We start from the raw sequence: 136,435 nt of genomic DNA on the forward strand, positions 1-136,435 counted from the left end.
GTCACCAAGAGCAAAAACCATTTTCAAAAAACTGTTCCCTAATTATTCCATTAGATATCAAGTTCAGGGTTCAGAACTTCCAAAGACCTAAAACACCAAGAAAACTTGACAAAATTCAGGCATTTAGGGGGGGGAGTTGCACTTCCACAACCTCGGTTTCTCAATTTGAAATTCATGCATAAAGCATGTTTCACACAGTAACTATACTTGCAACAAAGAGACTGATAGTATAAAAACACAGTCATTGCTTAAATAATATACAAACACAGTCATTACAAGCAAGTTTCATGCTAAAAGCAGTGCCGGAGGTGTTAATTTCTCAGACATAAAATGCAATGTTTACCGGATTCTAGAGATTGAATAAAACAACTAAGCCTTATCGGGCCTCCACAGTTGCCATCTTGATGCTTGAAATCCTGTGACCACAGAGATCATGAGCAGAAATGAAGTTTATCAATGAGCATGCATCATCAGAAAAAAAAAAAAAAAAAAAAAAAAAACAAACAAAACAAAAGTTGATAAAACATACAAGTAGAGGAGAAATATTTGTGATGGTTAACTCTTGTAAAGGAGACAACTGAAATGTAAACCAACTTTTGAGTTCACTAATGCGCATACCTCTGTCTAACACCAGAGACACTATCAAGAAGTTCCATCGTTTTTTGCACTTTAAAATTTCTTGATTTCTCCTGGCCGTCCACTACCAAGGTTGAGATCCTCAATATGGTGATAAGTTCTGCTTCAATTTTTTGAGTTGATGATCCAGATGTTCTAAGAAACTATTGAAAGAGGTTAATCCCTTCAAGCTACTAAGTGTCTCATCTTCATTCCAAGCTCCCCTGTTTAAAGGTTCTCGAAGGTCCTCCCCTTCTGGCTCAACAGGTAAGCTTGCTTGGCTGTCTTTAAGAAGCGGTGTTTCTTCTTTCAGATCATTTGAGACAAATTCTTTGCCCACCTCCAAATTTTCTGCAACTTCAGCTGTTGGTGATACAATTCGAACTGGAGTAAAAGCATCTTCTCTGACAACTTCAAGATCCAAAGAAACATTCCCGATTAGCTGCCCTTCTTTCAGAGAAATTGCCTGAAACCACATTAGTCTTCTTCCGATCATATTACCGCTGAAAGGTAAAGATCTTCAATAAGTTACAGTAAGGGAACAAAGATTGGAATAAGAACATTAAGAAAAAGTATATCTTACTAGTGGTTACTATTTTTTTTATCAGTTGTGACATTTCGAGGAAGGAGGTTATGAATTTGGGACCTCCGTTTTAAAGATGTGTGGCTACCAACTGAGCCTTAACCTGACCTCCTTTCTAAAGGCCCGACTGAGCTAAGATAGCGTATAATATCTTCTCTATGCAATCATGATTAAGTTTTGATAACAATTTTGCAGACAAATCTGGAAAAGTTGAAAACATGGCAGCTTCAAACATCATGAACCAGTTACAGACCTATAAATGTCCTTTTCAAAACAACGATTAATTTTGGTGATAGTCGATTTTTGTCAATGGAACCACATACTGGATTAGTGGACTTCCAACTTCGACTGAATTACTAAAAACAATGATCTTATCCAGTATTCCTCCGCTTACACTGGAAATCTCTTCCATAATTCTTAACAGTTTATTTTACCTCATTAAGCTTGTGGAAAGCTCGTCAAGAAATTCTATGCGGTGCTTTGACTTCTCAATGCTTCCATGACCTTTTTCTTCTGAAAGAGCAGCTCCCTTGCATCGTCTTCCTTCCCAGCTTGGACATTAACAGCTGCTTGCCGTTTCACAGCTTCTCGGCTGCTGCTCGACAGCCGCAAAAGCCTCAATCTGGCATTGTTTGCTATGCCAACAACCATGAAATGTTGTTAAATTCTGTCAATTATCTGTTCTAAGTTCTAACTCAAATCACCAAAATATTGGATTGAAAGCTCCTTAATTAGTTATAACATCAACTAAAAGCAACTAGTGATTAACATATCAAAATTTCTCCACTAACAAGTGCAGATAATCTAATCATCATATTAAAAATTGTGTAATTTTGTAAAAGAAAGAAGCTTTCATACAAATTATTCAGCAAAAAAGTTATAACAACAAAAGAAAACTAACAAGGCGGGAACTTGCAATGAAATGAGCATAAAAATGTAGTTTTTCATTGAAAAAGGCAAATGGGTATTTCCCCAATTTATATAAAATATTATGAAAGAGAGGAAAGCAATATATAAATATATACATGTATGTATATGTTTATGTATATACCTTTGGCTCTGGCGGTCTCAGCCTCAGAGTGGAGCTGACCGAGCTGGGCACGTAGCTGCTCTCTGTGTTGACGTTGGAAGCCAAGCACATGGGCGTCCTCCATGAAGGTCTTCCGCGGAACAACCCAGCTGTTCCACCACCACTCCAGGGTATCATCCCTCGCTCTTCTCTCTCTCTCGTCCGTTTGGAATCTGGATGAATGGGGGTTCCCCATGATGAGGTCCATAGCTTCAGCCTTATGGCTTAGAAGCGTGAAGCCCACTTTCGCATGACCCGAAGAAGACCTCTCTTTGAAATGGGCTTCGAGGTTGTCATTGTATATTTGCTTTTAGGCCTCGTTTGCTTTGGATTGAGAGTCATGGTATACATAGAGCATTACTTCCTTTTTGGAGGAAATTCAAACTTTGCTTTTTCTTTCTCTTTGTCGTCGAGCCTGATCAATCGCCAGATTGTTGAATGGGGAAACAGATCCTAACTTTACAGTTTGTAAAAGCTGAAGATAGAAAATACATTAGCCACATGAAACTTATTCTTCAGAATCCGTCATTTTATGGGAGTTGAAAACTGTAAATTTCATTCACGATCAATTCATTTTTACTTTTAATTTAAACAAATATATGGTTAGCGTTATATTGTATCCTAAACAGTTGTTTAGACACAAAACGTGGCTAGGGGGATATTCTAAACTTAATTCCATTTACGTGTGTCACTTTTCTTTCTTTTGCCAATCACTCGTTTCACATCAGCATATTGATTTGTATCCTACTTGAATGCATAAGAGGTTAGGGGAAACTTGTGTTTCCTTATTAAGTCGCATCCATTTTCCTTTCATTTTTTTTGGACAAGCATCCATTTGGGACCATTTTCCTTTCAAGACGAGTACTCTTTCTCTTGGATTTGGTAGGCTAAGTCCATCAAAGTTTGGTCCACGTGAAATCGTCGTCCAAGACTACTCGAGTGCAGATAGCCCTTGATTTTGACCCAAAAAACCCTAATAATATGAATGTCATCTCATCAAGTATTGATCGATAACAACCAATCATGAATGACGAATGAATGTCATGAGTGATTCATGACACCTCCCATCAACAACGCCCACTCACGCTCAACACTCAACCTCAAAAAAGTGACATTGACAACCTCCTAATTCATCTCACTGTGAAAGAGCGAGAGAGTTCGGATAAATGTCATGTCCTATTCAATGATCTAAACTATGCAAGATTTAACAGTTGTAAGAATCAATTAGATCTTACTTTACATGAAATTTTTAACCGTTAGTTTTTGAACCATTCAACGTTCGTGAAAGAAATATCTAAGAAAGTGAGAATGAATTTGTAATTTTCTAAAGTGATTTTATATTAAAAGGAAATTCAGGTCACGCACGTGGTAGGGTTCTACTTCTAGCAGACAATGGGGCTAAGAACGTAAGACTGCAGTATATATCAAATGCCACATTTTCCCATATCATTGTATCCCTTTTTCTCTTTGTTTCTTTAACTGAATAATATGCTATATCGTGAATGTACTTGCACAAAATGTTAAGTGCATTGCATGGAATTATCCTCCTTTTAACAATTTGTAATTTGAGGTTGAACACTTAATCCGAAGAGGAGCCATGTAATTACAAAAGAAAATTGCATGGCCTCCAAACTTCTTCAGACTACCGTGGACATAGGGACTTGAGTGCTATATTACATATTACAGGATGTTCTCATGTTAGATCGTCTGACTACATAATATGTTTATATTGTATGAGAGCAAATTTTTCATAAATATTCATACTTGAACGGTGGTTTAAATTTAATTAGCATTAACTCGACAACATAATTTTGGAAACTAAGAAAATAACCCATGCATCAAATATCACATCACTCATAAAAATGTATCGTGCCATACAAAAGGATATATATGGCTTTGAAGGAGGAGAATCCAAGCTAGACACTTCAAAAATGCAAATGAGTTAACTTTTGGCAGACTACAAGTTTTATAAATGTGCTTTAATTAGATGATGACGATGATGACAACGTTAATCAAATTGTCAAACGAGGAGCTATAAATTCATAATGTGTATTTACATAAGATGCATATACGTATGAGTGCTGACATGTACAAATGTAGTCTGTGAATTATGCCGGATTTTTGGGGTTAAAAGTTTGACTTATAGATACAACTTAATTAATTTCATTACATGAAATTTGATCTGTTCTATTATAACAAAACATGACAAGCAAGATATCCATTCAAAGGCCAACCATACACCCCAACGAGAGTTGGTTGAGTTAACAATGATCGTTCTCTTTACTACACAAAAGCTTAGATTCGAGTCTCGTTGCCAGCAATCCTTCTTGAAAGACGATATGTTTTTTTAAAAAAAAAAAAAAAAAAAAAAAAAAGAGCTATGACCTCCTCTGTAAGTCCTCAAAAAAACTTGTGGTATGCTGTCTCCCTTGAGATGAGGTAGCCTTCCTCCCTTTAAACTTTTTGTTACCAAAATCAAGGCCAACCATGCATATGTTTACTTTATTAGGTATATTTTACGTACGGAAGAAACTAAATTATTTATTCACCAAAAGATCAAATCTTCTAGAGAGTTCATATATTAAAATGAAAGCCTCCAAATCTTATTCTTGTACATGTAGAATTCATGACATGTATGTCTTCAATTGAGTATATAGAGTAGCTGTTAAATAAGAGTTAATATCACGGAATTAACTTCTTAACTTTCGTTTATATTATAATAATGAAAATTCTAATTATCTTCGTAACTTAATAGGGATTTGACATAACCCTATATTAAAATACTTTGCACAAATCAATACAAGGAGTCATATTTTTACACTAATTACAATTAGAAATTAAATCCTATAACACAAATTAATAATTACGGAAATAATTTTGTATTAGTTAACTCTTATTTAACAGCAGCAGTGAGTAATTTTTCAAGAGGATGCCTTATTCATCACTTTGTTATATCATATTTTATTTTTGCGTATGTTATACTGGTATGTCCTTATATTAAGAATTGAAGGCCCTCACCACACCCGTTGCGAATTTTTCCCAGCAGCTATCAGTCATAGACGGGAAGGGAAGAGATTAGAGGTTGTGGGCTATCCTTTTTTTTTTTTTTTTTTTTTTTTTTTGTCTTTTCTTTTTCGTTTTATTCTTACGGCTTTTTATTATGGCTTCGAAGTCATTTTACAAAGAGGTTAAATATATCATTAAAAATGAGTGAAGAAATAGGACATGTGAGTGGCTTTAGCCGCACTGTAATATAAATAGGAGGGTCACAAAGATAGTAAAGCCCAACTCAAGGCCGAAGACATGATTTTGTGAAAGATTTTTTTTTTTTTTTTTCTTCTGATCTTCAATAAAATGCTACCCCTTCGCCTTAAATATGCTAGCCACTAGTGGTAGTCTGGAAGCGGAGGACGGTAAACGAAGCACATATGCTTCGTGCCACTCACAAAACATCATTAGTTTTGAAGAATTTTGTTAGGATATGCCAATACCTTTTTTTTTTTTGCCTTCTAATGTTCGATTTTATGCGCAATTGGATCTTTGATGATCAAGTTCTGAGTCTACAGATCTGTCAATTGTTGCATAGGTTCTTCATGCTAGTTGAAATGATTTTTATGGCAGCACTGGTTCGATTTTGTGGTGGTTGTCAAGGTTTAGCATTATGGCTTAAATTAGGATTGTGGTGATTGTTGGTTATATGAGCTTGACTTTGGATTATGCTCGAACTTGGAGATATATCTTTAATCTCTTGTACACATTTTTGATATAGAATTAAAGTTTATCTAATAAATAATATTATAATATATATATATATATATATATATAATGCCCTTGCGTGTAAATTATCCATATTGTACTAAGATTGCACTCAGCACTCGCCAAGATATCGGTAGATCCGATATAAGTTGTATCCGGATACGTGCATTAGTTTTTCCCAGTTGTTGTTAAACACATAGAATCCTTTTTGTATGCCTTATGTTGAGGAATTGAGACCAAACTAGAAAGGAATGGATCACAAAAAGTTGATATGAGGGATTAAGAAAAGCACTCTATGATCATTACAAGAGATATGTAGGAGAGTTTTGCAAATGACACATTCCAAGGAGGGATTTGCAAATCCCTCTCACATGTTCTTGTAGTAGTCATAGAGGGCCTTCGTAATCCCTCCTATCTAACATTTTGTGATTAGTTCCTTAATAATTTGACCTTAATTAATTCCTTGGGACTTGAAAATTCCTCAACCAAGAATAACCTTAATAAAATATCAAACCCTAATAAGGAATTGCTTACCAAGTTTCCCCTCTTTCTATATAGGGAGTGAAAGCTAATCTAGAATGATGTCACTAAATAATTATCATATTACATAATATGTATAACGCCAATTAAGTCAAAATGTTCTTCTATGTCCAAACTGATTAGTATAATAAAATGTCAAGTTGTGGAAGAAAAACAGCTACTCTCTGTTTTAATACTGCAAGGGCAGTGGATTGTAGTAAATTTTGACCTTTTGAGCATATATACCTAAATAAAGATAGACTAGTCATGAATTTGTAATAAATTATCCTTGATGATTCATGTCAATACTTGTTTAATATAAAAATGTCATTATCCTTCCCCTTCATTTCCTCTGTAAAAAATAATATCTAAGCCATTGGTGGAGCAGCTGTCATGTTAGCTTGAACATTACAGGGAAATGAGTTTTTTATGAAATTCCGGTGGAAAAGCTTAAGGTTGAATAGATTCCCTTTCAATCTAGACGCTTTAGTGGTTGGATGCAGTCAAGAATGCTTCTGACTTAATTTAAGGAAAAATCCTCCTTTCACATTTAAACTTTGACAAAACCCTAGCTAGTTTTCTCAGACTGCATGAATTTGAAGGGTGACACACACCCACGCACAGATTAATTAACTGAAAACCCTACAAACTAAAAGTAATTTATGGTTGAAAAAAGTTTAGGGGGAGGGACCATTTCAGGGTTAAGGCATACCACAAGTCTTTTGAGAAATTACAGAGGTGGTCTTAGCCTCTTTTTTATTTTTACACATTGCACACTAAGAGAGATTGCAGGCAACGGGACGCAAACCTTGGTCTTAATCAAGTGAAGAGAACGATCCTTACTAACTCAACCAAACTAATCTTTGTCGGCATGAATTTGCATTTCTCGCTAGCTAGGGTTAGTGATCTTGAATTTAGTATGACAAAAAAGGATAGTACTATAGAAATTTATTTGCCTAACTATAACCAAAAACGGTGAACTTACCACTTATATGATCCACAGTCAAACACGCTAGCTAATTACGTAGATCATATGTTCTTTTGTATATCTTCCATTTTATTTTCAAGTACATTGGTGATAAGGACTCGTATCATTTTCCTAGTTCCACAAAGTGATCAGTTTCGCTAATTTGCTTTTGGTTACAAATTGTGAAGCTGATCACATTAAGAAAATAAAATACGATAAATTCCATCTAGTTCATAATGTACCATGAACAAGTACTCTCAAAGAAAAAAAATATATTCTTTTGCATCGCTAAAAATATATCTCCTTATGCTTGCAACGCTCTATCACGTGACCAAGTTTCAACTTACATGGGAGATCCTTCCCAAGCCTAGATTAGTCGTTCATAGTTTACACCAAGAGTACAAGGGTCTGAACACTTGCGCAGCTAATTTGTTTGGCATGTTTAAATGTTCAATAATCCCAGAAGAAATCTAGTGCAAAAGACCTCCCATATATACTAATTAATTTGTAGAATTTAATTGCTCATATTCTTTAGACCTATATGTCATGCATGATTACTTGTTTCTTCACTCCAATACTAAAATTCTTGGATTATATATAATTAATCATATTAATGCAAAATCTGGTGCTGAATATTTTACCCAGAGATGATCCAATTCTAAGCATTTTTTTATTCTAAAAGAAAATACATTTCAATATTCTATATATTCTTTATGTCTATTTATTCCGTGTAGGATTACTGTCTAGACCTAACAAATAAACCTGCTCTTCATTGACCAACACTCCATGCCAATGGCAATGTCACTTGTCAGATACAGATAGTATACTCCTTTTATCATTTGCGAAAAAGGACACTAAATTGTCAACAATCTCAAGCTACTTCTTCAATTTGGTTGCGTTTACAATTATTTCTTTTAGATTGATGCTCTCCTCCCGTATAAAAAGCCTTACCACTAAAAATATTCCAACCATGTCATAGCATATGATACATTCCAACTTAATTATTACTCCCACTTTAATTCCTATTGGAAATCGATTCGAGCAAATTTCTATGTATTTTAAGATGCTGTTCTTCTTCTACCTAAACTCAAATTAGTCAGCCTTAAATATGATTACGTAGAATGTGACATAGCTTCGTAAATTATTCTAGTCAACTCTAAATTCTATAGAATAGTGCAAGAGTTATATATATGCACGGTATATACATATATGATTTCTGATTGAACATAAAACTGATGGATCGATCTAAATCATGATTTCTTTGACGCCAAAGATTAATTTCTACATCAGTCATATCAATTTGGTCACGACATTTTGTTCCACAGATAACTTAATCGTAGCAAAACATTATGTACCAAACTATTATTCGTCTTTGGATAATATATATCATTTGATCTCATTAAACAAATATGGTAGCCATGTTTTGGTCAATATAGCCATTTTTTATTAGTGGAAGGTCGTTTTGGAAATGATTATGCATGAGACGCGCAAATATTTATTTGTTTGTTTTATATATTACACACACACACAAAACCGTGTAAAAGGCATGCAGAATATATGAAGGCAAATTGAATGAAGAAACAATATATAAATAGTACTAGTCTACTTTGTATAATTTAATTCTAAAATGTTATATAAATTATTTTTTGTGAATATGATCGTTGACCATGTAAACATATCAAGATTCAAAAAATAATACTAACGCGGACTTTATATTTATTTCTGACCTTCAAGAAGCCATGTGAGATAAAAATCTCATATACAATTCTATAATAGTGATAGTAACAATGATGGTATCACATATTTTAAGTTAAATTACTTCTAATTGTCATGACAGTAATTAATGGGGAATCTGTGTGAGAAATAGAAGCACCGATGCCTATTGGTTAGGACTAAGGTCTGCAGAGTATACTATATAATGCAAGACATCAAATAACTGAACATGCACACAAAAGGAATTCAAGTACAAATTGCAGGGTATATCGACGAAAATGAAATTGTATGTGTTGAATGGATTCGAGAAGTTAGAGTAGTAGCTAAACCTGATGCAAATATACTAAAAAAGGAAAATCTCTTAGCTCAATTCTATATAGAGTGGATTCGCCCCTTAAGTTATGGCTCGTCTTTTTTTTTTTTTTTCTTTTTGTGTTTCTTTATTTTTTCAGGGCTCAAGAACCCTAAAAAATAGGGGAGAAGCAAGCCGAACCTCTAAAAGTGATCATTGTTCGCAGCTCACTAACTTATAAAGTATGTTAGCGCATGTCATGCATGCATACAAAATAGTGCACCCATCTAAACCCTCAAATCCGACACAAGCGGGAAACTTCTGTTAGTACTGAAGAACTAGAAAGTTTTCCAATTTAAAATCATTGGCCTAAGATATGAAATCATATACAACTTCATGAATGATAAGAGTTGCGGCATACCGCACGATCAATTGTGCTCCAATGCCCCTATATGCGCGTGATATTTCAATCTATCTAACAGCTAGTATCTAGGCTCAGTTAGTTGATTGCCTCCGATTATCGTCTTCATTATTATATTATTATATTATTTTGCATTGGAGAGTTTAGAAATGTAAACACAACATAGTCTTACATATCACTTTACCCGCTCTCATCACTAGACTAATCCTGTTTTCATTCTTTTTACTGAATGCATGATCTCAAGAATATCCTTTCAAGGATGATATATACTTTTATGTACGAGGTTCTTTTTACAGTTTTCTTTTTTGCTTAAACGATTACTTTATATTGAAGAAAGTTGAGGTTCTACCATAAAATTAATTGACAATACAGGGAGCAGTTCAACCTCTTATAAACTCTTACATGATTTGGTGCTAATGTAAGACTTTGTCCTCATATTCTTACACGCCCTCTGCAATTGAACAAGTATATTGTATATACAAAGATACATTTATACTAAGGATGAAGTTATCATTCACAAGATTCAAATTTATACTTTTTATTTGTAAATGAAAATAAATATCACTTGAAATACCTTTGTAAATTTTTCAAACATCTAAAAGAAAGGATTGTCATGAAGAAACCATCATTTGATCATTTAAAAAAAAATATAGTACAAGTGGTTGAACATGTATAATCAACCTTTACTTATTCATACGGACGAGCCTTAAGGCCTGCAAATTGGGATAAAGTACTTTTGGAGTCTGAACACTTAATTTTGGTTATATTTTGAGGAATAAAAAACAATCAAATTAGTTTGTCAATATGTATAATTATCAAACGAAATTGGTATTCGACCAACCTTTTTAATCTTGAGGGGATGCCCTTGACCGACTTTCAGGAAACGGGAAAAAAGCGAGCCACAAAATTCGGGGGTTTCCGTAACGGAGATGACGTGAAGGGCCAATCAACTAGACATAGGCGTGTGATGGAACAGAATGTCGCTCCCACGTGCCACCTACGGTCAAAAGACGGTGCCCAATCCCTAACACGTGTAAGCCCTTTCAGCAAACCGTTATCTTGGACATCTTGACCACCACACTACAACCCCTTAAGTGGTCCCTATCCTTACCCACAGATAATAAATACACTAACAAGCAGAAGTTACCATTCGAATCGAAAGGTCAAAAAAGTATCATGCGGTAAAGATCGTTGCATTTCAGTTTTTGATTGAGCCTCACGTGATATTTTCATATGGCTGACGTTAATCTGTCGTGGTTAGTCTTGGGGTTAGAATTGTCATAGCCTTAGCCCTGGCTGCAAAATACCAAGACTCAAAATAATAGGTGAAGAGTGTTTTGGAGTGATTTTGGCGCTAGCCATGTCTAAGGCTAATGGATGGAAGTGCTCTAAGTGGTTTCAATGTCTAATCCATGATCGATTGCAAACTCTGTGAATTAACGAGATTTCAACAACGGCAATTCTTATATCCCAGTAAAGAAATGTTAGCAACCATTTCACTTCTTCATTTCAATATTTTCATTTCTCTTCATGTCATCATACTTCACTAGCACTCAAAATTAAATTTTAATTATATAAAAATTCCCATTATTTTTCTCCCTTGTTATTGTAATTTATATTAGCATTTGCCTACACACTTTGTGCCTATGAACACATTTTTTTAGAAAATGAGAAGGAGAGAGAGAGAACGTGGGAGAAGTGGGAGGTTTTTGTTTTTGTTCTTTTTTATTTTTTATTTAATATTGGAGGTATTTTAACATCACCTGTAGGTGAGGCTTCAATAAAAAACAGTAAAATTTGGACTTATGAAATTACATTTTTGCCCATCATTTTTTTTTTTTGTGTGATAGAAGACTAAGTAATATTTTCACCCTCTTTTGGTTTACAAAGAGGGTTTCAATAATTAATAGAGATTTTGGTTTATTGACCAAAAAATAATTAAATTTTTAGTTTTGTGTACTAGTGGCATACATGTAGCAGGAATAGAAGTGAGAAAGTTAAAATGAAAAAGTAAGTACAAAGGTTACTATAGCACTCCCAATCTCAAAAAACTTCTTCAACTTTATGAAAATGTCATCTTTCTTAAGGATATTTGGGTTCATGTTATAATCATTTCACTTTTTTAGTTGTTGTGTTATTTAGAAGAGAAATATAAATGGAGAACGAGGAACGAAGAAGATGGGCTAAGAGATGTAAAATAATGTACATTTTATTTTTTTCCTCTTTACCGCTACTTTTCTTCATTTCTTTTTTTATCTTAAATACTTTTTAATATCTCAAACATAAAAAGTGAATTTTAGTAGTTATTTAGTTGGAAGGAAATTTATAAGAAAATGAAGAAAATAAACTATTGCTGTGAAACTGCCAAGTGCGCAAAGCAGCCAAAAGTAGCTAGCTAGCATCCCATCCGATCTACTCTTCTCTCTCTCTCTCTCTCTCTCTCTCTCTCTCTCCCCTTCCCACCCTCCTATTAAAAAATGGCAATGATAAAAATCAAACCTAAAGCTGATCTTCTCTGAAAATAACAAAGCAAGAATCTCATCCCCATCTCTCTCACATCTCTCAAAAGTTTCTTCTTCTTCTACCATGTCAAATGAGAGGAAAAATCCTTACCAGTACGATCCTTTCGACTACAACCCCCATGAGATCAACAAGTCAAGCTTTCCATTCTTCAACTATGGCAATTCCTCCACATGCCAAAATCAACCAGATGACCCACAAACCCTAAATGGGTTTGAATCTGATCATCCTAATCCGTTCATGAGCTTCACCGACTGCCTACACGGATCATTGGACTACAACACCCTCTCGAAAGCCTTCGACATGTCATGTTCTTCATCCGAAGTCATATCTCCACCGTTGGATCGTGATAACAACTCAAACAAGGCAGCAGGTGTAGGAGATCACTCAGTGGGGACTACTAGTACCACTGAAAACCCTTCCACACCAAATTATTCCTCAATATCTTCTTCATCTAATGAAGCTGCTGGTGCTGCTGGTGATGATCAAGTTTTAGATGACGATTCAGATCATAAGAGCATGAAAAATAAACAGCCAAAATTAGGGTCTGATGGAGATCATGAAGACAAGTCAAAGAAAGGGTAGGTTTTTTTGGTTCCTTGTGGCTAGATTCATGGTAAAGGTTAATTAGAAGTTTTAGTTGTTATTTATTACTTTCATTCATAATTTTAATTCCTCTCTTGGTGTATATGGATAAATAGGGCTCCCTAGCTTGACTGTATTTTGTCTGAAGCCGTTTCAAAGTCTTTTTTTTCCTTTTTATTTTTTATTTTTTATTATTATTATTATTATTTTTTTGAGAAATTCAAAATCATATTAACCAAATTAATTAACGAAAACTTTTTAGTGCATTTTTCTCCCCTTGTGTCATTAATTGAAGAGATATTTCTTTATTTATTCGCTTTCTCATTATCTTCCTTATATTTACCCTAAACCCTAAAAGCAAAAACTGGGATCTATATCTTGAACCCTAATCACACACACACATACATGTATACAGTAGGTCATTTTTTGGGCACAAACATATTTCAAGAAAAACTATATCTAATTTGTTCAGATCATTTTCGGAAACTGGGTGTCTTGTCTCTCTTTTTCTTTTATTTCTTTTATTAGGTAGTGCTAATTGTTGACTGAAGCTTCTGAAATTGTGAGATTCAGGAGCAAAGCAAAAAAGAAAGAGAAACCGCAGAGGGAACCACGGTTTGCCTTTCTGACTAAGAGTGAAGTGGATCACCTTGAAGATGGATACAGATGGAGGAAGTACGGACAGAAGGCAGTCAAGAATAGCCCTTATCCTAGGTTAATATATATATATTGATTTAATTTAATTCCAGTAGAAAGTACATTCCTAAAGGAAAAAAAATCCAATTGATAATGATTTGTGGATGTGAACTAATCTCCAATTTTTCAACAGCCGTTTATTTCATTTGGCCGGTCACTAGCCGTTATTTGATGATGAAATGTTTGTTACATGCAATTCAAATATCTATTAGTGGCCATTCATATATAGTTATAATTAATTTGCACTTTATGAAGTTTCTTTGATGCAACAATATTAGGAGAAGGATTTTGTTTAAGCGACTCAATGAATAAGCTATAATTAAGTAACAAATACGTTATTTATGGGAATCAAATCCAGTACCTCTAGTTAAACCATATAGGCTGCATTTGAAGTTAAAAACACTTTCTACAACGCATAAATTGCTCTAGTACACTGTCATATAAAAAACATGTTAGCCTTCAACTTAAGCCCTAATTAATCACGTATTAGTATAATGTTTTATGTACTTACTTTGGTTTGATATATAACTAGCTCTCGATCTAGTGGTTGATTTCACTCCACCTAAATATGATATTTACAAACTTTTTACATTTCTTAGTTAGAAAAGCTTATAACATGAGACATATGTAATTGATATATGTGGTGAACTCACACAAGTTTTCAATTACTACTTGCTTAAATTTTTCAGGAGTTATTACAGATGCACTACACAAAAATGCATTGTAAAGAAGCGTGTCGAGAGATCATTCCAAGATCCATCAATCGTGATCACAACATATGAAGGTCAGCACAACCACCAGTGTCCAGCAACACTTCGTGGTAATCTCAATATGAACGCTGTCGGAATGCTGTCACCTAATTCGCTTTTGGCAGCGGCACCTTTGAACGGATCAGCAAGATATTCACATGAATTCTTAGCTCAATTTCTCCCAGTGAACAACCAGGTGGAATTGCCAAATCATTACCATGATCATCCACCAAGTTCAATGTTATACTCAAACCTCATGAATCCTCATCGTCATCACCATCATCAGCAGCAGCAGCAACAGCTGCATGCTCCTGACTATGGTTTGTTGCAAGATTTAGTTCACTCGTTTAGTCACAAGCAAGAGCCATGAATATTTGTGAGTACTTTTCCAGTCGATCGGCGGGCAATTATAAGCACCAAAAGTATGATATTTGCAGTACTCTATATATACCACTGCAAGCAGTCCTACATTAATCTTTTGATCTAGCTGTCTCATTATTGCAGTACTGTCTTGTATGCACGCTATCTCTGACCCTGATCTGTCCTCTTCTCTCTTAAACTTTTGTACTCGGATTTTCTTTGATGGACTAAGAAACAGTATGGCTCTCAAGGTATAGCATTCAGTGCGTAGGGCGTACTAGCATAAATAACCTCCTCCATATAATTCTGAGGACTGCAGTGCATATTGTTCTTGTGCTCATAAATTTAGGACTAGGATTCTCTCCCCTTGCATCCCCTCCTCTCACATTCTTTATTTTTTCTTTCTTTTTCTATAAAAAAAATTAATATAAGATGTTGACGTAGCTTAACCGTGACCGTTCAAATAGAAGAGGAGGGAAAGTGAGGGAAAAAAAATAGGAGAGAGAATCCTACTCCGTAAAATTAAGGGCTAACTACATTTCACACTCTTTGAGTTTGGGATGATTTTTCAAAATGGGTTGTGAAGTTTTAATTTTCCCGTTTGCATCATAATGTATTGAAATTGGTTAATTTATGTCATTGGTCGAATTGATTGTTTGGTCCTTCATTAAATTGATGACATGGTGAGCTTGAGACTTTTATGTGGGCTACCATATATATATATATATATATATATATATATACATATGTACACTGCGTTTGTATCACATTGACAAAAAAACTCATCAATTTAATGGAGGATTAGATATTTAAAGAGACAAAAGGTGTAAATTGATACAATTTCAAAACTTCTGAAGACAATGTGAGAAAGATGGAACCTCAAAACCCATTTGGAAAATCAGTGTAAAATGTAGTTAATCTACTCGAAAGGGCTAATTACCGTACTTGAGGATATGGAGCTTTACTACAGTGCATATATGTATGTATGCAAATATGTATATATGGCTAGCATTGCAAAATGAGGGCTTAACTGTACGTGAAGAAATGGTTGATTGGAGAGCTAAGGTTAGAGCTATATAGGTTTTCTTTGCGTGTGAGCGTTCAAATAGTATATATGCATGGCTATTAATCCTACTAGAAATGATGCCCGTACGTTTAAGTTCTTCTAAAGGACATCCTCGAATAAGTAGACAAGTGTATTGCATTGTTAAGTGGTATCTTGTAAAATGAGAGGTTTTAGGTTTGAATATGTGGATGATGAATTCAGTACCATTTTATTCTTCATTTCCTAGTGTAAATATATCGTTTTATATATATGTGTATGTGTGTGTGTAACATTAATGCTAGGTAGATCAAAATTTTAAACTAAGTAATAATCCAATCATTAATAATCACGTCATATAATTACAAAATATGGTTTAAAAATTTTGATCTCTCTAGCATTACCCCCTATATATGTTGTTGTATTGTCTTATTGCTAGTGAAGATAGTTTACGGTGTAAAAGAATAAAATTTAAACTTAAGACAATTGCAAATCAATAGATATTGGATTAATTTCACAATTTATGTGTATGCGTGAAGATAAAATTAGGTGTAAAAATTGATGTGGTGTTAGAAATTTACTCAAATTTTAATACATATCGCGTATAAAGTTTATAGTGACTTAGTAGTGTTAATGCTTATACAAAACATTATATATATATATATATATATATATATATAAAATAATTTGAGTGTATGTGTAACACCTAACTAGCATGCCACTTGAGAATACCGATATACGTTGAGAACCTAATAAAAACGAGGGTTATTATACAAAATGATCCCTGAGATTTACATGATCAATAGAAATGGTCTCTGAAATTGAAAATCTATAGAAATGGTCCCTAAGATTGTCCACCATCTATGATTTTGGTCATTCCGTTAAAAATGATTTAGGGCAATTTTCAAAACTTTGTAACTCAATCGTTTCTTAACCAAATTCGACCCATAATATATCAAAATGAAGATAGGAAAGTGTAGAATAAGATTATACCTATTTGTAAGCCCAATGGTTGCCAGAGATGGCCGGAAAATAGGCTGAAAGGTGACTGGTCCGCGGGAAAACTGGAAAACTCGCCGAAAACTGGGTAAACTTTAAACGTTCATAACTTTTTCAATACTCAACGAAATCAAGCGATTCAAAAATCAAAATCATACTTCTTGACGAGACGAAGAGAATGGTATCTTTCTTTTTGCAAACTCGCAGTGGTTTGGCTGGAAAACTGCTCGAAAGTGGCTAACTCGAAAATGGTTAGCCACTTTCGAGCCGTTGTCCGACCAAATTACGTCGAGTTAGCCTTAAAAAAGGTACCATTCTCTTTGTCTCGTCAAGAAGTATTATTTTCGTTTTTGAATCACTCGATTTGGTTGAGTATTGAAGAAGTTATGAACGTTTAAAGTTTACCCAGTTTCCGGCGAGTTTTCCAGTTTTTCCGCGGACCAATCACCTTTCAGGCTATTTTCCAGTCATATCTGGCAACCATTGGACTTAAAAACAGGTATAATCATATTCTACACTTTCCTATCTTCATTTTGATATATTATGGGTCGAATTTGGTTGAGAAACGATTGAGTTACAAAGCTTTGAAAATTGCCCAAAATCGTTTTTAACGGAAGGACCAAAATTATGGATGGTGGACAATCTCATGGACCATTTCTATTGATTTTCAATCTTAGGAACCATTTCTATTGATCATGCAAATCTCAATGATCATTTTGTATAATAACCCTAAAAACAACATACTTCGGCTGTGGAACAAAACCCTAATTATTTGTTCCAATCCGTGGTACGCTATTGGTGGTTATAATTTGCCTCCGGAGTGTCCTGCATTGGCCTTTTGTTATAGAGGTTCTTTTGCCATCATCCCCATATAGTTTCTAAACTTACCCTGTATTTAGCGTGCTCAAACCTTTCCTCTTCGAGAAACTGAGAGTTGATCAGGTTGCTGAGGAATAATTAATAGGATAAATTACAGAGACTTCTATTTGTAATCATGAAAAAACTCCAGTAACTGTATTCGAGTATCATATCATATTGTTCAAATGATTTACATTAATTAAGCTTCTACTGCTGTACCTAATTAACTTGAATTTATTTTGTAAATTGCATGTTTTTCCTACTCTTCTATGACTACATACATCTTGTGTCGTGTGCATCTTTCATGTGTTATCTTCTATTCAAAGCTTCTTAATACGAACTTAGGGCACATATATATTAATAAGTAGATACACGTTATAACAAGAGTATGTTGGTAACACCGTGTAACGTTGTGACATCACACTAATGAGGGTTTGTTTTAAAACTACTTTTAAAATGGCTGAAAGAGCTTTCAAATAAAATATTTTTGGGTTTTAAAAGCACTTAAAGTGCTTCATGCAAAGCACCAGTTATGTGCTTCTTGCTTGAAGCAATAAAGTGTTTTTATTTTATTTTTATTTTTAAGAATTCACTTGCTATTTTTCTAAAGATTGGTTTTAAAAGAATTTTCACCAAAAAATGGTTTCAGCTGTTTTAAAAGTATTTCCAAATGGTGCATTTTTGCTCACCCACACTAACTATAGGGTATGCTCACCACCCATTACAATGCTTACCATGTGTAATCCACACTAACTCTAGTTAAGCCTAATTTTTATTTTTTATTTTTGCTTTAATTAATAGGAGAGAGAATCTTACTTTTACTCATTTACTTCCATATATATCTTTTCTTTTTAAATATTTTATTAAAACTTAAAACTCCCCTTTTTGAATACAAACAAGCTCAACCCTGCGCACGCATCTTCTGGGTTTTCCATCTACCATTTTTCTCCAACTAGAAAAAGGTATGCAACTCCCATTTAATTGCTTTTTAGGATTATTATAGGATGTCAATATATATGTTTTTCTTAGGATTATTATAGGGTGTCAAAATATATGCTTTCTATAATTATTATAGGGTGTCAATATATGCTTTTTAGGATTATTATAGGATGTCAATTTAATTCAATATTAAGTAATTTGATACTTATGCAGATGGAACACCAAGATGATGAGTTTCGTACTCCATCTTCCAGTGATGCCAAATAATCAGTTGATGGTATACACTTAGATTTAGATTCCGAAACCTTTGATGTCTTGGATTAAAATGAAGAAAAAGGAGAATTTACAAGCAAAGTTCGTGATATTTCACTGAGGATGACTTTTGATAATGAGGATGATGCATATAATTACTACATTGCATATGGTAGAAGGGTTGGATTTAGCGTGAGAAAGAACAAAGAGAATAAGGACAGGTCAGGTGTGCTAAAGAAAAAAAAAATTTTGTTGTTCTTGTGAAGGTTTTTATAAATAAAAAATAAAAATAAAAATAAAACTCCAAAGAAGAAAAGAGAAGAAACAAGATATGGCTACAAGGCAATGCTTGAAATCAAACTTAATTTAGAAAGGAAGTTTGTTGTGACAAATTTTGTTGCTGAACATAGTCATGTTCTTGTTCCAGCATCAAGTTCCCATTTATTGAGGTCACAAAGATTAATAGAGCCTTCTCAAGAAAAATTGATAGATCAACAAATGCATTCTGCAGGATTACAACCATCTCAAATCTTCTCATACTTTACCACAGAAGCAGGAAGGTCTCAAAACTAAATTTTATTCAATCTGATTGTAACAATTTGATAATGAGAAAGCGCATTGGGGTTCTTAAAAAGGGCAACTTAGAATGTTTGCTTGAATAATTTAAGAAAAAGCAAAATGAAGACAAGTCATTTTTCTATTCTCTTCAAACAAACGAGGAGAATGAAATAAGTGGTTGATTTTTTTTGTGATGGAAATTCGAGGCGCGATTATACTATATTTGGTGATGTTATGTGTTTTGATACGACATTCAAAACGAATAGATATAATATGGTGTGTGCCCCAATAGTTGGTATCAATATTCATGATAAAACCATACTTTTCGGATGTGGTTTGCTAGATGGAGAGACAATAGATGCATGTGAGTGGTTGTTCAAGGCCTTTTTACAAGCCATAGATGAAAAAGCACCAGGAACCATATTTACAGACCAAGCCCAATCAATCGCTGCTGCGATTAGTGAAGTATTTCCTAATTGCCACCACCGACTTTATTTGTGGCACATATATCAGAATGCTGTGTGGAACTTGAATCATGTTTTCAGTGAGTTTAAATCATTTACACAGGATTTAAAAAGATGCATATATGATCCGGAGACTGTTGAAGAATTTGAATCAAGTTGGAAAAGTTACTTGATGATTATGAATTGAGAGGTAATGATTGGCTAGAAGGGATATATCTATTATGTGAGAAATGGGCACAAGTTTATGGTCAAGACCACTTTTGTGCAGGTATTACTCTTGACTAATTCCTATTATATTATTTTTACATATTATTCACAAGTTTCTTTTTCCACTATATTGTGATCAATTTTCATTTTTTTTCTTAGGAATGACAACAACACAAAGAATTGAGAGCATGAACAAGTTTTTGAAAAAGTATTTTGCTCGAAACCTCCTTCTGCAAGAGTTCGTCGTCCAATATGATAAAGCGGTAACGAATCAAAAAGAAAAGGAAAGGCAAGCAGAAAATGCAACTAAACAGAAATGGCATAGTTTGTATTCTGATTGGAATGTGGAGATTGAAGCAACAAAGCAGTATACAGGTAAGATTTTTTATTGTTTCCAAGACAAGGTTAAGAAAGTTTTAAATTTGAGGCCACTAAAATTAGAAAGTGATGATGGACTAACACGTACATACACAGTAATGAATTCAGGAAAACGAGGAATTAATAGAACACTTATGTATGACCTTGCAAATCAAACAATATTGTGCAATTGCAAAAAGTTTGAGTTTGAGGGGATTCTTTGTGCACATGCTCTAAAGTTATACTATGATTTAGATTTGTCAAGTATACCATCCAATTATTATTTGAAAAGATGGAGTAAGGATGCTAAATGTAGTATTGGATTTGATTCTTATGGCGAACTGCCTGTGAGTAATTTAGACTCATCTTTCTTGGTTCAATGTAGCCAGCTATCTAATATAGCACAAAGAATCATAGCAAAAGTGCAAAAAATAGCCAAAAATGTAGTTTTTTGAATTCGGAGTTGTTAAAGTTGGAGAAAAAATTGGAAAAGCATGCCAATTTTGGAGAACAAGATGATGGAACAAATGATGTAAATTATGTTAAGATGTGACTGAAGTTGAGAAAAATCTTAAGATCCAAGATCCAAAAGTTCAGAAGTCCAAAGATTAGGGCAAAGGTAGAATGAAGAGTGCTTTGGAATCTAATCAACCTAAAAAGAAAGGTCCATAAAAGAGAAAAGGTTAGCACATATTTGGCTTGTTTTTATTTACTATTTGATTAACAGTTTGCATTTTTCAATGTAATTATTATTTTAATTGTTTAATAGCTTTTAAAGAATCCAATTCAAATGCATATAAGATGAGTTTTCAAATCCATCAACATCTTAGATCAAAATAAATTTGCATTTGGATATTGATGAGTTTCATCTCAAACAATTGTATTTTTTGGACTAGCTTTTTGTACAATTTTATTTTGACGAGTTTCATCTAAAACAATTGTATTTTGAATGACATCATTTGTCCTATTAGTTTTGTCACTGAAACTAGTTTTTGTTGGATATTGACGAAGTGATTTGATATGATTCGTATATCCATATAAGGTTAGAATCATATGTAGATGGAAGATCAAGCCCGCATATTTTAATTACCATAAAAAGAAAAATTTACACATATTTTGATTACCATAATCTACAACTAGTTACAGATCCTATTTATGATAAAAACTCATTACATGATCATACAATAGTAAAGATCCAAGTCATTGAAGTTTACAGAAACAACGACTATGAAGGTGTAATCGATATTGGGGTTTTAAGTTTATGTTTATGTTTTTTAAATTGGAATTAGTTGAGTCTGTTTGTATTCAAAAAGGGGAGTTTTAAGTTATAATAAAATATTTAGAAAGAAATGACATATATGGAAGTAAATGAGTAAAATTAGGATTCTCTCTCCTATAAATTGAAGCAAAAAAAAAAAAAAGGCTTAACTAGAGTTAGTGTGGATTACACATGGCAAGCACTGGAAGGGATGGTGAGCATACCCTATAGTTAATGTGGGTGAGCAAAAATGCACCCATTTCCAAATGAGCCATAATTCTCTCATTAACCCCTATGCACTCGTTCTCAATGACATTTTGGGTTCCTAATTAGAATTTAGGTTGCGTAATTAATGGTTTGTTTGTTAAACATTTTGTTTTTAAATTTTTAGTTTTCAATTTTTGTGCTTAAGATATGGAGAAAATTATATAAAAGAAATGAGGGATGAAGTGTGGTGGGAGGAAGATGAAGGAAATATAAAAACTCTAAAAGAATAATGAATGAAAACAAACTCTTAAAATTGAAAACAACTTGAAATAGTTTCTGACTTTTACTGTTTTTATTTTATTTTGTATCCTTCGTTACATTTCTTCTACATTTATCATACAATCCTTCTTCCATTCTTCATCATTATTCTTTCCTTTTATTTACATTTTTCACGTTTCAAGCCTATAAAATGAAAACAAAAAATAAAATAATTATCAAACGCCCCGAACGAGCTAAATTCCCTTAATCTTTGTAATGTTATCCAATATCCGAGCAAAACAAAAAAGGATTTGCTGCCGCCCACGTTTATCCAACCACAAAAATAGGGCTTTTGCTGAAAAATATCTACACGATGAGCGTTGGACAAAAAAGTCAAAAGCTAGACACCACTCACACTCAGAATTCAAATGTAGCAGCCTCTCTCAGGCTTCAGCTTACCCATTCCATGATTCATAAGCCTCCCTGTCTGGGAGTTCTTTGGAAACACAGGAAAAAAAAAAACCGACACAATTTACAGGTCCACAGCAAAAGCACTTGTTTGTCAGGCTGAAGAGGCTGACCAAATAATGCACTGCATTTTTCATACCACCCCATCAATGTATTGATGTCTCATTTGACTGAAATGCCAACCCAAACATCGAGAAATCAATGCAACTTCCTTGTGTTCCTTCTTATTTGCCATAAAATTTGAACTAGCTTTTGGTTGAGTAAGAATTGTGTCATGCAAATAACTTGAATTGGACCACCTTATTGATTATTTTTGGACCATACTTGTGCGTGAGAGTACATTGTGATTTTTAGAAGCTAGAGTAGGCTATTTTGAAGAGGTAGATACGTGGCTCGTTATGCGTAGACAACTCAATTGTCGTTACAAGCAATTTGACGAGTGTGCACAAACTTTTACGTATTTAATAAGTTACTTGAGAGATGGTTTTCACACAACCCTTTTAATTCCTCACTCACCACTCTTTGTTTTTTGCCATCAAATTGATTGAATATATCAAACAGAAATAATTGACATGATTAAACAAAGGTGTGTAAAAAGTAAGAGTGTGTTTATCATTTTCCAAGTTACTTATGCATACGTTGTCAACTTATTATTTACACATACAGAAAAAATAACTTATTAACGGTAAGGAGCCAGTAAGTGTCATTTTTTAGTGTTCCCTTTCTTTCTACAACTGAAAAGAAAGATTTCTGTTAAAGTATTGCTCCTGGTTGCTTAACGTACTACTTTAGGAGACAATGCATTATAGTTTATAAACTGACACCGTAATTCAAGTGCAACAAAGAGGAAGACAACACGACTGAATAAAGGGAAAAGGAGAATCATCATCATTAATCCAATGCCTTGTTTTTCTGACAGAAAATGATAATTTAAAAATAAAATTAATGAAAAAAATAAATAAAGATAATAGGTATCATTTCACTATCCGAAGAGCAGTAATCAATTACGAAACAGAACCCCCACTGGTCCCCAAGAAACATATGTACAACGAGAACCTCTCTCTCTCTCTCTCTCTCTCTCTCTCTGTGAAAATTCCCAGCTTATGGAGTTGGGAGCATCTCTCTTCCTTCTTGAAGGATCGGGATTGAATGCTTCGGGATCAAAATGCGCTATCTCCAATCCGAATCCTCTCATAATTTTAGAAATTTTGTTGAAAAGAAACTTTGAGATTGTATTGACGGGTTACTGAAAGCTACTTTGGAAGGTGACGAGCTAATATCGTTCACCAAGCTCACGCGTTTGTCAGTCCTATCCATGGCTTGTCTCGGATATTTGGCTCTCCAGATCCCCTGGCTTCTTTTCTAGATCCCCTGGCTTCTTTTCTATGTCGACAGAGGCAGAACTTTCCTTCATAGATTCCATATCCATGCTGGATGTACGACTCTTTCTGTTCCTTCGATCCTGAAAGCAAAGTAAGATTGGTAACACTCCCTTGACGATCATGGTAACGTATATGAACTTATAACTTCTGCACCAAATGTTAATCAATTCTCCGGAATATAATCTGAACAATTTGACCACTATATGGCAGGAATGAAGTATGCTAAGAAGAACGTGTCATTAGTATAGACTCTAAACACGAATCATACGAAAAATTGCACAAACTCCACATTTAGATAACTAGTCTCATGAAAGACATAGCACAAAATAAAGCAAAGAAAAGACCATCGCCAGGGTAAGAGGATGGATGATTCGTACCTCACGAAATGGGTATTCATCAGCTTCGAGCATACGCACAACCTGGCTCATTTTGGGCCTGTTCTCCGAATCATGATCAACACACCGAAGTGCAACCAAAAGGGCACGTTTTAAGGCACGTGTACTGGGTTTAACTTCAAGGTTTGGATCCACAACTTCCTCGGCTCTTCTTGCACCTACCATCAACTTTAGCCACTCAACTAGATTGACCTGCCATTAGTATTTGGTAGTGTTTAAAATTCTGTAATTAATTGATAGTAAGCAATGATAACCAGTATGAACCTTGCCTCATGAGGATGGGAAGTAGAGAAGAGAGGGACGAGTATTGAAGGATGACACTCGTGGTAATAGTACACAATATTTTTGAAAATTTTGTACCTCATTAGCTGGTCGGCCATAGTCCACAGGATCCCTTCCCGTAACTGCTTCAAGTAGGAGGACACCAAAGCTGTAGATGTCGCTCTTCTCATTTAACAAGCCAGTATTAGCATATTCTGGTGCCACATAACTGCAAATGAACCGGTTTTATGCTCCGATTAGAAGATATATGATAGATAAATTAACAAAAGTTACAATACTGTAAGAGTTTACATACCCAAAAGTCCCCATGACTCTAGTCGTGATGTGACTTTCTCCTGAACCCAAGAGTTTAGCCAGTCCAAAATCAGAAACCTTGGCATTGAACTCGTCATCAATCAAAATGTTGCTTGATTTTATATCTCTGTGGACAACTTTTGGTTCTATAGCTTCATGTAGATAAGAAAGCCTGCAATCCAATAAGTGAATCCACTGGTCAAATTGGTTTGAAATTGAGGGCTGGTTTGGTATTGCTGTGCTTTGAAAAAAAGCTGCTTCTGCTGTGCTGTGAGAATAAGCAGCTGTGAAATAAAGCAGCAGAGTGTTTGGTAAACTTTTTTGTAAAAGTGCTTTTGAAAAAAAAAAAGCAGTATTAGTGTGTTTGGTAAACTTTTATGTAAAACAGATGTGAAAAAAAGCCGATTTTTCAAAGCTGGATTTTGTAGCTTCTTGTTTTTGGCTTTTTTTCACCAAAAACTGTGAAAAAAAGCTAAAGCTGAGTGTTTACCAAACACAAAAACAGCTCCCAGCTTTTTTTGATAGCAGCTTTTTTCAGAATCACCTCAGTACCAAACCAGGTCTGAGTCTCGCCATTAATCATGTCTCAAGTGGAATTATAAGATGGAACTTATAAACAGCAGTTGAAGGAAACTATCAAAATAATGAATTCAGATTAACAATACAAAAGAAACACATTTCAGTTAAAAGATGAAAACTTACGCTTTAGCAGTACCAAGAATCACCTTCATGCGAGCCTCCCAAGTAAGGGTGCCGTGTTGGCTCATGGCCCCGTGTAGCCATTGCTCTAGATTTCCATTGTTCACATATTCATACACCAGCATCCTATGCAATAGTTAGCAACTTAGCAAGATCAATAGAGAATGGACCGAGAACACAAATTCCAAGCTATACCATAGGGCAAATGATAAGGTAAACATTACACAGAACCCCCTACTAATGTGGAATATTATGTTACTAGACAAGGTTAAGTCATCAGTAATTATACAAACAATTTCAAATCAAAATAATACCTGTGAACACCTTCTATGCAGTAACCCAAGAGCCGCACAAGATTCTTATGCCGAACATGACCAATGGCCTCCACTTCAACCCTAAATTCTTTCTCTGCCTGCCCCCTATGTACAAGATTAAAAGGTATCCATTAGAAAGTTGTTTCCCAAAGGCATCTTGATAAGAAGATGATGCATTTGGGTTTATATCCTTACAAGTTATTTAAGAGTTTTTTCACTGCCACCTCAGTTCCATTGATCAGCCTGCCCTTGTAAACAACTCCATATCCCCCCTCACCAAGCACATTTTCTGCAGAAAAACGATTTGTAGCAAATTGCAGATCCCTAAGAGTGAACCAGTGACCCCACCCAAGATGAGAAACTTCTGGCAAGCCAACTAAAGGAGAGGCTGCAACAAGTCCTCCACAAGACAATGACGACTGCTTTCGCACAGTCCCAGAGCTTCCTTCTTCCCCCGACTGTGAACTAAGTGCCCTCTCATGATGATAAATTGAGCTGCACTGACTCATGTTATTAGGATCAATCGATTTGCTAGTGCCTAATTGAACTAACATCTTCTCTGAATTCTTATCACTTGCTTTATCATGTACTGAATGAAATAAATTATCAGGGTGATCATGGGTACCCTGAGCCGCCATCTTATCAATGTTGATATCTTTAGAGACATTTGGTATTTGGGTGACTGGGAACTTGTCCACTGATCTTCGAGACTTCCTCCGAAATGAAACCCATATAGATAAGAAACATAGGATCAAAACAATAAATGCACCAACACATATACCGATTACAACCCATAGTTTCAAACCCAAAAATCCTATCTTTTTTGATAATTCCACATTCAAAGAAGTTGAACTCCCGGATGACATTCTTATCCTCCAGATGCAATATATCAAATCCGGCTTGGTGTTCTGACTTTCAGTGCCCCGAAAAAAAATTAAGACATTCCAACCTGGACATGACAAACAAATCATGTAACTCAAATCACACGAAAATGGTCACGCATATTATGTAAAACTCAAATTGCACAATAAAAAGTACTAAAATATCCTATCAATTCAATTTTATGATATTAGATTCATGGCTTAGTCTTCAACTTTTAATCATGTTAAAGAACAACCAAAGTAACCCAAAAAAGGGAGAATCTGATGCAATAACTGCTTGATTATTTTCCCAAAAAAAAATACTCAGCACCTTGACTACAATGGAATTAATTTTTCCCCAAGAAAACAGTGAATACAAGATAAAAACCAAAGTAATATTTAGGCAATACTTTCTTGACAAATGAAGCAAACTAACATTTAACATACAAACTAAATCTATCACAAAAGAGAAAAGTGAAATCTCATACAGAATCACTTATAATCCAAGCAAGAGACCAATAAAGTGAAATGTGAGTGATTCTATATAATAAAAGTGATTCCAAGAGAGAAGCACTTACCTTTGCACTTTGCAGCAATCTAAGCTAACCCCCTTGATCTTCTTCCTTGAGCAGCCAGATGAGCAGAGAAGGAGCTTCCTTTTTAATCAAGAGAGACTCAATGGGCATAAGAGGCCAATGCAGACCTGAAACATAACGCAAAAAACCCACCAAAACCCAGATGTCCAAAAAGGCAAAAAATTTCCAGAGGAGTAGTTTGCAAGTTGGGAGAGAAGGGGTTGTGGCCTTCAAGTGGGCCAAAAGAATTCAAAAAACAATAAAAATTTGAGAAAAAGATGGAATGAAAAGAGAGGAGGAGAGGGAAGGACAGACAAAAATCTAATCTTTGAAGGGAGAGAGAGAGAGAGAGAGAGAAAGAGAGAGAGAGAGAGAGAGAGAGGGAATTTATGTGTGTAGAATATGGGGTGGGATTCTAGAGGGGAAAGGAAGAAAAGGTGGGTAAAATGGTTGGTGGGTTTTTTTTTGTCTGTGTGAAGGAGAGGGGCCTCAGCAAGCTGGAAAGGAAGCTTGGTTTGCAATGGAGGAAACCAGAGAGAGAGAGAGAGAGAAACAGTAAAGGGAAAGCAAAAATAAGGTGAACAGAGATGGGGCATTTATAGCTGGTTAACAAAAAATATTTGATTAAGTTACAAAAGTAAAGTGGCAAGCATGAGGACATAGAGTCAACCCAAACACTATTAATAGGAGGGAACTGCAAATCTAGCATGCCATGATGTTTACTTACCACACTGCCCTTGTGTCTTAAAAAAATCCTGATTGAAAAGCGATACGATGTTTACAAAGATATTTTTATAAGATGATGTTAATTTGGTCGCGTTACACCGCCTGAGTATTGGCATTGCTACAAAAATGTATATTTATTTACATCAACTTAAACTTCATCCAACTATATGAGAGTGTATTAGTCTGTCATTGCATAATTAGCAACTGACAGAGACAAATTAGAGGTGGAGGTCCATAAACTCTAGGTCCAGACTATAATATAAATTTGGTTTTATTAATTTGGATTTAACTGCTTTGATTACTTTGTCAATACACTAATATCTATATTCCTTTTCCATAAAAAATAATAAATAAAAAAATAAAAAGTCTTGCATTTTCTTTTGATGGAAGCAAAAAATACACCAAATGCTTTACTGATGAAAAACATTGGTATTCTTATCTATACTGGTGGACCAATCAGTGTGATCTAGTTCTCTGTACAATGTAGCTGTGACACCTCCACATTTTCTGTAGTTCTGATCTTTATTAATTAATTAATTTGGTTTATAATTAGAAACACCTTCAAGCATTTGTCTTATTTTTGGTAAATAATCTCCAACCATTTGTCTAGGTTCACTCTTAAAACATTATGAATTATCCTTACATATATTTGCTTTTATGGATTGATGTTCCAGAATGTTCATCCCTCATGTTCAGGTAAATGATTGAAAAAAAAATTGGTGGCAAATGTGGTGGCATAAGATTGATGGTGACGATTACTTTGCGCATCAAGAGATAAAATGAGAATAATATTATTTTTAAAAATTAATGAGGGTATTATAAGAATTGAAAATATTTAATTACAGAGACAACTCTGTTTTTTATTAAAACAGCTTTTAAAAGCTATTAACATGCTACTTTTAAAAGCTGTTGTGGAGGTCATTGTGTTTTAAAAATAAGCAAGATATTTTATTTTTTTACTAACAAACACAGTTTTTAGTTAGAAAAGCAAATACCAAACGGGACTTACGTGGGCCATATTTTCTTCAGCCAGCATTCTCATGCCTATCCAACTCAGAGAAAAATTTGACATTCCATGGGCGAAAAATTTAAACCTTTCAAGAGAGTAACAAGGAATTGATTTCATTTATGGAGCAAATGCACGCACTAGGGGAAATACATTATTAATTTTTTTAATGAAGAGCAAACGTGAAGATAACTACTCTTTTAGTATTCAAATTTGCTTGTATGGATCACATTTACATAACTTTTATCATTTTATCAAAGTTAGATTTTTGTGAAAAGTTGTGTTTCGTTTTTAATTTTCAAGCTCCAACTTGACCTACTAAACTAGGATTTTGCAGAATCCTTGAAATAAATGTATTTTCAAATTTATAGATGGCCAAATCGAAGAAAATTAACATCCGTATTTCATGAATTTGATTAAGAGATGTCAAATTATAATGATATTACGCTTGTCTATCAAGAACCTGTTGTTGGTACTTTAAAAAAAAGTATCATGTCCTCAATTTTTGTCTTTCTGGAGTCGTAAGGGAGAAATTGCATTATAATTTTAGACTAACGATGACAATTTCATTTTTTATTAAGATAATCATGAATAGTTGTTATGTCACATCATGGCCCAGGCTCCCACCATATCCTGGACTCGACTCCACTGTAGCACGATATTGTCCGCTTGGGGCCTGACCATACCCTCACGGTCTTGTTTTTGGAAACTCACATGAGAACTTCCCAGTGGGTCACCCAACCTGGGAATGCTCTCGCCCTCAACTTGCTCAACTTCGAGTTCCTAAGGAACCCAAAGTCAGTGAGCTCCCAAAAAGCCTCATGCTAGGTAGAGATGAGAATATACATATAAGGCTTACAAGATCCACTCCTCTGGGCGATGTGGGATGTTACAATCCACCCCCCGTAGGGGCCCAACGTCCTCATCGGCACACTTCCGACTAGGGATTGACTCTGATACCAAATTGTCACATCCTGGCCCTGGCCCTGGCCCGGGCCCCCACCACATCTTGGGCTCGACTCCATGCTCTCGCCCCCAACTTGCTCAACTTCAGAATTCCTAAGGAACTCGAAGCTAGTGAGCTCCCAAAAGGCCTCATGATAGGTAGAGATGAGAATATACATATAAGGCTTACAGGATCCACTCCCCTTGGGCGATGTGGGATGTTATACGCTACTTATTCTTACAGTCTAAGGGTATTCTTTTTCGCTTGTAAGTAAGAGGTCTTAGGTTTGAATTTTGTCAAAGACGAATTTGAATCACATTATTATGGTTGACCTATTGTAAGATTTGACTCACTCCCCCACTCCCTTAGTGTCGTTTGTTAAACAAAAACCCTAAATGGTCAAGTTGAATAGTGACTATTTATATACACTATAAAAAATTATACGAATCAGAGCTTCGCTCAACTCTTCGTGAAACTCATGAATTTCCTGCAAGTGGATATATATATATATATATATATATATATAATTAGTTATTATTATCACAAGGAGAGAGAAGAATCGAAACTATTCAATAATTTAGAAAATGAAAGTTTCAAACTCGAAATGCGTGGATAATAGATATTGTTCTCATCTGTCTTTCTTGTCAACGACTTACTTATCGTTGCGTAATCACTAATCACTTATTGGTAGATATTTTGACAATGGTTATCTATCTTTCCTTTTTATTCGGGCATACTATTACTAGCATGAGCTTTGACTGAGCCAATAAAATTTAGAAAAACTAATTGCAACGGTTCTGAAGGGTAAATTTGTCAATACAGGTTGAACCCTGTAAACATTTACCAGAAGAAATTATAGATTATAATAAACAAAGGTGGCTTTGTTGATTATCATAACTTGAGTGTGTGTGTGTGTGGGGGAGGGGGGATATAAAAAGCCCCCAATTGGGGCAAGGGACACAGGCTTTGATTTGAAGTGTCACTTTTGATTAAAGTGTGCCCCCTCCCAGCCAAATTCTTTTTCCCTTCCTTTGAGATTTTACAAAAAATATTTATTTATCTTTAGATTTATTATGCAGATAAAATTTTAATACGACAAATATTTAAACTGTTAAATTTGATTTTCACGAATATTTAGATCTTTTATCTTAGTAATTTGTTTTTAATATCATTCAATACTATATAGTACTGAAGAAAAACTGGTATTAGAGTATCTCTAAAAGAGATATCAAAAATCTTACGTACGTTCTAAAAGAGATGCCAAAATCCACATTTGTTGGCAAATTTAAAGGCAGCGTCAAAATTTTTTTTGTTCTTTATTTTTCTTCTCTTATTCATTATTTTATTTTTAAGTTTTGTTATTATATAAATAATTAAAGAATATTTTAATTTAACATCTTCATTAAAATAGAAAATTTTATAAAACATTACTTTATCACATCAGCTATAAAAATAAAATTTAACATTTTAATTTTATATCTTTATTAAAGATGGTCTTCCGCTACCCAAAACTTCAAAGCATCCCATTTGGGAGAAATTTTTAGGTGTGCCGGGAACACCATGCCACGTGGTGTTCCCTCACACATAAAAATTCAAATTTATTTATTTATTGAAATAAATAATTGAAGTATATTCAAAATTTGAATTTTTATGTGTGAGGGAACACCACGTGGCATGGTGTTCCCGGCACACTGAAAAATTACTCCCCATTTGGGCTTGGTCTAAAAGAAATTATAAAAAACAAAAGAAGTGACCAATTAGGGTTCATCCCCTGGGGCCCCCTCGGGAGATCCGTTGGCCGAATATTGACTTGAATAGCCAATCTTATGCTTCCAATTGTTCTAAACATGTGATTTTTTTCTCAGAAAAAATATAACTCATGTGGTTTTTTACCAAAATGGTATAATTTATCACCGCACCCACCATTAAGGAGCTAAGCCTTGCACGTGCATGGCACGTGATCGTAGAACTTTCATTTCATTTTGTTTTTATTTTTAGGATTTTTACGTGATGGCATATTTATCGATTTATCACCTAAACTTGTATAGAGATGTCAATTTCCTTCTGAAATTTTACTTTTAGTCGATTACCTCCTGAACTTTTATAATTAGTCAATTTCCCTCTTAAACTTTAATTTTAGTCGATTACCCTACTGAACTTTTATAAATAGTCAATTTCCCTCCCTCGACCCTAGATTTTAAAAAATTTCATCCAATTTTTCATCCGTTACGTAGACAATGCATGATAATTGTATAAGGGCAAAAAGAATGGAAAATTATATGGATGAAAATTTTAAAATCTAACGCTAAGAAGGAAATTGGCTATTTATAAAAATTTTAAGGGGTAATTGACTAAAGTTAAAGTTCAGGGGGAAAATGACTAATTATAAAAGTTTATGGGGTTAATTGGCTAAAATTAGAGTTCAGAGGGAAAAATTGGCACCTCTATACGAGTTCAAGGGCAAATCAAAAAATACCTCTTACATGATATATGTGTTCCGATGACTGTAAATTACTCTAATTATGAGGATGACAATTCATTCTTGGGTGCAAGAGATCTAACACATTGCTTTATCTAACTAAACTCAAACAACTAAAATTCAGTTGCATGGACCAATTCAAGTATTCCCAACGTGTTAAGAACTATGATGAGGGGTTAAAAGCTTCTTGTGAGTTTTGATTTGTAGGAGAACTATTTCCCTGAGTTATGAAGAGCAATGGAAACCGCCAAATGAGGGTGTTTTGAAGTTTAATGTGGGCGACGCAGTGTTGGAGTTAGGGAATAGTGTTGAAATTATTGTGAGAAATTCATCTGATGATTTTGTTGGCGTTGGTGTAGGTGTTCGCTACGAAACTAACGCTTGACCTAATTTTTTTTTTTTTTTTTGTTAACTAACTCATATTGAACATAAATATATCGTTGTATTTAAAAATGAAGGAAAACTCATACTACTAAAAATAAATTTTATTCCATTCGTTGTTGTATTTAAAAATGAAGGAAAACTCATACTACTAAAAATAAATTTTATTCCATTCGTTGTTGCCAAAAATATGTGACGTTGATATAACATAAATGAGCTCGTGTTTTTCTAGTCGGTAATCTCGAAACTAAGAGCTCATCCTTTCTCTCTCTGAGACACAGAACCCCTCCATTCCCACTCCTTTTCAGCCATTGCTGCTGCTGTGATATTTTATATTTAAACTATTTATGACCGGAAAGACATTTGTGAAATGAGTGTCTGTAGGAATATTTTCCATGCTTCGTGACATAGGGAAGTACGAACGGTTGCAATTTGCATCATTTATACAAGACAAATTTCTGCATATTCCATCTTGGAGTTATAAATTTGGATAGCCATATGCATATTTGAACACTATAAAAATATTGTATTTGAACCCTAAACTCTGCATTCTAATTTAACAGATAAAAATACTCATTACATATCTATATATATATATATATATAAGTAAGTTGTCCATGCATTTTTATAATTAATATACGAGTTTTTATCACAAATAGTTCTTGAAATTTACCCTTACTATTAAGATGGTCTCTAAAATTGAAAATTAATCAATGTAGTTCTTGAAAATAGGTGTTGCAAATCAATATAGTCATTTCGTCACAATTCTGTTAAAAATTTCGTTAAGTGCTGATGTGGCACATAAATAGGCCCCATAAGATTTACGGGAATTTTATCACAAATGATCATTGAAATTGACTCACATCATCAAGATAGTCCCTGAAATTGATCTACACCATCAAGATGGTCCCTAAAATTGGAAATCGATGAATGTAGTTCTTAAAAATAGGTGTTGCAAATCAATATGATCATTCTGCTACAATTCTATAAAAAAATTTGTTATGTGTTGGATGTGGGTTTAATTATTAATTAAAAAAGTTGTCTAAATACCTTTTTGCACAATAGAATTTTTTTTTTCTTATAGTATGACATACTCCGAAGAGAGATCCCTTCCATAAATTCTCAAAGACACAAAGCTTAACCAAGGCCTAAGAAAGGGTTTGGAAATAGTTTTCAACCAACAATAGACGCACCTTGGTTATAACCTCATTATCTCAAGGCAGGCCTCACCATTCTTTGAGTCATCACACCACCAGGGAAGCGCCGAACAAGCTATCCAAGATTAAGGTTGAGAGGATGTTGATCGCGTAAATATTAACGGTCATGTCCTAGAATTCGTTGCCAATCAGCCAAGTCGTCACCAAAGGTAATCTCGATCCAAGTTCAATTCGGTGAAGGGTGTCGAAGTGTGTAAAGATGGGTGTATTGGGAATTTTCTTTTTAGAGAATAGATAGCAAATGAGGTAGAGGAATGTGGACTAGGATTGAAGGTGATTGCAGGACTGGGTTTTTGGATTCATAACTTTTTATTAAATATTAAATTATTAAACGTATTTGTAGTTTTTTAATTTAATTAGACTTGTGTAATCCATTTATGTGTCACATCAGCACATAACAAAAATTTTGACAGAATTGTGTTGAAAATGCTACATTGATTTGCGACACTTGCTTTTGGGACTACATTGATCGATTTTCAATTTCAATGACCATTTCAACGTCGCAGGTCAATTTCAGGGACCATTTTGATGTCGCAGGTCAATTTCAAAGACCATTTCAATGTCGCAAGTCAATTTCAGGAACCATTTTGATGTCACAAATCAATTTCAAGGACCATTTGTGAGAAAAAAGGACTTATGAGACCCATTTATGTGCCATGTCAACACTTAACATAATTTTTAACAGAATTGTGACGGAATGACTACATTGATTTGCAACACCTATTTTCAGGGACTACATTGATTGATTTTCAATTTCAGGGACCATCTTGATGGTGAATGTTAATTTAAAGGATCATTTGTGATAAAACCCCTTAATATAAAGCAAAAAAAAAACGCGTAATAACAGACTCAACTGTAACTCATTATATTGTGTGAACTCAATGTTATGTATTCAATTACATAAGTGATTTTAATTGTATTGGTGATTACGAATATTAAAAGAGGTTCTAAATTCGAATTTAATCTATTTGGACTTGGACTAATAACGATACACCGATTCAGTAAGACCTCGAGATTGGGTTGTTACGAATACGACTTCGATCAAAATCATTCTAACTTGAAGCTTCAAGCAAGGTTGTAGGCACCACTTACGATGATCAATGTATAAATATAGGTATAAAACAACTGGAGTTCTCTATTTATGTAGTTTCCCCTACTTATGTTATAAATAATGAATGTCCCATCTGGATTCTTGGATCAAGAAAATACTGTGCCTCAGATAAACTAATTTTTACTTTGCTTTGCCAAAAGAAATGTAGCAAATGAGCTGGGTACAAGTGACAACCAGTTTCTGTTTTTTGTCCTAATTATTTTAGCTACCATACACAGGAAGTTGAAAAATAATTTCTGCATGCCATAAGCCAGAGGCCCTATATATTAATTTATAGCCCACATTCTAGGCAGATAACTTTAAAACACCCCAGCCCAACTCACTTCTAAGTTAATTAGCAACTAATGGCATGTATGAATTAATCAGTAGATGATTTTACAGGGTTTCTTTGTTTTGGACGAAATGGTCTTAGAGTTTGTTAATTATCCTATTTCTTAGTTTGATACTGTATTAAACATTTTATTAAATTAGTTCAACTTAGTTTATTTTAAGCCAATTCAGCTTAGTTCCTAATATAAGAAGGAAAATCATAATCAACTAAAAACACTTATCTGGATTAGAACCTTTATTGCGGAACCTCCATTGAGCAATATTCTGAGTGTATGCATCTCTCCTTGTGTCGTGACATCTCCATAGCAAAAACAAATGATCTACTCTTTTTCACTCACTTTATAATAGCTCTATTCAATGGGGCTTGAAGGGTTATTTATGTGTATCGAGCGTGAGAGTAGGGACCCTTGTTATATAGTAAAAGAGGTGGAGTCTAAGTAAGAAACTTCCCATCATGTAATTCTACTCGAACACGACTTTATCACCTAAACCTTAGTATTCATATCTAATTAGGTTTACTAATCGTATCAGGATTGCTTTAGCTATAAAATCCTAATAATACACTATTTATTAGTGTACAAGTATTATTGAAATCAATCTTTGCAATCCTGAATTTATATGAGATGTTAAATACAAGTGTGCAACACTAATATAATCTTACACCTAATAGTAGTTCAGTCCGAGGTAGTCACCACATCCTGAATAACTTATGTTGATTGTTCACTAGGTTTATATATATATTCTATATTGTTCACTAGTTTTTTTTTTATATATTCTAATTTACTAGTACTAGTTTAATATATCTTTCACATGCATGCCACCTTATATCTAAGACTTTAATTTTACTTATAACATTCCCACATTTAGGATAAACCTAAAAGACACATGAAGATCATGTAGCCAAAATCGTGTATCAGTTTTAATAATTAATTTGTTGCTTTCTATACATGATTTGTCCCCCTTACATTCCATGTCCAATAAGATGCTCATTTCTTGGATGCTTGCGCGAGGCCTTTCTAGAATTACTCCAATTTTTTATTTATCTGTCACACCCCTCCCATTATCCAAGCACAGTGCATATTTCTTTATTTTAACGAGGAACAGCAATTATGTTATCTTCTAACACACTGTTTATATTATAATGAAAGACCAGGTAACATGCATGCAGTAAAAAGTTCCCTAACTCCATAGAAAAAAAAAGTTTCCTAACTATGGGTAAATCATCATTGAAAATGTATGGGAATTGTTTACTGGGAGTTTTTAAACTTTTTTATACAAACGATATTCGGGATGGGAGATTTAAAAATTACATTGTTCTAACCAACTTTGTTATGTTCAAGTTCGGATTGTAGATGAAATTTTTTATAAATTCAATCATTCAAGCTCAGATAGAGGAAGTTGAGTTTTGTGCCGCTTGAATTTTGGTCCCTTTTTAATGAGTACATTTTAAGTCTCTTGTTTATTTTTCTTTGAAATAAGAATCTAGTAGCTTAGCACATGCAATGCTCTAAGAATTTAATTATACGTAAAATGTAGCATAAGGACTCGGATAATGGAAATCAGTAATTACAACATAGAACGAATTGGATTGTTGTATGAGATATATTGACACCTCATAATTAAATGCAATTTATTTAATCTTTATCATTAGAAATTTCAGGATGAAATAATGCAAATGATTGAATATCTGTAATTATGTAACTGGCCGTAACATCTCAAGTTCTGCAGACTGCTGCAGAATTTGAACTTATATCGCATATTTACCATTACTTGCAGTGCACAACAATTCTGATTCAAGTAAAATATTGTAACCAAATAGAGGTTTATAGGTAAAGAGGCAAATTTCACATGCAAACTTTTACTTCAAACTCAAAGCATATTTGTTGTTATATTCCTCTTAGATCAACAAGTTTCATCAACATAAGCATATTAACTGAAACCCCATTTCACAAGAACAATGACCTGCAAACTTTGTAATAACGCTTCTCTGCTCTCAGTCTCACTTTCCAGGAACGAAGTTTGTGGCGTATGACCAAGCATTGTTGTTCACAGGGTCAGACAAGTGGTCGGCCAAGTTCTCTATTGGTCCTTTTCCAGTAACTATGGCTTGTAGAAAAAATCCAAACATAGAAAACATGGCCAATCTTCCATTCTTAAGCTCCTTCACCTTAAGCTCAGCAAAAGCCTCTGGATCTTCTGCAAGGCCTAACGGGTCAAACCTCCCGCCGGGGTACAATGGGTCTGTCACCTCACCGAGAGGTCCACCTGCAATTCTGTATCCCTCCACTGCACCCATCAAGATAACTTGTGTGGCCCAAATTGCCAAAATGCTTTGAGCATGGACTAAGCTTGGGTTCCCCAAGTAGTCTAGCCCGCCTTCACTGAAAATCTGGGCTCCCGCCTTGAACCAAACAGCCTCGCCGAACTTGACTCTGTTGCGAGATAGGAGCTCTGGGAAAATACAGCCCAGAGCCCCGAGCATTGCCCATCTAGAATGGATGACTTCAAGCTCACGGTTCTTAGCAAATGTCTCGGGGTCGGCTGAGAGTCCGGCAGTGTCCCAACCGTAATCACCAGGGAATTCTCCGGTGAGGTAAGATGGGGACTCACCAGAGAAAGGACCCAAGTACTTGACACGGTCTGGACCATACCATGGGCTGCCGCATGATACATTTTTGGACTTGGCTGCGGTTTTGCGCATGGTAATTCGGCCCTCACCTCGTAGGGTAGAAGTCGATTTACTAAGCTTGACAGCTTGGCCAGCTAGGGAAGGGGAGGTGAGAGCCATTGCAGAAGAAGCCATTTGAGAAAATTAAATGAAGTGTATTGAGTTTTAGCTCTCGGACAATGAGGGAAAGCCGAGTGCTTCTTGTTGTTGTTGTTGTTCTGGTAGCTAGAGACGTTGGTAGCTAGGTATATGTATAGGGTTTGGTGGGGCAATGGAGTCTTTATCTTTGTGAAATGTGATATCTTCATCTGATTTTTCATTGGTGTAAATCATGTTCAAGATTTTCCCGATGAGTCTCTTCCATTGAGCTTTGATAATTACCAGTTGGCTTGATATGCTCCACTACGTACTTTTAGTTCCAAACACAGAAAGAGAAGGAAAAAGCTATTTTGGATATTACCTGTGCCTTCAATTGTAGCCAATTGAATTTGCTCAATACTCTTTGTGGTGAGAGACGTCTAGCCAATACAATTTGGCCACATACATACACTTTGGATGAGAGTAATGACACCTGAAGATTTTTTGGATAATGAGAAGAAGAGTCTAAGAATAAGGATGATTTTTTATTTTATTTTTTATCCAAGGATGGAACTTTGCAATTTTTCTTTAATGGTAAGTTGCACAAAAAATGAATGGTAGAGACTGAAATAGAAGATCTAATAGTTACTCAAATAAAATCTAACAGCTAAAGCCACAGTGCCACATCCAGAAATTTGTAGCATTTTGCACACTTTTCTTTTTTCTCTTTACATGCAATCAAGAAATGACAAGATGCTAATGACTATTTACTACAACTATACTTTCGGATGTACAAACGTTTTCGTATCATGGCCAAGGGAATTTGTGAACTCCTCTTACTATAGAAACTGTTGACTGAAACTTGGGATTAAATGTTAGATCCCACATCGTCCAGGGGAGTGGATCCTCTATGCCTTATATGTACATGCCCACCTCTATTAGAATGAGGCCTTTTGGGAGCTCATTGGCTTCGGATTCCATCGGAACTCCGAAGTTCGGGCGAGAGCAATCCCAGGATGTGTGACCCACTGGGAACTTCTCATGTGATTTCCCAAAAACAAAACCGTGAGGACGTGGTTGGGGTCCAAAGCGGACAATATCGTGCTACGGTGGAGTCGAGCCCTGGATGTGGTAGAGGCCTAGGCCGGGATGTGACATTAAACTTGCATTGTGATAGCAAGGTTGTTATCTATATTGCTTATAATCCAATTCAATATGATCGTACGAATCATGCTGAAGTGAATAGACATTGCATTAAAGAGAAATTAGACAGTAAGATATCGTTTAACTTACGTTCGTTTGTAAAGTTTGAGATCAACTACCAGTTATTTTGACATTACAACTCGATTGGCAAGTTGCGCATTGAGGATATGTATGCATGCAACAAACTTGAGAAGCAATGTTGGCATGAATTGTGTAATTAAAGTCTTTGTTTCTTACTAAAACTTATTTTCTATTGTAATTAGGTTAGACTTTAATACCTTTCCTTCTTGACAAGTCTTTACACATAAACAGAACAATTTTTTGAACTAAATTTATAAATCACATGACATGCATGGTGGTTGATGGTTGAAGTTAATTTGAATGATTTAAAGAAGAAATTCAACCATCTCCCACCACATCATATGGTCTATTAAATATGGTCTACAAAGATAGTCTCCATAACATCACTCTATATATTAGGCTCTAAAGAAATAAGAATACATGTTACAAAGTTCTTCAATTTTAACGGATTATCCATCAATTTATAGCATTTTGGAATGAGTGAACCTTTTGCACTAATGTCTGTTTCCTTGCCATGGTGGGCACTAAGGAACTGCTGTAAATCATGCATCAATATCTTTGATAATATTTCATTAGAACATATAAAATTATATCTGGCCTGACAGGAAATTACATATAAGAGGCAAACCAATATCGGAAATTTTGAATTCCTCGCTGAATTGATTCTTTATTTTCCATGAGAAGATGGATCAAATGAACGTAGTTGCCATTATGCTGCTGGCTCTTTGGGGCTTTACCAGTTCATCAGAATATTCTGGCTGAATAGGTTGTTAATAAAGATACCAAATGAGGCTTTTCCGTTTCTTTGAAGGCATGATGCTGATTCAATAAGTTGTCTGACCAAGAAAAATTCAGTGTTTGTATAAAATTATTAATTAGTGCGATGAAATATTCAAGGGCAATGCAAATTTTTACTGAAACCAATTGTTGATATATTCCTTCCCGTTGATCACAAAGTTGTATATATCAACACAAGCACACAAGAAAAAATGAAAATCCCAATTCATACATTTGCCAAAACAATTAACAAGTAAAAGCAATTAGTAGAAGTGCTTCTCTCCAAGATCAGAGGGAATCTTAGCCTCACTGCCCTGGAGCAAAGTTGGTGGCATATGACCAAGCGTTGTTGTTAACGGGGTCAGCCAAGTGGTCAGCTAGGTTTTCTATTGGACCTTTTCCAGTAACAATGGCTTGTACAAAAAATCCAAACATAGAAAACATGGCCAATCTTCCATTCTTGAGCTCCTTCACCTTAAGCTCAGCAAAAGCTTCTGGATCCTCTGCAAGCCCTAATGGGTCAAAGCTCCCGCCAGGGTACAACGGGTCGGTTATCTCACCGAGAGGTCCGCCGGCAACCCTGTAGCCCTCCACTGCTCCCATTAAGATAACTTGTGTGGCCCAAATTGCCAAAATGCTTTGGGCATGGACTAAGCTTGGGTTTCCCAAGTAGTCTAGTCCACCTTGACTGAATATTTGGGCTCCCGCCTTGAACCAAGTAGCCTCACCGAACTTGACTCCGTTGCGGGATAGAAGTTCTGGGAAAATGCAGCCCAGAGCGCCAAGCATCGCCCATCTTGAGTGAATGACTTCGAGCTCCCGGTTCTTGGCAAAGGTTTCTGGGTCGGCTGAAAGTCCAGCAGTGTCCCAACCGTAATCGCCAGGGAATTCTCCGGTTAGGTAAGAAGGAGACTCCCCAGAGAATGGTCCCAAGTATTTAGCACGGTCTGGCCCATACCACGGGCTGCCAGATGACACTTTCTTGGACTTTGCTGCGGTTTTGCGCATGGTGACTCGGCCCTCACCAAGAAGGTTAGATGAAGAAGGATTAAGCTTGGCAGCTTGGCCAGAAAGAGAAGGAGAGGAGAGTGCCATTGTTGAAGAAGCCATTTCAGAAAAATGAAAGTGTATTGAGTTTTAGCTCTCGGACAAGGGAAACTCGAGTTCTTGTTGTTGTTCTGGTAGCTAAAGACGTTGGTAGGTATATTTATAGGGTTTGGTGGGGGCAATGGAGTCCTTATCTTTGTGAATTGTGATATCTTCATCTGATATGATGTTCAAGATTTTCTCAATGAATCTCCTCCATTAAGCTTTGATAATTTCCAGTTGGCTTGATATGCTCCGCTACTTTTAGTTCCAAAAACAGAAAGAAGGAAAAGTTGTTTTTGGATACTACATGTGCTTTCAATTATAGCCAATTGAATTTACTCAGTACTCTTTGTGGTCAGAGACATCTAGCCAATAAAATTTGGCCACATACATACACTTTGGATGAGAGTAATGACATTTGAAGATTTTTCTGGATAATGAGAGGAAGAGTAAGGAATCAGGATTGTTCTTTTGGATCCAATCTAGCACTACGGATGGAAATTTGCAATTTTTTCTTAATGGTAAAAGGAAAATTGAAAGGAAAACTAATGAAATTTTTTTGAAAACTTTGAGTTTTAATGATAAGGGTAAAATAAAGGGTAAGTGAACAGTATCATGATTGATTTTTTAGTGTAAAAATATAATTTTTCGTTAAAATGAACATTACCGAAAACTTTTCGTTAAAATTCCTACAATTTAACTACTGAAACTGAAAATAGAAAAATCTAATAGGTTATTGAAATTAAATCCAACGACACGTGTAATAATTATTTACATTGAAGCCATTGTGCCACACCTGGAAAGTTTTAGCATTTTGCAGACTTTTCTTTTTTCTCTTTACATATAATCAAGAAATGACAAGACTTTAACGACTATTTACTACAACTATATCTGTGATGGTAACATGTGTTTGCATTTTTATTTTCAGTTGTATAAATCATACAATTTACGTTCGTTTGTAAAGTCTAAGATCAATTACCAGATATTTTGACAAAGACACTGTTAAGTAACATATTTTACAACCCAATTGGCAAGTTGGGCATAGAAAATATCTATGCATTTAACCAATTTGAGAGAGGATGTTGGCATGAGTTGTATAATTAAGATCTCTGCTTTTTACTAAAACTTACTTTTTATTGAAATTTGGTTAGACTTTGATACCCTTCTTTCTCTACAGGTCTTTACACATTGTATATTATGAAAATGCTAGAGAAATAAGAATTGTTAGATTTATTGAACATTTATTAAATAAATAATGGTCCACTCAAATGTGGAGATGGATTATATTAATATGTCTTGGTAAAATCTTTAATTATATATTAATTAAAGGATATGGAATATATGTGCTTGGTTCAGTGGCTTTGGCAAGCCTCCAACCAAACCCTAGCTAGGGTTAGGTTGGATCCCAATTCCACGAAGGTTAGATGAAGAAGGATTAAGCTTGACAGCTTGCCCAGCAAGAGAAGGAGAGGAGAGAGCCATTGTTGAAGAAGCCATTTCAGAAAAGATGCAATATAGTGTATGACTACTGAGTATATTACTCTTAACAATGTTGTTGTTGTTGTTTGGTCAGAGACGTAGGTGGGAATATATACCATTTTGGTGCATGCGGTGCTTATCTACGTGATATCTTCATTCCTTTTTTCATTGGTGAAAACGATGTTCCAAGGATTTTCACGATCGATTTTGTTCCATTGGAGATTTGATGATTTCCTGTGGGCTTGATATGCTCCACTAGTTTACTTCCAAAAACAGAAAGAAAATATTAAAACTGTTTTGTGTTGCAAAATTGTGAGAATGAATGTCCACATACTTTAAGTGAGGAAGACTTGAGAATAGTAGTGTAATTGTTGTTGTGTGATGTTTGCAAATGGGCAATTATTTCACTTTTTAGTTTGTCACGGATGTGGTTCTATATAAAGAGCATTCCATGTGTGATTACAATACACAACAAAAAAAAAGTAGTGAAAGCAATAATATAAGTATCCCTCCATTCTTCTTTTTACCTGCAATTTTTTTGTATTATAATTACGAAACTAAACAGAATGATATTTTGCACCTACTTCGCTTCTATCCCTAACAAAAGTTATTTATCTAACTTTTGTGCATATTTATAACATTTTGGATATTATACGCTTTGAGCTTTAGCCAACCGAATTGCTCATTGCTCTTTGTGGTGGGAGACGTCTTCAATTCCAGATGGTTGGGCATATGTTCCACTTGTTAGGTGTTGATCTCAAGCCAATATAATTTGGCCACATACTCTTCAATGAGAGTATTGACCTCTTGAGTTTCTTGGATAGAGAGGTTAAATTTACTCTTGTGGATTGTTGATACATCTATTAAAATTTCAAATTTAACGTAAACTTTTCACAAATCAACACAAAATAAACACAAATCAATACAGAAAGTAAAAAATATCACCCTAATTCTTCAAATTTGATTAGGGTTTCAATTTGGGATTCTGAAATGGAGATTAGGGTTGTGATTTGGGAATTCTTAAATAGAATTAGGGTCTCAATTTGGGATGGAAATGTAATAAGGGTTTTGATTTGGGATTCTGAAATAGAATTAGGGTTTCAGTTTTAGGGATTTTAAATTGTAATTAGGGGGTTTTTATTTTGGAATTTTGAATTAAAATTAGAGTTTTGATTTGAATCGTATCAACCCTCACATATATCGTAAGAGATGGGCACTAGGAATCGAACCGAAATACGGACCAAACCTGACTGCATCGAACTGTTTGATTTTCGTGGTTTTGAAACGGTTTGGTTTCAGTTTTGAACATCTGAAACGGAACTGAAATCGAACCTCACTGTAAAATTAAAAAAATATTTAATTTAATACCGGTATTAGGTGTTGGATTCTAATTAGTTATTTGGATTTATGTGGGATCCATCAATATAATGCGAGGATCCATCAATTTTTGCTGGGGATCCATCATTAATACCACATATCCTTTTGTTTCTCTAATGTGATTGCTGGGGATCAATTATACAGGTCTAAGGACTAGTTTGGTATTGTTGTGCTTTAAAAAAAAACTTCTTCTGTACTGTGAGAATAAACAGCTGTAAGATAAAGCAATTAAGTGTTTGGTAAACTTTTTTGTAAGAGTGTTTTTAACAAAAAATGCAGTGTTCAAGTGTTTGATAAACTTTTATATAAAACTGCTGCCACCTTGTTAAATTATTAAAAAAGATACGATATTAAATATAATATAATAATTTATTTTAATTTTAGTTATAATTTTTTATTTATAATCTCTCTCTTTAGGGTTTTTATTTATCTCTCTTTCAATATTCATCCACCCTAGATTCGTCTTCATACCAAACCCCGATTCGTCTTAATCCAAACAGCTATCGTCTCCTCCTGTAAAACACATATCCCCTCGCTTTTCAATCCCATTTTTTTTTTCCTCAAAGCTTATCGATTTCTTTCAATTTTCTCAAAGCTTTTTGATTTCTTTCAATTTTCTCAAAGCTTTTTAGGGAGAAGGAGAAGGAAAGGAGTGGATCTGCAGTCTGATGTGCTTTTGAATGAGCGGATTTGCAGTTTGAAGGGGGGTTCTGGCAGACTAGTTCGGCAAGAAGAAGACGACAAGAATCGGATTAGTGACCTGGGCTCTCCTAAATTTGCAGACGAAGAAGCAAAGCATTTTATGAGGACCCAAATGGTCGAAGCTCTGAACTTGCAGCGGAATTGGATTTGGGACTCTCTAATTCAAGGCCTGAGATCTTCAACCTAGCGAAGGAGATGTGAATTTCAACCCAGCCGATGAAGAAACTGGGAAGGTATTTTTGAGATGGCTTCACACCTGAAGGATTTTTCTGAAACAGAATATTATCCAGAAGGGGAGTGAGAGTGAGAGAGAAAATGTCTCGGAATTTGGAATTTTTGGATCCAACTGATTGAAGAGTGGGTTCTAGGAAAAATAGGGAAGACAGCGTGAGAAAGGGGAAGTAGGATTGAAAAATTGAAAAGTTCATTAACTTTGTTTAGAGAAATATACTTCCAAACTCAGACATTGATCAGCCATGCCTAGGGAGAACCCTTTGTTTAGAGAAAGTCACATTGATCAGTTACCGTTGACCATCGTTGTTAGAATGGGGATATGCTTGTTAGAATTCATGTGTGTCTAATTGAATCTCTTATACAATAAGGATATGCTTGTTAGAATTCATGTGTCTTTGAACAAATTTGTATGGATTTGCCTAATTACTTTAATGACCAGTGTTACTTGGCAATGAAATGGATTTTAACTTGATTCAAGTTGAATTTTAGTATGGTGATTATGATTTTTTTTTTTAAATTGGGTTGATTAATGATGTAAGGCATTTAGTTTGTAAATGGTTTGAAACCGAACCGAATAGCAGCAGACCCGAAAAACCGAAATCATTTCGGTCGAATTTCGATAAACTGAAATAATTGGTTTGGTTTCGGTTTTTATCCCCTTCCCGAACCATTCGGTTTGGTTTTTCCCAACCAAAACCACCCCTTGTATTATTATATTAGAGTGCTGATAAATTCATCACACTGTCTTATTTCCCCATTCACTTTTAATAAAAAGTTAAGTACTAATTTTATCCTCTTGTAAAATGAGATATAAAGACCAATGGAAAAAGGGAATGACTTGTATCAATTTTACTCACTATTTCTGCATCCTCTCACTTCAAATTTGTATTGTTATGAATTATTTTTGATTTTATTTTGGTAACCGATTTTTAATTATTAGTCACAGTGGCTCTTATATCAATGTCACTGTTTTGTGATAAAAAGTTGTAAATTTTCACATTCAACCAACAAAACCTTTGAGGTAGGTTTTAATTTTTGGTTTCGTATAGTGCATTTGATTATGGTGTGGGATTTTTTGAGAGGTGTAGATGCAAATGAAGGAGGGAGTATTTTGGGTCTGTCAAAACGAAATTGCGTTTGGTGTTTGTTGTCGTAAGAACGAATTGTGTGGCTGCGTATTCATTGTAGGTTTAGGTGTCATCATGTGGGGGTGATTGGGTTTCTATGTGCACACATGGGTGATTCATTAGTGATTTGATTTAGCTATTTAGGTTGTTTGGGTTTGATTTTGTGAGCTTCTTGAGGTTGTTGCTTTTTCTTTTTTGATGTGTATTTTGTGTTCTTTGACATGGGGGTGGTCAAAGAGCAGACAAGGGAGACTGACAGAGAAGAGGAGGAGGGGTGGTTGTGGGCAGGGATCAGTGTAGTTTTGGAGTAAGACGCAACGAGGGCGAAGAAAAGGAGTTCAATGCATAATGAGTTTGTTTATCTCTCATTTCAATCATATTTTTGGAATTTTAATCAGAATAAAAATCAAAAAGAAAGAAATTGGCGGTTAGCGAAGGTTTAACTGGGTTTATGAGCACTCTAATATCTATTCTTATAAAGAATTTAAATATATATTAGAGGTTATTTTAAAAAAAATAGTAGGTGGGAAAATAATATTTTAATTTTTAACTTTTTTTTGTGGTGGGTGGGACTATAATTTGGGTTGGGAGATAAGACAATGAGTTGAGTCCAGTAACACTATATATACTATGCTTGTTTTATTATTAATATATACTAGCGTATGGGTACAAACAAAGTGTGTGAGAATTTTTTTTTTTTATTATTATTTTTTTGAAATAGAAGGAGAGAGGAAGAGAGTGATAGAGAATATGGAAGTATGATGTTATTTATTTATTTTAATTAGAGATATGTTAAGATTACATGTAGATGAGGGTTTGAAAAAAAACAGCAAAATTTGGTTGTGTAAAATTACATTTCTACCCCATATTTCTTATTCATCTTCTTTTTTAATTATAGGGTTAAATTGGTAATTTTATAGAATTTTGGTTAACAATGAGTATTTTATTAATTAGTTAATATTAGGCAATGAATTTTAAACATTAATGCTTTTTTTCTTTCTTTTTTTATTTAAATTATTAATTCTCTCTTACAATTCACGAGGAATTAATTGTGTACATCAAACATTCAAATAGGAGTCTTTTTTATTTTTTTGAAATGAAGTGCAATATTCATTGAAGATTGAAATACGTACAAATCGATAATAGGATGCTTATAGTGAACCTCAATAAAAACCTTACTGGGGCTTTCAACCAAATTGAAGGGAAAAAGAGTGTCTCGTACCAAATTTAACTATTAATACTATTCTCCAATAATAAATCAAAAATTACATCAAACAATCAATACTTAGGTTAAACCTCGCAAGGCGATGGACCACTTTATTCGTCTCTCTTCGACTAAACAAAACCTTCCATTGCTTGAAATTTTGAAGGAGTTGCTTTGTATCCTCAAATAGATGTTCGTAATGACGACTATGTGCTGCTCTTGCATTCTAAATTGCCGAGATCACCATCATAGCATCTCCTTCCACCTGGACTTATTTCGTTCCCTATTTCCGTGAGAACAGCGCTGCTGCACGTGCAGCAGCAGCCTTTGCATGTAGCGCCGATCGCACCCCTTCGTCCCTGGCCACCTGTGCTGCCATGAAACCTCCCACCGAGTTCCTGACCACAATCCCAAAACCTCCAACCGACCCCCTCTCATCCCATGCTGCATCAAAATTACACTTGATCCACCCAGAGTCTGGGAACTTCCATTTGTGTGTTATTGCCGAGGAGATTTGCGGTGAAGCTGCATTCCATTTTTTTAATTCGGTCAGCCACGTTTGAGCTTTAATTTGGGTTTCCAACAGAGAAGCATCGACACCATTCCATAGAAAATCATTGCGTACGTTCCAAATATTCCATACTAGGACAAGTAGCAACTCAAAGCTATCCTTATGTGGAGTATTTTAGACATCTGAAAATTTTAATATGTGTAAAGTCAAACTTAATTAATGAATTTACTTATGCGGAGTCTAGTCACTGGATTTTATTTGATTAAAAAAATTGTCGGATTCTATGTGAGGAAAATTAAGTTTCAAGGGCTAAATCATATTTTCAGAAAAAAGAAACCAGGTTTCTAGAGACCAAAGTTGGCCAGAAGATTGATTCCTGCTTGAAGGATATGTCGGGTTTTGTTGAAATATTCCATTGCTTTCACAACCAATATTTACATGAACAAAATCACACAAATACAAATCCCAACTCACGGCAGCTGTGAGCTGCCTACAGACACAATCTGTAGAGCCAGTTCTCTCACGTTCTCAACTTCACTTTCCGGGAACAAAGTTTGGCATATGACCAAGCCTTGTTGTTAACGGGGTCAGCCAAGTGGTCGGCCAAGTTCTCTATTGGTCCCTTTCCAGTGACAATGGCTTGCACAAAAAATCCAAACATGGAGAACATGGCCAATCTTCCATTCTTTAGCTCCTTCACCTTAAGTTCAGCAAAAGCCTCTGGATCTTCCGCAAGCCCTAATGGATCAAAGCTCCCGCCGGGGTACAAAGGGTCTGTCACCTCACCGAGAGGTCCACCTGCAATTCTGTATCCCTCCACTGCACCCATCAAGATAACTTGCGTGGCCCAAATTGCCAAAATGCTTTGAGCATGGACTAAGCTTGGATTCCCCAGGTAGTCTAGCCCGCCTTCGCTGAAAATTTGGGCTCCCGCCTTGAACCAAACAGCCTCACCGAACTTGACTCCGTTGCTAGATAGGAGTTCTGGAAAAATGCAGCCCAGAGCGCCGAGCATTGCCCATCTAGAATGGATGACGTCAAGCTCACGGTTCTTAGCAAATGTCTCAGGGTCGGCAGAGAGTCCGGCAGTGTCCCAACCGTAATCACCAGGGAATTCTCCAGTGAGGTAAGATGGGGACTGACCAGAGAAAGGACCCACCCAAGTACTTGACACGGTCTGGACCGTACCATTGGCTGCCGGCTGATACATTTTTGGACTTGGCTGCGGTTTTGCGCATGGTAATTGGGCCCTCACCTAGTAGGGTAGAAGTCGAGGGTAATTGGGCCCTTGCAGCTTGGCCAGCTAGGGAAGGGGAGGTGAGAGCCATTGCAGAAGAAGCCATTTGACAATGTAGGGTTTCTGAATGCTTCTTGTTGTGTTCGAAAGAGTAGCTAGTAGGTCTACTTAGAGTTTTATGTGATATCTTCGTCTGTTTTCTCATTGGTGAAGATTTAACTTCTCAGATTTTTTTGGGTACGACAGCATAGCCACAAGTTTGCTCCAAAAAGGGAGAAAAAGAAAGGTGAGGAAAATCAGTTTTGGATATTTGATATGCTGACCTGTAACCAACAGAATTTCGCCACGTACTCTCTTAGATATCAGGCAGAAATCTCTGTTGGGTTCTTGAGCACAAAGTTATCTGTCTAAACCCCATCAACAGAACATAAGCTAAGCAAGCAGGATTTTGAATTGATCCATGTAGTTCATACGTAATTCCGGCCTCGTATGGTGTCTAGAATGGATAGGGTAATGTTCTGTTGAAGGTAAAAGACGGATTAATCATGAAAGAAAATTATCTCCTCTCTTCCAATCCCCCAAAACATGGTGGGATTATTAGGGAGAAGTTTCTGTCGTTACTAATCCAGTGAGTTATCTCATTCAATCCAATCCTGAACACCAAAACGAAGCCTCAAGGTCATCATATTAGTACAGTCAAAGTCCAGATTCAGAATTCAATGTGGCTGTCAATTGTCAAGTACAATCTTGTTGAGAAAACCGAAAAGAAACAAAACGAAAATAAAAACTAGGTAATCTTAACTGGGATTATCATCTATAATGTCCAGAGGAATCCACCTCGAACAGATGAATGGGAATTCGATTTCTCTTAACTTGGATTATCATCTATAACGTCCAGAGCAATCCACCTCGAATCTAAGAGGAGTCATGTATCCATTGTTTTGGAGTCGAAGATTTGAATATTCGGAGAAGCAGTTTCCTCTCTCTTCTGCCTAGCTTCTTTGCGCCATAACCCCGGAAAGCACCAAGCTCAAGTGCTTTTTGGTTTTCTTCCGCAGCTCTTCTTCTCACAGACACCAACAAATCTGTTCCTTGGGGACTAATGTTCTCCTCTTTCCCACTTTCGGGTTTCTCTGTGTCCACTATTATTGAACTTGCATTGTCATCTGCCAATTTGTCGGACTGAGGTTTTTTGTCTTCCTCTGCCTTAGCTCCTTTCCCACGGAGGCCTTCATTACCATCGGGGCTATTGCTTCCCCACCATTTATTGGATGCAGTTGATAAGCCATCAGATGGGAATCCGTATTTAAACTCATCATATGTTGTATTTCCTTTAGTCAAGGTTGAGGTGAGCATATTCTGGGAATGTCCAGTCTGAACATTCTTGCTTCCTTTCTGTTGCGCAGGAGAAACATTGCTGCCATGTGATTTCGCCATTTTGCTATTCGGGTATTGAGAGTCACTGCATTGAGAAAATGGAAGGGAAAAAGATGAACGAGGATGAAGAAAGTAACGCTCTTTTTTAGTAATAGGAAAAAGAAATCAAATCTCTTATTGAATCAGACCAAGAAAGTCACTTGTGCTAAACTTTAACGCATTAAGCAATCCGAAAATCCTACTTTCAGGCAAAATTGTGGTGTAAAACAGCTCAAGTTAGTTCATACCAGAAGTGGCATCCATGAAGAATAAGTCACATACATACAGGAATAACTCAAATCACGAAACGAAAGGAGAGGTTTTCCGGGGAAGCCTCAAACATAGTCAAAGAAATCGAAAGGTAAATGACTAGGACTAGGAGGAAAGCACTACAAGGGATCCATACTTAATGTATAACGAAAATGCCAACAAACCACCGGTAAGAGCCAATATGAATATCTAATGCTTCATTAATGTTCTAAAGACTAGATTTTGAAGAATTATCCAACAATATCTCCAAACTCTTGGAATAAGTTCTTTGACCAAACGACAGAAATGGGAACAGGATGAGCAGCCAAATACTCTATACGCCGGAGCACCATAGAATTTTCATAAGATCGGGACCTTTGCTTCCCAAATTCTCAATCTTTGGCGTACAACACAAAACCCTAACAATCTCTGGCCGAGGAGATTTTAAAGTAATTTCACTACCTCAAAAATGAACAATTAAAGGGTACCATCAAATCGAAACCCAGTCCTACAATTCGACGACGGAATTAGTAAATCGACATTTCTTGTTCACATCAAAACTTGAACACACACACACATATCACCTGAGACTTGGAAATTATTTCAAAATTCTAACACCAATCATTTGAATACACTACATTTCTTACTTCCGGCTGCCAGAGAACCTAGCATAGACTTGATTTGATACATTATTCCCCTAGATCATCAATAAGCGACACGCCGTTTAACAAGCCGGGGGAGCAGCAGGAAACAACATTTTGATAACCAATTTTTCCCGGAATTTTATTTTTTACGTCCGTTTCCCGTCGATCAAACAGAAGGAATGACATGAACCACAAATTTAATGGATAATTAAATATACATGAGAGAGAGAGAGAGAGAGAGAGAGAGAGTACCGATAGCCGAGGCGGCGGCGGCGGCATGTAAGCGGGGGGAAGAGAGAAGGAATTGCGGACTTTGGCTGGTTCTTTAAGTGTCGGAGCTGGGAATGCGTTTGGTAAATGCAACCCGAATGAGTTTTCTTGGTATTTTATTCTCATAAATGTCAAAGAATACTCTAAAAAGTGATACTGTTTATACTTTTTTTAATGTCATATGTTTTTTGCACTATAAATTTTTTTTATAATGTTAGTACGAAAATTAATATTAAATTATGAGGTAGCAGAGAGTTAAAAAAGAATTCAAAAAATATGTGACAGATGGCTAAAGAATCTCTATAGCATTTTTTTTTTTTTAAAGAAAGTTTTATGATTTGTGTATTGGTTGCTAACTAGCTATATTTGTAAGAGGGTGGCAATTTAATTTCGAACATGGGATGTTACACTTTCGATGTGTACATAGTTTAACACGATTAATATTGTTTACCTAATATTATTTATATATAAGGGTCGAAAAAAAAATAAATTAAAAAAAATTAAAAAAAAAAAACCTACCTAGTGTGGTTAGTGATGGCCATTATATTTTAAAATATATTTTAATTAAAAAAAAAAGTAAAATTAAGCAATAAAAAGGAGACGATAAGAGGTTAATAATAATAAAATGACAGTATTTTATTTTATGAGTTATTGTATTAATATATTAATCAACTGGTGAGTTGACACGATTATATGAAAATAAATAGGTAAACGTGAACACGCACAATTTCCACCCCAGGGAATAGCCAACGCATCTAGTTTGTCTTAATACAATTTGTAGAAGAGTTTTTTTTTTTTTTTTTTTTTTTTAGTACATCGATATTTTTGCACTTTCGGTTAAACCACGCAATGGGCAGCCTAATTTGGTATTGAATTTGTCATTCACGAGATTCGAACATAAGATCTCACACTTTCAGATGAAGAGATACCACCAGACCGTAGTACTGAATAGCAAAATATTGTTAAGCTCAATTACCCATCCGCAGGTAAATGATTATGAGTATTTTTCATTTTCAGATACCATCTTGATGGTGTAGATCAATTTTACGGACCGTTTGTGATAAAAACTCGTAAATTTTGTGGAGCCTATTTATGTGCCACATTAGTACTTAACAAAAATTTTAACAGAATTGTGAGGAAAAGACCACATTGATTAATTTTCAATTTTAAAGGTCATCTTGATGGTGAAGGTTAATTTCAAGAACCATTTGTTATAAAAATCCTAAATTATAATCAAACTGGTAGGAGATCTAACAAGTCATAGGCAAAGGATTTCAAATTCAAGAACTTAAAACCTCATTTGGCATACACGATTGAATTTGAATGAATAAGGCAGCATTATTTAGAAAGTCAACATTCCAATCCTAGACACAAAACGAGGCCGTATATCGTCCTCAGAAGCATCTACCAATTCCAGTGAACATTCAAAATTTTCAATTAACATCATAAGGTAGCAGCTAATGATATTCTAATTGCGGGTATGAACTTGAGATGCTGAAGGCTTGTCTGGTCTCTCTGTCCGAGACCCCTCCGTCTTGTCTTTCCTCCCTGCAAGAATCATGGAAATCTGCAGGCCTCTGCTGAATGCTTGGTTGAAGAGCAAACGTGTTTGGAACTCTGAGACAAACGGGAACCATGACAAAATCGCTATCGGCATGAAGATTACTAGCCCCATTATGTAATCGTATGCTCTTCCAAGCTCCATGATCGATTCCCAGAATCCTAGCCCTTTGAACATTGGCCTGCATGCTTGCCCGATCTTGAAACAACGAAACAAACCCATTGGTTTAGTGGATACAATCAATTACGAAAAGTTTGGGACATTTTTTCTAAGCATAATTTTGAGACTGGTATGTCGAAATAAACAAACTTTCGGACGCTTAAACTACAGAGAACATTTCACATACCAGAAGAAGGGCCCAGCCTGTGGGTAGGAAGGCAAGGATAGCAGCAAACAGATCTGAAATAGTAAGGCCACAAACAACAAATAGGACAGTCATGACTGACATGAAACCAAGAAACAAAAGCGCTTTCAGAATCCTGAACATGAGCTGAAAGTCGGTGCCAAATCTTCGTCTACCCATGGAAACCATCTGATGCAAACATGCAAAACAAGCAACATCAGATCAGATTAAGAGATATCTACATATTATCCTCCGAGAATAAAACAGCATGTTCATGGCAAAACCAAGTCAAAACATTTAGCATCATACATGCTTATTATTATTCGTGATTTATATTTGCATACCTTTAAAACGAGAAGAACAGTTACCATAACTATCCAAGAAAGTCCATAAACCTGCAAAGAAATTGAAAAAGTCGTAAAAAATAGGCCTTAAGCCTAAACAACTATCTATAGGCCAAACCGGAGAACAACTAGGCAAATATAATGGAACATTACCAGTAAACTCTTGCTGTGATGGGCTATGTCAAGGTGGTAAACAATTCCATATTGGTAAATAAGGAACCGCAGCGCAAGTATTATCTCAAGAATTCTTCCCCGGATAACTGTGTATTTGAGGTGTTCCTGTTCTTCATTCCACCATGATTCCCAACTTTTGTCAGGTGCTATCCCAATACCACCACGATTTCCCATCCACCTCTTCCATTCTGTCCAATCATCTACAGTTTTCTGCCAGTCAAAGCTGGACGGATTGAATATGAAAGGAGCAAACAACCAGGAAGCAACCAGAAACCACATGGACAGAGTGATGAAAAAATAAAGATTTGAACTCCTATACGCTTGCCCGTAGACTGCATACACAATCAGCAGAATAAGCAATTCCAACCCTTTCACAAAGTGACTGCGCGAGTAAAGTCTGTAGTTCTCGGAAAACTTTGCATGGAAAACAACAAAACCACGGCCAGTTGCTCGGTATTTAGATCCTCCGTGTAAGATTGTCCTTCCATAGTAATGAGCTTTTGTTCCTAGCTGGAATGTGAAGAAAACAGAGGCCAACTGCAGCTGCATGATGATGAGATCACCCAAGGCACTGCGGAACCCTTTCTCTAGGCCAATTTCCATGATCATTGGAAGCACAAGCAACAAGCCCAGTTGAAAGACAGACTGGGTAGCCAAAGCCTCTTCGAAGGCTTTGTTCTCATGTATGGTTGGATTCTCCAGGATCTCATTCTCTAATCCACTCATAACCAGGTACATACGTCCATACAAAAACACATATACAGTCAGCACAGTTACCTGAAACAATATAACCTCTGTGTCAAGCTGCAATACATACTTCAATTGTAAAATACTACAACCATTTACGCACATATACACAAAGCCAAAGACAACCAAAACGCATCCTCAAAACTTTAATTATGCCCTTCCTATTGATACAATTCTCAGATTCAATAAATTTATTGTGAATACAGCTGGCTGCTTTATCATCTGTAACTACTGCACCTGTCAAGGACATTGTATTGGTAACATCTAATCATCTGGGAAATCTTCTCTTAAAACATGAATCAAACACAGCCAACCTAGTCCTATAGAAAAAGGATGGTTTGGTGAATTGCAAAGACTGCATTGACATCCGATGTGTTGTCTACGCAATCTACTCAGTATAAAATACTAATGGAACAAAGTAAATCAATAGACAAAGGAGATTAGTTTTCGCTAGCATACCAAACTACTAAAATAGAATCCAACTGTTGTGAAGTAAAAGGAAAGCATTCTGTAGAAATCAAACCGACGCCCAAGCCGGTAAACATCACGGCTAAGTGTCTGTTCTCCATTTCCATTTGAAACCTTAGCCTCAAAAAGTGATATTTGATTCATTCCCACATCACGCCCCTTGCCTACTTGGATATACTCGTGATGCGTTATAAATCCCCCACGCATAGTTGAATTGTACCCTGAAGACATCAAGACAATTAGTCAACAGATATAATACTAAGTTAGTGGATGATCTTGTTAAGAATGGAAAATTACCTGCAAATATATCCTCGCTTAAGTTTATTACTTTTGAAGCTTTGCTTATGCCACCCCTTGTTATGTGGAAGATTCTGTCAAATATATCGGGATGACCATAATGGAACCGTACCCTGTCAAGTTGGAATGACATTAGATAGGTAGTGGAATGGTAATTGTATATAAATAACAAACAATTGAGGATTGGATTACAGTTCTGGTCGCTAGAGTTGATGGATATTAATCCTCTCACCACGCCCAAACCCAGGAATAAAGTGCAAAACAAAATTAGAATGCAGCTCAGTCAAATGTAAAATTACGGCTTACCTCAGTGGATTTGCCAAAATTCTTTGGCCAATAGTTACAAAACTGGTCTCTTGATTCGACATGAACCAAGCAAGTGATGAAACACTGTACATAAAGAAGGAAAATGAAAAATGAGAGCATAACACTACTATTTCAACTAGTCAACCCATAAAGGTCCATAAATTATGAACATATATTAAAGGGCTGACCTTCCAGTGAAAATATGCTCCCTTAGACCCAATATTGTAGGTTTTCGTTGCCCACGACGATGCTTTAAGAATTCCTCCAACACATTTCTCATCTTGAAAGCTTCTTCAAAGTAATTATCCTTGAAAAAAAAAATGAATAAAGCACAATATAACAACCTTTTTCCTCTTTCAGTAAGTGGCCCACCTTGTAAATAATTTTTACATAAAGACACATGGAGAGCTACCTGATTCATGTCTATTGTCTGCAGGGCTTCGCCACGAGTAAAGATAATGGCATGATTTTGATTTTCAGGTTTTCCTTCGCCAATATCTGTAGGAGGACCTGGGAGCTTGATGCGGTATATTTCCTGGCAATGCAAGCAAAGGAAGTATTAGTTATCAATTGTTGGCTACATTCGATACAGCTCATATGAGTGCACTAATCCCAATACAGGCAGGAAGGACCAGCTCCTAATTACTCCATTATATGTGTGGACTCATCAACACTTTGATTATAGATGAAGCTTCTCTACAACAAAACTGGCATCAATCAAAAGTAATACTGCTTGATGTACATTATACATCTATGTTGTATGAGAGTAAGTTTCTTTCTTTTCCTTTTTAAGTCCGATACTCTTACCCTCCATTATTCTTCTATTTTATTTATTAAGAAAAATCCACAACCTCTCTTACGCTATTATTCTTGGTCTTGTCCTCATCTCCAAAATAAAAACCACAAATTTGAATTAGTAATTATTTTCAGTGCATAATATAAAAAAAATACCAAAGTATTCATGCACATATTCATATGTTACAAAAAAGAAGATAATTCGATAAATATTTTCTATTCCAGAAATAATTACTCAACAAAGGCGAACAATTCACCTTGAAATAAAGCTGAATAGCTAAATTTGAAAAAAGTACTAACTTGCTGTTTATTCCTTCCAGTTTATGCACAAAATGTACTTTTTTGATAAAGAGACAATTTTACTAGGATAAAAGAAGCAAAACAGAGAGGGTGGTCTTGCATACAAGCCCAAACACCACTACCGTAAAACCAAGCAAACAAAAACAAACAACAGCCTAAAACAAAAACACATCCAGAATAGCAAATTGCTGCCCTCCAATCTAAAAAAAGAAAGGAAAGCGATGTTCCAGTGATCTCATTAGAAACCGAAACCCTTATGACTGATAGAAACTGAATTTTACCCCAAAGCTCCTATAGAACAAGTTTTTCAGCCACTTTATTTTTCTGTTTAAGGCACATGCATTGTTCAGTGTGTATAGAACTAGCAGTCTTCTCCATACCTCATCCCATTTGTCACCACCCTTGACTAGAACAGAATAGTAAGTTTTTTTGGGTCTTCCATTCACTTGCTCCTCCCTTGTATCTATGTAAGCAATACGTAGAGATGAATACCTACAAAAACAGTTACAGATTTAACGATGCCATCAACAAATTAAATAGCAAAGTTATCTACGCATTGATCATCCTATGGAAATATTGACTCACGTTAGCATCAGCTTCAGGATATTAGTGTAATAACTTTTTTCCCGAGATTCATTGGAGATTTTCTGAGCACCATAGACCTGACAAGAAACTACATAAGTAAACTTCAAATCTGCCAGAGCTTTTGCACGATCCTGGTCAGCCTGCTCGTCATTTTCGCTTAAGGTTGAGGTTTGGTAGCCTCCAAAAGAAGCTGCAAAACAACCATCTTCCACGTTACTAGCTTTTACAAAATTTTGAAACCAAAATCAGGTAATGTTGATCTTGAAACACATTATCTGTCACAGAGACCACTAACCACTATCTCCTTCTGTTTCCAGGACACACTGAAGCTCTAGAGCCTGCCTATAGTACATCATCCCTCTCACTAGCAGAAAAATACAGATAAAATGTATAAGTTCATATATTAAATGATAATTGTACAAGAGACCAATTCACTCATTAATCCAGACCTGTTCTAGAAAGTGTCTGTGCTCTGTAAGATACCCACTGACGGGTTAACTCTGACTTGTTGTTCTCAGTAAACTTGCTCTTAGGATCATTTATCCGTTCCCCAAAATTTGTCCATTCATCTAGTTGGCAATCATAGTTGGTTGGCAAGGGTAAGTTCAAGTCAATTCCAAAAAATGAAAAGGTAATGCAGAAATGAGACTGACACGCACCAGGATATATTTTCTGCAGGTAGAACAAAATTGAGATTCCATCCTCATTTTCTTTCGTAAGTTCCTCATCAGAATAGAGGACATCTTCTTTGTAATAAGGAGTCAGAACACTGAACCATAAATCAGGAAGAAAATTGAACTTATTTTAGCAATTATCAGACAAATGTTGGAAGAAAAATCATATCGATCCTTCAACTTTAACAAAGTATCAGAAACATGTCAATAAGGAGGCTTTTTTGTTATTTCCTTATTCCATTTAGCAGCCTACTTTCACCATTGACAAACTACGTGTTTATAATGACTGACCTAAATGAGAGCATGTCGCGAACTTTGGGAGCACGTGGCATGTTCATGAATAAGGAGTTCGCAAAAAAGGTGATGCGCCTGCGAGCTTCCAAGTTTTGAGGCACATTGATGGCAGACTCTTTGACGGTCAAAAGCAAATGAAGTCTCACTACCTAATTTAATGTGGAAGACGGTGAGACCAAAAGATCTTAGGTATTCAGTTAATGCCAATAACAAAAGAATGTCTCCCAAAGTTACCTTCTCTATCCAAGCCTTCTCCCTCTGAGATGTATTACGTCTAAGGTCAATCTTAAGCTTTTGAAACCTTTGCTCCTTCTTGACGTTTTCACCATCATTGTAAAGTGCTTTCTCCAGTGTTCTACAGAGAGAAGAAGAAAACCATTAACGCACAGGAGACGGAAGGGCCCATTTTTTGGTTATGACAGCTTTTGTTCTGTCACCAGCATGCACTTATTTCTTAGTACTCACACATGGCCGTTGATCATAACATCCTGCGTGATAATCTCCATGATATCTTGAAGGACATTGATTATCTGACGCATGGAATTTTCGAAATTCTCTTCTTCAGCTTGCTGCCAACAGACCAACTTAAGTAATCAGAAAGGAAAAGTATAATGTTCACATTGTCTAGCCTATCAGTTCATTACTAAAAAAAATTTAGGAAGGCATCGAAGGAAGTATGTTACCAAGAGCTTTAGAAATTTCTCCAACCTCTCGCTAAGAAATGGCAGCCCACTCATGCGGAAAGTAGTCAAAAATCTCCGCTGCTCTATACTACTGTCTACTTCTTTGCATATGTGGTTTACAATTCTGTTATATAAGATGAAACGTATTTTTATAATACGGAGGATAAAATTGTGCAGGCAGATTCTGGTTATCCATGACATTCAAACTGGTATGCTTCTGACTTACATCTTATCCTCTTCCTCTTCCAGAAGGCCAGATATAATATCACTGAGTGTCTCATAGCATTCAATTACTGCTGAGTACATATAATCATCACTCTTGATCTTTCTAAATAAATCATCATCTGCCTTCCCCGTAAAATCTTTTGCCATGTCCAATGCTATTGGAATCTTCACATGTGAAAAAATAATAAGAGTTACAGATTGGATTTGTACATAAAATTAACATATGAAGGCATGTAAAATATATACCTTACTAGCAAGCAAGAAAGGAGGCCACTGGACAACAGTCACATCTTCTGATGAATATGGAACAAGCAGCAGATCTTTATCTCTGGTTTATTTTGAACGGATATAATCAGAAACTCGCCAAAACTGCGTTGCAAGGTAAAATAGAGAGCAAGAAGAAGTTAACTTATTGCTGATAAGGTCTTCCGATCGCATTGAATTTATGAACTCATTCCAGACATTAGCGAAATTATCAATGTTCTTTCGTTCGAGTGCCTCAGCCTGCGACATTTCGCGTGCCTCATCCTGCCACATCAAAGTGTTTACCTTTTAGCTAAAAATCTGAAAGATAAAAGGTTGCATCTCACGTTTGCTTAATTGACAAGAAGTACCAAACAAAGTGCCCGCATCAGTGTTTGGTGTGTAAATCACTTATGTATGGCATGAAATATATTATGAGGGGCAAAATCAACTTAAATTCCATGTGCTATAGAGCAATATTAAAACAATGATTAATTTAGTACCACCAATTGTCTTTTCTCCTTTGCATCCTTATTGCCTGACGGCATAAGACGATTACAGAAAGCAGAAGGCACAGACTCAAATCTGGACCTCAACATCCCAAGGGTCCGTATCTGAGAGAGAACAAATTGTTATAAATGGATCATTGGGAAGAAAAACAAGAAGACTGGCTGAGAGCCTGAGAAATGTAGAGACGTTAAATGTAAAGAGACAGAACAAATTTGCCACCGACCTCACCCAAATGGCTGAATGCTCCATGAATCCCACCAAAGACAGTAGAAAATATTGCATACCATATTTGTGCATCCATAAAATAAACCTATACACCAATTATCATTCAAAAGTGTTAATTTACATAAGCATGTACAAGAAATGCAAACTTTATCATATGACAGTTTTCACTCAAGCAGAATTCTTCAGCGGCTCACTTACCAGGACAATTGGAGCCCATATTGCAATGACAACGCCAATATTATGAGTTACTACAGCAGTTCCAAATGCGAATTACTAGTAAGCACAGGCTATAGTTAAAAACGTTTTAAGTAAAAGCAGTACAACAAATTTTGAAATATTACCATGTGGAAAGAACTCATGCCATTGATAATTACTTATAGGCATCTCCATTATTATTTTTGTTGGTGCAACAAGTGGCAGTATCTGTTATCATAATACTCAAATACAAATTAGTAATAAAAAAAATGAATTCAATGGATCCTCAAAGGAAAAACGCTCTATAGTAATTGAAACATGGTCCTACAATTAAGTGATCACACCCCAAGAAAGTGAGTAGTTGTTCCCTAGTTCTAGGACCAGGAATACATGAATTCAGTATTTGGGCATCAACTTGTCAACAGGATGTTAATGAAGTTTGACATCTATTTACCATGTATACAGTTACAGTTACGATTCATACAAATCAGCACTTAATGTTTCACAATTTGACAGGGTAAAGTTTCCTAGTTTAAAAAAAAAATTATTGTTGTTCATCTCTAGGTGGAATACATTAGGAGACGAAGGTAGTAGAAAAATAACAAGCAACATTAATATAAAACAATCGAGGTCCAAAAGTACAAGATCAGGCTAGTGGAGTTGAGAACTCTTGCTGGCTAAGACTAGAAATGATGTGATGTTCTTTACATATGTTGCTTCTGGTTTTCCAGAATTATCTTTTCTACTGGCCAATGAGAAAAAAGTCAGGTAACTTAACATTTCACCATACCTTTCTCAACGAATCTATTACTTTCTTCTAACTTCTTAGATGGTAGATTATGCGGTAATCTTCAATAATGACTTATAGGCTATAATTGATTTGGGGAAAGATTAATAAAATATGTAATCCTGGCCATAATTCTATACATGGTGTTATACGATTTGAGATTCCAGGGTTATCAGTCTTAAGTTGAGCCTATGTGTGGTGGTCAAGGAATTCTGTTCCATGTTATTGGAACTTTATAGAATTAGCTCGCCGACTTATTTGTGGACTCAGGCTGCTACAACAACAACAATCCTACTCAGACTGCTATACAACAACAACAAGAAGAAAGCCTTTTCCCACTAAGTGAGGTCAGCTATATGAATCCTAGAACGCCATTGCGCTCGGTTCTGTGTCATGTCCTCCATTAGATCTAAGTACTCTTAAGTCTTTTCTTAGAGTCTCTTCCAAAGTTTTCCTAGGTCTTCCTCTACCCCTTCGGCCCTGGACCTATGTCCCGTAGTCGCATCTTCTAACAATCCTACTCAGACTGCTATGCATCTCAAATTTCATAGGTCTTCAGTTTTAATTTCATGAGCTAACTGAGCTTGTGCACACACAACACAACAGATTGTACTTGTGTGGGTGTGTTTAAATCATTCAAATACCCGAACCCTTCATGCCTATGCCAATGTCTTGCTAGCATGTATGTGAACTTGAATAAGAAATGGAAAGTTAAAAAGGGCGTTAGATCAAGAAGAAGAATATTGAAGAAAAACGACCTCCACAAAATAGCTGAACGACAGCTTGCTGATTAGAAGCATGATCCAAAAAAGTGTATATCTGAATAGAAAGGTAATTCTGTTAAAGTCAACACAAAGGCACCAAATATACATAGTAATGACTAATGAGTGGAAAGACAAGCAGCAAAATGGCCAACCCCCTCAGAGTTTTTCCCAAACACATTCAACACCCCACTCTCAAACAATGAAGAAAAATAATAGAAGTGAAGATACTGATTACTTACTTCAGCAGTGAAAAGATGTCCTCATGAAGCCCTCTTCCTATATACAGTTTTGGCTGTAGTATAGCCAGAAACACATCGAAAAAATCGTTCAAATAGCCATAACTCAAACAAAAAGAACAGAGTGAAAAGAAATATCTACAACCACAAGGCAACAAGAAATTTGTTTAAGACATGCTTGCCTGAGCCCACCACATAAAAAGAGTGACAATCCTCCAATTTGAGCGCTCTATGTGCCTCCGTAAAGGTGGAAGAAAAAATAGCACGGCGGCCAATATATTAGGAAGCAGATAGAGTGCAACAGAATAATTATAAAATGATTGATTCCGCCAATCCCTAGCCCAACTGCTGAAGAATTTCAAAAGTCCTGTAGGATTCTGCACAGAACTAGAATAACCAATAGGCAGAACCACAGCCCATGCACCAGCTACAGCGAATTTCAAGAGGTATCGTAGTATTTGAGTGAATTTCAAGCTCTTCCAACAATGCCAACTAAGAATTATATCCAGAGTGGCTGAAGAACATAGATACACAATATAAGGAAGTGTAGCAGAAAAGTCAGTAAATTGATGGCATGCCATTAGAAAAGAATGTAATGGTATATATTATATGGAACAATTGCCAAGAACACCGACCTTGTAACAAGTTGAGGAAAGCATAAGTGATGAAGATGCTTAAAACGCTTCTGAAGACATCCGCATCAAAGAAAGCAGTCAGAGAACCAGAAGGACTCCATGCAACAATAAGCATAGCCTGAAAATCAGAATATAGTGAGGCACATTCCTCTACAAGAATTATATAGAATTAAAGGAAAAGAAATTCTCCAACCTCCCTTAACTTTCATCTTAAAAACACATCATTTATTATCTAGGAAACGTATCAACCTCACTTTTGTTCAGGAGCAGCAACTTTGATTCGAATGGAAAAGCTCCCCCAAAGGTCTAGTCTCATGATAACAAAGAATCCCTCAACACATCCTTATCCAAGCAGGCAGGAATTTGAAAAAGAAAAATGCCACACATACTCTTAGCAGCAAAGATATTTCTGAATTGTGTAACTTACCCACCACCTACCCAGGCCGCCACAAAATAAAACAGGATATAGAACGAATACGAACTCTTAACTTTTCCATCGCTCTCAAATTCCATCACCACCACTTAAACTTGCATTGATAGGAATTTTTTAAATTTTTTTCTATTAAGTATAGACTATAGTATTCCTATATTGTAGTTTAAAAAAGCTTGAATAAGGGAGGGTTTTGACTTTAAGTCCACTTCCTTAGATGACTATCCAAATTGCTTTGAAAATTAAATAAAGCAAACTCTCATCAAACTGACATATTATTTAAGTTAGTTCGTGAATTCACTGGCCTGATTTGAATTGAAGTGGGTATGGAAATGACATCATCATAGTATTATAACAGCATACGCAGCTGATATTGGTTACTGCAGAAGCAAAGGAAGTGTATGCTTGTTTTTCAAATCTTATTGATATGGATTGAAGAGGGCAGAAAAGGGAGTACGTTATTTGTAAGGTCATACTGAAAATCGAAAAGCAAACCAAAAAGCTGATCCTTACCATTGTTGAAAGACACTTACAACATGGAGTTTAGTGTAAATTCATGATTGTGTATTTGAGAACCCTAAGGGAGGTTGTAATCACTACTCAAACTATAAACATACAATTATAAATCAAGACTACCTGGAAAGCCAATATCAAGAATATCCACATTCGATCAAAACTTCTGTAGAGGTGCCAAAATGTTCGGACTTCTACAAAATTTGTTTTAGGTTTCCTCATCCCACCAGCAGCTTGATTTGGCCTCTATCAAACATGCATGCAGATGAACACAAATTTATTCAGAAAAAGGGAAAAATCCCATGCATATGCAGACACAAATTATGTTTATGTACGTGAACATTGTGCATTGAGGACATGTTTCCATGCACATGTAGCATGCAGAAAAGTCCAACCCATAAGAAAAGAGGAATTTTAGTAAACTGTGTGTAGCAATAAAAGTAGTGTTTCTTCTGAACAAAACACTGGAATGAGATATTAAATAAAATGTTTCCGAATATGTCTAAGTTGTTAGTTGACCATCCCCCACTCAAAGTTATAAACAGAAAACATCAACAAAGATAAGTACCTCATGTTGCCTAAAAAAATCTGCTTTAGGATCCATTGGCCACCCTAGCCTAAAACATCTGTCGGACCTAGAAGGAACAAACAGGCCTTTCAGCTATTTTATATCTGAATGGACAGAAAGCAAAATTTAACACCAAAGATACTGACCAGAAGTATTCATTTAGATCATCATAATTTCTCCATCTTGAATGACTTGCCGTGCCATGTTTGTTTCTCTTTGCTTCCTTTGCAACCAAAAAAAAAAAAATTCAAGTTTTGAATTACAAATTTTAATGAAAATGCTTCTTGTGGAGAAATACAGGCAGTAGAATACAATTTTTACCATGTACAAGACTTGGTAGATAGGAGTTACAACATCCCTCAAAAAAGACTCTTCATCCCGTGCTGCTGCTTGGTATGTTTCTCCGGTAGCCGGATGAACATTGCTAAATAAAATTCCATACATCTCATTGGCCATCTTAACAATTAAGGAAGAAAAGTTGTTGTCAAACCTTATAAGTTTCAGGACATATAAAAGTGAAGACTTATGAAAAAGTTGTGTATTAAGGACCAGCATGATTCTCTACAATTTTACAATATGATATTTATGTCGTAGACAAGAAGTCTGTAGAATCAATTACCAAATAACTATTTCTTTCACAGCAGAACAAACAGAAAAATAAATAGAGAGTGAAAAAAATTGAATGAGTAACGTAACTACTTTCATAGATAAGATATTTTTTGGAGTACTTAAATTCAAAGAATAGTTATTAAATTGACACAAATGAGGAAATGAAATTTAATGAGAAATTAGTAAATTACTCAGAATTTTAACGTATAATAATATATTTTATAATATATCTTACACAGTATGAACTTAGACATAAATCTATCTTATAATATAAATTTGTGTGGTTATTGAGTGAGCAGTTTTCAGGTTTTCATGACTCATGACAAGTATTGATGAGAAGAAACGATAAGATTTTATTAAAACAATAACAAGAATTACAAAAAAGTGGATAAGAATCCACCATCTAGCAAAACTAGCTAAGATCTCTCAAGTAGGGCTATTTACATGTAACTAAAGCTGAACCAAATTCATTTTACGACTGCTAACACATCCCTCACTATATGAGAATAATCTCTGAACTCATTCTCAAAAAAAAAAAAAAAAAAAAAAAAAAAAAAAAGAAGAGAAGTATTGGATGGAAGAACAAGTTTAAATTAGTGACTGCTGTAGCACTCCTAGAAATTTAATGTGCCCGTAATTTAGCTGGAACCACTTACACTGCTGCTGTGATTTTTATGTTTTACTTTACAACTCACTAGTATGTACTTTTGGACTTTCATTTTGTTCTTCTACTGTTTTAATAAATGGTGAGGAATTGGTTTTAAATTCAAGTTTGCCATCAGGAGGCTAGCTATAATAAGAAACGAAGAAAATAATGGAAACTACTAAAAGATTTAGCCGTTCTCAAAATTATTTTCATAAAAAATGGGACATTTTCATAAATAAATAAATAAAATAAAATAAAAAAAGACAAATGTTATGACATGAAACTCTAGACCATTCATCTAGATGAGCTATAATATGAAAAGAAAACATACATACCTGGTGGAAAATATAGCATAAGCATTCAGGCATGAATCGAATATTTGAAGCTTCACCCCATATGAGAAGATAGAGCGCAATGTAAATAAGTTCCAATTGTTGTCTGTCAGAATCTCGAGGGAACCTTAAAAGTTGGGGAGAGGAGGAGGGGCAGCGACACCAAATGAAAATTAGTAGTGCTGAAATGGTGACAACTCTATATGAATTCAAAATTTGAATTAAGGCATCAAGTTATAACGTGGATGGTATTTAGATTGCTCACCTAAGATTTGATTTACAATGCAAATAGTTAAACCAGGAACGATAATTTTTAAAAACTTTCTCCATCAAACGTTGTACAGTGGAACTATTCAACTGCAATAAGCTTCTGTTAATCTTTAATCATCGCGTAAAAATTAAAATACAGTCAAGAAAAATGGGAGCATGGATAACTCAAAGCAAAGAATAAACACAAAGCATCTTAAAGGAAAAGAGATGTACCTCAGTATAATTTTCAAGATTTCTATGTCTTACGTCCATGTTGGCAAGTAGCAAGAGTAAGTGTTCCCTCTGATTTGCCACATTTCCTTTCTTCAAACCACAAAAAAGAAATTTCCATTAAGAAACTTAAACATGCCTCGGTGAGTCTATACAATCGGATAGGTTTAGGGTTAGCATCAATGTTTTAAAAGGCGAAGGTGAGGCCAGGGAGTTTCATGGATAGCCTTGACGCGCCAGGCGATAGCCTCACGGTACCTAAGGTTATTATACTACTTAATATACATATAAAGTTTAATACTTTCATGGATAGCCTTGCCTAGGCAATAGCCTCGAGGTACCTTAGATTATTATACTACTTAATATATATACATATAAAATTTATCCTTTGTAAAACAATCAAGCAAGCATGCCAAGCAATCAAATTTGACTATTTTTATTATTTTTCAAGTTCACATCATAAAGTCATAATAAACGAATAGAATAAAATTAGCATGAGTTTTATAAAAACCCTGCCCATAATGACGTGGTTTTGGGTTTGGGCTTTTTTTTTTTTTTTAAAATAAAAAAGTTCAAACGCCCAGGTAATAGCCTAGGTCTTTAGGCTAGTCTTTAGCCCACCCCCGCTGGGCATAGGCGTTTTCTTCACAGCCCCGCCCCAAAAACCGCCTAGGCGAGTCTTAAAACTAGTTTTTTACATACACAAATAATTTCGGACCTATGGCACATATAAGAACCAAGATACCATGAAAGAAATGGGTATTTAGGGCAAAAGTTACCTGAAACCCAAAGATAGAGGAAAGCCAATCAAGTATATCATTGACAGGTTTAATCCTCTCTGCAGGCATTGTTGACTTGTCTTCAGGGTTCGTGGGTTGTACATGAAATCTTGGCATTGGAAGACGATTCACATTTTGTACAGCACGAAGCGCTGCTTTGATCTAATATTTTCAGGTCAAAATAAGACGATAAAGCAGTAAGCAAGAGAGAAAATATAAGATTTCATGAAACTAAATCAGAGAGGAATGGAAATCACATATACTGCTCTTGTACAACCTCGGGAAGTTCCATAATTGCTGGTTTAACACCAACAGTATATAACGGAAGAATGTTATAGTTGACATACTGCTCCCTTTTCTTCTTGACATCTTCAGCCATCTTCTTTGTCTGTAACGACAAAATTATTTTCAGTACCTTCTGTGTCAAACTGTCTGTTAAGGACTTGAGCATCCCCCAATCATAAAAATCAAACCTGTTTATCTATTTGGGTTTGAGGTACCACTGTCTGGAGCACATCATACAGTACTGTTGCAATCTGACAATTCTTAGCCATCTCTTCCCTTCAAGAGTTAGCATCCAAATATATAAGAAACAATGAATAATTCAATTAGCAAAGAAAGCCAGCATATCAAAAATTCAAAGACAAGCCTTACGGTGTCTTTGTGTACTCCCCTTCTTTGATATTTTTCTCATAGAATTGGTGGTAATACATCAGAATTTCTTGTGGATCAGATCTACCAAGCCGATGTTTTGTCTCTGCTTCTTCCTGCAACGAACAGAAATATAAATATTAGTCATGACATTGAATTAGGATTAGCCTTAAAGACTATTTTAAAATGGAGCCTGGTATGAATTGTTGCCTTATTTCCTAACAGCTTAAAGTTTTGGGGGTCCAATTGTTGTCTACACTCCACAATGGAATCAGAGCTCTAAGTGCAGTGGGTCTTGAGTTTGAAACTTCTAATCATGGATGACAAAGGATAGAGGAGGAGAAGAAGAAATAAAATAAATATTGCCACATTAACGTGCAGATGAAATCACAGGTGAACTATACACACACCAATGAGAAATATAAATGCTGTGCTAAGATCGGGCTTATCTTCGGGAAAAAAGAAATAAAAAATACAAGACACCATTAACAATTTAATGGTCTACCTTTTCAAGTCTGTGCAAAAGAAGCGTCTTAAACTGTCGAACACCACGTCCACTTGATGTTGGATCCATCGTGTGTGCCTGCTCAAATCCATGGAAGCGGCCTGAAAGCACAGAAAATATCAACCTAACAGACTAATATATTCCGCCACTACAAACAACAATGAAGCTCACTTACCAAGCTAAGCAGGAACACTTGACACAAAGAACATTAAGATTCTATCCGCATTGGAAATAGAGATTAAAAAACTTATTAATGGGAAACAAAAGTCTTGTTAAGATTTTCTGCCATATTTTCTCTCTTGGTTGTTTTCATGTACGCTAATGTACCATAGTCTAGAAACAGTATAACAATACTCCGTTGCAGACAATAAAACTCATCATTAATGCTAATTTGCAACAAAAACAGCACCATGAGTGAGAAAAACATTCATTGAAGGACAAAGAAAGAGTAGAAAAACAGAGAAGTGCCAACAAGAGGCATGTAATATTTCCACGCTAATAAGTTCTAGCTATATGGAATGTAGTGCCACTTTATCACCAGAATATAGCTAGATCCAATTGAAATGCAAGTTTCCTAGTTCGACTAAGTTGTACTATGCCCCATCAGAAGTATTCGGTGGCTAACATTCTTGATTTTCCATACAGGGCTTTGATTTCTCTTCCATATACCAACCACACCTCCCCTTTCATTCTCCCTTCATCAAACTAGCCTGGTATACCGATAAGGATAATCGAGGAAATAATGAACACTGAATTTAATAATTTAACATTCTCTTCCAAACTATGCATACAAATGAATTCATGCAAGAAAAATTCAAACTTTTGTTTCTCACTTGGTTCCAAACAGTATGAATTGCAAACTAACATGACAAATTAACAGTGAGGGCAACAATAACATACAGAGATAAGCAACCCTAGGGTTGTCCTCCTCAATCTCATTGGCGACTCGAAAAATCGGAGCAATTGAGGGAAGTCCCGGGGGCACATTAATGTCCGACGCCTCGTCCTCGGGCGGCATGTCCAAAACCTTAGTGGACATTCTCCTCATTCCCCTCGAAAACGACCGCGGAAGCCCCCCCGGGTAGTCGGTCTTCGTCCCGCTGGAGCTCGCCATATCCGAAAAGCACAGCCAATCCTCAGCCTCCTCTCGGTTCCAGCTCTCACTGATTTCAATGTGGATTGTGAATTAAGGAAAGATGTCATATTTCTAGGTATTTAGAGAGAGAGAGAGAGAGAGATACTTTGGGAGTGGGGTGGGGAAAAGGAAAGCAAAGTGGGGTTTTGCTCTCGAAGCAAGAAAGGTATTGGTGATGAGAGAGTTGGGTTTTGTTTGTTTTCAGAAGCTTTTTGAAGTGCATTTGCTTTTGGAATTGGAGACTTGTGATAAACAAATCTGTAATCAGCAGCGCGGAAGTGCTTTTCCTTTTTTCTGGGTGTTTGTGTTTCTGCTTTTGGGAGAGGCTGCTTTTTTAAAATCAGCTGAGTTTGCTTAGTACTGGAAGCTAACAGGGCGGGAACTGTGACGCCGTAAAGAAGAAAGAAGGTGGGGACCCCAAAAGCCAGGAGGGTAACACGTGGAAAATATGATTCGAACATGTTTACTTTCATTGAAAGTTCTAAAAGAAGTTACGTGCTAGTCGAGCCGCAGATTGAAGCCTGACGCTTAGACGAATTAGATGGATATATATAATTATATTGAGATATATAAATTGAAAAATAAAATGACATATAAATTATAAGGTATTAAAATATATTGAAAATATGAGAATAAGCATATGATGAGTGTTCATCCGAATATCCAACAAATCTCTTACATTTTATTGAAAAATTAAAATACAAAATAAAAGTAATCGATTTTCTGTTTTAAGTCAAAATCGCGACCTAGGTGGGTGCCTATGCAAGTTTGGGTGGGCTATGCGGACACCAAAGCGAGTCTAGGCGCACTTTCTTAATTTTTAAACGTCTAGAGACTAACAAGGGGTGGCCAGCTGCCTAGTGAGGATTTTTAGAGCAGTGGAAATAGGTGAATAATAAATACAAACAATATAAAAATGATAGTTGTTGTTCGCTATTGTGTTTGTAGACTTATGGTATGTCGAGATTATGATTCATATTATGCTATTGTGTTAGTTGAAGTCCATGTGCCAAGCAACTAATGATGGTTATGTTAAAAATCAAATGCAATTTTTTTTTTTTGAAACAAATTTCAATCTTTTACCTGTAACATTATATTATTATCACGTTCCATGAATAGCTTTGTGTAAATTCTTTTACTAATCACAGTACCAACATAAAATTTTGATTTTGTTAATGGATTGTTATTTGATGCATAAAATTTTGATATGATTTTGGTTGTTAACAAACAAGTTAAGATAAAAAGGTTGTTTTGGTTGAATAAATGTTTGTTAATGCTTCTCCTTTTCTTCTTTTAAGCAAAACTAGGAATATTTCGTGAACTTTGAATGGATACATAGGATTGGATGAGTTTTTACCATTGAAGTGTCCTCTACAAGAATTGAACCAATCATGGCGTTTTAGTTAGGTGTCCCACCAAAAGGTCATTCAAACTAAAGGAACATTGATTCATAAAAGTAACGACCTACGTGGCTATAAAAGAAATAAGGTACCGTTTGGTACGTGGAACGAGACGGAACAGAGTGGGACAAGGCGTTCCGTCCCACGTTTGGTGCGCCTAAAACAGGTGGAACGAGCTGTTCCACGGGACGAGTTTTGGGTGAATTTTCGTTCCACCTCACCCCCTGGAACGACTCGTTCCACATCCGTGGAACACAAAATTATAACCACTCTGTTTCCTTCTTCTTCCTCCTTGTTTCCATCCGAGGGCATCTTTGCTCCCGCTCCGTTCCGTTCCGTCCCGTCCCATCCCGTTCCGTCCCGTCTGCATACCAAACGATACCTAAGAGCAAGTTCGCCCGTTTTAGAAGGATAATAACGACGTCCCATCCCGTTCCGTCCCGTCCCGTCTGCATACCAAACGATACCTAAGAGCAAGTTCGCCCGTTTTAGAAGGATAATAACAAGGCATTTGAATTGTCCTTATTGTTCATCTTGAACAGTGGTTGTCTTTGTGCAGCTCTACTTGTTTGGAAATGGAAAGGGCAAGGATGAGGACAATAGCGATTATTATTTACAAAAATATATTGATTTTTTATAAATAAATGTGAACTTCGTAAGTTTCTTTTATGAAAGCAACAAGCACCTAAGCAAAACAACTTCTTCCCCAATCTCCCATTTGCCTTCTCACTCACTTTTTGTGGTAACAAAACCATTTAGGAAATAGAAATCAACAGAGGAGATTGTAGTAAAAATAAATATTGAGTTGTAATGTGGGAAATGAAAGATGGCTGGGTATTGGACTTTTTAACGTTGGATTAATCTTGATCGTTGATTTCCAAATCAAATGCACCAGATTGTGCCATGTGACACATCAAAAGTTCATTAAATATTTTTTACCGTTGGAAATTCAACAGCTGAGGCCCACAAAAAATGAAGTCGTTTGGCTCTAGGATCAGCACGTGGCCGGGCCCCACTCTATCACAAGGCTGATGACATCGCCATTGCCAGGGGGCTCAAGGTCCGGCAATTCATATCTGGGCAGTCCAACGGGCTGCTGCCCTTAATTTTGAAGGTCCGTTGGACATGCTCTAAAGAAGATGCTTATTACTCAAGACATTACAAATTTAACATGTAAATCGCGTGATTAATTTGTTTTAGAACCAGTTTTAGAGAATTATGCACTCATCAACGAAAGGAGTTACCTTTTCTCAATACAAACGAAGAATCACAACGCCGATGCACCAGGGAGAGAGCCATTAAAATCCATTGCAACGAACTCTGCATTCTTATGTTTTTTTTCTTCTGGTTTCTGTACCAAGTTACTACCAAGAATCCATACTCTTTTCGCCGTAACATCGTCACGAACATCCAGTTGGGAGGCATCTACATCTACATGTAAATGGGGTGTTTACAAAAGGAATCACAGGAGGATTATTTAACATGACGGAAGCATCCCTTTGGCAAAAGTGCATCCTCTGGTAGCATTCCTGCAGTTTAACTCTGTGCATTAACCAAATGCTAAAGAGCGGTGGCAGCAGCCGCAGCCATCCATGATCTGTAGTATAAATACTTGTACCGGTCATCCTCCTGCTTGTTTGTGTTTCACTGCAATCTGTAGGTCTCAAATCATTTGCACGTGTGCGAGTCTGCATTTCCAGCATTTTGTTGTCAGAGACCAAAGGAAGTTCCGAATCCACAAGTTTTTCTTATATGGGACTTGCTCGTGATGCCTGCAATGCAAACGGGGAGAGCCATTTAACGTCTTCCTCTTTAAACGATATAATTTTACACAAAACAGAAATATATGAACGCAATCACAGTTTGATGGAACAAAGGTCAAAGTCGGAAAAGAAGACATATAAATAATAACATTTCAGAAGAATAGCAGAGTAGCTAAAAGACCTGATTATTTGAACTTGTTACTGTAGCCCACTGATGAGGACGCTGTGCCCCCACTGCACCATAGCTGACAAACGTAATTGTTCTTGACTGCTCCCTTTGGCGATTAGTTATCGGGGCTGGCAATTCTCTCACAATCCACAATACAAAAGCCGAGGGCACCAAAGATCCTAACAAAAACAAGATGGGGTGGGAAAAAACTAATGATAATTATTATCTGATGAACAAATGTAGTATCTTCCACATTCAAGATGGGTGAATTCGAAAGAACTACTCAGAAGGGAACACAGCATTACCTATAAAGTAGTACAGAATCAGAAAAACAAGTGCTTTTCCGCCATATGTGATTTTCAGACCCCGCTGACAATATAGCTGGAAAAGATCTTAAAGTGAGTAACCAAGAAATTATGTACGGTAAACTATTAAAATGAACAGCACAAAGAGTAGTAAGGTCTCTAGCCAATGACCCACTTACAGGAATATGTGTAAGAAGAGCAACCAATGCACTTGACGTAAAGCATACAACAGAAGTAACCGCCAAGCTCGCAACCTGTTTGCAAAATTTCAAAACTTACAAAATTACAAACAGGAATTGTGCCAATTTAGGCAAAAATTATTGCACAACATTTTTAAGCATGCCACACAAAGTATTTAATGTTCAAAGGAAAAATGGTAAGTGCACTTTGAAGAATATGAATCCTTTTCATCAAAGGCAATAGAAGAAAAGGAAGTTTCAATCCATTTAATACCTTCCACATTTCGGAAGAAGCTTTCTCAGACCGTACGTTCCTTAACTTACGAGATAGCAGAATGCCTGGAAATATAGAAAGAACAGCAAATTAAATTTCCGACAGCACATCAAAGAATTCGGTTATAAAGCCAATATAGCACTTTTAACACTTAAAAAATTTAGTGACCTTCCAAACTAAATTGATGTATAAAAAAAAAAGTTGCATGTGCTCACCATAGAAACCTAATGCTCCCCCTAGTGAAAGAATGGCAAAACTGAGAAAGTCTTCATATACCTGTACAATGGTGTCGTTATTGGCCAATAATACTTTTCCATATTCAAACAAATAGATACATGACGACACACCATAGTAAGAATATATGGTTCACTCAAAATGTTCCAAAAATTGAAACGAAAAACTACTACTTAGAATTCCAATAAGTATAAACTAATAAGCATACACAAAGTGGTGGTGTCTCACACATATCAGAGATCAAGCAACCATAGGTAAGGACTGATCTTCAATACACAAATATGGTGATGCAAAGACACTTATTTCACTTGTACTAAATCAAAAGATCGAGTAGACGAGACTATGCAATTTCCTATAAAAACAGCTATTGACCCAGACCTTAATAAGGAAATACTAATGCCAGCTGCACTTCCAAATTCTCTTTTGTATGAATCAAAATGCCAGATATGACTAAACACTATTTTATTCTAATTTTTTAGAACCTAATTTCCTGATACATGTTATGGCCCAGAATAAGTTATCATGCCATAAAATTTCTGAATGACTGTTAAGACATGAGCTCATCTGTTACTCATAAATATAGAATAGAAATGACTGTGGTCCGTACCTGAGCAACTGCTGAAGAATCAATGGGGTTCTTACCCGCACCAATCCAGATTACCACAGCAAATGACATCATCAGAATAAGGACAAACACAACAACCTAGCGGGAGAAACAGCTGAAATTAGTTGACAAGAAGAACGAGAGAAAAAAATATTCCAGCAGAAGTTTCAAGATAAAAATATTTCAGCAGAAGTTTCATCACTTATACACGACAAATAAAAAATTAATAACAAAACAATTATATCCCTCATACCGCAATCACAAACTTTTGGTGACTTCCAACATGAATGCTTTGGAATGAACAACAAACCCAATGACCATCTGTGCTTGATGAATTCTTTGAATTTTCTAACAAGGTCTGCTCCACGATGTTGTCCTCTTCATCACCTTCATCCTCTTCATCATTTGCCTGATGGCAAAGGTCGAACCTACAAAGTCATTGTCCATAACAGCATTTGTATACCTTATAAATTACACTGTGACTATAGATTTTTATTTTACAAGATTTAGAGATTGTAATCAAACATATAAAAGATAAACCATGTTGTGACATGCTTCAAAATGAAATTGATATTTGAGTAATTGACACAAAAAGCCATTTTACGTGTGAGGTTAAAGACAAAATATATATGTCAAGGAATTGTCAAGATCCAAAAGTAAAAGTATACAGAACTGACATTGGTTGTAGATGAAATTTGCATTAAAATAGAAAAACTGGATATTTCTTAACAGAAATCTAGTAAGTGCCAAATATCAAATATAGACACAGAGATAAAAAAAAATCACAAACATTTGATATAGAAGGAATTGAATTAGCAGAATACGGGAGGGTAAATTTCTATAGATATTCCTATTGGACACAATAAAGATAACCTTAACAAGTTTAACAGATCAAAGGTAAGATAAGTTGTCATGCTTTTCAATCGACCAGACCATCTCTAAAATTACAACATGAGAAAGCCTAATCTAGAATAAGAAAACTTACCAAAAGGATAGGAGTGAAAGAAAGGCTGCGAGAAACAGAACTTTCGGGTAGGCTGTAGCAATAATTTTTCATCATTAAATCACCAGTGACTAACCATAAAGAAACTTTAGAAACAAACATATGAAGCTGCTTGTCAATCATTACAACTAAGTTAAAAGTATACCCATCAGAATAAATCCACAGACATTAGACCAGCAATGCCACTGCTTACAAGTTACAACCAGCGTAAATGTAAAGTATATGAAGTAACCTGCCAAAACAAGACGTGTGAAGATATAACTTGATGGGCGTGATAAGGCCATAGTATCTACTTTGGGATTTTATACTATGAAGAGTGTTGTAGAGTTGATAGAGAGGAAAAAGCAAAAGGTTTTGAAATAGAAACTGTTTTGATGAGTTGAAGTGTTCGAACAAAACTGCAGAAAACTTAAACAGAACCAAAGAATCCGATGAGAATAAAAGATATAACTATATGTCTCTAAGTCAAACTCATGTACTATTGTGGTTACACCAATTTATAGCATAAAGACATGTTTCTATTTATCAATGTAAATACAAGAGAGAACCAATCTGATACAATGGGAAATCCCTTGTACACCCACTTCATGCTCGATTTGAATGCACATTGTTAGTTCTGCTTAGTACTGTACCCATTCAGTCACATGATTAGTATAAAATCCTCTACTTGAAGACTGAAATTTTACCTAATATGCCCACTGGGCACTGCATCCCTACATTTATTAGTTCGAAAATAAAAACTTGATAAAGCTTAGAAGGAAAACTGAAGAGTTGATAGTATGGAAAAAAAATAAGGTATTTTAGCCTCTGCAAGACAGACGTATTTTTACAAATCCACGACCCAGTTGAGCCCATCTTTGATTCAGAACCATTGTTCAAATTTAATGGAAGAATGATGCTCTGAACCATAAACCATCAACCTTACCCAAGTTAGAAGAACCAATCAAGAGGTGGAGTACCTGCATATTCGTAATCATTTCAGTCAAATGGTCCCTGTAAAGAGTAAAAGTACACAAAACTAAAACATATATATATACATATATATATATATATATATATTATAGAACATTTAAGAATAATAAACCATTTTTCACATTAAATAACATAGAAACAAGGTGAACAGATCATATGCAAATGGTAAAACTGAGGGGAGTGGGAGGGGGATTCCATAGAATTTCCAATTGATATTTGACGTGAAGGTGCAAAACCCAATTTTCAAAACCACATCCTGAACAAAAGTGCTCATAACATTCCTACAATATATGGCAGGATATAAAACATCAGACGATGACATGCTTTTTATGCCTTCAATTGCTAATAGAACAACTCATCACATTAAATTTTTCATAAATTCAATTAAAAAGGTAAACATTAGGAGTAAGAGATGAAGCCCTTACTTTTTGGCGTGTCCATCCACTTTGTTGATTGCGCATATGAATTCTGATCAGCTGGAGAAACAAAAAGCTAAGGTGATTCCCAACTTACGGAAAAAAAAAAGTAATCAAACAAGAGTAGTACTTCTGAAATACTCAATGAACAAACTCGAAATACTAACAAAAGATACCAGTATCTACAGTTAATTGCACTAACAAAAAATAGGTTCTTATACATGTGTAATCAGCTCTTGGCAACTATAACTGGAGATAAAAATGAGGAGACTAAAACTTGTAATTCAGCAAAAGGGCGGCAATGCACATTTATCAAAGGTGCCTAATCCACCATAGAATTTCAAATGGTGAAACTAAAGGTGCGAAATTGGGAAATTTATGACATCAAATCCAATACCAATCGTAACAATTCCAAAATTTCCTCCACTTTCTCCCCAACCAAGCACAACAAAAACACAAATAACTCTTTAATCCAAATCAAGATTCAGGGAACAAACATGCATTATCACTTCTCACGCTTAACATGCATCAAGATTCAGTCAAGGAAAAATCCACAAAATAGACAAAACCCATGTGATGAAATTCTCAACAGAGCTTGAAAACACAAACAATACAGATAACAAAGAAACGGGTTTTCGAAACAGACCTGAGAAAACGCAACCGCAGCAAGAACGCCATTGAAGATGGCCAGAGCTCTATTGAAGATAAGCAAGTCCGACGGAAAGCAATCACCTTTTTCCACTGGTAGCTCCAAGAAGAACACCATCTTCTGCTTCTGCTTCTGCTTTTCAAGAAAGCACTCTCTCTCTCTCTCTCTCTCTCTCTCAGTTTCTGCCTGTCAATCTAATCCGAGAACCATAGAGAGGTGGGCAAATCAGGTTCTATATAGAGGATCGTCGATTGTACGCTCGACAAGAACGACAAAATAATGAAATTTGGCTTTACATACCAAACAAAATTCAGCCTTGTGTTTCTCTTGTTTATTTTGTTGTGGGACTCTTTCCACCCAACCTCCCTCAGTCATTTTGTTTTGTTTTGTTTTTTAATAAATGTACAATTATAAGAATTCATGAGAGATTTCAGAAGTCTAGGGAATATTCTATCTACAAAGTTTATTTTTGGGAAAGATACTTAATATCATAGGATCAAACTTCGGATACCCAAAAAAATGTATCCGCAATTCAAACGAGAATTTATACTACGTATGAACAATATTTGTTAACTAAAAGTTCAAAAAAAATTAAAATTACTATTATACTCTTTCATGCAAGAAAATAATTTTAAAAAAAAAAATTATGCGCATTAAAGTAATTTTGAACAAAAATATTGATTTATTTTTTCATTCACATCTCATCAAAGCATGTTTTTAATTTTAAAAAAAATAAAAATAAAAAACCTACAATCTCAAATTCTCTCTCTTCCCCACATGAATATTAAGAATAAAAGTGACAACTTTAAACAAAAGATGCATTAATATATATTACAAAGCAGTGAACAGTAAGGGTAGTTTCGGTTCGGGCCCCAATTTCAAAATAATGGGCTATGAAAGTCAATTTTAAATCTGAACTGAAATTTCTGAGATCTATAAATTCTAAAATGCCTAATTGAATTTCGATTTCGAGTTCAGAATCAACTCAATTATGAACAATTGTTAACCATTGAATTGCTTGGATGCAAAGTAATTTGGATGTCAAGGATACTAAATTTTTTGAAAGTATTGAGTATTTGAAAATACGAAAATGTCAACAAAAACTATACGATCTTAAGGGATATTTAGAATTATATTTAAATTGTTGGTGTTATGATCTAAGATCCCTAAGTCCTAATTAGGAATTGGGAGTTATTTATGCTGCCTAAGTGCAAAGTTTTAAGTATTTTCCATCATATTAAAGCGACGAGGAGCTTTGTGATTAACGATAACTATGTAAATTCAATGCCTCATCTTCAAGCATTATAAAGTGTAAGGAAATTCTATTTGCATCATCTTATTTTCTTGCTTAGTCAACCATTATTCATATTTCCAATTTTATTCTTCAAATATTTACATAAACAAAAGAAGTCCCTCTACTTTTCCTATCATTTTCTTTTCAAAGTGAATCAACAAGTGGTTTGAGGAGCTCTCGGAGTTAATCCAAACACCCTCCTTGAAGATTGTTTGCTATCTTAACATTTTGAATAAAATCGTTATCGTTTCTTCTATATAAAAAATAAACAAAATCTACAAGTGGACACCATATGAATTGAACTTGTAATATCACCCAATAAAAAGTTATCACATTGTCATGAGCGTCAAGACTAACAAAAAATTTGTGTGTTTGTGAGAAAGAGGGGGGCCAACAGGAGAGGATCTATGCCCTACTAAAGTTCCCCTTTCAACTGTGGGTCTTCGAGATGTCTTGATTGAAGGCGTGCTTGGTGTGTTAATTTCAAAGAAATAGAAGTTTTAGAAATTAAAAATCGAAGAAAAAAACATTTTAAAGGCACAAAACAGTTCTATTTAGAAACAAAAAGTAGATTAAAACGTGGAGAATTTGAGGTTTGTTTTTATTATTGATAAAATTTGTGGTCGAAAAACGCCCTCTCCCCCCTTCCTCAATTTGCCACGACACACATTTCAGGTCAATCTTTGTAAATATCTTTAGGACATTGACATAATGTGGGACAACGAACCAGCAGCGGACGCGGCGTCCATGTTCCAATGAGAGTTAAACTGCCAAAAGGATATTTGTGAGACCTGCAATTTTATTCGGATTTTAAGATTTGATCTTGTTGGACCACGTATGCAGTTGTCCTGTGTTGTGTTTGTGACCGCCAATGGCTCTAATTGCCCACCAAAGGTTTCCTTATCCTTCTGTGTGTGTGTCCTCCTTCTACTTGCTCCTCTTGTGGTGTGAAGTGAATGAAAGAACATACTACAAAAACATGTCCACATTAGCTACAACAACGATTGATTGTTCGGTTTCAAGGAGAAAAACTTCAGTAGGTTTAACTTATTAGAGTAGATTTTGTGTTGGGTGAGAACTTTGTAAGATCATGTGAGACCAATACACATAATGTGCATCTTATTCTTTTATGAGAAGTGTCCTACGGATGACATGATCGTAAGACTCATACTTATTTCTTTTTCTTTGCTATTGAGTAGCAACATTTCTATAAATTGTCATGCTTGTCTATAGGCATGTGACGCATTATTTTCTTTCAAACTAAACACTTCCATCTACTAAATAAAACTTATTAATCATTGGTAATTCATTTTTCTGGATAAGGAAGGATGGAGATTCAAACTTTGTACTTCTTCCAACACTGGGAAGATAATTTTTCGGCCGTTGGATTTCCAAAGTGCAACTAGTGTGCACATAATTAATTTGCTCCCTTGTTTGAACAGCAAGCTCTACTCCTTATTTGAAATTTCGTTCTCCTTCATGATCATAGTACAGAAGAAGAAACCAAAGAAAAGAAGCAGACCTCCTCTCCATATAATCCCACTTACTCAATTAATTAATTAAGCTACTCAAGTACGATTTATTATAAATTAGTTAGATAAACGTTTTAATCCCCAATCTTATCCCCAAATCTCTAAAGCACTCGTCCAAGATGTTGCCAAGCACTAGAGCTTGTTTCCACATGTATGATCGAAAAAACGAAAAGAAAAGACGTTTGATTATTTACACATAAATGGTCAATCCATGCAATAATCATGATAGGATAAAAGCTATAATTTGCACATGACCTATTTTTCTGCCATGATTGCATCCTGAATTGATTTGGTTACTTGCCAAAATTTAATAAATTTTCAATGTGCTGGAAACACGGTATGGTACACAAAGTGTCATGATACAGTTGATTGAAAACTTTTTTATAAAAATTTCAAACAATTGTATTATTACATTTTATGTACCAGATCGTATTTTTAATACACTGAAAACCTCTCCTAAACCTGGAAGGAACCGCATCAGGTATTCCTTTAATTTGATTTGGTTAATTATCTCTGGTTTTTCAGAGAAAAGTTCTATCAAATAGAGTTACTTTAATTTGACAGACAGATACCCAAGCTTATCTTTTTGCTATTTGTCTACATGACAAGCGAGCTTTATATTATTATCATTATTATTATTGTCATCCCAGGACACATGGTCTGAAGGGTCTTGTTATCAATAAGACTATAATGAATAATCTGTTGGTGTAGTTTGGCTCGATGCAAGCCAAAGGAACGATGCGCAACATCACACATCAAAGGAGTAGAATACAATAACATACACTTTAAAGTATGGAAAACGTTCCTTTTCGGATTCTCTTTGTGGGGATCCAAGGAATCTATCAATCATGATCGTTCATCATACATCATGTGATCAGTTTTCGTTAAATACTATTTATGTTCAATTTTAAATTTTAAATTTTAAATGATTTCTAACCGCACGATGTACGATGAATAACCATGGTTGATTGATCCCCTAGATCCCCACAAAGAGGATCCAGAGAGAATTCTTTTCCGTGGACTACTACTAACTGCGTTGAGACATTTTGGTAGAAAATCATTATTTGGAGTCAAAATGAGCCATCACATAAAACCTAAGTGGGGTTTTTTTTTTTTTTTTTTTTTCCATCAAAAAACCTAAGTGGTTAAATTGAGACAATATGATACTAGTGGACACTTGCAGACACCTAAGACAACAATTGCGATCAGAGTTTGGCTTGATAAAGTACACACAAGTTAAATGTGGGTAGTCACACAATGGCACGAAGGCAGCTCAAGCACATTTGCGTACAGGCTAAAACATGGAGCGGGGCCAAGAAATAATCAGAGGAGGTGGAGTTGCAGGGACCATGCAATTCTATATAAGAAGTGCTAATAGTGTTCGTAACAGATGGGCTGCCTTGGTTTGCGTCTGTCTCGCCAAGGTTGAGATCGTTGGTGTAGTTTAAGCTTGATACAATCTAAAGATCCATGACACACTTGGAGTATTGGGTACCACCACGCAAACAAGCAAACAAGAACACAGAGCATTTAGATATAGTCATTTGACCAATCTTGTCTACATCCACTCCGATAATCGTCTAAACAGCTATCAAACTCCAGGTATAAATCTTCTCGCCCAAAAACCGTAAATCTAGGATCTATATCATGTCTAAAGTTATTCATTTACTTCAACTTCGTTTTGCTGATCTCATTGTGCATCGTAGAGTACGTACAAGTTTTTTGAATATTTTCGTTGGTGTTTCAAGCTCTCTCTCAATTGTAGTTTCACTTCCCCAAATATAACAAATTACATGTGATTGAGGAGGTTCTGAAATCTGAAACTTGATACGAATTGAGAACAAAGACTATTTTTTGGATGGAAATTATTAGATACTTGTTTTCTTATTCATACCAAGAGATTATCTCTTGAAATCAATGCATAGTCTCAGTGACGTTACTAAACTCATTGAATGTGATACATATTGAAAAATTAACATGACTATCCAATTACTATTTTTCGTGTAACGTTTCCGGTTACAGAAGCTAGCTAGGATTCCTCTGCAGCCTTGAGATCCCTTTAAGAAAAGAAAGGTTGAAGCGGCCAACCAAATTATGAGGTTGTCTCCTGCAAGATACTATTTCTGTAGTCGATCTGGACATTGACGGCCCTCCACACAAAGTACTCATCTCATCATGGACAACCCCGACACTGGAAAAAGAAGGGTCTGACGACTATATGGTACAAGGATACTAATATCTCGGTGGCAATAAGCTTCGTCAGGGCTCTCTCTCTCTCTCTCTTTTTCTCAAAGCTAGCTATATATATTTATAGCATCTGTAAAGTCAGATCTTGGGATGCATATCATGCATGTGTGTGTCTGTGCTTTCATCTTTACGCTAAGAATCTAATAAATCATCAAGTTCCAATTATAAATTATGTGAAGAAGAACAAAAATCTACAAATTAATTAAGTTTAAAGGAGAGCTTGTCAGTTATAGTTATTCATAACGCAAAAAGATTTCGAGTGTAGTGATCTTGTGTATACACGATACGCCTGCCTCATGTTCTAGTAATTCCTTTTCTTTGTCACGTTTGCTCACTGTATGGAGAATAAAACTCTCTTATTTTCCGGTTTGTTACAAGAGTCGCGTCACAGAATGTGTAAGAAAAACACATTATAGTATGAAACGGACATAACTAAGTTTTTCTCCGCTTCTTGAGGTATAAATGTGATAAGTGAAGAAACTTGTCTAAATATGTGTGTGGTCTAATATTCTAGTGAATTAGGTAGAGTTTCTACCCATGTCTTCTAGGTTAAAATCTCTCTTACCTCTAAATTATTATAATAGTTTTGAACTCTTTCCTCTTCTTTTAAAAATAGTTTTTTTTTTTTAATCTCGTTTAAATAATACATTGCTTGCTAAACAGTTTAACGTTATGTCACTAATATTACATGAAAATTGGAAACTTCTCAACTGTACAGCAAAAGCTCCCCAAATAGTGTTGAATTTAGCAACGAGAACTTTTTGTAAGTATTGAAAACAAAAGTCACATGATCATGTACTATTTCGCAGTTTGTTCACATTCCTCTGGAATTAAACTAACATGAATAAAAATGAAAAAGTAGACAAATAAACGAACAGATTAAAGCTTTGTTTACGTTGGAAAGCCAACAAGCATTGCATGTATAATGAACTGAACCCTGCATTCCAGCACTCAATAGGATCCAGATAATGCTCTTTGAACAGTTCTAAATTGTAATAAGAAAGAAAGAAAGAAAGAAAGAAAGAAAGTAGCCGTTGAATAAGCTTGACCAACTGGACACACCACACACCCTACCAAACGGTTGTTAGATGAAACCAACACATATGTCGAATTTGTCCCTTTTTAACCTTTTTTTATTTTTTATGAGCCGTTACAGAAAGAAAAGGCATCGAGAATGAGTGGACTTCGTCAAGAAGATGCCAATCATATGCAGTGCAAACCAAGCATAATTTAATCTTTCTTATTATTGTTGTTTACGAAAAATTTCAAGAGTGTAATATTCATTATCCACACCTTCACTTAATGTTATTAATTAATATATTATAGTATGAGTAAATGATAAGGTATATGTAATATATAGGTGCACGATAGGGGTTGATACTTATAATTAAGTAGATACGTGTGTTCTAATGTTAGTAAAATTGTATAATATAATGGCTAAATACATGCAATATAATGTGATTATAATAATAATATCACATGTCGGTATGACGTAGTTTACTGCAGAAATACTAAAAAAAAGTTGTGATGTGTTGTCAAACTCTCTTATACACAGCCATTACTTAAATCAACACTATTTATGTTCATGTACAATTAATTGGATTTGTAAGTTTTTATCTTCTTCTTGTTTTTGTTGGGAACCATCCATCTTCTATATCTACTATAATAATGAGACTATCTTGCTGTAAAACCAAAAAAGCCCTTTCTTAAATAAATATTCGTCCAAAATTCCAGAAGTAGCCTCGTCCCAAACCTCAAATCACATTGGCCAGCAGGCCCAGCATCACCATCTTTTGTTTCTGAAGAAACCAAAGCACCGACGCTTCCCCTCCATTTCTCTATATATACCCACCTCCCACTTCTTCCTCTCAGAATATCAACAACTGCATATATACATTACGACAACGTTGTAGAGATGGAAAATGATCAAAAGAACTCACCAACAACAACAAAGAAGGAGAAGGCGGCGTGGTCGTTAAAGAAGGTGATCAGCAAAGAGTTATGGCCAAGGAAATTCTCAGTGTTCAAATGGAAGCGCGTGGACTTTCAAACGACCATACTTGACGGCGTCGTCTTCAAGATACTATCCGTTGTGGAGGCCGTCGTTTTGGTCTCGGCGCTCTGCTTCTTCTACCTTTGCTGTGGTTGCCACATCTGACCTAGCCACCACTTCATGTTCATCTCATAATTCATTGTTCTACTTAGTTAATTAATTTCTTAATTTGTATCTCCTTTTTTTTTTCTTTTCTTAATTCGTATCTCCTTACTCCTTCCTTTTTCGCTCATTTTTTTGCTGCTTTTTTTGCCAAAAGTTGGGCATCGAAGCATGTAACTGGCTGAGGTTTCTGGGTCCTTGACAATTCATTTGTGTAACAGACATTTTTTTAATTTTGAAAATAAACTCTGTTATGGTTTATTATATATTAACCATGATGTGTACATTTTGTTTTTCCAGTCTTACACTCTTTATGTTTTTGGCCTAGTTGGTTATCCCATTAATTAAAAGAGGTTTAAGTTTAGATTAGGTTAATATTATGATGATCCCAAGGTGGGGGTAAGGACAGTGCTGTTTGTTTATTGGGTTTACCAACAAGGAGAAAAACATGATGAACTTTGATGTTGAAAGTTCTGTTTTACCAAAGGATATTTGTGAGACATGCAATTGTATTATGTTTGGGCCAAAAAGGGTTACCTTATCTGTGTGTTCTTCTTCTTCTTCTACATATATATTCTTCATGTGGTGTGAAGTGAATAAAAGAACATGATGAGGGAAATAAAAAATTGTCCACCATTAGCTACAACAATGATTGAATTGTTCGAGGAGAGACACTTCAGTAAGTTTAATTGATTAAATGAGTTCTTGTATTAGGTGAGACCAGCATGAGATTAAGTGAGAACAAAATACATAAAGTTTCATTCTTTTGTAAGAAGTGCCTTACAAATAACGTAGTCGAGCTACTCCTACCTATTTCTTCTTTGTCTACTATTGAGTACCCACATTTCTCTGAAATTGTCAATACTTATGTCTACAGATGCTTGAGACAAAATTTTCTTCCAAATACGAACTACTGATAGAATAGCTTTAAGGAATTTAATACTCGTTACGTATATTTTCCCTTGATGTGGTGGACTCTAGTTTCCCATAGGACCTGAAGATCAACTTAGGATCCTACATTCGAACAGAAGTTTCCAGTCTTTTGTTTTCTGCTCCGACTCATTGGGTTTAATGATGTTCCAAAGCATCAGATTTATGAAATGTTTTTATTAAAAGAAACAAAATTCAGGGAAATAAGGGCATGCTCAAGTACTTTTTTTTTACCATGTTACTAAATCATTGTGGGCTGACTTAATGCCTCCCCAGAAAGGGTTCATCTTTTAAGTGAATTACCAAGGTGGTCATCCCATTAATTAAAAAGGTTTAAGTTTTGATTAGGTTAATATCACGATGGTACCAAGGTGGGGGTAAGGCCAGGCTGTTTGTTTATTGGGTCTACCAGCAAGGAGAAACATATGATGAACTTTGATGTCGAGAGTTCTGTTTTGCTTTAAAGGATATTTGTGAGACGTGCAATTCTATTGGCCCAAAGGGGGATTCCTTATCTGTGCGTTCTCATGTTCTTCTTCTACATATTCAAGTAATTTGATTATAATTCAATTCGTGACGATCATAAGTAAAAAGTTCATATTCTTTAGTTATTGATAAATAATTTTTTGGACAATACTCAAATTACCACAAAATATTCAAACTTTGAAATCAATACTGGAATTAAGTAGTCGTTTCTTGTGAATATCAATTTCCACTTCATGTGGTGAAGTGAATAAAAGAACATGCTACCAAAAAAAAAAAAAAAGTCCACCAGTAGCTAGAACAATGATTGATTTGTTCGAGGAGAGAAGCTTTAGTAAGTTTAATTGATTAGAGCAGTTCTCGAATTGGGTGAGACCAACGTGAGATCAACAACGTGAGATCAAAATACATAAAGTCTTATTCTTTTGTGAGAAATGTCTTACAAATAATATAGTCGAGCCACTCCTACCTATTTTTCCACTATTGAGTAGCCACATTTCTCTAAAATTGTCAATACTAATGTCTGTAGATGCTTGAGACAAAATTTTCTTTCTAAATACTCGTTACCTATATTTTCCCCTTGGATGTGGACTCTAGTTTGGCATAGGACCTGAAGGTCAACTTAGGATCCTATATTCTAACAGAGGTTTTCTACCTTTTGTTTTCTGCTCTTCTCGATCAATGGGTTTAAATAATGTTCATCAAATTTATCAAATGTTTTTATTAAAGAAATAAATTCAGGGAAATTAAGGCATGCTCAACACTTTTACCATCTTACTAAATCATTGCTCATGGGCTGACTTAATGCCTCCCCAGAAATGGTCCATCTTTGTAGTGAATTACCTTGTTAATTAGTTGTCCATCTGAGCCTTACTGCTCGTTTGCATCATCAATAATGTTGGTTAATTAAGGTCTAAACTACCTTTTCTTTATTTCTGTAAGTTGTTAGTCCAAGTGACAATAAGTTGTTAGGAATCAATGGCTGAGATTAGCCTATTATGTGTTAGGCTCAAACGTGAGCAAGTGGCAAGATCTCATAGAATTTTGTAATGAGGGGTGGGATGAGCTCATAGGCTCTCCTAGATTCTCTCATTGCCTAACGACTCTTTCTGTATTGTTCTGATGAATGAATGCATACACACTCAAAGGAGCATATTGGCTCTATGTGAGAATTGATCAAAATCTTTGCATCACCATTTTCCTTTTCCTTTGAGTTCTAGTTTTCCTTCTTTTAAATTGCTACAATACTATTAGGCTTTTACATATTCTACCATGGTATCGAGAGCCTAGGTTCGATCTCAAACTGGGTGTCGGTTTCTATGAAATTTTTGGATAGAATTCAACGTGAAATCTCTCGATTTCAGTCCCATTCAAGCTACAATGGCTAGGTCTGGAAGCAACGATCTACGAGCTCTCGTATTTTGTGGAACGAAGTTTGAATTACGGAAAGTCAGAATGGTCACCATCTTCAAATCTTATGGGATTTGGAAGCTAGTTGACAAATGACTTGTTGTTCCAGAATTGAAGAAGAAGAAGGTGAAGGGAAAAGCAAAGAAGGAGGAAAATACATCTTCATCGGACGATGATGAAGATGATTATGATAAGCTTGACACTCACATGGAGGATTAACTCATGAAGGATGCCAAAACATTGGGAATTATTCAGAGTGTTGTGTCTAAAGAATTCTTATGAATCAAGAAACATCCAAGGGTGCCTGGGATCTACTCCAGGAGGAATTTCGTGGCGATGAACAGGCAATGTCTGTTAAACTTCAAAGTTTGCGTCGTGAGTTTGAATACATGAGAATGAAAGAAAATGAATCATTATCTTCCTATCTTACTAGACTATTTGAGTTGATAAACCAAATGAAATCTTATGGTGAGACTCTCACTCACCAAAAAGAAGTTCAAAAGGTTCTTATTAGTCTATCTAGGATGTATGATCCAATTTATGTTGTGATTGAAAGAACTTTTTATTTAAATATTGTGACTCTGCAAGAAGTGGTTGGATCTCTTAAGAGCTACGAACTTAGGTTGAGTAGCCATGGAGATGATACTACATGCTTAGAGCATGCCTTTTCTAGTATGAGTCATGCACCAAATACACAAAATAAACCATTTGCACATGAAAATTACGGTAAGGGAAAGAAGATTGGAACTCTAAACCTAAGAAGTGGGAGAACAAAACCTACCAACTTGAGAGATAAGGTGACATCACTCATGGTGGTAAGCCTAAATGCAAGATTTATGAGTGCTAGTTTAAGGGGAAACCCAAATGTCACAATTGCAATAAGTTTGGACATATGGTGAAAGATTGTCATCAACCAAAAAAAGCTCAAGTTGTCAACCATTTGAATCATGTTCAGGACACAATAATGATGTTCTATGCATGTCACAAGGCCTCTGTGCAAGGTAATAGTGAAGTTTAGTACCTAGACAGTGGTTGTAGTAACCACATGACTAGTACTAAATCACTGCTTATCAATATTGACAGAAGTACAAGGTGCAAAGTAAAAATGGGCACATGAGACCTAGTTGACTCCATTGGGAAATGAATCTAGTAATGGAAACTAAGAGGGGAACACGATATATACCAGAAGTCATGATTGTACCTGGTCTAGATGAAAACCTTCTCAGTATGGGACAAATGGTTGAACATGGTTACTGGCTTGTCTTTGGTGATTCATAGCTTGTATCTTTGGTGACATAGACTTACAAGATCACATTGCTACTATGCAAATGAAGGGAAATAGATGCTTCCCTTTGATATTTGAATCAGTGGATCACATTATGGCAAATAGAGCATCAATTCAAGACAATTCATGGAAATAACATAAAAGGTTTGGGCATCTGAATTATGACAGTTTGAGATTATTGCAAGAAAAATGCATGGTGTATGGATTGTTGCATCTCATTGAATGCAATCAAGTGTGTGAAGGTTGTGCTACTGGTAAAGCTCACATAGAAGCTTTTGACAAAGAACAGAAATGGAGAACATATGTTCCACTTGAGCTGGTTCACTCAGATGTCTATGGACCCATGTGTGAGACATTTGGAGGTAGCAAGTATTTTCTCATATTTATTGATGACAAGTCCAGAATGTTTTTTGGGTTGATGCAAAACGTCGTGAAGATTATAAGACTTTTGGTGACGTTGTCACCTTTGATACTACATACATCACAAATAAATACAAAATACCATTTGCTCAATTTGTTGGTGTGAATAACCAATTTCAGTCCACACTACTTGGATGTGCATCGCTTGCCGATGAGACCGCTTCAACATTTGTTTGGTTAATGAAAACATAGGTTAGAGCAATGGGTGGAACACCTCCAACTGTTATACTAACTGAGCAAGACAAAGCCATGAAGTTAGCCCTTACTTAGGTACTTCCAAATTCACAACATAGCTTTTGTTTATGGCATATATTAAGCAAAGTTCCTAAAAAAATTGGTTGTGATTAAGAAACATGAAAACTTTACGAGCATATTCGATAATTGCATTTACAATTCTTGACAAGTGAATATTTTGAAAACAAATGGTTGGATATGATTCAAACGTTTAAGCTTGAAGATGATGAATGGCTTCAATATTTGTTTGAATATCGTTTATGTTGGGTGCCTACTTATATGAGAGACTTTTTTTGCTGGAATGTCTACAACTCAATGCTCTAAAAGTATAAATATTTTTTTTTTTTTTTGATAAATATGTGAACAAGAAAACTACTTTGAAACAATTTGTTAGACAATACAATACATGGTGGCTTTGCAAGACATGCAAGAAAAAGAATCACAAGCTAATTTTAAAACATGGAATGAAGAACCTGTTTTGAAGTCTCCATTACCTTTTGAAGCACAAATGTCTAGAGTTTACACGAATAAATTTTTTAAGAAGTTTCAAAATGAGGTTTTAGCCTTGGAGGATGTTATTTAGTAAAAGTGAATAAAGACAATGTGATAAAGTCTTTTAAAGTTAAGGACTTTGAAAAAAAAAAAGAAAAAAAAAGAAGAGTTTATGGTACTATGGATGCAAGAAAAGAAGAGATTTTTTACTCTCGTCATCTATTTGAATATAGTGGATCTTGGACATGTGATGGGTGTACTCAAGCTTTGAGAAATTTTCATATTCCACCGATCAATATGATTTTAGAAAGATGGTCTAAGAGTGAGAAGCAGGTATGCCACCAGAAAGTCTATTCCAAATTATGTTCAGTAAAAAACAATTTCTATTCAGGAATTGTTTCAAGAAAGGTACTAAGTTGAGTAAGGAAGGGTCATTATCTCATAAGAGTTTTGAAATGGCATACGTTGCAGTACAAGAAGTCTTGGCAAAATGTACAATAGCTAATCAATCTCTAAACAGTTAGGAAGAAGTTCTCCAACGTGATATACATGATTATAATGATGAAAATATGCAGAACAACATGTGTGCAATGCCAGTGCTTGACCCACAAATACCAAAGACAAAATGAGCTCCTAAACGAACACGAAAAAGGAATAGAGAAACTCAAAAAAGGTTTGTTAATTTTTTTTCTTTTGTATTAATCTTTTTATTATACTTTATGTTATTATTTGTTTTTTTTTATATGAGCAATATAAATCATAATGTCCAGATGGTTTTTGTAAAAAACTTGTTTATTCAAGATTTATTTCTCTCATAATATAGGGACATGCAAGCTCCACTTATGAAACTTTTGATATCATTCAAAGTGCTCAATTATCTTCCCAAAATACAGTAAATATATTAATATAGTTATAAATTTAATTAAGGAATTAAAGTACATGAATTATTTTTATGTAATCAATTCATTGTTTTAACAGTGTGCATGTGTAGAGAGAAGTGAATGTCAACACCTAATGGTATTCTTGTTCAGAAGATGTTCAAATTAGAAACACTTGGTTTTTTTTTATCACACGACACCAACAGAGCAAGAGCAAGAGCAAGGTGCCATTTAGAAATTTGTTGTTTCTTTTATTGTTCATTAAAATTATTTTCCATGTAGTTATAATTTTCATTAACATAATTTTTTTTTCTTTTCTTTGTTGAGCTTAGCTAAAGGTGGATATGTGCTTGACAATTCACGAACATCTAGTAGAGATTTCATATTTTTTTTAAGGTTCATTTTATTGTATTTTATCAAATAATTATGTATGGTAAATAATTACTATGAAAAATTAGTATGTCTAATGATTATTCTTGTTGTAATTTTCAGTTGCCGAATCCATGAGAGGATAGAAGTAGAGAGATATTTAATTGATGGATGCTTTTGATCATGTACTATTAAAACTTTGAAATGTTTGAGAGATTATGAATTGTTAGATGCTTTTGTCATGTACTTTTTAATTTAAAAATGGTGGAGAGTTTATTAATATGATGCTTTTGCCCACGTAATGTTGAAAATGTTTGACATGAGGAGCTCAATCCGTAAGGAAAAATGAAATTTATCATGACGGATAAAATAAAAAAGAAAAGTATGAGCTACAATTTTTGGTAAGTGGATGAAATTATGAATAGGACTGATGAGTATTTAAGTTGGGAATTTCTAATTTTTTTTTTAGGGTATTTCTTGGGATACTAAATTTGTAAACTAAATTTTGGAAACTAAAGGACATAGAAGTTGATAATTGATGTATCACTTAAATGTTGATAAATGTGCTCATTCTATTGGTGACGCATTATTTAATTTGCAAACTTAGTCTCCCTAATTTACACTTTTTTTAAAGGAGTATACATTTGATGTTCTCCATGCCAATTTCTAATTTTTTTTTTTTTTTTTTTTGGTTTTTCTGATAAGTAGGTTCCAGTATCAATTCAAATTTTATGCCACGTTGAGTTTTTCATGTCACTTTTATTATATTTTTTTAATGATGTGGGTTCAACTTGTTTTGAGGATGAATTGAAACTGCAACGTGTCCCGCGAGTTTGCCTAGACTTGCTTTGCTAGCAAGTCCGGTTAGCAATTCTCCCCTGTTAATTGAAAATTATCCATTAAATAGCAAGATATTAATGTGTTTCCATAAATATAAGTGCATTAAAATTAAATTAATTGTAATTCATATAATTTCATATATTTTAAAAGGCTCTGTAATTCATGTAATTTCATATCTTTAAAAGGGCTTACTATTATCTATTTGGCACCACAATAAAAGGAAGCACTTTAACAAAAAAAAAAAAAAAAAAAACAAAACAAAAAAAACATGCAGATGTTTAATCTTATGAAATGAATAAGTGGGACATTTAAATCAAAACACCCTATATTGAAATGCGTGGCCTCTAAAACTTAGCCACCCTTGACATTTTTCTCTCCGTGATAAGATTGTCACTCGCCTTCATGCAAAAGAAAGCCCATGCACATATATTTCATTGAAATCTAATAGAAATTTTCATCAAAATATCTTGATCTTTTATGATACTACACCAAAAAACTGATATTCTATCGAAACTGTCGAAATCCTTAATTTCCTTCAACATTTGATTGAAAGGCATGACATATATAGCTTCCTTTTTTTATTGTTGAACCCTTGAAATTTCCTAATTAACTTTAACAAGTATTTTTCAATAGGAAGCCTTTGAATATGAGGCAGATGAACAAAAAAGTTGAGCAAATTGCTACAACTTCTAGCAGTCCGTCTTTGATCATTTGCAATTAGGTAAAACAATGCTCGCAAGGGTTGTATCGATCATCATAGTCCATTTGTTCCTCTAGTTGTTGGATAAAACACCAGTCCTCACTGCCTCCCTAATTGGCAAATGTGACAAAATTTTGCCTATAGCATCACTTATTAAGTTGATAATTCTGTCGAACTTCATCTCCATTTTCACAAGAGACTCTGGTGGTTTTATGCCCATCTGAAATGTTCCAGAGATGAAAAAAAAAAAAAAAAACTTTAATCCAACAAACTAGACATTGTTATTAAGAGCATATCGTATTGAAACCCTAACTTTACACAGTTGAGAGTGGAAACAAATAGAGTAAGCAAACATGGTTCACAACTAGTTGCCATATGACTATCAAAATTGTGGACATCAACTTGTAGGTTTAAGATTCAAGTGGTAGTATCAGAACCTTAGCTACTGTTCTCAGAACTAACCTAGTCTGGCGATCTAAGGCATCCCAATTCTATAGAATGGGATGATTGTTTCTCATTCTACGTAAAAACATAATTTTGATCAAATCACACATAGCAATAAACTTGGCCTTCTAATTATTTAAGAGCTTTATCTAAAAGATTCACAATATACTAGGAAATGCGTTTCAAATACCACACATGGGTTATTGGACAAGTGTTTCGACAACTAAAAAGAAATCATCAAAAGTTGCAGTATATATTCATTACAAGAACAACTGAATAACATCTTAAATTTCAAAAAGAGAATAAGATTCTGGCGATCTAAGAACAACTGAATAACATCTTAAATTTCAAAAAGAGAATAAGATTCTAAGGTGCAGAAACCTTAGTCAACCTTCTTCACTTTTCTCTGACAAAACAAGTACAAACTAGAAACGAAATTGTTATCAAACAGTCCTAAATTTCCTTTCATTGTAGATTGAGAACAAAACAAACAAATGCGTAGAAAAATTGGCACACTTTACTAATATATCACAGCTGAATGTCTCGGCAGCGTTGTTTATCAATCAAATGCATGAAATTGAAACCTAGTAAAAAAAAAAAACCATATGAATCAAATTTTGACGATGAATATGGAGAAATATAGGCAGATGAAATGACGTTCCCTTTGGAAGATCGCTGAAGAGATGTGGCAGTAAATGACTTTTAGTTAACTGATTAAAAATAGATGTGCACCGAGAAAACGCTCATAATGGCTTTAAAGTTAGATTAGTTGATAATGATAAGATAAAATATCAACGAGTCAACCTTAATCATCTAGAAGGACTCCGTTGCAAGCTTCATTGCTTGTAAATGCTAGAACAATGGTGAAATCGCTACTAGTTAGTGAAGTTACTTTAGAGAAATTAGGTAAAACAAAGCAGTGAAGGTGTAATCATCGGAAGAAGCCATACAAATGTTCTCCTACTCGCATCAGTTATCATATAATAGGTATTAATATTATATTATAAAGTTATTATTTCATTTTTAATTTTGATCTTTTGATTTTAGGTCCACCCATTTAGAAAAAGTGTAAATATTGTTCGTTGTGATGTAGTTGGGAAAAACTTTGAATTACTTCAAAATTTGATAAACAAAGCATGCGAGAAGGAAAAGATTTGAGGTGGTGGCAAAAGTGAAACAACAAAAGCGATGTAAACTATGGCTAGATAAACAATTGATATGAAGGTTAGTAGAGTGTTTTCCGCTAATGACATACCATTTAATGTATTAAGGAATCCACAATTCCATAAGATGGTCACTGCCATAAAAATAGGCTAAAGGAGTACAAGGCTCCTGGGGTATGAAAGAGCTAGAACGACTCCACTGGATGCATGCAAAACTACTATTGAAAATAATTTGAAACCTATTAAAGAGACACGAGTCACATACATGGTATCCATCGTGCCAGATGGGTGGTTAAACATGAAGCACAATCCACTCATTAGTGTTGTTGCAATAAACAGTCGAGGATGTATGTTGATAGTCTTTTTCAGGAGTAACAAAAAGTGGTAAGGAGATTACTGATTATTTGCTTAAAGGAATTGAACAAGTGGGGGAAATCAATATGCTTTAGGTTGTAATCGATAATGCAAAGAATGTGTTGTTGCTGAACAAGAAATTCGAAAGGTACATAAACGCATCTTTTGGTCTCCATTTATTGTTCATAGATTGAATCTTGTCTTTAAAGATCTAGTGGAAAAAATTGATTGGCTTAAGAGCACTTACCAAAAAGAAAAGTCAATTGTCAAGTTCCATTTAAACCATATTAAGACTTTGACCATATCCAGGAGTCATTCTAAGTTGGAGCTATTGAAAGTTGGGAAAACTAGGTTTGCATCCCATTATAGGTTGTTGAAGAGATTTACCATGTATAGATAGACCTTAGCAACTACAGTTGCTTTCAGAGTATGAAAAAACTGGTTGAAAAATTAAGATGTAAACACAAGCACCAATGCGGCCAAAGTTGTTGAACTCGTGCAAAATGATTGATTTTTGGGATGAGGTAGATGTTATCATAAAGATAAAAAATGCCATATATTTATAAAAATTATGTGATGGTGATAGACAAAAAGTGGGTGAAATTTATGAAAAAAATGAATAACATGCTTGGTGAAATAAAAGATATAATGACAGGAGATAGAGTGTACGAAGAAGATTTTTCTGATGTTGAACAAATTGTGCTTAGTAGATGGGAAAAGATGAACATTCCTTTATATTGTCTGGCATTTACTTTAACCTCGCGTTTCTATGATAGTTGAACCCCTGAAATTTCCTAAATACTTACCTATATATTGGTAAGAAGAAATTGTATAAATGATCCTTCAAATTTAACCCAATTGGAGTAATGGTCACTCGACTAAAAATTCATGATCATTGGTCACTTAACTCATCAAAACATGCAACTATGATAATTTTTGTCAACTCCGTTAGAACTTCCGTCAAAATGAGTTACGTGTCACGCACGTGAGGTTAAATCAAAAGGAAAATATGAAAAACCAAATGGGAGAAAATTGTAGAAATGATCCCTTAACTTTAACCCAATTGGAGAAATAGTCCCTCAACTTTAATGCAATTGGATTAAAGGTCTCTCAACTTTAACCAAATTATAGCAATGATTTTCCCGACATGACTCATTTTGAGGGAGTTTTGACGGAGTTGATGAAAAGTACCATAACTGCACTTTTTGATGAGTTAAATGACCAATGGTCATTGAGTTTAGTTGATGTACTATTACTCTAATTGGGTTAAAGTTGAAGGACCTTTGCTACACTTTTTTGTATTGGTAATATTGATGAAATTTAAATCCATGTTTGTATGTACCTCTATGCGAGATGGTTTTAATTCACACTATTATTATTATCTACTCCTATGGCAGGTGGTTTTTTAATTCACACTATTATTATACAAACGATATTCCATTTAAATTAATATAAAGCTTAGGAAAGGGAATTCAAACTCCTCAAGAATCTTGAAAAACACATCTATATTAGTCTAAAGTTCGCAGATGGTGCTTTACTACAGTGACAAAATAAAATCATGCATATGCACACTCGTACGGATTTACCACCAACTTTCTTCGTCCTAATAATTAACTGTCTAACCCGTTAACGCCATTGTTCTCCTAAAAAAATCTAAAGCTTAGGGAAATGCTAAATGGACTGGCGGAAAAGCAATTGTCGTTGGACTCGCCTATGGATCTGGGCTTAAACGTTTGTTTTGTTATGAGATTTGTGTTTGGGCCAAGGATTTGTCATAAAAAGAAAGAAAAACATAGAAGAAGCAAAAGGGGATCGGGGCGGTCAGTAGCAGTTACAGTCTAGACTCGATCGAGTCGCAAATGGCTTCCTCTCCATCTCCCGCCTCCTCATCCGCTTCCCCACTGCAACGCCTCTCCACCTTCAAATCCTCAATCCCGACCTCCGCCACCCCAACTACCGCCACCGCCCCCGCATCCCCCTTAGACACATTCGCCTCGGACCCAATCTTCTCTGTCTTCCTCTCCCCCTCTTTCTCCTCCACCACCTTCTCCTCCGCCGCCCTCTCCTCCGGCTCCCCCGCCTCCACCGCCGAAAAGCTCCAGCATGCCATCCGCCTCCTCGAGTCCCAGCTCCGCTCCGAGGTCCTCTCCCGCCACTCCGACCTCCTCGCCCAGCTCTCTTCCCTCCACCACGCCGATCACGCCCTCTCCACCGTCCGATCCTCTGTTGCCGCCCTCCAGTCCTCCCTTCGCCACACCCGATCCGAGCTCTCCGACCCCCTCGCCTCCATCCGCACCCTCACCATCCAGCTCCAAAATCTCCATACCTCCTCCGATCTTCTCCACCACTCCATCAGAGCCCTCCGCCTCTCCAGTAAGCTCCGATCCCTCGCCTCCGACGACCCCGAGCGCCTCGATCTCGCCAAGGCCGCTCAGCTCCATTGCGAGATCTTAGCTCTCTACAACGAATATGACCTCGCCGGCATTGATGTGGTCGATTCCGAACTCGAGTGGGTCAAAGAGACTGGAGACAAGTTGCGTACGGAGGCGATGAAGGTATTGGAGAGAGGGATGGAGGGTTTGAACCAGGCCGAGGTGGGGACTGGGCTGCAGGTGTTTTACAATTTGGGGGAGCTGAGGCAGGCTATGGATCAGCTGATTAACAGGTATAAGGGTATGGGGATGAAGAGTGTGAGTGCAGCATTGGATATGAAGGCGATTTCGGGGTCGGGAGGAAGCGGGTTTGGGCCGGGTGGGATCAGAGGAGGCGGGGGCACGCCACAGATTGGTGGTGGTGGAAAGGCGAGGGAGGCGATTTGGCAGAGGATGGGGAGTTGTATGGATCAGCTGCATTCGATAATGGTTGCGGTGTGGCACTTGCAGAGGGTGTTGTCGAAGAAGCGCGACCCGTTTACTCATGTTTTGTTGCTTGATGAGGTTATTCAGGTGAGAGGATTTGTCCAATTGTGTTTGCTTTTCAATTGTTTGATTACTTGATTGTGTGTGTATGATTGATAAAAAGCATGAGAATTTACTTATGCTTTTGTATTCTAGTACTTGCTCAGATATGATACCGGCCTCCTTTCTGTATTAGTTGATGGATACATGAAAAAAATATTACTGGATTACTATTAAATTGGATTAAATTGGACTTAGTTCAAACCTAATCGTTTAATAGGCAGTTCCTAAGAAAAGTTGTCATCTAATACTGGCTCTGCTGAAGTCAGACCAATCATCAACTGTATTCTACTGTCGAAGTTGGGTTCTCGTTCATTTTCTCATCAGGTCTAACAATTTCGTACCAAGGTTAGCATCAATAGTGCACCATGTACCTGTGAGCTGCTACAGTATGTTTTTATTTACTTTGTGTTTTGGTTTACAAATAGATGACTAATTTTCTGTGTACGATGATTGATTTGCACTACCACGGTATGACCAAAGAGTCACCTACAAAATTGAAGCTTTTAATCTGTGTAATTGTTGACTTACCGCCCAATTCTGCTTTTTAAGCTTTACTGTTATTATTTCATCCCAATAACTTTTCTGCTTCATTGCTAATATTATCGGCAATGGTTGTTACTTCTCATGCTGTCCAAAGTCATTAACTTTGGTTCACGTTATATGTTACTTGCTTAGGAAGGTGAGCCCATGATAACAGATAGAGTGTGGGAGGCCCTTGTGAAGGCTTTTGCCAACCAAATGAAGTCTGCTTTCACTGCATCAAGTTTTGTTAAGGAGGTATTCACTATGGGGTATCCGAAGCTTTTCTCTATGATAGATAATCTTCTTGAAAGAATTGCACGTGACACTGATGTCAAAGGAGTTCTACCGGCTATTACATCAGAGGGAAAGGAACAACTGGTTGCAGCTGTTGAAATATTCCAAACATCATTCTTGGCACACTGCTTGGGTCGTCTATCAGATCTTGTGAATACTGTATTTCCAGTGTCCAGCCGTGGAAGTGTTCCCTCCAAAGAACAGATCTCAAGAATTATATCACGGATTCAAGAAGAAATAGAGTCTGTTCAGTTGGATGGGCGATTGACTCTTCTTGTATTGCGAGAAATTGGCAAGGTTCTTCTCTTGCTTGGTGAACGAGCTGAATACCAGGTGATCTTTTAGTTATCTTGCTTAATATAACACCAATGCAGACAAATGATCCTAGTCTTCTTTTGACTGATGTATAAGGGTCTAAGGCTAGATGTAATTAGCTCAATAAATATGGTTTCCATTGAATACAACTCATACAATTCATGCATTGACTTCCAGTTTCTGCATAATCTTAATCTATTAGTTAAGTTCAAAGTCTGTTTTGTGATGTCTAGGTCCTTGCAATTTTATTCTATGAGGATTTGGGTTTTTAAAAAGAGTAAATTGTAGCAATGGTCCCTTAACTTTAACTCAACTGGAGCAATGGTCCCTCAACTAAAAATCCATTACCATTGGTCTCTCAACTCATCAAAATGTGCAGCTATGGTCTCTCAACTAAAAATCCATTACCATTGATCCCTCAACTTTAATCCAACTGGAGAAATGGTCCCTCAACTTTAACCCAATTGAATCAATGGTTCTTCAACTTTAACTCAATTGTAGCAATGGTCCTTCCAACATAACTCATTTTGCCAACATTCTTACGAAGTTGACGAAAAGGACGATAGCTACACGTTTTGATGAGTTGAGGGACCCCAATTGTAGCGATAGTCCTTCCAACATAACTTATTTTGACAAAATTCTAACAAGGACCATAGCTACACATTTTGATGAGTTGAGGGACCAATGGTAATGGATTTTTAGTTGAGAGACCATTGCTCCAATTTGATCAAAGTTGAGGAACCATTGCTACAATTTACTCTGTTAAAAAATCATCAATGTTCTGATTCAGATTTGTAAGTCAAAGGATAGCCAGCTCTTCTGAAAGGTTGTGCCTTATACCTATGATTGATCCAGAGGAAGGCATTTGAAAGACATTTATATAATAGAAACTTGTGCTGACTCTTTTTTTTTGGACAAGTGATTTTCTGCCTGTGTCCAAATATTTCTCATTGTATTAATACGTCCCCAATGGCAGATATCAACTGGTCCTGAAGCACGTCAAGTCAATGGTCCTGCAACCTCTGCACAGCTCAAGAACTTCGTGTTATGTCAGCATCTCCAAGAAATTCATACACGCATATCATCTATGATTGCAGGACTGCCCACTATTGCTTCAGATGTGTTGTCTCCCTCATTAGGTGTAATATATGGGGTTGCTTGTGACTCAGTGACGTCTTTGTTCCAAGCTATGCTTGAGCGTCTGGAATCTTGCATCTTGCAAATTCATGAACAGAGATTCGGTGTGCTAGGCATGGATGCCGCTATGGACAACAATGCATCGCCTTACATGGAGGAGTTGCAGAAGTGCATTCTTCACTTTCGTAGTGAGTTCCTGTCTAGGTTGTTGCCTTCAAAAACTGCTCCCGTCGGAACAGAGACCATATGCACCAGACTCGTTAGGAGCATGGCTGCACGGGTTTTAATATTCTTTATCAGGCATGCTTCTCTTGTCAGACCCCTTTCAGAATCAGGGAAGCTAAGGATGGCTAGGGACATGGCTGAGCTGGAATTAGCAGTAGGGCAAAACTTGTTCCCAGTAGAGCAACTTGGTGCACCATACAGAGCCCTTCGAGCATTTCGACCTCTCATCTTCTTGGAGACATCCCAACTTGGAGGATCTCCTCTTCTTCAAGATCTACCACCAAGTGTCGTACTTCACCATCTTTACTCCCGAGGTCCCGATGAATTGCAATCACCGTTGCAAAGGAACAAACTAACACCTCTTCAATACTCATTGTGGCTAGATTCTCAAGGAGAGGATCAGGTATGGAAGGGTATCAAAGCAACACTGGATGACTATGCCACGCATGTAAGGGCCCGAGGTGACAAAGAGTTCAGCCCTGTCTATCCTCTAATGCTTCGGCTAGGGTCATCTTTGACTGAAAATGCTCCTGCGACCCAAAAGTCTTGATGTCCGGTGTATCTCTTGTAAGGTACATGGTTTACCTTTGTTTTGTTTTACTAAAGAATCGCGTTAACCTTTTTACTTCTTATGTCTTTTCGGCTGATCATTTTGTTATTTTATTCAGGATTTATGTCTATACCCAGCAATTTTGATAGGTTAATGTGAGGGGTTCGTAGCTAATCAACTCTGCAGGACAAAGAGTAGTACCAGTTCCTCGAAAATTCGTTATAATTTGGTTTTGTATCCATTCTTTCTCGTCGCCCTTGTATTTGTGGTAATATTGTCCTCTGTTCATGTAATTATATTAGCTACACAAGGTAAATTGTACTGTTACATTTTCGTTTCGGTCGAATTCAAGCTTTATTTCAATATATTTCCCCTCAAACTTTGGTGGCTACTTCAAACAGTTTTAATGTATGTAATCATTCCGGTATTTTTCATGGGGGGTAAGAACCAAGAGGAATGTTTTGTTTCCCTTGAATTTTGAAAGCGAAAAATAGGTGCATATTTTTTTATTTTATGGTACCCTGGGGAACTCCATCGTTTTACGTCAATTGGAACTGTACAAGGTAGAGCTGTGTTCGGACGAGGGGTTTACTAGTTTCAAGGGATCGATGTCAAGTCAGCAAAAACGGATTGCAAAATGTTAGATAGAGGGGATTGGAAGTGTCCTTCATTGGCGTTGCAAAGGTACGTGAGAGTGATTTGTAAATCTTTACTTAACACGAGTCATTTACAAATCCCTATAATTTGCCTTTTAATGCGTAATTTTAAACCGCTTTATCTAACATTTTGCGGTCCATTTGTTTATTGAATGTTGCTTATATTTCAGAGTTGTTGTCACGGAAGTTCCATTTCGATCCTCTCCCTCTAATGATCAAATGATCTAAAACCATTGAGCAAGGAGGACTGTGCTGTGCATCTCCAGTTCCATTTCCGTTCTTTACTAATGTTGCTTCAGGACATATTTCATTGAAACTCCCCCATAAAAATTCCAACAAATTAGGCATCCACAAGACACTTTCCCCACAGTGGTGGATAAAAGTTGTGTCCTTGTATGATGGTGTGGTTCGAATCTCATCGGTGACTAATCTAACAAAATCTATCGTTTAACAAAAAAACGACACCTTTTAATTTTGCCAACAATAGCTTGCTTAAAGTGGGCCAACTCTTGTTCTCTCCTTCTCACTTAATAATTCAATCTCATTATAAAAAAAAAAAATCAATATCATTAAAAGATTATCAAATATTTCATGAAGCTAGATTAAGTTCGAGAAATTTTTGTGTGACGGGAAAACACCAACACGTTGTATTATTAGTTATGTGTTATAATATTGGCGGACGATATAGTTAATATGTTCTACTTGTAGGATTAAAATTAAAACTAAAAATAATAGTATAATTTAAGCATAACAATATCTTCACGTGGCGATGTTCCGGTTACACTTAAAATAACTCGACCAACTGAGGGCGTGGGAGTCTAAATCCCTCAGTATGTGTGAGTATTTTCATGAAGGCTCCTATGTGTGTATGGATATGGTCGCATAGCTAGCTGATCTAACTGCTGCAACTTAGAATTTACCAAAACCTAGAGATAATAGATAGCCATAAACATTTTTTCGTCATTAGAAGTCAAATATAAACAAATTTTGGTTAGCACTTGTTGAAAATGCGTTAGACCATAAAGATAAAGAATCAAAGTCCGAATTCTGGTCGCAATGTAAAGTTAAATGCTCGACCATTAGAGTTACAATGACTCCCTCAAGCATCACCTTCGTTTTGTCATTACATTCGACACTAGCTTGCTTGAAACGTAACACACACATTAGCTGGCTTGCAAAGATCAGTGATGACTTCGCATCCACGTTGGTTTCCTATGCCAAGAAATGTACTATAGCTTAAATTCTTTTTTTATTAGTGAACAAGATTAACTAAAAGCACTTAAACAACTTCAAATAAAAGCATTTATTCGAACTTGGACAATTGGTTTTGCTCAGGGCTACTCATCTAAAAAATATTAATCGTGGGTGATTAGATAGGGTTGAAGAACAGAAAGATGCTCAAGTCCATAAGCACTTAAGCAGAGCATCAAATAGAAAGAAAAACAGAAAGCACTTATGCAGCCAAATTCAATGATTAAAAACATCACTTTCTTCGTTGATTACTTCAGTTATCTGCAGTGCCACCATGCACTGCAATGTGGCACACAGTGATTTGCCAACAAGCTGCCAACTATTTGGACAGCCAAGCGCCAAAATTCCAGATTTCTGATATGATGTGGGATGTGGACATGGATGCTAGAGCATTCACACATCCCTGTCGAGATGTTATGATGTCTTAAATTTCCATTTTAATCTGTAGAATACAACAAGACTTTATACTAATTAAAATTCTGTAAGCCGGCAAGCCTATCAGCGTAGTGAGCAATCATCATGTAACATAATCAGGAAAATACTAGAACAACATTGAGGTTGTAGCGATTCACACAGTAGCTCGAAAATAAATTTCAATTTATATGATTTTAATTATTGAATGTAATACACGAGTCTCATGAGTTCGATTTTTATAAAATATAATTCCCATATATATAGTTAAATTCAGACTATTTCAGTAAGCAATGTTATACGATGAATCAAATAAACTAAGTACATGGTTTTTGTATGAAAATAACCTCACATGAACCAATGGCCTTAAATGTAAGAGGCTGTTTCTCATTACAAACAAACCACATCTTGATTTGTGAGCAAAACATTATTTTTGTGAATCTAATTAACAAATTTCTTTTGCACATCTCACATTATGATTTGCGGCTTACAAGTAAATAAGAATAACTTCTTCGAGGCAATTAGGGGGCGTTTGTTTGCCCTCACTAAGTTGGACTGGACTGGACTAGCTATTAGTCCAATACTGTGTTTGTTCCATGCTGGGACTAACATTAATGAGACTAAAGGGGACTAGCATGGACAAAACGCTTCACTAAGAGGTCTTAGCGAGACCTCCCAATAACCATGGGACTAGCTAAGACTATCCTCTCTTTCTCGTCCTCGTCATGCTCAACAACCACTCCCGACAAACTCCTCGTCATCTTCGGTCACCTAGATCAATCATTAACCTTCCGACTGCCTTTCAGATCCATTTCACAACCAACTTTCATATAAAATATACCAAATTGAAGCTGGGAGTGACAAGATTACGATTTTACCTGAATAGAGGCCAAAATGTGGTCGAATGTGGCTGGAAAATGGCTTGGAAGTCTCGGCTTGTTTGGGTTTCTTCAAATCCATGACATATTCGAGCATTCAAAGCTAAGATCTCGGTCTAGGGATGGTGATGAATTTTTTGGTGGTGCTAACTTCATCCAATTTAACGAGGGTTGGCTGGAAAACACATCGGGAAACCTGCAACTCGTCGGGAAAATTGGAGCCGTGAGGTTCCATTCGAACAACACATAGCTAGAGAGGGATGGAGGACACAAAAATAGACACTGAAATCAATAAAGAGTTTGACCAGGAATGAGAAAGAGACACGAATTGAGAGGTCTAAGAGGAAAAAAAGAGGGAGAGGGTGGGACGATGAAAGAAGAGGAAAAGAGTGGGACGGAAATGGTAGGAAAAGATGAAGAAAAAGATAAGATCATAATAAAATATTAATAATTTATATATTAAATAATATAATATTAGAATTTGTTATTATCCAGCTTCTTAGTCCAATACTGCACCAAACGCTTCACTAAGTTAGTCCAGTTTAGTCTAGTCTAAGTCAGTCCAGCTTAGTCCTTGAAGCTAATCCAATCTGAGATAGTCCGGCGCAACAAACGCCCCCTTAGTGTTTCATATGGAATTAACTTGTCACCTTAATAAAGGATCCTCCTCAATTGACTACATTGCAGATTTACTAAGGCCTGGTTTGGTACTGAGGTGATTCTGAAAAAAGCTGGGAGCTGTTTTTGTGTTTGGTAAACATTCAGCTTCAGCTTTTTTTCACAGTTTTGGGTGAAAAAAAGGCAAAAACAAGAAGCTGCAAAACCTAGTTTTGAAAAACTGGCTTTTTTTTTCACATTTGTTTTACATAAAAGTTTACCAAACACTATAATACTGTTTTTTTTTTTTTTTTTTTTTTTTTTTTTTCAAAAGCACTTGTACAAAAAAGTTTACCAAACACTCTGCTGCTTTATTTCACAGCTGCTTATTCTCACAACACAGCAGAAGCAGTTTTTTTTCAAAGCACAGCAATACCAAACCAGCCTTAAGTTTTATGATTATGGTCGAAATAGTTTATATTATAAAGCACTTCATAAAGATCATTTCTGTAAAACATCAATAAAATATGAAATCATTTTTAGTCACTAAACTGTATAAAAATCATGAACGAATGTGATAAGATCATTAAGAACCATCTATCTATTTTCTAGAGAAGAAAGGATATGATTAGCATGTCTACTTGCATATGGTCTTTATAGATTTAGAAAAAAGCATATGATAGGATCCCAATAGAAATTTTTTGGAGGATTCTATAGAATATATCCAAGTAATAAAGAATATATATGATGGAGCAGGGACTGCAGCAAGAACTCATGAAGGTCAAATTGAAAGCTTTGCCATAACCATAGGATTACACCATGCTCAGCTTTGAATCCTTACCTTTTTGCTTTAGTAATGGACGAGTTGACGGGACATATTCAAGATGATATATCTTAGTGTATATTTTTCGCAAATGATATCGCGTTGATTGATGAAATGCAGAAGGGAGTAAATGCGAAGCTTAACATTTGGCGGGAAGTGTTGGAATCTAAAGGTCTTGGCCAAAGTAAGTCAAAGAAAGAGAATATCGAGTGCAAGTTCAGGAATTGGGGCCCAAATGATATAGGGATGAGGATTGGAGATCATGCCTATATCTTGTAAAATAAAAGAGAATTACATGGAACCATATAATACAAGCTGGATGAATAAAGTAAAAGAGTGCATTGAGTGTGTTGTGTAATCATCATATGCCACTAAAGCTTAAGAAAAAAAGATAAAAACTTTTGGACAAGATAATCTTGTTCTCTCCTCTTTTCCATAGTAATTCAATCTCATAAAAAAAAAAAAATATTAGAAGATAATCTTTTGTCTGACAGTTCACATATAAAGTATAAGAGACAAGAAAAATCATTTTAACACTCTCTCACCTTGTACACACCTCTTAAGTTTCATAACCATTAGATTGAACAATTAAGGTAATCAACGGTCAAGATTACTTAAAATTCCCCGACCAACTTAGGATGTGGGAGTCCAAATCCCTATGTATGTGTGAGAATTGTGGCAAAGGCTCCTCTGTGTGTATGACTATGGTCGCAACTGATCTGACTTCTGCAACTTAGAATTTGCCAAATACTACGAGATAGAAGTTAGCCATAAACAATTTCTGTGTCATTTAAGGTCAAATATAATTTTGGCTACTACTTGTTGAAAATGCGAAAGACCATAAAGATAAAAGAATGAAAGTCTGAATTTTCGTTGCGATGTAAAGATAAATACTCTACCATTAGAGTTACAATGACTTACTTAAGCATCCCTTTCGTTTTGTCATTACATTTTTGACACTAGCTTGCTTGAAACGTTACATACATATTAGCTGGCTTGCAAAGATTAGTGATGACTTCGCATCCACGTTGGTCAGATAGTTTCCTATGCCAAGAAATGTATTATAAGCTTAATTATTTTTTTATTAGTGAAAAAGATGAATTAGAATCACGTAAACAACTTCAAATAAAAGCATTTATTCAAACTTGGCGGATTGCTTTTGCTCAGGGTTACCCAACTACAAAATATTAACCGTGGGTGATTAGATAGGGTTGAAGAACAGAAAGATGCTCAAGTCCATAAGCACTTAAGCAGATCATCAAATAGAAAAAAAGCACTTAAATGCAGTCAAATTCAATAATTAAAAATATCAATTTCTTTGTGGATACTGCGGTTATCTGCATGGCCACCATGCACTGCAATGTGCCACACAGTGATTAGCCAACAGGCTGCCAAATATTTGGACAGCCAAGCGCCAAATTTCCAGATTTCTGATATGATGTGGGATGTGGACATGGAGGCTAGAGCATTCACACATCCCTATCGTGATGTTATGATCTCTTAAACTTCCATTTAATCTGTAGAAAATACAACAAAACTTTGTACTAATTAATAAAATTCAAGCCAGCAAGGCTATCAGCAGAGTGAGCACTCATCATGTAACATAATCAGGAAAATACTTGAATATTGAGGTTGTAGCATAAAATCAACTTCTTATATGCCACTTATAAGGTCTCTTAGTTCATCGAAGTGGTATTCATACAATTGCTTGAAAATTTAATTTCAACAGGTGTGATTTTAGTTATTGAATGTAATACACGAGTCTCTTGAGTTTGAATTCTGTAAGATATATATAGTTCCCAAGTACGTGATTCTTATATGGGAATTAACCTCACATAAACCACTATAGATGGCCATAAATATAAGGTTATTTCTCATTACAAAGAAACCTCATTTTGATTTGTGAGCAAAACATTAATTTTTGTGAACCTAATTAACTAATTACTTTTGCACATCTCAGTCTTGATTTGCAGCTTACAAGTAAATAAGAATAACTTCTTAAAGTCAAGCAGTGTTTCATATGGAATTAATTGGCCTCCTCAATGAATGAGGAGTTTCTCCTCAATTGACCACATAGCCAATTTACGGAATTTTATGCTTATGATCAAGATTGTTCATATTATAAAGTACTTTGTAAAGATTATTTTTGCAAAAAAAAAAATTAATAAATAATAATAATAATAATAATAATAATAATAAAATATGAAATCATTCAGTCACCAAACTATAAAGAACCATCTATCTATTTTTTACAATTAATTGATTAAACTAGTTTTAACTGTATAAAAATAGAAGATCCATATATAGAGACTTATAAAAGGAACGATTTAGATTATAACATGAAGTTCTATAAATCAACGACTAAGTAAATTAGGAGAAACTCCTCAATCTTGAGGAGCCAAGCATGGCTCTTTTCATATTTGCCACCAATTTTTTGTTGTTATTGAATGGCTAGCGACGTGCCCTGAATGCTCGTCTACCCTATATGGCATGCAGTGATATATATTATTTTAACACTTATCTTAATACCCGAAACAACTATCCTCTTGAATTGACCAATGTTTCCATCTTCCCATGTAAAAACAAACCCCAGCATCTTGTTTCATGGGGGTCATACTCTGATAGCGAATGAGTGTGTGTTTGTGTGAATCCCGTTATGAAGCTTTCCTTTTCTTGGAAAAGAAAAATATTGGAAAAAGAAATATTAATTTTCAGCATCTTTGTCTTGTGTCCTCTTCTTTTTCCACCACCTTCAAAACTCACCTTCTTCATTAACCCTAATATTTATAAGCTCTTGAGTCCTCCGCTTTAGCATCAAAACAGCTGGGAGGTGTTTCCTAGGACGGCACAGTTGTAAGAAACTATGGGGAAGAAAGTAATCCAGCAAACTACTTCACTGAAAATATCTAAGAAAGATAATAAAGAGTTTAACAGTTTGATAAAACTCCTGAGGCCTAAAGTCTACATCACTGACAGCTCTAGCTTCAAGAGGCTCGTACAAGACCTCACCGGAAATGGAGCCTCGAATCCAATTACCACTCCCTCCTCCCTCTCGCACCCTTTGGAAAACTGCAGACCGCTGGTCGAGGAGGAGAAGGAAATCCCAGTAGTTGTGGATCTTGAGCCTGAAGGAAGCGTGGATGTGTCTACCGATGTGTCCTTTGATTCTTCGGAACTGTGCAGCCAGGTGTTTATGAATGACCAAGAGTTCAACCAGTTATGTTATCAGATTTATTCGGAAGATCATACTACAACAACTACCAGTAGTTCAGAAGGTTCAGCAGAAGAGCAATTGTTGGTGGATGATATGCTACCTTTTCAAGATCTTGAGCAATGGTTCGATTTAGACACTGTTTATCATGAGCCTAACCATGATCCTTTTTTCAACTATGGTTGTGCTCAACTTGATCAACAAGTCAGCATATATGACTACGAGCTCTCAGGAATGCTATGATCGAATTGTTAAATTTCGTTGTACGAGCATCGCTCTTGTAATATTCTTTGTCTTGATGCTTAATTAAGTAGTTCGCATGTTCATAGCAAAAGAAATGTGTTTCTTTGATGTGTATTCTTTGTGTAGAGAGCCCATTTTACACGTTACCGTTTCTAATTTGTTCAGTCGTGCTACTCCTCCATATTCTCATCCGTGCTTCTCCTTGAGATACGTATGTGTACATTATTACATGCTTGCTAACATTATCCATTCATCGGGGACAGTTGTACGTGTCGTAGAAAGGTGGATTTTTGTTCTACTTTAAGAATGGTGGATTATTTTTTTGAAAAACTCTTCTACTAATTTTTGGATTCTATTATGCACAGTATGAATGCACTTGTATCACCTAGTTTGTTGCTGTTTGAAACTTGAAATCTACTAGAGAGAACAGTGCGCAAAATGTCAGTCAGAATCAACAATGATTGGCTTTAAGATATTGAGTTATGTCCTCCGTCATTAGTATAGTAACTTTGAGCATATGATCTTATGCATAAAAGAAAAGTAACAGTACATAGATTAGGCATAAAAGAAGCGTAACGATACGTAGATTACATATTTATCCAGCAATATATGTGAGTCACAACTCACATAGAGAGAAACACAAAAGCAACCTGCAAATGCATTTGGTGGTATTGCTTTATTACATAGTTACTTCATGAGAGGACGCACGACTCCAACTACCAGTGTCTGTTGTGAATGTTATGGTACGTGCGGCCACTACAAGATGAACTGAAATGTAATCTGTGCTTGTTTTGAGTTTTTTTATTTGAATTTATTTGGAGACGCTTGTTTTTCCCTTTCAAATTCAAATTACTAATGAATTTCTTCACCTCTCGCTTGCATTGGCACTTGAGCACCTAATCGACGACGACCCAAGCCTTTTGATGTTATTATGCGGAAATACAAATACAGAGCTCAGATTTTTAAACTTTTGACGTTCCATTGGAAAAGGTTCAAACTCTGGAGAAATTAGCTGCATAAGTACTTGTTTTGAGATTATTTGGTTAACGATGATTAAATTTGGTAGTGGCTTTTATGTAGGAGCCATTGACAATCTTATCAGATTAGAAGAGATGAAGATTGCAGAGCTAAGATTGCTGAGAAACTAGAGAGAGAAAGAGAGAGCAAGATCGAAGAACAAGAGAGAGAAGGGAAATCTTTCTGTGTATTTTCATTAACCAACTCAATGTAACAGTACAACAATCTAACACCGCTGTGAAAAGTCAGCAGCCTTTGGGCGAGCTGTCTGCTGCTTTTATAAAATTAACTTTTCCTTTCATTTTTGGGCAGAGGTTAACGCAGAGCTGGTTACAGTCCAATAATTCTTTTGGAGGTTTTCAGGTAATTCTATAAGACATTATACGATTTATGATCTGTTATGATAAAACCCGAATTATTTCTGAACTTTGCATTCCTATTTTCCTGTATAGGTAGAGAAACAAAGCCGTGATTCTCAGCCAGCAACGCCTGCTGATGTACATTATACGTTCTGTGGCTGACCATTCCCCCCGAAGTCATCAACATTGTGATCAAATGGGTGTTAATGTGGATTAAGAAAATGGGAAGTGGGCGCTGCTTCCTTCTCCACTTGGTTTTATAAAGCGTTGTAGGGATGTTTGTGACATTCATCGACTTATTTAGCTTTATTTTCAGTAGTAGCAGTCACTGACTAATCCCAACTGACATGGTTTTTCCATTCTTCGACAAGATTCTCTAGAAAGCGCGATTAGACTAGACGGCTACTAATTCTATAGATCTCAAGGCAATGCTACTGATTCGTTAATCAACTGGTTTTTTAGGTGGAGACTTTTCTAAACATTGGTGATAAGTTCGCGAATGAAAAACCAGTTGATTCACGATTGTTTCGAGTTTGTTCACATCACTAGCCGTATAGTGCAATTAATTGCTAGCACGCACTTGTTTTGGCTTGGAGCACAAGCTTTGGACATGCTCATTCTTGTTCTAAATTTCATGAGTTTTTGCAGTCATTTAAACAAGCGTTAATGTCTACAAGATTTGACGCTTTTCAATAACATCCAAGTATTTTCATTCAAGTATTCAGGTTCAGTACCTCCGTTCACTTTCCCACGATGAGTTTTGCTCTCGCATGGCCCTCATTTATTTGGAACTGCTCTCCTATGCCAAAATGAGCCATCAATAACCAAACAAAAGTCACTAGCTCTCTTGCTCAGCAGTTGAGCATTGTCATTCGCTCGGCAATGACTTGCAGTATAAGACATAATTTCCACCCACTTTTTGCTCATCAGCTCCCATTTCTTGTCCTTCAATTTTCTCAACTCTTTGGCCAGAATACAAGCATCGAACAACACAGATTTGCTTCTATCCCCTTTGACAGCAACAGGCTCAACATCTGTATTTACCTCCAGGAGTTTTTCACAAGCTTCTTTCACTTGTCCGGATCCTAGATCCCTTCTGCTGAAGAATTTCTTGGCTTCTGCGCATGCGTCCCGGAATCTTGTTTGTCCAATTCCTGTTATAGAAGACATCATAGAAGGCTGCATAACTAAGAGGTACAACATATACTCAGATATGGTCTTACTGTGTTCTTTACTTTTTTTAGTTTCATCACTAACTTCAGGCCCAGCTTCACCTTCAGCCTTGCTTTTGTCATCGTTGAAACACAACTCTGTAGCAATGTGCCACAATAAAATGCTCTTGTCATATTCCACATCAACAACGTAAGATAGTAACTTAGTGATCACCTTACTATCCTAATCGTTACCCTCGAAGACCCAATCACCTCTGGCCGCACCTATTTTCCTTGCAGTTTCAGGATCATCAGCGAGCATGGATTTACTTATCAACTGCTCAAAAATAAAAATCCATAACTCTTCAACGAGCGGCTTTTTGGTCCTATATGTCAACTTATCATGAAGATCCTTGAGGCCAAATAAGGTGATGACTCTAATGTAACCAATGCCAAAGTAGTCATACCATTTCGAGGACATTTTCCGCTTCTCCTTGAGGGAGTAATGTATCAAGTTGAATGTAGAGACAGATTCGTACGACCTCCGAAATAGGATTCTCCTAATCCACTCCAAACATTTCGTTGCTTTTGTTTTAGGAATGTGGCCACCCTCATTTCTTGTTTTTGCCGTAGGCCACCACCACGATCTCTTGAAATCGAGATACTTTCCGAAAATAGTTTTAGCTAGACGACAATTTTGCCAAAACTTACTCAGAGCAGCAATGGTCCAATCTGAGAATGTAAGCATGATAATAGCTATTGAATCCAAGCTTATGGCATCAAAAAGCAAGGTATAGGCAATTCTAACATCAAACGAGTGGAAACCCTCTTTCTCTAATCTATGGAAGAAAACAAGGGCTACGACAATCACACTGAAAGAAACCACCCGGAGAATGTATGCTGGCTTAGTATGCACCACAGCAGCCTTGGTGACGAAAGCTTCATACATAAAGTTGAGCTCAGCTGCAATTAATTTAAATGCTTCTTTCGGTGTTCTTTCATGGAAGACTGCTCGACTCTCCTGGGTTCATGGAAGCTGAAAATGAGATCCATAATTAGACCCTTGAAGATTTGATAGAAATAACGAGCATGTTACACCCCTGCAATATCACTGTCCAGCTCATCTTTGCCTATCACGTAAGTCACCGTCCTAGATTCCTTGATGCGTTCTGCTGTGAGTTCTATGTGAGTTGGAAGTTGGGAATCTTTTCTCGAGGAGTACTATTCCATAAGCTTCGCATAATTCGATCCTGGATCAGCTTCTTTTATCATGGCTTCCTTGAAAATATCGAAACTTCCACTATACAAGGACCATGTGCGCTCAGCATACTTGATGATTCCAGCAAGAAAAAGGAGGCCGGTTGGGAGCCACAGTTTGTTTTTGGGAAAGCATCGAATGAAGACATACACAGCAGCTGCAACTTGGAATATGAGGCCAAGAAAGTGCCTGAGCCACAGAGTGTTATCTTCAAGCGCAAACACAGTAATGGTGTCTGGACCGCCAAGGTGCAACAAAAGAAAGGGAGCCCAAAACGCCAGAAGATCACCAGGATAGTCGTCACCTGCATGGTCGCCTTGGCTGTTTGAGATTAATCCAATTGCAAAGTTAGCAGCCCAGTCAGCAAGCAAGTAAGATGACCAAACGATGAACATTATCCCCATTCCGCTTTCGCGCGGGTGCAAAAAGAATTAAAAGCGTCTGCAATGTGAGGCTTAAGAGGATGAAGCCCCTGAGGTTCCATTTGTCTCATAGCTTCTTGATGCTGTTAGGAATGGGGTTAACCTGACCGGCCATTTGGCTCCCTTTCCCTTTCCTTTTCTTTCAAACCACAGGAGAAAGAGCAATTTCATAGTTAGATTCTACAAACTTCTGTTACTAAAACATGATAGACAAAATGTCATCGGATTAAACACTTGGGAAGTGATTTCATCAGCACCCGTGTTTAAAATTGTCGCTTGATTCTCCTTCGCTTTATTCGATTCAAGGGCCAAAAATAAACAAGGATGTGCAGTGCGGGAAAAATGGTGTGTTGAAACCATTTCCTTGAACACTTATCGGCAGGTGATTAAATGTTCAATTGCGAAAGCACATACATAACAAAATCCTGTTATCCCTACGGGGTGATTAGTAAGCAGTTGAATCAAAACTGCAAAACATGCACATATATAACCATTTGAGGACAATGAAGAGAAAGCAGGAAATGAAGATGAAAGAAGAAGGTTAGAGGAAAACCTGATGTGTTTCGAGCTGTGCAGGAGGTTGCCTGAAGCTTACTGATTTTCCGTCTCAAGTCTGAACCTTGTCAACAACCACACTGGGAGTCAAGTCAACTGTACAGTCTCATAAAGATGGATGGAAACTGAAGAGTGAGGATCCGAAGATTTCTTCTAATCATATCCGTTCATCTTACATTGTTCAGTTAGTTTTCGTTAAATATTTTTTATAATCAATTTTAAATAAAAAAATTACAATAATTTCTGATCACATAATGTACGATAAACGGATGTGATTAAAGAATTCCCAAATCTTAGTAAAAAGCACCGTATAAGCCCTAGGGAGCCGTGGGCCCATGCCCATAATCAAATAAAGAAGGACCTTAACCTTGATAAAAAAAAATAAAGGGAGGAAAGACCTTAATTATTTTATATTCAGAGCCAAGGAACCAGCTGTTTGCATGTGTTCTTGAGTGCCTATGGACATTATTCATGTTTTTATATGAATATGAAAAGTTATATGGCTTATTTTTAGCTCAGCTCCTGCAACTCTATTTTGATTTTAATTTATCTTTTGTAATTCAAAAGTTATTTTATTTTTTGTAACTCAAAATTCGTTTTACTTTAACTTGTGGATTCTCTCTTCTCTCAAACTTATAGGTTGTCTCTTGAAATATATGTGAGACCAAACACTCAATAAGACTATACTACATAAGTAATAAATTTGATTATAAATTTTTATTATGCGTTAACATTCAAGAATCAGAGAATATTAGGTTTAAAAGAAGTTGAAGAGATGAGCTTTAGAAAGCAAAATGACAAGTTTTGATTTACAGAAACCAAAGATAAATTAAAAAGAAGTTCTAAGTGGCGTAACTAAAATTAAGCCTAAAAGATTTAAACGGTTAAGAATATCCGAGAGTATCCTATCAGATTCCCTTTTTTTTTTGGAAAATTGAATATGATTGTTCTATTTATTTTTACCAAAATATGCAGTTTTCCCTACCTGGGCCGAATATAAAGGATTGTCTTCCAATTTTTCAGATACAGAGATTTAGAATCACCATTCTAAGTGTGTCTCTTTGCTGTATAGCACCAAGCCAATTCTTTGTCACAATTACTTGCCAAGCCTTGTTCCTGAACCAGACGTTCCGGGAGTTTTCTAAGATACATGTTTAAATATTGTTCCTTCGATTGACAGGCTTTGTCGTTTTTCCGGTTGAAATTGAAATGCAGAAACACCTGACCAATTCTTTCACAAATGATATAACTCCAAGTAGTTCACCACAACCACCCATGATGCAGCGAGACAAGAACTCTTGTAAAGGGTATGCTGATTCAGAGGAACTTGATGATGAATACTGGCTCAATAATGGATGGGACTAAAGCATGCAAAAGCGTGGTGGATTATGGTGACAGACGTGGACTAGCCCTGAAGTGACAAGCGGACAATGGGAATCGTAGAATAGTTTAAGTGAGATGTAAAGTAAAGAATCTTATCTAAAATATCTGGTGAAGCAAGCACGTTGAAAACTCCATAATACCATAATATACGCACATACATGAGCAAAATGATATGTTGGGCCGCTTTAGAGCAGTAGAACAAATCAAAATTACTATAAGAAAACATTGTAGCTTACCGACATGAGCAAAGGCAAAGGCCATTATGAACTGATGTTAAACAATGTAAGCAAAGCATAAAAAAACATGACAGTATGATAGACACATATCGAAAACGAGTTATTTGACAAACAAAGAGAACAAGAAGCCTTTGTCATCTAGCTTGCGTTTGTTGTGGAGCTGGAACGCTATGCAAGGATTTCAGTTGCCTGCTAATGAGCTTACTGTTATGCATAGCCAGTTGAAGTTCAAGGTCATCCGACCACCATTGCTCTAACCCGTGTGCCTCCAGAAACTTCTGTTTTCCTTTTGACATCACAAACAGCTTCGCTGCTACTTGCCCATTTGTTGGACGCACATTCTCCTTGTCGGCATTGGCTCCTTCTATTCCATCATGTTCAGTGTAAGAGCAGCAGATATAGTCACTGTTATTTACATATAAATGAGGAACCCATTTTCCCAAGCCTACACCAGGATTCTTCAGACCCGAAAAATTTGGTATCCAATCCTTCAATGCAAAACCAGGAGCTTTATCCCCCTCCTCTTCACTGCTGACCTGAGTTCCACTGCCCGAAGGGAGCATTGACTTAAATCTCTTCCAAGCAAATCCTGCTTTCTCTCCAATATTTCTGAAGCTCATTGCTAGCGACACAGAAGGCGGGTTGAACAGATGAGTCTCCACATACATCCCTTCTTTGGCCAATGCTTTTCCCACTTGGAGAGCAAATCCGGCCCCCAATGAATGTCCTGCAATACACACATTAGTGCTTCCATACCGTTCAGCAACTGATTTCAAAGCCTCCATAGCTGTTTTAAACCTCACAGAACCCTTCAAGCTCTCCCAAGCAAGAAAACGAAGGTCATCTTCAATATCCCTTCTCATAGTTGGGCCTTTGAGCAATGTTCCTCGAAGTGCTAGAACCGCCTTTGGCGCTCCGCTTGGTCTGATAAGTACAAAATCAGCAAGTGCTGCAGATCGATCCCATTCCAGTATTGCCCCAAATATGGATCCATCTCTTTCATCGATTAAGGTTTGGGACAATTTATACTTAAAGGGTATCCACCATTTAGGAGCTAGAGCATGTGCTTCATCTCGATTCTCTTGTCTGTCGAGTTCAAGCAAATATATTGCTTGTATGAAGCACGCGATTACAGTTCGTTTATAATTCCCGTCCTTCCTGTATGAACAGAAAATTTTGATACAAATTACAAATACACACATCGACTGGCTCAGGTGATTTGTCAAACCTACAATTATTTACCAAACTTCTATCTGAGATCCAATAATGCATTTCCCTAATTGATCAGCAATTTAATAAGGGCGATTTAGTCCTGAACTATCACCTCAATAAAAATTAGGTCTCTAAATTATTTTTAGGTAAAATAAGTCCGTAAATTCATTAAAAATTGTTAACTTCATCTCTATTAGACTTGCAAAAATTCTGCTATCTTCTCTGCTCCAGACGTAGTTTCCTTTTACGTTCCACAAAAACAAATAAAATTCAAAATTAATCATTAGATATCCAAAATTTGATGGGCAAGTTTCTAAATTTCCACATTTATTAGAAAAAAAAAAAAAAAAAACCATTCTGCTAAAAAACAATCACCAATCCAACATATTTCAAAATTGTAAAGTTCCAGAAATCTTATAGAACTCATAAAAATATGAAATGGGTACTTACCAGCTCGAGTTTATGAGGTCTCTCCAATTCGGAGAGATCAAATTGCGAGGTCCGGATACATGAAAAGCGTATGGATGAGGAGCCTCTGCTGCCACAACTTCCTTAGCTATCTCCTCGCGGCCGCCGTGCTCTGTCATTAATGCACTGGCACCAGAAACAGCACCGCCTCGTTCTTCTTCTTCCTTCTCTCTTTGTTCTGGGTTTGTTTGCATGATGAGGAGAGAGAGAGACAGAGAGAGAGAAATAGAGAGGGATGGAGCGGGGGTTATGGAAAAGGAAGGGTGAAGTCTTTTAATTGGTATCTGATTCGAAGGACATGTCGGCTTCCCCTTTAAATTAATTTATTTTAATGATTCGAAACGCCTGGTTTCTAGGTCTCCAACGGTCATATTACTGGCTAACTCAGTGGGTTCAATTCTAAATTACCATATCATCCCTCTATAATTACAATAAAATGTCATAACAATTCCCTTAAAAAATCCCCAATTTTTTTGCATATGAATTCTCGTATCGAGAAAATTATAAAACAATTGCATCTATGCATTGTGCTACAAGTTCGACCCCCATCTATACTCCTCATTCCTAAAAACTAACTATCTAATGCACACATGTCATTGTTTTACTTAAAAAGCATAGAAAGCATTTTTTTAGAGGGCAATAAATCTGAAGGTTATTTTGGTAAGTGGAGTCCTTCCTGGGGTTTTAGCATCAAATTGCAAGCTGGATTATGTTATGTTGGTGGGGGTTAAAGAAAGTCAAACGTTATACATTTGCATAATGTGAGTTTAGGATATCCTTAGGATCCTTCCTCAACGGTGATATTTTGTTAGATTATATGGATCGTGTGGGGTCACTTAGTAGATTTCTTAATCTAGAAGTTAAAACATTTAGGAGCTAACAATGTAAATTGAAAAAAAAAAAAACAACTAAATAAAATCAATGACGCATGACTATTTGATCTAGCAACATTAGCCTTCAGCACCCGTACAAATATACAGGGCCGTTCTGAGATTTCGTGGATTCTGTGTGAAATTTATAAAAGGGTCTCTCCTTAAAATAGTTTTTTTTTTAAAAAATGGCAGGACAACGTATTTGATGCTATAAAGTAATAATTTAAATCAAAACAAATTTTAGGTCTTGCGGATTGTAAGTTTACATATGTAGTTAAATAATAAGTAAAAAAGGTTACAAACATAACCCTCACTAAATAATCAAAAGCAGTTGAATCTTAAACAACCAAACAAGAAAAAAAAAATGCAACAACTCTAACTTTAAAGTTTTACTTGAATATAGTAGCATTATTATATAATAAAATTAAAAAGAAAATCGTTTTCATTGTTCTTATTGGCACTCCGAATTTTTGTATTTATATTTAGAAAAAAAAAATGTACACCTTATAAGGAGTGTACAATACAATTTTTTGAAGATATAGCATTTACGTATAAATATTAGATGGTAAAAATTTTAGGGAAGTGTTATTAGTACTCAAAAAATCTCATTCTACACTCTTCGCAAGTATATTTTTCTTTAAAAATATAGAAAATTTAGAATGTAAAATTAAATTTTTAGAATGCCAATAATAATTCTTAAATTTTAAAGGATTTTTCAAATTTGAGACGTGCGTTTGCATTTTTTGCTTTTCCAAAACCGCCTCGGCAATTACAAGAAACGAGTGGTCTGATATGATTTCTATCGAAAAAAAAAAATGAAGATTGAACTAAAACGCTTCAAATTAATCAAATGATTTAAGCACATGATGTTTTTCTTATTTCTTGTCGCAGTTTATTCTTGTGTTCGCACACTTCTGTACCAACCAAAACGATATATCTCTTTCAAAACTTCTCTGCTTTTTCCTCAGAAATTCTTTCTATTATTATCAATTTTACAGTACAAAATCTCATTTTATTATGACATTCGGGAAAATATTTGTTAATTTTGTATAAGGAAGAGTAACTGAACCAATCCTAACCAAATTATCACTAAATAATAATGAGTTTGATTCAAGTAGAGCATCTTACACGAGTCAAAAAGTTCACATCAGTAATAACAATAAAAAAAGATAGTGTCAATGCTTTACGATTAAAATGTCAATTTTTATGTGACAAAACACGGATTGACATAAAAAATTGCTGTTGTCAAATTTGACAGCAACTTCATATCTATTTTTAATGATTAATAAATACTTTTTACCATTATTATTATTATTATTTGTCCTACAAATACTTTTTAAAAATAAATAATGCAATAAATAATCTATATATAAAGCCAACACAAAAGGTGAATAGTGTTTTTAATGTCACCAAGCTTCAACAAAAATTTAGACAAAAATGCCCCCATAACAAAAAACTTCAAAAGTAGCCCAAAATAACGCATAAATAATGCAAGGCATTTTCGTTATTTTAACAGTGTTTTTTTAATAATTAATTTCTTTTGTACAACTTTTTTTTATTTTTTATTTTTTAAATTAGTATCTTACAAGAAGCTAGCAATAATATGATTTAATCAATTATTTATTTAAAAAAACATGTTCAAAACATCTTAAGAGGCGTATAATGTTACATCTCATATCGCACAGGGGAGTAAATCTTGTAAGCCTTATATGTATATTCTCATCTCTACTTAGCACGGGGCTTTTTGGGAACTCACTGGCTTTGAGTTTCGTTGGAACTTCGAAGTTAAGCGAGTGACACACGAGAGCAATCCCATGATAGGTGATCCACTGGAAAGTTCTCATCTGAGTTCTCAGAAACAAAAACGGGAGGGTATGGTCGGGGCCCAAAGCGGACAATATCGTGCTACGGTGGAGTCGAACCCGGAATGTAGTAGGGGCCCGGGTCGGGATGTGACATGTAATTCCGGTTATAAAAAAGGTTTTTGGAATGCGAATAATAATGTGATTAAATTAGTTATCAAATGATTGTTTTTTTAACGAATGATATTATCTACACTACAGGGGAGGGGAGGTGGGCTTAACTTCACAATGGGTTAGCAATAATGTGATTCAATTAGTTGTTTATTAAATATTATTTTCTTTATTTTTAAACACGTTCAAAATATCTTAAGAGGCATGTCATGCAGTTATAAAAAAGGTATTTCACATGCGGATAATAATGTGATTAAATTAGTTGTCAAATGATTAGGTTTTTTTTAATAAACGATATTATTTACACTAAAGGGGAGGGAGGTGAGCTTAGCCTCATAATGAGCTAGCAATAATGTGATTCGATCAATTGTTTATTAAATATTATTTTCTCTATTCTTAATGTAAATTGTATAGAGATCAATTTTATTATGTGAATTCAGCTGCTTTAATTGGTTTATGAGAGGTTTCTTCTAGCATGATCTAAGATTATTCATTTACTTCAAATGTTTAACTTTTCTTTTGTCAATTTACGCATATAAATACATTTAAAACGTGTAAGTCACACATAGACAGTGGTACTAAGAATGTTTTTTTAATAATTAATTTTTTTGTACTGTTTTTTTTTTTAATTAGTACTTCACAATAGGCAAGCAATAATGTGATTCAATCAATTATTCATTCAATATTATTTTCTCTATTTTTAAACACGTTCAAAACATCTTAAGAGGCTTGTAATGTCGCCGGTTATACAAAAAATCTTTTGCACGCAGATTGTCACATTCCGGGCTCGACTCCACCATAGCATGATATTGTCCGCTTTGGGCCCCGACCACGCCCTTACAGTTTTGTTTCTAGGAACTCACACGAGAACTTCTCAGTGGGTTACCCATCTTGGGATTGCTCTCGCACGAACTAGCTTAACTTCGGAGTTCCTATGGAATCCGAAGTCAGTGAGCTCCTAAAATGCCTCGTGCTAGGTAGAGATGAAAATATACATATAAGGCTTATAGGATCCACTCCCCTGGACGATGTGGGATGTACCCAAAGCCATGAGCTCCCAAAAGACCTCGTACTAGGTAGAAATGAGAATATACATATAAGGCTTACAAGATCCACTCCCCTGGGCGATGTGGGATGTAACAATCTACCTCCCTTAAGGGCCCGACGTTTTCGTCGCCACACATCAGGCCAGGGATTGGCTCTGATACCAAATTGTCACATCTCGGCCCGGGCCCCCACCTACATCCCGGGCTCGACTCCACCGTAGCACGATATTGTCTGCTTTAGGCCCTGACCACACCCTCACAGTTTTGTTTCTAGGAACTCACACGAGAACTTCCCAGTGGGTCACCTATCTTGGGATTGCTCTCGCACAAACTTGCTTAACTTCGGAGTTCCTACGGAACCCAAAGCCATTGAGCTCCCAAAATGCCTTGTCCTAGGTAGAGATGGGAATATACATATACGTCTTACAGGATCCACTCATCTGGACGATGTGAGATGTAACATGGATAATAATGTGATTAAATTAGTTGTCAAATGATTATTTTTTTTTAATAAACAATATTATCTACCATCTCCAATCCTTGGGCTAAAACCTAAAATTTTTAGCCCAGACACAATTTTTTTGCTCCAACCCTTCTGACCTAAAATTTTAGCCCTAGATTATTAAAGAATGAATTTAGGCTAATTTTTTTTCTTAAATTAACTTCTATAACATATATATATATATATATATATATATATATATATATATATACTATCGTAAATTAATTTTATGAACATGTTTACCTAAAAATATTTAAATTCTGATAAATATTGAAAAATCACTAAATTGATACATGAAACTCATGAAACACTATGGAAGAATATGAAAATCATAACAGAGATGTATAAACACAAAATACATGAAACACACAAGACACAAAGAACACATGTGAAGGACATACAAAACACATGTGAAGCACATACACATGTGAAAGACATACAAAACACATGATAGAGATGAAGTACATATAGAACACATGTGAAACACATAAACACACACGAAACATATACCCAATACATACAAAACACATGAAATGCATGAAACACAAACCTACACACATGAAATTGAAACATGGATTTGGGCTGGCCAATTCAAGGGTCGTCATAACAAGCCAACCATTGTGCTCAAGGATGTGGCATCTTACGGCATATGGATTTGGCATGCATTCTTCGATGCTCCTAGATCAAACAACGATATCAACGTTCTTTGGTATTCTCCTTTGTTCGATGATGTTGTCAATAGATGGGCACCAGAATGGAGGTACAAGGTAAATGGTAATAGGTATGAGCTAGGTTACTACCTAGCTAATGGTATTTATCTTAGTTGGTTTACCTTTGTCAAAAGTTATTCTCATCCCGATAGTGCGAAGAAGAAATTATTTTCGCAGAGGCAAGAGTCTTACAGGAAGGATGTGGAGAGAGTGTTCGGGATCTTACAAGCTCAATGGGCCATTGTTAGAAGGGCTGCATGATTATGGCATACCTAAGACCTTCATTCAATCATGATGACATGCATAATTTTGCACAACATGATTGTGGAAGACAAGTACATCGAAATTGAAGAAGATTTAGATGAAGATGTGGATGATGACCAACCAACACATGCAAGAGTTATAGCAAGAGATGTTGAATATCTCGCTGCAACCACATATGAGACTCGACAGGATAGAGTCACATTGAGTTAGTATATGAGATGTTTAAATAGAATTCAAGCTCCTCAAGGTCATGACACACTCCGTAAGGATTTGGTTGAGCGTATATGGCGCCGAGAAGGTGAATGTTGATGATGTTGGTGTATTAATGTGTTCTTGTGTTAAATTTAAGTGTGTTGTGTTGTTATTTTATGTAATAATTTTAAGTGTACTATGTTGGTATTTTCTAGTAATAAATCGAAGTGTCTTCTTGTGCAAAGTCTTTTGTCTAGTACGTTGTCAAAATTATTGAATGCCGTTTCAATTATTAAAGGCATCTATTGTACATCAAAGTGTGCAATAATAAGTACAATAGTTATTGAAGGCATCTAGATTAATAGAAAACAATAATTAATAAGCCATAAATTTAATACACACGACAATTAATAAACTATATAAACTTAATACAAATGACAATTCATAAACCACAAAAACTTAATACAATCGATAATTCATAAACTACCTAAACTTAATAATGATATCCACCATCTTGACTTGGTGGTGGACTTGGGATATAACCTTGAGATGAATCATCATCTTGAAATATACTCCTTGTGGCATACTTTCGTAAAATTTCCTTTTGCTTACCACATAAGAACTTCTTCCTCTTTGCAGTGTATTTGTTGAGGTCCTCCATCATATGAAATTAATTTCGAACCTCTCTTGCTCCCTATCCCCTTCTTCCTTCATGGCCAAACGCATTTGAGCCGCTTCTTCTTGTCGAGAGCTATGGCTTTCACTCAATCTTGCAAATCTGGTAGCAATGTGTGCACTCATCGAATCTTGGGACTTCCTTTTTCTCCTTACTTCCTTTTGCTTATCTCTTTCCTGGGGGCTTTGCAAAAGAAGAAGTTGGGGTCAATTCATGGACACTTTCATTGACACTTTCATTGATACCTTCATCTCCATCATTTGTTGGTGTGGCTTCACATTGAAATAATCTTCCTCATTGTTGGTCCGCATCGGTACCCCACCTTGGACAATCCTTGAGGACCTCTCAAACATGATGCAACTCAAAATGTTGATTTTTTGGTGTTACTCTTGTCTTGTAAATTGCCATTGCTTTGTCACCCTATACAAAAAATACATAAAAGCAATTAGTTTCAAAATAATATTATGTACATGACAAATAAAATATCAACAAAAAAACTCACAATTTTTGTGGCACTCCTTCCACTAGCCATGCCAGCCACGGCTTTCTCCAAGCTTTCCTTCCATAAAGTGCATGCTTTGTTGATAACCTTCCACCGATTGTAAACACCACCACCTTTTTTCCCACCGCCGTTGCAGTTTTCATGGAACTAATCAACGATTTTATCTCACAAAACATTTTTATTTTGATTTGTGCCAACTGCACCATCTTCGCTAATAGAAACTCATGCCAAGCATAAAGCAACATCTTCCAATTACGACCTCTAATATGCTCTCTTGCCATCTTGAAAATTTTGGAAATATGAAGAAATGGTAGAAAGAAAAATTAGAAGAATTGTAGGAGAAAAGTGAGTTTTGTGTGGATGTTAGAACAAATACGTAGGTATTTATAGAGTTTTTTGATGAATTTTGAGTTAAATAATTTTTTTTAATTATTTTAGCCGTTGGATTTAAATTTCAACCGTTAGATCTTTTTTTTTTACCGTTATATTTAATTATATTCGATCTCAGCCGTTGGATTCAATGTATTTTAAAATTAGCTTTTTTATATAAAATAAAATTTGAATCTGGACAGTTAGATTAACCAACAGTCCAAATATAGCAGCTGTTGGGCTCCTAATGGTGGCCGATAGTGGCCCTCACAGTGGGTCCCACCATGTCGGGCACTGAAGGCTTAGGCTCACGTGGGGAAAGTGGGCTCGTCCACGGGCCGAGACTAGGCTGGGTTTGGGCGAGTCCACACATGTCTGGGCTAAATCTTGGGTGGTATTTAGCTCTCTTCGGAGTTTTAACTTTTAGCCCACACTTTTAGCTTGGGTTGGGTTTTTTTTTTGGGGGAGGGGGTGCTAAAATTGAGCTTTTAGCACATGATTGGGTTTGGTCTTAGCCCTCTTTTGAGTTTTAGCTTTTAGCCCACACTTTTAGCTTGGGTTGGATAGAGTTTGGGGGGAGGGGGAGAGGGGAAGCTAAAATTTAGCTTTTAGCCCAGGGTTAGGTTTAGTTAGACCATCTCCAACCCTTGAGCTAAAACCTAAAATTTTTAGCCCATAAAATTTAGATTTTAGCCCAGAAACAGCTTTTCTAGTCCAACTCTTTTGGCCTAAATTTTTTAGCTTGAGATTATTAAAGAATAAATTTAGACTAATTTTTTCTTTTAAAGTAATTTAAAAAAAAAATTATGTACACTATCATAATTTAATTTTGTGTACATTTTAACCTAAAAATATTTAAATTCCGATAAATATTAAAAAATCACTAAATTTGGGTGAATTTTGAGTTAACTAATTATTTTTAATTATTTTAGCCGTTGGTATCAATAAGTCTTGGGAGACATGACCATGTGGGTGGAGTTCCGTTGGTGGTGCCCACACTATTTTTTGGGCTAAATCTTGGGGGGAATTTGGCATTTATTTGACTTTTAGCTTTTAGATAAGTGAATGAAGAAGGCTCATGCCAGCCCCTCTCTTGCATTTGGGGTTTCCAGAGGCAAGCAAAAGACTACAAAAACTGGATCGATTCACTTCCACAAGTAGCAGCACCCCTCATCAAATTGTCCGCATGTGCTCTCCAAATTGCGTATTCGTGGTATTCTCTTCCCAACAACTTATTCTATTCCAAATTCCTAGGATATGGAGCTTTGGGTGGTGCATTAATAGCTTCATGATTGAAGGAATAAGCTTTTCCACTTCATAAAACTAAAAGAAGGGCTTTCGGAAAAGAAGGTGTAGGCGGAATAAGCTGTGAGACTGGAGCTAGTGGCATAGATTGACTATTCATCTTTCTCGCACAGCCGGGAGTGAGTGCACCACAAGACCAGACAAGTTACTCCCTCGCCTCGCAGCGGCGACATCTGTCTTTTAAGTTAAGTCATTTCCTAAGATGGCTCCTCTTATTCTACGATAATCCAAGCAGCAGCTCCACGAGTCCGCTCGGAACTAGTCGATTCCTGAGCCTCTCCCCTCTCGGTTGGCGTTTGCCAGCCACTAGAGCAAGTAAGAGAACCTACAGTGAATGCACTTAAAGAACCGCAGATTTTGACCGGATTGTACACCTTTGTGTCTGGCTATGTATATGAATGTGCATAAAGAAGGGACGGGACATCTCTCTTCTAGGGTTGATCGACCAGTTTTTTACCCATGCATTTAGTATGGATTGGGTTGGGTTTAGGGGAGAATGAAACCTAAAAGATAGCATTTAGCCCAGAGTTGGGTTTGGTCTTAGACCATCTCTAACCCTTGGCCTAAAACCTAAAATATTTAGCCCAGAAAATTTAGGTTTTAACCTAGAAATCATTATAATTTTTTTTTTTATTTAAAATTGAATATAAACAGTACCTGACGAAAACTGATCACACAATGTATGATGAAAAGATATGATTGGAGGATATCCGGAATCCTCACAAAGAGAATCCCGCAAGGATCCTCCTTCATTTTTTCTCACAAATATTTGTGTAATTTTCCATGGTCAAAAAACATGTCCAAGTGGATTACGACATATGTGTCAATATGTGGAGGAGCAATTTCCCGCATTTATTTTCGTCCATATAAATAATAAAATGAGGTGTGGGTGTAATGCGACAGGAGGCAATCCTCGAAGGCTCCATGGCCAATGAAGAACCTTGTAAACTCACACAAACAAATCTCATAAAATTATGGCCCTGAATTTAACTGCTGCTGCTTCATTTTCGTCGTCTTTTAGTCCTCCTCCTCCTCCATTTCTAAAGCCAAAGCACAAACATCATCTCAAGTTGTATCCTTTTAGAACACATGCAGCTCAGTCGTCAGACGGAACTGAGAGTTGGATTAAAGAGGAAGACCCTCCTGCTTCTTTCTCCGGTAAGCTTTTCGTTAGCGTATCGTCGATTTGGTTCTTCTTCTGTAATCTGGGTTCGTTAACGCATGCCTCTTCATTATTTTCATTAATTTGAAATTCTAACCTTTTTCTTTGAAAATATTGAATAAGAAGTTTGGATTTTTGGGGATATTATGGATACCTGTCATCGTTTCTGGTACAAAGGAAATTTCAGCTTTAGAAAAAGCACTTCTTTTTTGTTACAAATAAAAGCACTTATGTCTACAGTACTAAAGAAGCCAGTATTTTGTCATCTTTAAACACTTAGCATTACTATTTGATTTAGTTAAGCTTATGAGTGTAGCAAATCCTGCCTACATCCAGAGAGATATTGTTCTTCACAATAAGAATAACAATACAAGTTATATATGAGTTAAATCGACATAACACATTCTCAATCCCTTGTACACCCACTCACAGAATTTTCCTAATAGCCTCACTCTACCCCAGAGTTCTTTCACCAGAGACTTTTCACTCTAGTCTCTTGATTTTCTCTCAACCCATGTTCAACCTTTGCCATGGGAGAGCCGAATGCTCTCCCCCTTGGATGTTTCTGCTTACCCTCCCACTTTTCAAAGCATACTAAATACACAAATATTGCATCTAGTTATAGGCATACACTAGCAACTATGCCAACAACCAAGACCAAAAAGTCTTTAAGTTCACATCACATAATCATGACATAATCAACACCTAGCATACGTAACATACAACCCTTTTCTCCATTTGCCATTTAATGCATAGAAGAGAAGCATGCACAATTGCATGCTAGCAAACACAGTCACAAATGGATGCTGCCATTTCCTTGGTAGCATTAAATAAATGCCACACTTCATCCACCACCGAAAGCACACGGGTCACTTCATTGTTGTCAGCCCAAAATATGAGCCAATCACAACAGATTCAACATTACTACTTTAGCAATAAGAGAGGAAAAGCAAAGAATTTAGCATGCCACTAACATTCTATTTACGGCTTCTCATGTCACTGTATTTTTTAACAGAAACTGATTTCCGCACTTCCCTTTTGACCTTTTGCACTCCGCTGTTTAATTTTGTCATTCGATTCTCCTTTGTTTAGTAAATTGATAATAATGGAGAGAATTCCATACGCGGGGAATGCAAGAGGTCAAAAGAACTAGATGTGTCTTGCTCTTCAACTTCTGGTTGCCACTTGCCAGGACCTTTTATTCTGCACTTGATTTTATTTTGGCATTGGTGACCTGAAAACTAGTGATGCTAGAAGCTCGGCATAAATTCAGAGTGTATTAACTGCACTTAATAAACCAAAAATGCTTGAAACACTTCCGATATGCGCTTTTTTTTTTTCTTCTATAGGATCATCATCATCTGCTCGCACGCAGCTGGATCTTTTGGAGCAACTTACCTCTACTAGCTCATCAGTTGACGGTGGTATGCAAAATTCTGTCCATATACTGAATCAGACACATCAAGACACTATATGTTGATCAGAAATTTTGAAGGATAAGAATGCTTAGAGATACATATTTGATTGCCAGGTTATGTCAGCGATGGTAACTCTCGGAAACTTACAATCCGTCAGCAGCTAGCACAGTTGGTTGAGGACAGAGACGGCGATTTCATCATTCCACTTGGTAAAAAATTTAAAATGGCGAGTGCCAAGGTTTTAACCATCTCTCAGAAGCGAAATATCAAACGACAGGCTTACTTAAATGAAGTATCGAAGAGGAATGATTCAGTTTTCTTTGCCACCATTGGAGCATTTGTACTTGTTCCACCTCTTGTAATATTAGGAATTGCCATATCAACAGGTTATGTACAGCTTTTCCCATGACATATATACTACTGAATATAGAGAAATTCAGTTTACTAATTAAATTTGGAGATCCAGTGCTTCATTTTTTGTCTTTTACATGGAAATTTTGTAAAGATCATATATAAACTGCTTCGATCTGCAAATCGCATGCTTTTCACTTGAAGTTAAGAATGGTATCTAGACCATAAAATCAAAACCATTTTGTTTTGACGATCCAAAAGCTCTTTGAGGCAGACTTTATTCAAAAGCAATTATGATACGAGCGGTATAAGGGGGGACTCAAACCCAATTGTGGATAACATCTTCACTCTCCTTTTGCAAACCCATTGAGCTCTCAACTCTCCATTCTTCTCTTGCACAAGTCGTACATGACATACAAAAGAAAAGTTAGTTACATAGCTGTCCAATTTGGTTTTGAAACATCTCATGCATCAAGTGATGGATAAGTAGAAGAAAGATAGTGAAAACATATTCAATTGAGAATGAATGATCAATAAACCATATGGAGAGAGTATGTATACTAGAATGACAGAGGTAGGAGGACTTAACCTATATTGCAAGGGTACAACAACTTCTTAAAATTGCATTCCTTTACTCACTTTGTAAAAATGTAGTCATAGAAGCCCCAAATCTTAGGCAGAGTCCTAGTTACAAACTTCAGTTATTGGTGTGTATTACAAGCAATGTATTAAAAGCGTGAGGTGTGGGCAAGGCATCCGAGGGATAGCCCAGCTTAGGTGTGAGGCGTGAGGCAAAGCCTCACGGGACCTAAATTTTTTAATATATACATTGAGCGTACACATATATTATATTAAAAAAAATTATTAATCAATAATTCCTGAGCACACACATATATTATAAATACATATACACACATATATATATACATATATTATATTATATATATATATATATATAATAGAGGATGAAAAACACAATGAGCACATATATAACAATGCACGCAGACGGCACACACATCCTTTATATAAAAAATAAAAATCAGAAAACAAGGCAGAGAGATGATAATGCAAGGAAGAGGTATGAGGTAGTTAAAACCCTATCCAAAATTTGGGTTTGGGAGTAAAAAAAAATAAAAAAATTTCCCCTGAGGCGCACTTAGGTGGCTCTGGCGGCGCCTTCCGCCCACTCCCTCAAAACAAAGACGGTAACCCTCAAGCCCAACCTCATAGGACCCCTAAGCGCGCGTTTTAAAACACTGATTACAAGATAATTTCAAAATATACCAGCAAAAACAGAGAAATTCCATGTTAGTTAAAAACTAGCCAGCCATTGGGTCATTTGCCTTCTCAGCTAGAATCAGTCACCGACTGCTTTTGCTTGTCAATTGGCAAAAGCTCTTGATCTGCAGTGGGCCGTATTGGTTCATTGCCCAGAAGCACTCCTTGCTTTTGGATGTACAACCATTTGTCTTGGAAGAGGTAGAAGAAGGTGATGGCACTGACTTGAGCAGTGAAAATTATGGTCCAAAGCTTTATGCCTTTTGAGGTCTTCTCATGGTAGGCTTGTAGTCCTGTGTATATGTTGAGAACCCCAAGCAGAGACACTGCAGTTCCAAGTATCCAATGTACAGAAAACCATATGCTTCTTCCCTTGGATCCCCTGTTTAGACGATAAAAAGATTCAATTCGTAATCGAAATCATTTCGCCTTTTGTTTTCTCCCACACATTTATTGAACACTTCTACAGTTTTTTTATAAGTGACATTCTAAACTACTTTAAACTACAAAATGGAGAGCAAACTCTGACTCAAAAGAGTGGACAAACCATTCTCGCCAACTAACCTAGCCTGCGCATGCATAGTTTTGCTCTATCGACAACCACAATTCATAGCACCCGAAAGAAAAATTTACTAGTTTTATTATGTTTTGTTAAGGACATTTGGACTTGGTAGTTTACCTCTGTGGCCTTACAAACCCAATTAGGGCTTGCAACCATATTAGGCCATATAAGCCTATCCCAACCCTTTGGTGTTTATTGTTGAAGGAGTTGTTGAAGTTTCTGAAGGACATCACTGCTCCTGCTGTTGCAAGAAGGACAGAGAGCATCTGTTGAACAAAAACTAATTAAGCAAGAACTAATCAAAGTCATTTGGTAATTAATTGTATCAAAAGCCACTACATATGATTGGGGAATGCAGCACCTAACACTAATTATGTTCTACACACGTGTTAATTAAGTTAATTTAAAAAAAAAAGTCCGAATCTTTGAGTTTTTAGTGACCCAGAAAATTATAATCACACTCCTCTCTTGCTCTCTAAGCATTAATCATAATCTCCTTTAAAGAAAACATATTTTTATTTTTATTTCCTCTAACCATCTTTGTAAGTCAAAGAAGTGGAGCATCTGACCCTAATAAATTAAGCTAGTAGCATAAATAATGTAGTCTTTTTATTTGTTTATTAATATTATAAAGATAGAAGAGTTTGAACCTGCGAAACACTTGATTAAAGAGAAAGACTCTACTTGTTACGACAATTCACCGCTTGCAATATTAATCGTTATTAAGTGAAAGAATTCTAAAACTATTGAATAGTCTAAATCAATGTCAATCTAGATTATTGGAGAGGAGGATGATAATATAACAGTAATTAATAGATGAACTTACCTCTGATAAGCCATGAACATAGAAAAGAATTCTGAGCCTTCTTCCACATTCCTCTCCGTGTGACATTCTGATGGCAAGTATTCCAACAGGCATCAAGAACCCCATTGAAGCCCAAAGAAGAAACCCGTGGAGTCTGATTTCCGATGACAGTTTGTGACTCATCTGCTGTAAAAATCATGCCCCAAAATCTGAGCTATGAGCATTTCAATTCCTTCACAAAAAAATGGTGGCATGAAATGGAGTATTACCTTATGAATGTTGTCATTGTCACTGCCTGCACCTTTCATGTGTTCTTGGGACGAGCTTACGAGTGGCGAAACAAGGAAAAGAAGAAAACTTAAGTGAATGCAGAAGAAACCCAATTTCTGCCGAAACCCCATCTTGCTTTCTCTACGAAAAATTAAGAAAACAAACCCTAAACTTAAAGGTATTTGGAAAAGCTATGTATTGCGGTGAAGCTTTGGATGTCAGTTGCAGGCAATATGGTCTAGTGCTTCACAGCACTTGATTGCCTCTTTCTCTCCCTCATACCCCACTTCAAAAAAAAAAAAAAAAAAAAAACAGACATGTCAAAATGCAAGAGAACAAATTGATCTAGGAAGATGCATAAAAAGTTCGTGAGTTTATTCTTTCATCTGTTTTATTCCGCTTAAAAGAATGCAAAGTGGGATTCTTTGATGTAATAGAAATACGGATGGGAATTGCATGGATGTTGATGGTCTAAGTGAAAAAGGGTAAGAAAAGAAAGTGCAAGGTAAGAGAAATAGATGTTTCAAACTTCTGGGGTTCCATTGGTTGATATTGGAAGAGAAAGTGGAATTTCATCAGAGCAAAAAGAACGTCAGGTTTTCAACGCCCAAAGAAAAATATTGCATTGTGTGGGTTCGCTAGTGTACTTTATCTTCTGCTCTCCACTAACCAGTGGTGTGCTTGTACATAACTCACGGGTCTAACATATTGCACCAACTCATCGGAAAAAACACAAAACTATTCACACTTACAATCAAGTATTCTTCCTGCACTCGAAGCTTCGAGTTCAAATCCTCCATCCTTCAACACTGTTATAAACACAAAAATTCTATATATATCGAATGAAACGAGAACACATGTACAAAGTAGATTTGTATTGATTTGAATTTGTAAGGTTACAATCACTGTTTACAATTTTTCTCTGATTCAGTCTTCACATTTGATGTAGATGGTTAATTGTTGGTCCAAGGGTCATGATGACTTGATCTCGGACGAACAATTGAACGATTGCTTCAAGTTTTGAGCTTGAAACAATGCGTGGATAGTCTTCACCTCAAAGCTACAGCCAAGGTCGTGTTGATATAGGATTTCGTTGATTCAAGGGTCTTGGCGACTTGATCTTGAATCGAACATTGTTACAAGTTTTAAACTTGCAATAAAGTCTTGAAAGAATCGGCACAAGTGCTTGTTGATTCTTCAAGGGAGTGCTTCGGCTTTGGTCGAAAGAAAGCTTTGGCTTTGGTCGAAAAATATCTTCAGCTTTGGTTGTAAATTCTTCGAAGAGAGCTTTGACAACGTATTAGTCTTCAAAGATTTGGCAGATTTGTGAGAATTTCGGCTCTTCAATGTAGAAATTGTCGACCTTATGCTTGGCTTGGGACCTTGCTTCTCAAAGCTTGCCTTTGGATGAATTTGGCTTTGATTTGTGTCTTGACTCGTCCATGGGAGAATTTAGGCATGTTTTGTGTCTTAATTTCAGCCACTTTCCCTTGCTTGGCCGAATTATAGGGCTTTCTTGCCTATTTTGTGAGCAATCTTCAATTCTTCCTTGTTTTGTGAAGATGCTTTAGATTTCTTTCCAATTTTGGGGAGCAATTTGGAACCCTTGCCGTTTTTAAGGAAGCTTCCCTCCCCTTTGCCGAATTTTAGGAATGCTTTTGAGCTTCCTTTGCTTGATTTGTGCCACATGTCATTGATGACTTGTCTATTTGTGATGAGTCATATGCCACGTGAAGCTTTATGATGTATCATTTGCATGCAACGAAATTTACACGTCTACAACTGTTTTGTATTACCTAATATAAACAATCAGTAAACTTGCTCCTTTTATAGTTTAATTAGCACTAAAGTATCATCATTTACAATGTAGAAATATTAAGGAAGAGAAAAAAGTTTTTGGACAAGTTACAATTTTTTTTCTTTCATTAGTGCGCTTAAGTGTGGATTTTGATAACGATTATCAAATATCTTACTGCGGACTCTGACAAGGATATGTTAAGCATGGTCTACTACTAAACACAATGATATTATTCCACCATAATCATATGTACAACTCAACAAGGATTGAGTTCTATCTTAAAATACATCGATGTCATTAGTAGTGGAACCATTTATTCGTAAATAATAATATATTCTATCAAGTTTTCGATGTGTGATTGCATTCTTCATATCATTCTCTTCTACATATAATCCAAGCTGTTAACACTTGGAATTAATCAGGGGATACTGGATATAGTGGATGGATCTTCTCAGTATATTATGAGACAGGTGGACCAAGACAGCATATAGCTCTCATCTCATGCATATATACTTTTTGGTAAAGTGGGAAATCTAATCTTTGATTGCATAAAGAAAGATGAATGTGTGTGTGTGGTCCTCCCTTATCAAAAACAGCCTCCTCGTGATTCCTTGAGTCTCATGATTACCATTTTGTAGCTTATACTTGTTCTTACATGTTTCAGTCACACAGACCCCTTATCTTATTAGTGGGTAACCTTAATCAACAATCTAAACCATATAAATTTTAGGGATCGTTTGAAAAGTGTTTTTAATTGATTGAAAGCACTCTTAGTAAAAAAGTATTTTTGGGTCTTGAAATGCTTCCAGCAAGAAGCACAAATTATGTGCTTCTCGTAGAAACCAAGATTAATTTGCAGTTTTACTGATGATTGGTTTCAACAACATTTTCTCCAAAAACACATTCCATCATTTAAATGTATTTCCAAAACAAGCCATTAAACCATAAAAGTGGTTTTGCTTTATGTATTATTTTTCTAATAAAAATAAGAAATAATTAAGCAAGATTAACTCTTCGTTAATAATCGAATGCGAGGTGTCTACCCGTAGTATGCGTTTTTTTCCTTTATGTTTCTGTTGGCTGGGAACTAAAGTAGAACATAATGCACATTATTATTTTAATTTTTATACTAGTAATAACAATAAAGCTGGTTATAATTATTAGAAACTTTAAGCTAAATCAAGCCAAGAACATTGTTTATGATAAGTAGCAGATGCCCGCACACACTGTGTGGGAACAATTTTAATTTTTTTTTTAATTATGAAGTGGGATTAATTTTTAAAATTCTAAAAAAAAAATAATTATGAAATTGGGATAATGATGAGTAGTTTCTTCTAACATGGGAATATTTTTAATTTTAATTTTATTTTATTTTTAATTTTTAAATAGGGCATGTTATACTAACCTGGTTATGAGGTTGCGGTAAAAACAGTAAAATTTATGTTCATGTAATTACTAAATTGCCTATATTTTTTTACTTGAGTTCAGTTTTAGTGAGGGGATTAAAATGGTAATTTTCTTAAGTTTTGGTTGACAACCAGAGTTTTATTAATAGGTAGTTTAAATTAATTTTGGGATAAAAGAAATTCAAGTTCAATGATTCGTCATATGATTATATGTAAACCTCAGGGAGTAAAAAATCCATAAGAGTCTATACGTAAGAAGCACCATGATCAGACATGCTGTTCCATTTTCATATCCGCCAATCATTAAAGTTCCGAACGTTGTTGACTTGTCACATTTGATTTTAACAGCATATATTATCCACTTAGTATATTAACCATGCCATGGACCTAGGAAGAATAATATAAATGCATTAGTTAGTGTTTTGGGAAATAACTAATTAGCTTTTTAGTTAAAAAGTAACATCAAAGTTGAGTCCCTCATCTTAATTCCTAAAGTAGGAATGTGCCAATGATTTTATTCAGATGGATAAACCAATCCAGCCTCAGTCAAACATCGTGTTTGAAGATTCCTTGATTGGAGTTCTTAACAACATCCGAGTTTATGGTTTTATTAAGATGAAGAACACCTCCAATGTCAATCATGCGGAGAAAAAACATTTTTGGATAAATCTGTTATCTATCTCATATGAAAGAATGAAACATCATTTTTTTTTTTTTCACCCTAATTGAAAAATTGGCCAAAATTATAATGAAATGGTCGATTTGCACTTCAACCTTTTGGATATTGTTCCATCTTCTCTTCGAACTTTTCATTTTGTTTTAAGCCCCCAAAAATTTCAATTTCATGTCAACCTGCCTTCAACTATCAATTTTGTCATGTGCAATGCATACGACCAACTTTAGGAGCATATATGTCAACATGCTATATTTACTAGGAAAGTTAGTAAATAATAGAAATTTTGATAATTTTTCTAAGAAAAATTTAGGAGGAATTGAAACTAACACAGATCTATAGTAAATTTAGAGGCCTCTTATTTCATATGAAATAGACCAAAATAATCCTCAATTTAGCATAGTAATTGACAAAATGAACAATTGAGGAGACATTGACAAAAGTTGAAAATTTAGGGTTCAAAACTAAATGGAAAGTAATATAAAAGAGGAGGCCAAAAAAGTTCTCTCCTCTAGTGAGAGCTTTTTTCTCCTTTTGTGAGAGTTTTTCTCACCGTCCATGTGAGTGGTCTTCACTTTTGTCAATTTGTGTCGTCGCTGTCCCTATTCTCCGGTCCAACTTCACCTTCGCTCTACACTCCACCACCATAACCCTATCCACTTCGTCCCCCTCATCGATGACACTGAGCGCCACCGCGATTACCGCAAGTGGGAGTAGCATAATTTCAATCATGCCTTCAACGCCTTCTCTTCTTCCAACAACCCGAGTCTTAGCCCCCGTCGCCAATTCATGGACGCAGAAACTCTTTCCAAATTGCATCAATTCTCTATAATCTTCGAACCAAATTTGAAAAGGAAAATTTTAAGAAAGAATCA

The 136,435-nt window shown here is 35.8% G+C and overlaps 12 protein-coding genes, 1 non-coding gene and 1 pseudogene across 16 annotated transcripts; 3 read left to right on the plus strand and 11 right to left on the minus strand.

Annotated features, from left to right (window-relative positions):
- Window positions 1-105: 105 nt before the first annotated feature.
- Window positions 106-2,475, minus strand: LOC125473692 (annotated as a pseudogene).
- A 9,855-nt stretch (window positions 2,476-12,330) lies between these two features.
- On the plus strand, window positions 12,331-15,095 carry LOC103966009 (WRKY transcription factor 71-like). Its single transcript, XM_009379127.3, has 3 exons — window positions 12,331-13,036; window positions 13,614-13,754; window positions 14,426-15,095. Exons 1-3 carry the CDS (start codon window positions 12,522-12,524, stop codon window positions 14,853-14,855), a joined length of 1,086 nt encoding a protein of 361 aa, XP_009377402.2. The 5' UTR covers window positions 12,331-12,521; the 3' UTR covers window positions 14,856-15,095.
- An 8,482-nt stretch (window positions 15,096-23,577) lies between these two features.
- LOC103965971 (probable receptor-like protein kinase At2g42960) lies at window positions 23,578-28,110 on the minus strand. The gene is made up of 8 exons (XM_009379082.3): window positions 27,517-28,110; window positions 26,274-27,027; window positions 26,079-26,183; window positions 25,768-25,890; window positions 25,067-25,237; window positions 24,850-24,979; window positions 24,472-24,681; window positions 23,578-24,174 (listed from the first exon to the last, which is right to left on the minus strand). The coding sequence occupies exons 2-8, from the start codon at window positions 26,942-26,944 to the stop codon at window positions 24,022-24,024; spliced, it is 1,563 nt and encodes a 520-aa protein (XP_009377357.2). The 5' UTR covers window positions 26,945-27,027; window positions 27,517-28,110; the 3' UTR covers window positions 23,578-24,021.
- A 9,465-nt stretch (window positions 28,111-37,575) lies between these two features.
- Window positions 37,576-38,673, minus strand: LOC103965963 (chlorophyll a-b binding protein of LHCII type 1-like). Its single transcript, XM_009379069.3, has one exon. The coding sequence runs from the start codon at window positions 38,510-38,512 to the stop codon at window positions 37,709-37,711; it is 804 nt and encodes a 267-aa protein (XP_009377344.2). The 5' UTR covers window positions 38,513-38,673; the 3' UTR covers window positions 37,576-37,708.
- Window positions 38,674-40,726: 2,053 nt separating this feature from the next.
- On the minus strand, window positions 40,727-41,693 carry LOC103965954 (chlorophyll a-b binding protein of LHCII type 1). Its single transcript, XM_009379060.2, has one exon. It carries the CDS (start codon window positions 41,624-41,626, stop codon window positions 40,823-40,825), a length of 804 nt encoding a protein of 267 aa, XP_009377335.2. The 5' UTR covers window positions 41,627-41,693; the 3' UTR covers window positions 40,727-40,822.
- Window positions 41,694-48,545: 6,852 nt separating this feature from the next.
- LOC103965934 (chlorophyll a-b binding protein of LHCII type 1) lies at window positions 48,546-52,168 on the minus strand. Its single transcript, XM_009379041.2, is given in 4 exon segments — window positions 48,546-48,795; window positions 48,797-49,395; window positions 49,397-50,938; window positions 52,038-52,168. Coding segments are annotated over 3 exon segments (906 nt in total). The 5' UTR covers window positions 49,682-50,938; window positions 52,038-52,168; the 3' UTR covers window positions 48,546-48,773.
- Window positions 50,392-50,913, minus strand: LOC125467844. Its single transcript, XM_048576892.1, has one exon. It carries the CDS (start codon window positions 50,911-50,913, stop codon window positions 50,392-50,394), a length of 522 nt encoding a protein of 173 aa, XP_048432849.1.
- Window positions 52,169-53,311: 1,143 nt separating the features above from the next.
- LOC103965925 (callose synthase 7) lies at window positions 53,312-70,384 on the minus strand. 2 transcript variants are annotated; one of them, XM_009379031.3, is made up of 42 exons: window positions 69,860-70,384; window positions 68,960-69,060; window positions 68,458-68,570; window positions 68,277-68,364; window positions 68,081-68,191; window positions 67,804-67,965; window positions 67,028-67,117; window positions 66,810-66,901; window positions 66,548-66,671; window positions 65,279-65,413; window positions 65,104-65,180; window positions 64,958-65,024; window positions 64,513-64,635; window positions 63,447-63,564; window positions 62,994-63,325; window positions 62,815-62,867; window positions 62,570-62,630; window positions 61,171-61,252; window positions 61,028-61,077; window positions 60,828-60,914; window positions 60,598-60,708; window positions 60,261-60,379; window positions 60,098-60,179; window positions 59,853-60,016; window positions 59,627-59,750; window positions 59,409-59,512; window positions 59,178-59,298; window positions 58,941-59,092; window positions 58,635-58,744; window positions 58,425-58,544; window positions 58,271-58,339; window positions 57,976-58,165; window positions 57,771-57,882; window positions 56,708-56,830; window positions 56,484-56,602; window positions 56,296-56,379; window positions 55,990-56,102; window positions 55,684-55,913; window positions 54,457-55,254; window positions 54,304-54,354; window positions 53,963-54,148; window positions 53,312-53,814 (listed from the first exon to the last, which is right to left on the minus strand). In XM_009379031.3, exons 1-42 carry the CDS (start codon window positions 70,071-70,073, stop codon window positions 53,524-53,526), a joined length of 5,853 nt encoding a protein of 1,950 aa, XP_009377306.2. In that variant the 5' UTR covers window positions 70,074-70,384; the 3' UTR covers window positions 53,312-53,523. The 2 variants fall into 2 exon arrangements, with proteins under 2 accessions (XP_009377306.2, XP_048432848.1); XM_048576891.1 differs by lacking the exons at window positions 66,810-66,901; window positions 67,804-67,965; window positions 68,081-68,191; ... (2 more) ...; window positions 68,960-69,060; window positions 69,860-70,384 and having other exon boundaries at window positions 67,028-67,089.
- A 2,275-nt stretch (window positions 70,385-72,659) lies between these two features.
- Window positions 72,660-78,421, minus strand: LOC103965904 (tobamovirus multiplication protein 1). The gene is made up of 13 exons (XM_009379006.3): window positions 78,060-78,421; window positions 77,423-77,473; window positions 76,951-76,984; window positions 76,171-76,257; window positions 76,008-76,059; window positions 75,276-75,450; window positions 75,026-75,121; window positions 74,400-74,460; window positions 74,185-74,249; window positions 73,911-73,985; window positions 73,732-73,807; window positions 73,439-73,605; window positions 72,660-73,266 (listed from the first exon to the last, which is right to left on the minus strand). Exons 1-13 carry the CDS (start codon window positions 78,177-78,179, stop codon window positions 73,243-73,245), a joined length of 1,083 nt encoding a protein of 360 aa, XP_009377281.2. The 5' UTR covers window positions 78,180-78,421; the 3' UTR covers window positions 72,660-73,242.
- An 18,665-nt stretch (window positions 78,422-97,086) lies between these two features.
- Window positions 97,087-101,686, plus strand: LOC103965894 (conserved oligomeric Golgi complex subunit 5). Its single transcript, XM_009378996.3, has 4 exons — window positions 97,087-98,237; window positions 98,928-99,401; window positions 100,360-101,317; window positions 101,414-101,686. Exons 1-3 carry the CDS (start codon window positions 97,152-97,154, stop codon window positions 101,293-101,295), a joined length of 2,496 nt encoding a protein of 831 aa, XP_009377271.2. The 5' UTR covers window positions 97,087-97,151; the 3' UTR covers window positions 101,296-101,317; window positions 101,414-101,686.
- Window positions 101,687-111,298: 9,612 nt separating this feature from the next.
- Window positions 111,299-114,204, minus strand: LOC103965884. The gene is made up of 2 exons (XR_007255507.1): window positions 114,126-114,204; window positions 111,299-114,039 (listed from the first exon to the last, which is right to left on the minus strand). It is a non-coding gene; the product is annotated as an uncharacterized LOC103965884 (transcript).
- A 1,479-nt stretch (window positions 114,205-115,683) lies between these two features.
- On the minus strand, window positions 115,684-117,704 carry LOC103965876 (GDSL esterase/lipase At4g10955). Its single transcript, XM_009378974.3, has 2 exons — window positions 117,409-117,704; window positions 115,684-116,904 (listed from the first exon to the last, which is right to left on the minus strand). The coding sequence occupies exons 1-2, from the start codon at window positions 117,618-117,620 to the stop codon at window positions 115,881-115,883; spliced, it is 1,236 nt and encodes a 411-aa protein (XP_009377249.2). The 5' UTR covers window positions 117,621-117,704; the 3' UTR covers window positions 115,684-115,880.
- A 9,011-nt stretch (window positions 117,705-126,715) lies between these two features.
- LOC103965868 lies at window positions 126,716-128,890 on the plus strand. Its single transcript, XM_009378961.3, has 3 exons — window positions 126,716-126,995; window positions 128,349-128,423; window positions 128,531-128,890. The coding sequence occupies exons 1-3, from the start codon at window positions 126,812-126,814 to the stop codon at window positions 128,824-128,826; spliced, it is 555 nt and encodes a 184-aa protein (XP_009377236.1). The 5' UTR covers window positions 126,716-126,811; the 3' UTR covers window positions 128,827-128,890.
- A 131-nt stretch (window positions 128,891-129,021) lies between these two features.
- LOC103965857 (cytochrome b561 domain-containing protein At2g30890) lies at window positions 129,022-132,336 on the minus strand. Of its 3 annotated transcripts, XR_007255506.1 has the most exons (5): window positions 131,683-132,320; window positions 131,435-131,599; window positions 130,726-130,874; window positions 130,053-130,428; window positions 129,022-129,155 (listed from the first exon to the last, which is right to left on the minus strand). XR_007255506.1 is itself a non-coding variant. In XM_048576873.1 (4 exons), the coding sequence occupies exons 1-4, from the start codon at window positions 131,812-131,814 to the stop codon at window positions 130,116-130,118; spliced, it is 756 nt and encodes a 251-aa protein (XP_048432830.1). In that variant the 5' UTR covers window positions 131,815-132,336; the 3' UTR covers window positions 129,691-130,115. The 3 variants fall into 3 exon arrangements, 2 of the variants coding, with proteins under 2 accessions (XP_048432830.1, XP_009377226.2); XM_048576873.1 differs by lacking the exon at window positions 129,022-129,155 and having other exon boundaries at window positions 129,691-130,428; window positions 131,435-131,596; window positions 131,683-132,336; XM_009378951.3 differs by lacking the exon at window positions 129,022-129,155 and having other exon boundaries at window positions 129,694-130,428; window positions 131,683-132,318.
- Between the last annotated feature and the right edge of the window lie 4,099 nt (window positions 132,337-136,435).

This window comes from the organism of the source record quoted next, unplaced genomic scaffold, assembly GCF_019419815.1.
Source record: "Pyrus x bretschneideri cultivar Hongxiangsu unplaced genomic scaffold, Pyrus_bretschneideri_v1 Contig93, whole genome shotgun sequence".
Taxonomy (NCBI): domain Eukaryota; kingdom Viridiplantae; phylum Streptophyta; class Magnoliopsida; order Rosales; family Rosaceae; genus Pyrus; species Pyrus x bretschneideri.

What these genes read in the sequence shown, in the direction of transcription:
- LOC103965954 (XM_009379060.2), bottom strand. Translation starts at nt 41,626, where the DNA reads ATGGCTTCTTCAACAATGGCACTCTCCTCTCCTTCTCTTTCTGGCCAA.
- LOC103965971 (XM_009379082.3), bottom strand. Translation starts at nt 26,944, where the DNA reads ATGTCATCCGGGAGTTCAACTTCTTTGAATGTGGAATTATCAAAAAAG. An exon ending in ATTCTTGGTACTGCTAAAGC is followed by an intron (nt 25,238 to 25,767) that starts GTAAGTTTTCAT and finishes ATTGGATTGCAG; the next exon opens with GCTTTCTTATCTACATGAAG. An exon ending in ATGAATACCCATTTCGTGAG is followed by an intron (nt 24,175 to 24,471) that starts GTACGAATCATC and finishes CTTTGCTTTCAG; the next exon opens with GATCGAAGGAACAGAAAGAG.
- LOC103966009 (XM_009379127.3), top strand. Translation starts at nt 12,522, where the DNA reads ATGTCAAATGAGAGGAAAAATCCTTACCAGTACGATCCTTTCGACTAC. An exon ending in GAAGACAAGTCAAAGAAAGG is followed by an intron (nt 13,037 to 13,613) that starts GTAGGTTTTTTT and finishes TGTGAGATTCAG; the next exon opens with GAGCAAAGCAAAAAAGAAAG. An exon ending in AAGAATAGCCCTTATCCTAG is followed by an intron (nt 13,755 to 14,425) that starts GTTAATATATAT and finishes TAAATTTTTCAG; the next exon opens with GAGTTATTACAGATGCACTA.
- LOC103965894 (XM_009378996.3), top strand. Translation starts at nt 97,152, where the DNA reads ATGGCTTCCTCTCCATCTCCCGCCTCCTCATCCGCTTCCCCACTGCAA. An exon ending in TGCTTGATGAGGTTATTCAG is followed by an intron (nt 98,238 to 98,927) that starts GTGAGAGGATTT and finishes TTACTTGCTTAG; the next exon opens with GAAGGTGAGCCCATGATAAC. An exon ending in GTGAACGAGCTGAATACCAG is followed by an intron (nt 99,402 to 100,359) that starts GTGATCTTTTAG and finishes CCCCAATGGCAG; the next exon opens with ATATCAACTGGTCCTGAAGC.
- LOC103965868 (XM_009378961.3), top strand. Translation starts at nt 126,812, where the DNA reads ATGGCCCTGAATTTAACTGCTGCTGCTTCATTTTCGTCGTCTTTTAGT. An exon ending in CCCTCCTGCTTCTTTCTCCG is followed by an intron (nt 126,996 to 128,348) that starts GTAAGCTTTTCG and finishes TTTCTTCTATAG; the next exon opens with GATCATCATCATCTGCTCGC. An exon ending in TAGCTCATCAGTTGACGGTG is followed by an intron (nt 128,424 to 128,530) that starts GTATGCAAAATT and finishes TTTGATTGCCAG; the next exon opens with GTTATGTCAGCGATGGTAAC.
- LOC103965857 (XM_009378951.3), bottom strand. Translation starts at nt 131,814, where the DNA reads ATGGGGTTTCGGCAGAAATTGGGTTTCTTCTGCATTCACTTAAGTTTT. An exon ending in ACAATGACAACATTCATAAG is followed by an intron (nt 131,600 to 131,682) that starts GTAATACTCCAT and finishes TGATTTTTACAG; the next exon opens with CAGATGAGTCACAAACTGTC. An exon ending in ATGTTCATGGCTTATCAGAG is followed by an intron (nt 130,875 to 131,434) that starts GTAAGTTCATCT and finishes TTTGTTCAACAG; the next exon opens with ATGCTCTCTGTCCTTCTTGC.
- LOC103965904 (XM_009379006.3), bottom strand. Translation starts at nt 78,179, where the DNA reads ATGGTGTTCTTCTTGGAGCTACCAGTGGAAAAAGGTGATTGCTTTCCG. An exon ending in CTGTGGATTTATTCTGATGG is followed by an intron (nt 76,060 to 76,170) that starts GTATACTTTTAA and finishes TTATTGCTACAG; the next exon opens with CCTACCCGAAAGTTCTGTTT. An exon ending in ACCAAAAGTTTGTGATTGCG is followed by an intron (nt 75,122 to 75,275) that starts GTATGAGGGATA and finishes TTCTCCCGCTAG; the next exon opens with GTTGTTGTGTTTGTCCTTAT.
- LOC103965925 (XM_009379031.3), bottom strand. Translation starts at nt 70,073, where the DNA reads ATGGCGAGCTCCAGCGGGACGAAGACCGACTACCCGGGGGGGCTTCCG. An exon ending in ATCACAGCAAGAGTTTACTG is followed by an intron (nt 54,355 to 54,456) that starts GTAATGTTCCAT and finishes ATTTCTTTGCAG; the next exon opens with GTTTATGGACTTTCTTGGAT. An exon ending in CAGGCTGGGCCCTTCTTCTG is followed by an intron (nt 53,815 to 53,962) that starts GTATGTGAAATG and finishes CGTTGTTTCAAG; the next exon opens with ATCGGGCAAGCATGCAGGCC.
- LOC103965876 (XM_009378974.3), bottom strand. Translation starts at nt 117,620, where the DNA reads ATGCAAACAAACCCAGAACAAAGAGAGAAGGAAGAAGAAGAACGAGGC. An exon ending in GACCTCATAAACTCGAGCTG is followed by an intron (nt 116,905 to 117,408) that starts GTAAGTACCCAT and finishes CTGTTCATACAG; the next exon opens with GAAGGACGGGAATTATAAAC.
- LOC103965963 (XM_009379069.3), bottom strand. Translation starts at nt 38,512, where the DNA reads ATGGCTTCTTCTGCAATGGCTCTCACCTCCCCTTCCCTAGCTGGCCAA.
- LOC125467844 (XM_048576892.1), bottom strand. Translation starts at nt 50,913, where the DNA reads ATGGCGAAATCACATGGCAGCAATGTTTCTCCTGCGCAACAGAAAGGA.